General features: G+C 39.3%; 1 protein-coding gene and 1 long non-coding RNA gene across 8 annotated transcripts; both read right to left on the reverse strand.

Moving 5' to 3' along the window:
- Nucleotides 1-296: 296 nt before the first annotated feature.
- trps1 (trichorhinophalangeal syndrome I) lies at nt 297-96,416 on the reverse strand. Of its 7 annotated transcripts, none has more exons than XM_026929823.3 (7): nt 96,057-96,416; nt 90,881-91,192; nt 71,851-72,686; nt 67,354-68,417; nt 57,392-57,986; nt 9,385-9,507; nt 297-3,934 (listed from the first exon to the last, which is right to left on the reverse strand). In XM_026929823.3, exons 2-7 carry the CDS (start codon nt 90,891-90,893, stop codon nt 2,870-2,872), a joined length of 3,696 nt encoding a protein of 1,231 aa, XP_026785624.2. In that variant the 5' UTR covers nt 90,894-91,192; nt 96,057-96,416; the 3' UTR covers nt 297-2,869. The 7 variants fall into 7 exon arrangements, with proteins under 7 accessions (XP_026785624.2, XP_026785626.2, XP_026785625.2 ...); XM_026929825.3 differs by lacking the exon at nt 96,057-96,416 and adding an exon at nt 95,729-96,041; XM_026929824.3 differs by lacking the exon at nt 96,057-96,416 and adding an exon at nt 95,725-96,041.
- Nucleotides 96,417-96,907: 491 nt separating this feature from the next.
- On the reverse strand, nt 96,908-103,158 carry LOC117595870 (uncharacterized). Its single transcript, XR_004577056.2, has 3 exons — nt 103,004-103,158; nt 102,787-102,892; nt 96,908-97,233 (listed from the first exon to the last, which is right to left on the reverse strand). It is a non-coding gene; the product is annotated as an uncharacterized LOC117595870 (long non-coding RNA).
- Nucleotides 103,159-144,179: the final 41,021 nt, after the last annotated feature.

Raw genomic sequence — 144,179 nt, forward strand, 5'->3', positions numbered from 1 at the left:
ACACACACACACACACACACACACACACACACACACACACACACACACACACACACACCCCTCAGGGCAATTTAGCATAGAAAATCCACCTATTGGCGTGTTTTTGGGATGTGGTAGGAAACTGGAGACCCCAGAGGAAACCCATGTGGACACGAGGAGAACATGTGCGACTCCTGGAGCTCCCTGGAACTGTGAGGTGCCAATGCTACCCGCTGTACCACCGTGCCAAGTGTTAAATGTGAAGAGGGCATATTCAAAGTGACACAACAAACAAAACAATGCACAATTTGCCAAAATGTTTCGTTATTACTTTATTAATTATTATTATTATCATTATTATTATTATCAGCATCATTATTCAAGTTTAGATGTAACAGACATCTTTGCCATCTTTTTTGAATCTTTTTGCTTGTAAAACCTACAACACAAAAAATGTTAAGGTGGCAGTTGAAGAAAATCAAAATAAAGAAATTCTAAACCATCATCTATGCACTTTAAATGCAGCAAAGGTGTAAAAACAATAATGTTCTAAAAATAATAGTTAAAACATTTACATAGTCTTGCCTTCTGCCTTGACGAGGGCCAAACTGGCTTCCAGGCATAAACAAATACTCCTTTGTGTTTCAATGTTGGTAAAGCCTTATACAAGGCCTTCAAAAAACAAACAAAAAAAGGCACAATCTTGTTTGCTTATTACAATGCAGTACCTGTTCATAGTAATAGCATGCTAATAAAACACATTTCTTCCTTAGCCAAAAAAAACAAAAAAAACAACAACGAATAACTGAAGTGCAAGCATTAACATAATTACAAATTGAAAGGTTTGCAGAAAACAAAGATCTTTGTAATACCCAACTGTATAAATGCTCCAATAAAAAGCGACACTTTATAATTATTTCCAAGAGGCTTTTGCAGTTAAGCAGCATTGTAAGGCTATACGTGAGGATCTGTGAAATGCAGAGACGTCTTCGAGACATCCAGAGCATCTCTCTCTCTCTCTTTCACATCCCTATTTCATATAAATAATGTCCGTGTGTAGCCAGACAAGACCCAGCTTGCTGAGTCCATGGCTGATAAAAGGGACTGTGGGTATGAGAAACATACAGTGAAACAAAATAGAGCGTGCACACATTTTGCTAGCACACAAAAACATGAGCTGATGTGGACTGTGTTATGCTAGACACGGAGTGTAAGAAGTAACTCAAAAATACGTGGAAAAGTGAAATGCGTGCTCATCTGTTAACTTAAGTTGTTGAGCTTATAATGTGATCATGGTTTGGTACTAGAGATTATTTCCAAATGCATAATTAAGACATTTTAGGGCAAACTGTTTTATAAGTCACAGTTCTCAGTTATTTGTTCCATATGATGGGAGGAGCAATGCAGAGTTGTGAAGGGAGTGTCATCCAACATGTAGCTTACAACAGCAGATCACTGTTATACCTCTCTAAGAAAAGTTTTATCAGAAGGCACCGAAAACACCTGCAGTTACTAAATATTAACAACAGTTTTCATGTCTGTTTCCTATGAACAATCACAAGACAATGCTGACTCTCCAAAGAATTCCACAGAGAAATGGAATTCAATCAAATCCATGCTGGTTGAAAGACCAGAGAGGTTGTGGTGGGGTTAAGGGGTGAGGTGCTTGTCCTCCAAAGCTCTAGGACACCAAAATTAGCACATAAAGCCTTGAGTTTTATCAGCTTCCCTTGTTCAATGCCGACAGACAAATACAAGGAAATGCAAGTCCATTACAACAAGCTATTTAACTATAAAGCATAAGAACACAAATAAGATGGATGAACAAAGTCATAAAGGACTATGCTTGGAATGGATAGTGCCTTTGGTGGCTAAACATAAACTTTTGCTTAATGTCCACCTTTAAAAAGTTAAAATATGAAAAAGTATGGATGATCGTATCTTTCCATTTTATGTGAAAGAAAAAAAATTAGCAGGTGTTTGCTTCATTACCTTGTTTGCTACATTTGCAATTGTAAACTTTTTCAGAGCCAAGCTCAAGGCCCTTATTCAGATGCAAGTTCAATGTTGCATATCAACATATCAGGTAGAAAATACTTTATCAGGCACTGGTAATATGATTATTCCTATTATCAACTTAGAAAAAATATCTTTTTTTTAAATTCCTTCCCAAATTTCTAGAGTGACAGGTTACCATCTCAGCAACCATGGCAGCAGCTAACATGTGTCGATGGAATTATGTAACAACAGTAATCCAACTCTACTTCTCAGAGGGGAAAATATACAATATGAAAAGCAACATTAAACTGTAAGATATTTAGTATAATGTTAACCAGAGACAGAAAGGCCTAAACTAATATGTCATCTATTTCAGCCATATACATTCCCTGAGGATGTTTGTTTTGAGGATGAAACTCACTTATGGTGTTGCCATAGCGACAAAGAACTGGCATGTTTGCACACTGTTTGCCACACAGAGTCCCACATCCCCGCTTTGTTCAAAACCAGGTGAGAGAACTTTCCAGAAGGCTGGGAACAGCCCTGATACAATAAACAGAATTCAGTTTGAGTAGATATACCCAGCTTACTGAACTGCTTTGTCAAAATGAAAAGTCTGGGTTAAAAGAAATACAAAAAAAATCTAAATTTATAATCTACTTGTACCATTTTCCTTAAAGGCATTTCTTTAAAAACAGCCAAGAGTCTGTCACCATGAGTCTGAATAGAAATGCTGTCTATCAATGGCCCTTAAATTGGTTGCTGAGGTGCCAGGAGGCATCTTGGCACATTTTGATCAATGAAAAAAAAAAATCTTACGCATTCATGCGTACAATGTTTTTCTCCTGCTGAGTCTCTTATTAGCTTCCTTCCATAATGCTCTAACTGTGCTTCATTCATCCGCGACCATAGCGTTTGGGTCAGGGGCAGGGCGGTGGAGCCCTCGTTGGATGTGGGTGGTGAAGTCATACTTATCAGCGCAGGCATGTAGGCAGATGCTGCACTGGAAGGGTCCGCCTTCGCCATGGCAGCTCATATGCAGGGCGTACATAACTTCGTCTAGAAACACGATGCCACAATGGGCACACTTACTGCACAGCTCATCCTGGGTGCCCTGATCAATCCTTTCCGGTTTGATGGGCTGTGGGACAGCACCATCGTCCTCTTTGGCCTCATTGTCTCTGTTTGCCAGGGGAGACGCCCGTTTTTCCAGCAGGACCTTCTCCTTGGGCATGGTGGCACCGTTGGGCAGGGAACTGGGTTTGGAATGATGCTTGATTGCCAGGTCAAGAGGGGTGTCGCTGTCAGGTCCAGAAGGCGGAGGTGGTGGGAAGTGAGGGGGCAGGCTGAAGGTGGGGTAAGGCACAAAGCTTTGGCACGGGTTAGGTAGGCCGAGGTAATGACCTGGGTTTCCTGGCACGGCCATCTTGTATTTGGTCCAAAAGCGAAGCCAGTCGGCCTCGTTCTGGAGCTCGCTGTGGACAATCGGTAGGCTGAAGACAGGGTACTGGTACTTCTCAATGGGGCTGCCTGGAGGTGAGTAGCTGGCCTGCTTGGATGGACGTAGGTATTTCTCTATGGGACTACCCCTTTCAGAGGCAACCTGTGTGCCCATACCTGGCCCGTTGCCCTCTGGTGCTGTGCTGTCGCCAGGGCTCTTATGAGCATGTAGGGGTGGCATGCGCTTGTGGATCTCCAGCGTCTGGCTAAGCAGGAATGCATGGGTGGAGCGTGGGCTTGGCTGACCCTTGCCTGGCTGGGCGTGGGTCTCAGCTCCTGGCTCATCAGATCTGCGCTCCAATGGGCTGCCATTGAGCCGATCCTCAGTGCTGACACGCTGCTGCTTGGAGCTTGCCTGCTCTGATGTCACACTGTCAGGGTTCAGGCGTTTCCGTGTACGCCGACGGATGATCTGCTCGCCATTGTTCTGCTTGATAATGTTCAATGGCCTGGGAGTCTGAAAGACGGAGAAAGAGAGAAGGATGAATTATGGATGATTTTCATTTAATGATGATTATTATTATAAGTTTTGCATGAGGACAAAGCTTAATCTTGCAACGCTCATAATTTAAATCACATGACAGGCCTTGGTGTATGGCATTGGTGCACTGAAGGCCAAGACAAGTCATTGCCAAGCTTGGCACCAAGGCATTTCTACTCCAGTGCTTTATTGAATGACATTAGTCAAATGTCAAAATTATATAGAAAATTGCCCTAAAATTACAGTCTTGCTGCATGTTCATAATGCTGTCTTTGCTGAGCATCAAAAGTTCTCCATCAATTTCCTACTGTGCTTCCACTATGAGAATCCAATTAAGCAGTGTGGTATGCATGCTCAGGCAACACTTAAGAACCCTGTGTGGAGAGCAGAGAAGCCTGGCTTGCAGGTATCTTGATTATAGTCCCTATTGTAAATGACATTTCATTGCAATGATTCATCTCTTCCAGGAGTCTGAGGTCACACTCCAATAATTAGCTTGGTTAGTGTAATAATCAGTCATCCAATGACTATTAATTATGAGTGTATTATTCTGTTAGCACTCCGGAGCTACATGGGTAGCTCATATAGACACTGATACTTTATTATCTATTGTACAAATAAACATGTACTCTCTAATGTGGTAAATGAATTTCAAACATATTAATGGACAGCTTCAAAAAGCATAATGGGTGGGATAGCATAAAGGGGATATTATTGTGATGTGAAAGTAAAATAACTGTATGAGCTTTAATTAATCACCATGTTCACAGTGTCATAACTTTTGTTGCAATGTATTCATCTGCCCTAAAATTGCGTCATGCCATTTGGCTCTAGCATGTGGGTAGCAAACTTCAGTCAGGTGTCACATCTCATATCAGGTTCCACTCTGCTGCTAGACACACTTTCCCACATCGTCTCTTTCTCTATACAAATCCTCCACAAGCCACTGGGAGCCACATCTAATTGGGAGGGTAGAAGCAAAAGATGAAGGTGAAGCCATTTCATTTCATTTTTCCCCTCCAGGGCTGAGAAGAGAGAATATGGCACAAGAACGCAAATAAAACTGTTTTGATTTCCCCTCTCCAGGTTATATGCTGACTGTGAGGAGTAAATACTGCAGGGAACGTTAAAACTAACATGGAGCTGGCTGCCATTATTGCACCGTGGTTCATCGATATGTTCTCAGGGAAAGCAGAGCATTAGGGAAGGAAAGAAGACAGAAGAAGGGGATCAGGAAGGACGGACAGGCTGAGTGGGCGAGGATGATACAAAGGGACCATATCCTCTCTTCCCCTCAAAACGGCAATTTAATCAGAAACACAATTCCACTTAAAGTAATGCAAACTTTTCTCAATATGTTCAATTGAGAAATAATTAGAAGCACATGAGTGGAGCTATGGTTTGAGTTTAGCAAATTTTACAGCACTGCTTAAGTTCACTTAATGTTACATGCACTGGACAGCATGAATGTGAACATTCTCGGGCTGTATGTCTAAAGAGATGAACTTCATGTAAAGTCAGACAAAAAGAAAGAGTGCCCTCTACTGCCAGACCAGTTCTGGCCCTCAGTGCATATGTACACACATATACACCACTCACTCTGTGCCTCTCTCTGTCTCCCACCATCTCTCGTTCTCTGTCTTTATCCAGGCTAAATTGCGTTTGGGTTTTCAGTTATTCCCATTGTAAGAGTTTTCAGTAACAAAATTAAAGTTTAGCTTATAGCATTATGAAAAACTCCAGCTGCTGCTTTATTAAAATGTATTAAATATTGAGTGCTTCTCTCTTGCTCCTCGGACAGGATCCACTGCGACCCTGAACCAGATAAAGCAGTTACAGAAGATGAATGAATGAATTAAAAAAAAAAAAAAAAAAAAAGAATGAATGAATAAATAACGGAGCGCTTCTCTCTTTGTGCTCCATTACAGTTCTATAATATAGGAGATGAAGAACATGTGGGGGAAAAGGAATTTGGAATATCATATTTGATGAGACTGACATTTTCCACTAACAAGGCCACGTCAAACTGTATATTTTAAATTTCACAGTCAAGCCAAAGAAAAAAAAATAAGAACTTTATGCATAAATATAGAAAATAAAGGGCGAAAATTTAAATGCAGTGCAGAAAACAATGCAAAAAGATATCTGATTTTTGATGTGTTTGAGGACCAAATGCATAGTGTTCACAGTGTTGACAGATTTCTTGAGGACTGATCTTGTATTTTCTCATATTCTCATGACACCCCAGAAGTTCATGGAAATCTAACATTCTCTAACTGCTTTGTGTTTGCCTTGAGGCAATGGATGACAGCGCTTAACTCTGCTGACAGAAGGTGAAACCAAGCCTCTGCAACCTTGAGCACCCCCCAAGCTCCTCTCTTCGCAATCCTTTTCAGTTGTCCTCCTGCGTGTGGCTGCTTTCTGCATTTCAGTACCTATCATTGTTCCTCAGGCCCCTCCATGTTTAAAGCTGTCTCACAAAGCTTTCTTTGGGAAGTGTGGAGCATAAACCTGAAGGAGTGTGTCTGAGGTCAGTCTTTGGATTTAAATTTGCAGTTCATGAGCAAAACTATTCCAAAAGTGTCTTTTCCCCTTTCTAGCTTTCAAATTCTTCCTCTTTCCATTTTTTTTTCCAGAGGGTCACAGAGTTAAGCTACGTGAAACTTTCAGGCAATATTTTGCTCTTCAGGTCTGTCCCACGTAATAAAAGTGCCAAGTCAATGAGTCTTGCGTGAAAAATGAAACAGAGGCTTCTCACAGAGTTTTATATTGGGCAGTTACACAGGCCATACCCAGTGCACATGTTGAGTCCTATTATTAGAAGATAAAATCTGAAAGACATTTATTGTAGCAATGTGTTCTGGCACAAGGACCTCCATTTAGAGCCCATGACAGCATGGGTTTATGAGGTGATATTATGAAATGACTTATGTACAAAAAGAATAAAAATACTGCTAGAATCCCACTGCTATATCAAAGTAAAGGAATTTGCTGGTGTTCAATGACCAATAAACAGTTGATTAATGAGACATCCAAAAACCTTGTGATCAGACATGTTGTCAAAAACCTGTCTGTTAAACTTCTCTTCCTCTTCAAGCTCAAAATTGAACATAATTCAGATGGAACCTGATGCACTGATAATGCTTTGTCCATTTTACTTATTAAGTGCTGATGGAGTGTAATGTGTAACAGTCTGATGGTCCAGTGCAAACACTACCTTAGAGAAAACACATGTTGGGAAAATTTTAATTTAAAATAAAAAAAAAAACAAAAACATGAGCTGACATGACTACCCTGAGTATCTATGCTTACTGTTTCAGTAAATTGTTATAACACAACACAGGATTATTTCTAGTAGCTTATATATTAACACACATCTTAAGTGAATAGGTCAATATAAATAGAGATAGCATTTATGATTAGTGAGAATATAAAAATTGGTTTGCTGGATGGTTTCTAGAATTTGTTGAATTAAATGTGAAACTTCCACTGATGCCAGTTACACAGTGGGGTGGTGACGGGGTTTCGATGTTGGGAGTGAAATAGTTTCTGACAATTCCATTTTTTTTTTTAGGTGGTTGAAATAAACACACAGCACAGATGATTATATACGTGTCAAATAACATGTTTTGTGCAGTATTTGTGTTACAATTAAGTTCAAAAAAGGTAAACAAAGTCATCATTACAATTCCATATTTAACAGCCTCAGAGATCAAATGAACGCATCCCTCGGTTTGTTTAATCATACTTTAAAGGCTACCAGCAGTTATGGTTAGAAACGGGATTAATTGGGATCATGCTTTTCTGTTTCTGTTTGAAAGACCACTAGCTACACTGTGAGCTCAGGGATTTCGAGGTGACAGTCGATTAAGTACTGGAGGTTTACTGCAGGATGAGAATAAGAACTGTAGATCTGGTTAATTCAACATAATATAAGCAATATGGCAATATAAGAAGAAATGTCATTTTCCCCTATTACCAGCATGTTATTTTAATCACTGTCAGTGGAGCTGTCATAAAGGTATTTCATGGTAATGGTAATAATAAAGCAAGATTGGTTAACAGTATATTGTGCCATGAAGTTTAAAATAAAACATTTGTGCAATCACCACTTGTACTGTTTGGAATCCACCCAAATCCACTCGCACACATAAGTGTGTTGCACTTCTCAATTTAACTCTACAGATCACTCAGTGATTTTATTTAGCAAATTTCCTAATCCTTCCATGAAATTAATTCCTGACTATTGCACTGATGAACGCTAACAGGTGGTACAGGTGCATATCATTATATGTGGTAGCCTGTATAATACACCAAATTTAGTATACCATATTTCATAGATCTGGTCAAAGGTCTACCACTTAGATGAATAGTAAGATGTGAGCCTTTGTGGTGAGTTCTTTCACAGGCTGAGCCAACTCACACCACCTGGTGGCACAGCCTCTGAAAGAGCGCCTTATGGCTTGAGCATCCACCTCACCCTGCTTGACCACAGTGATTCAGGCAACACTCTGTTGCGAGGCCTCTGCCACCCAGGCTCTCGGCCTGATAGCTTCCCAAATCAAATGCCTCTCATTCTAACGGGGGGGAAAATCTTTTGGCTCAGCACAGTTCCATCTGAGTTTCAGAGCTTAAATGTATAAGCAGAGTAAATTCCAGCAATAGACCCTGGGCACAAGCATAATGGTTACTCTGTTTCACCTGTGCAATTCCTCACATGTTGACAAATTTATTTACCCATCATGTTTATCCAGACACTGTATCAAAGCACAAGCACACTTCAAGGTTCCAGGGCAGGGTTTGAGTGTGGAAAGAGACAGGCGAATGCACGTTCACGTACATACACACACAAATTTGTTCATTTGGATCAAATTGAAGTCGGAGAGCAGAGAACTGTAGGGCTATAAACTAAATCCAATTGTAAAGTCCTTTCACGATTCAGTAGAGAGAAGCTGTGTTTATGACGAGGAGTTTGTTTTCTGTGATTCTGCAGGCTCCACAAATAATCATATCACCAATAACTAAATTGAGGAGAAAACTGCCCTATGTGTCTACAAATGAGTATCTATTCAATATAAAACCAAAATTACATTTTATCTGCCTTACTGACTTTGGGCATCATAACTCTGGCATGAAAAAGAATGCCATAAATAAGTGAGTTTGGGAAACAACTGGGAAGTAAGGCTTTTGCACACTACAGGATTACTTCCAGAGGCTATTTTCTGATTAAGGAGGTGAGAAAGTTACAAGGGTGCTGACTGGTCAGAGCTGCCGTCAGCTTTAAGCCTAAGAGGAATGGCTGCACTGGCACCTTTCTGTTTAGCTGGACCTTCCTTTTTTCCCCCTAATCTGTAGGTGGGCTGGTGAAATGTCCTTCCTCTCCCCTCCCCACCCTCTGGCTGGTTATTTTGTTAGTTCCCCCTTACCGAGTGGAGCTTCTGATAGAGGCCACACGCATTGCACACATAGCCCCCGTTGGCATTTTTCCTCCACAGTGAGGTCTTGGTGGTCAGGCAGTTGGCACAGAAGACCCCTGATCCCCGCCGTCTCTGAAATCATAGAAGAGAGAGAGAGAGAGTGAGACTGCGGACTACAAAGAAAGATGAATAGAAGGATAAGAAGAAAAAAAGAAAAAAAGGCTAAAGAGGGACACTGTGATGGATAATCAGAGAGAGAGTAATCATGGGGCTTTCAGCAGCAAAGTGTGATGGCCTGATAGGGAGAGACATGCGCTCCAATCAGGACATCAGTACATAGTGTGATGGACAGAATTTATCCTTAATCTTCCAATGATTTCTGGACATTTTTTTTTTATCACTGTGTGAGTGGTGACAACACTGACTGACCCTAGCCACCTCCTGAGAGAATCAGCTCTGGGCTGGTGTACCTCTAGAATCAAAACACTTTTATTTCATCAGTGACAGCTCCCCTTCAAAAATTATTAGTTACTAATACAAAGTCTTTACAGCGAATGACAAACAATTTCTGTCTGTGGAAAAATTAAAACTTTAGATTTACCACCAATGTGGGCCAGTGTGTTTTTATTTATGTCAATATACCTCTCCTCCTCTCACAAGTCTAAGATAAATTATCCATAAAAAGATGAGCACGTTACTCATTTGATGACTTCTGGTCTTATCAGTGACAGAAACTATAAGTGAATCCCGTGAACGGCTTGTGAGTCAGCCAGGACATCAAGACAGAATTATCCAGCTTATGGTCCTGTAAAACTCATTTGCTCTTATAGAACGTGTGTGATTTATTTACCTTCAGAAGGCTTGTGCAGGGATGATATTCCCTCTGCCAGAAAAATACAATGCTCCTAATTGTGCTCCGATACATTTCGAATGGAAAGCTTTCTGCAGACATAATTTTGGCGCAGAGGCTGGAGAGCTTTCTTGGCAGGCAAAGGGCACTTGATTCATCGGGTGTTTCAAAATGTATCAGTAAAAAAGTTTTGGGGAGCAGCCAGTTCCCTACAGGGCAATTTTTCCATCCAGATGCAAGCGTTATCAGAGGGCCCCGCGTCAGCTAAACTAATTATGATCTCGCATTCGCTGATACCTGCTCACTCTAAGGGTTGACATTTACCATTAATCACAGATACATGCAAAGTGAAAAGAAATGAGTGTGAATGAAAGATGGTAGCCTATGTGGCCATAAAGCCGCCAAATGACAGCAATAATTTAATAGGATGTAGATTTTTTTTTTTTGTAAGCTATCAGCAAATGCAAAGGCACTGCGACAATAGTGCTTTTCATCCAAGTTGTATTCCCGCTCCGACTGGCTGTTCATGCTTCAGGCCAGAGGCTATTTTAAAACCCCTGTCTAGTCCATAGGGCCTTATTTCAGTAGATAAAACACTCACACATGTTCTCAGGATTACCAACTTGTCAGCAGTTTTTTAAGTCACTAGACACTTATGCACAGCATAAAGAGTGAAAAACAAATGTAAACCTTTTTTTTTTTTTTTTTTTTGAAAATGTAAAGATAATTTTACTCAACAAAACACTGTTTTCACACCAATTACTTGATTATGTATTCTTATAGCATGCACCTGGGCACAAAATGTCCACTGCTCACTGTCAAATCCACAATACCTCACTAGCGAGTTAGTTAAAAATCAAATTACAGGTAATTTACGCCCAATTCAATGTTCTCTTGTAACCCTAAAGGCGAGAACGTATATATTTTCCCATCTCAGTGGGGTTTTTAGAGGGCCACATGCTAGGTCTGACAGGCATGCCATGATTGATTGATTTATTCTTTCCTATCCTGTTCTAGCGTTACAAGCCAAACAGAATGTCCGTCATCAGCTCAGTGGAGTTCTGTCTCTGGCCCTCTGGGTTGCAGAGCCAAATCACTCACATGTGTTGCCTCTGCCCAGTCTCTCCTCACAGTGTTAGCACAGCTGCTGAGAATGTGGCTAATGTGCTCAGGCTCAGCACACAACACCCACACCTCTGCTGGCCCTATTTGTCTCCCTGCTTTTGCTGTTCATTTGTCAAGGCTCCCAAAAACAGGTAATGTTTAGCCACTGATCAATCCTAGCCCAAAAGTGGATAGCCAAACAAAATCAAACAATACTCACACACTAAGAGCAAATCCAAACTCAGGGCTAGATGTACGTACAGCAGTGCAAAATGCAACTTGAAGCATACACCAATGGAGAATACACTAGCAGGGTGTCTGAAATTAACACTGCAGCTCGTCATGCACGAGCTAAGTCGATGTGAAGTGCAGCAATCACAGAGCTGTCAAAAAACTCGGGACTATTGCAAGGAATTTCACGTTCAGTAACAAAGATAATGTGTTAATAAATTAAATTCTTATTAAATAAAGACTCTCATGTCAGAACAAACAGTGTAGAGGGCATTAATGTGCTGTATTCGATTACTAATTGGCCTTAATGAAGAGACAGCAATGTACAGAATATGCTGCTTTGTATAAAAGTGTACAATTAAACAGTACTACATTTTTTTTTGTTATTGAATAGATGTGAGGAAATCTGATAAATGTACAGCACCACATCTGGCAACACTGCCTAACCAGCTCCAATCAACATGCATGCTGCTAATTTACACATGGTTTTAACATTTATTTCACAACAACTTACAGTTGATATTGAGCTCTGTGGGAATTCTGAGAAACAAAGAGCAAATGAATATGACATACTGACATAACTCATGGCTATTTTCTAAATATCAATATATAGACTTTTTTTTAAATGTACGTTTGGCTACGAGTCAACAATCTACCTACTTTACTCCTGCATAAGTAATGTGTACAAATACACACATAAGACTCTACATTTGTTAGTAGCTCACATGCCCCTACAGGTGTGTGTGTGTGTGTGTGTTTCTGTTTTGGTCGTGAACAAATGTCCCCACAAGAATAGGAATAGCTGAGAGTTTTGGGCACTACCAAGACAAAAACACACACACACACACAGAGTGCTGACAGTTTTGAGCTTGTGGGGACATCTGACTGGTCCCCATGAGGAAAGCTGCTTTCTTAAAAAATAAATAAAAAAAAAAACAAACAAAAAAAACCCCTGCAGCATTTATTATAAAAATCTAAAACACCGAAAGGATTCCTTTTAATGTCTGGCTTAGATTTAGATGTAGGCACAGTATTAATTAGCTGCATTAATAATTATGTCAGTGGAAGGTCTTCACAAGGATAGTAAGATAAAACGTGTGTGTGTGTGTGGTGTTTGTAAGAGAAATAAGGATTGCAAGGTATTGTGTCTAATGGGTTGCAAGCCAACAATTTCAAGTCTCACGTACAAATGAAAAGAAGAAAACTGTCTTCTGTCAAATGACTTATAATTCCAAACTTCCATTTCAATTATCATCTAGACTGCTCTGTCATCTGTAAAAACTTACATGTACCAGGCTTTGCAAGGTTTCAATCCCTCCCTCATTTGATCTCATACAATATGACAAGTCAAAGAAAAAAGAAACACCATAATCTCCTGGATGGCTGCAGCTGCTCTAAAGGCAAGAAGGAAGGAGAGAAAGTCTTGATCGTCTCTGTTTTCCCTAAGTGCTTGGCCATTTTTCTCGCCTGCCACGTCGGTCTCTCTGCGGGGTAATGTATTGTCTTTTTTTATGCGCAGAGAGAGGGGCCGCCAAGCTCTTGGGCCCTGTTCCCTCCCTGACCTACTTCAGTCCAGCACTGCATCTGCTCCTCACGTTGCTCTTGCTGGATAGGATCCATCATGGGCTTCCCCCGGTGCCATGCATTATCCTGCATGCTACAAACTCCTGCCGCTGCTGTGACTCCCGCCATCCATAAACACATGGCTTACCGTAACAGCAAGAAACCCTGGCTTGTGCTTCACCACTCATTGAACCTTTCATAAAGCATCCTGCCTCTGCCAAGGCTGAAAACGTCCATCATGTGTTTGGGGTAATTATGGGCGAGATTTTCAGGGGTAATGTTCTTGCACGCAGCGAGCAGCAGAGCAGTGCTTGGATTGCAAAGGTAGAGTGGGTGTTAGAGGCACTTATCCAGGCAAATAGCAAAACGGCTCCCTGCGTTTGCATCGCAGGCCGTGATGAATAGCCTTGCTGCTCTTGGGTGCTTTCTGTGGGTGTAGTCCTGTGCGTTCTGTTTGGACGTGATTGATTATTAATGCCTTGCTTCAGGTGCTCCGGGGAGCCAGACTGATTTTGCCCTCATAAAAAGAACCAGAAGTAATTAGAGCCCGGACCTAATTACATCTATTTATTTAACGAACATGTTCCCACGTTCGACTAAATTCCTCCTCTGCTCCCAGGTGAAAGAGGTGGTTGGCTGCCATCGCAACTTTCTCCAACAAATCAATCAAATCATTTCAATGTTAGAAAAAAATCTAGCACTGTTGGAGTAGCACTGATATACAGACTAGATAAACAGTTTCTAGATCCACACTGCAGATGTGAATGATATATTTTTCATAATTTAATCAACTGATTTGACATAGCTCTCTGGATTTCATATTGATGGCACAGAGTAGTTTCTAGCCACTGATACAGCAGGCTTTTCACGTGGTCTGCTGCAGGGAGCTGAACTGTATGATTACATGTCTGAGTTAATGCACAGCTGTAATGCTAACAAGGAGAGAGGATTCACCACCATGAGAATACCTTTGGACTGACACTAATCAAGAAAAAAGATCTGAAAATAGATCATTACAATCATTTCAATATCCACTCTGAGGGTAAGAGTTTAAAAGGAATGTTTTATACACAAAGCCATTGAAATTAAATTTAATTTAATTTTCTTAGGCAATCCACAGGCCCTCTTACATTAAATAAACAATTATTTAATCAGCTACAGGGAAATTAGGCAAACCCATTCCGACAATTTCAATTTCAAGAATTCTGCATCAACGTTTTGTGGTGCAAGCAGCTTCATCTCAATGCTTACTGCTAACATCTGGTTACAATTCCAGACATATCAAACCATCAAGTCCTGCTTCACAAGAAGCTTATCCTAGTTTACACAAATGTGATGTCTATTGCTAAATTGCAGCTTGACTTGCATATGCTGGAGTGTAATATATTATTTTGATTTACTCTGCAAAGATTTATTGTATCTTAATACAAAAACCTGGGAGGTCACATCTCTGAGTAAAAAAGCAGAGAATATTTGAATTCACTTCTGCAGCTCCTGACACAATTCATGGTGCAATGAGCTCACATTATGAAAAAGAATGGAAAACAGAGACACTCAGAGCCTCATCATAGTATTTGTATCAACATATATAGCGGCACACATCCAATGTTCAGAAGAAAAATCAACTAGTAATGAGCTTCACTACAGACTCCCTAAAGGTAAAATGTCAAGAAAAGAAACAGACAGATGTTTTACTTTGACCTGGCACAGCTGGATTGCTCTCTCAGCCGTAGTTCAATCATCCTAACCGGCATGCTCAGAAAAGAGCGCACTCTTTTCTGAGGCCATCCTTAACCTTTCTCACACTTTCTCTGAAGTATATCAGTGAAATCAGAGATTTTAGATAAGTTTCTGTTCTACTTGAGACAAAGATCCATCTGATAGCTTTGAAGCTCAGGAAGCTCTATTGTACACAAACATAAAAACAAAACAAAACAAAAAAGAGATAGGAAGAGTGTATCTTTTTTGGTATTCTTTTTTTTTTTTTTTAAACTAAGAATAGATCATATCACTTGTGTCAATTGAGCCCTTTAGGAACTGTTCCTATTCCTATCTATTCCTATTTATTAACAACCTAAGGTGTCTTCCAAGCTTCTGCCAGTATTACAGAAAGGCTTTGTGTATCCTGGAAAAATCCATTACAGAGTCCTAACAACGCTCCAGTCTCTCCTTATCCATCCAAAGGCATTATGCCTTCTGACAGTATCAATGACTTCAGTGTTGCCTATCTAGGCATCCTGTGATATATAGTATCATCTTACATACAGTGGCCTCAAGGACGCATCCTGTCGGCTTACACAACAACCGGTTGGCAAACGAGCGATCAGTTGCCTTGCTAACCATCATTCTGGGAATGTCTGAATGTGACAGTAGGCGACTTGAGACAATGGCTGCAGAAACTGACTATAAAGATCAGGACATCTGTCATGACATCAGGGGCACAAAGTGAAGGGCTAAGATAACCAATGACTGGGGAGCAATGTCACACATTGATTGTGTTGATTTTGAACTCCCTCAACTTACTTTTACTATCAGTCTAAATCCCTGATAAAAAGCCAGTTGTATACAGTAGCTGTTTGCACTGATATGCAGCAATTGTAATTGATTGATTAATTGATTAAGAAACAAATAAATTATGTAAATAGTGGGCAGCACAATGGTGCAGCAGGTACACTATAATGGCCAAAAGATTGTGGACACCTGACTATGACATCCATACGTGGTTCTTCCCCAAACTGTTGTCACAAAGTTGGAAGTGCACAGTTGTAGAATGTCTTTGTATGCTGTAACATTACACTTTCCCTTCACTGGAACTAAGAGGCCCAAACCTGTCCCAGCATGGCAATGCCCTTGTGTATAAAGCAACATTCATGAAGACATGGTTTGAGATGGTTAGAGTGGTAGAACCCGAGTGTCCTGCACAGAGCCCTGACCTGACACCATTGGGATGAACTGGAATGCTGACTATGTGCCAGGCCTCCTTGTCCGATATCACTAATGCTCTTGTGCCTGAATGGGCAAATCCCTACAGCCACATTCCATACTCTAGTCAAAAGCCTTCCCAGAGAAGGTGGAGGTGGAACTAAATCTGAAATGGGATGTTCTGCAAGCTCATATGGGTGTTATGGTCAGGTGTCCTCAAAGTTTTGGCCATATAGTGTAGCAATGCTGGCTCACAGCTCCATCGTCCTGGGTTTGGATCCTGAGCTTCAGTTACTCTGGGTTTCATCTGAGTTCCCTGGTTTCCTCTCATCTCCCAAAAAACATGCCAGTAGGTGTACTGCCTACACAAAATTGTCCATAGGTGAGAAAGAGTGTGTGAATGTGTCTGTGCATGTGTGTGTGCATGCTGCCCTGCAATAGACTGGCATCCCATCCAAAGTGTATTCTTGCCTTGTGCCCAGTGTTCCCAGAATAGGCTCTGGATTCACCGCAACACTGAGCAGGATAAAGTGGTAATTAAAGACACATGAATGGATGAATGAAATAAGTAAATGAATTAATAAGTTTAGTCACATGTTGGTTGATTAAGCACTAAAGGACAGTGTTCTGGTTCTCAGGATAGGAGAAAATAATGGCACTCTATATTCCTGCATTTATGTTGATATTTACAACGTCTTAATAAGTAGCAAATTGTCATTTTGCTACAAATGTCTACAGAATATATGTATATACACCCTGTGAACTGCCATGAGGTAAATTCTGGCCCACTTTACTTTAATAGTGCATGTTATAATACAGTGTGGAAAGGAGGACATTGCCCTGAAGGGGAAAACACAAAGGCCACTGAACACAAATATCTATGAAACTGGGTGTGTGTGTGTGTGTGTGTGTGTGTGTGTGGACCAGCATTTCAGGAGCATAACAGCAGGGCCTACAAGCAGTAACAATGTGTATTCAGCACAAAGCTCTACTATTAACCAGACAGTGCTGAAGCAGGTACAGGACTGCAGCCTATAATATTATATATATAATAATTTATATCATTTCAACCACTGCATATATGGGAAAAAACATATCTAAGTATGCAGTCCAAAAAATGTGAGTAAAACCATGTCCAGTTTTAAAGTAATGGTGATTATTTGGATTTTCACACTTACCTAATGGCATTTTAGTAAAAATCTAAAAAAAAAAAATTGATTTAATAGGGAATTACATCAGATTACCTCAGCAACTTCTCAGGTGGTCTTTCAGGAAAAAGAAAAAAAAATGGATGCAAAAGCCATACATAGATAAACATTGTGTTCCCTGCTCTGTAAGCAGGAAAAATCCAAGTCTGCATGGGATATTAGACATTAATGACTCGAAGAACACTGCTTCCTCTTGCAGTGATGCCACAAAAGTCCAGATCATGGCCTGCCAGTAGGTATAAACACACAATTGGTCAAACGCCTCCAAAGAGCAGAGATCAGAGACCAAAAGCACATGGCTCATGAAGAGTACACTGAACTACCAAACAGGTCTAAATTGCGGAGGTAGATGTCATGTCCTGAAGAAATCTTTAATCCAATCCTTTACAGCTTCAATTTAATTCAATTAAATTTTATTTGTATAGCACATTTAACAATGAACATTGTCACAAAACAGCTTTACAGAAATAAATACATTCAAAATAAACTGTAAATGTGTGAATGAGCAAGCCAGAGGCGAAGGTGCCAAGGTGCTCCCTGAGACGATATGAGGAAGAAACCTTGAGAGGAACCAGACTCAAAAGGGAACCCATCCTCATCTGGGTGACACCAGATAGTGCAATTATAAGTAAATCCCTTCTATAACATGGCCAAATAGAGCAATTGTGCAACCAGTAAATTCAGTTTTCACATTCAACAAACCATCCCCAGCAATCCCAATGATCTTTGTCCATACAGCTTAAGCAATATGACAGAAGAAATAATATCATATCAGCACTCAAGATATACAGTTTACTTGAAAATTTTACCAGCTGTAAGTTTGGAGTTACTTCAGAGCACTGGAGCTCTGCTGAACCATCATTATGTGATGATGTGCTACAGGTTTTTACTCCAGTTACTCTGTGCCACAAAGCCTGACTCCACTAATGAGCACAACAACATCTTAACAAAGAAGCAAACCTAATTAGTGAGATCAGATGTTGTGCTACAAATGCTGGAACAAATGCATCCAAACACATAGTGCATTTTGATGGATCAAGCTGAGAAGCCAGATTTGAAAGTCTTCCTACTCAAAGAAAATGCATTAGACACATACAGTATACACTCCCCAACCACTTTATTAGGAACATCTGCACATCTGCTCAATTAAGCAATTATCCAATCAGCCAATTGCATGGCAGCAGTGTAATACATAAAGTCATGCAGATACAGGTGAATCGCTTCAGTTAATGTTCACATCAAATGTCAGAATATGGAAAAATGTGATCTCAGTGACTTTGATTGTGGCATGGATATTGGTATTAGATGGCTGGTTTGAGTATTTCAGAAACTGATGATCTCCTGGGATTTTCACACTACAACAGTCTCTACAACAATGAGCAACAGTACCGTGGGTGGAAGCGCACTGTTGATGAGAGATGTCAGAGGAAAATGGCCAGAATATTTCGAGCTGACAGAAAGGCAATGGTAACTCTAATAACAACTCTTTACGACCGTAGTGAGCAGAAAAGCATCTCAGAATGCAAAACATGGCAAATCTTGAGGCAGATGAAATACAGCAACAAAGGTCATATTGTATTCCACTCCTGTCAGCCAGGAAAAGGAATCTGAGGCTACAGTGGACAAATGAGCAACTGAGCAGTTGAAGCTTTGAAAAAACACCAAGTTATGTTTTTTCATAGTACATTTGTCCAGTGGCCATCCCAGTCCCCTGATTAAACTAAGAAAACACAATTTTTTTATAACCTTTATAACCCATCTTTACCAAGCATGCCAATAATTCTGGAGCTAACTCTAAAAGAAGAAAATTTCAAGTGCAATGCATCACAATTTTATAGGAGGAAATATTCATAACCACCACCTTTTTCCTTTTATATTCGGTGACTTGGTTCCTTGACCTAAATCCACTGAGAATTCTACTTAAAACAGAGGAAAAAAGAAACATAAAACAAATAACTAAAAAATAGAGAAAGAGGATGCTGTATAAAGGAGTAAAAGTTAGTAGAACACTGTGCAATGTCTAAGGGGAAAAGAAGGGTGAAAAACAGACCTTCACACACTTTCTACCTATTTTAATTCTACTCTGCTTCTTTGTCGTTTGACTGTCAGCACCAGCACATGCACAGGAAAAAAAGTCAGTCTGACTGGTCAAATTTATCTTTTTAAACTCCAACCCCTACTGGTGATTCCAGCAGCCTACAGAGATGGCCTCTTCACGTCTAAAGAGATGGCCACGATCATTTAATCCTCATTGGTGCAAAGAAGGAGATGGGAAATGAACGGCTGCCACTAATGATGCCTCCATGGAGCTCAGAGCCCAAGGCTCAAATAACCAAGCAGCAGTGCTGAGATGCCATTAAACCTTCTGAGCAAGCAGTGCAGCGTAGTGCTGGATGTGTGAATCCATGTGCTAAAAAAGTGCTGCGGGGGGGGGAGGCTGGGGGGTGTGAATTTGGCCTGTCAAGCCACCGTCAAACACTCATTTTAAAAGCATGGATTACACGCTTACTACACACAGCATTAAACATTATGGCCTGAAATACTGATTAGAATTGTTCTCTACATAATGATGCGCAACTTCTTGGGACACTCCACAAGTGATCATTTGCAATATTGTACTAAGTGTACAAAACCACAGCTTTGCCCAGTAAACCATGACGTTATATTTGTTCTTTTTGCATCAAACTTCCTAGATCCAACTGTCTGTGGGCTCAAAGCTGATAGCAAGGGGTTGATAATGAGCTGCCTGCATGTTGCACTTGCAGGATGACAATTTAAATCAGACCTATCATGTTTTGTCTTGTTATGCCATGTTACTAACAGGCTAATCTTTTTAATAGTTCAGCATGTGTGTAGTAGACATCGTCCACCCAATGCAGGTAAACAAAATGCACAATATAAGTGACGCAACATATTAGAAACTCAGGAAATCCAAAGTTATAAAAGGGTCTATGAATAGCTCTTTAAAGAATATATCAACTCCCTAGCAATCAAACTCAGTGCTTAGGACTTAACTATCCAACAACCTTGGATAAATAAACCTTCCACATTAATGACTGAGGAAGTCAAGGGCTTGATCAACAAGAGCTTTGCTTCATTTGGATAATTATGGGAGGTTCCAGCAAGGGGGTAATGAAGGCACTTTATTGTATTAACTCCTGGCTTGAATCACTGGAATATGGAAAAGTGGAAAGTACATCTCTGTCAAAGAGGGCAAACACCTCAATCAGTCTGTAGAGCGATGAACCTAATGAGTTTTAATAAAGTGCACAGACTTGATTTAGTAGGTGAATGTTAAGTTTGAATAGTTCCAGCTTGGAGGAAGTCCATGTCGTGGCTGGCAACTTTATTAGAGCATATCAGCACACAGGAAAGCAAAGGTTTCACGAAAAACCACCATGCTGTAATAAAGACTGCTGGATGATGCAAAGAACAATGAAGTAAGGGGAGAACGGATGTCCACGCCACCTTTACCCACCCACTAGTCAGCAAATATAATACTGATGCAATACTGGACAGACAAACAAACAGAACACTTAGTCATCATTCTGGCACATACCAAATGCATCAGAATGTCAGTTAAAATAAAGCAGTTGTTCAGCTGCCAATGCAGTATACATTTAATTTAACTGCTTCAATTTCCTCACACATCTGTGTAAAGCATAGTATGTATGCCAGGCAGCAGCAATAAACATTCTGTGCATTAGCGATCAGACACTGCTGTGCATTAATGTGTCCAAACAGTACTAAGGCCGATTACTAATTCCATCTGGTAGAGTGCTGAACTGCAGGTCCACCTTCTGCCCTCCGGCAAATTGAATGACTAGCCTGTTTCCAATTTTCACTAACTCCAGTATCTAACGATTCATACATCCATTCTCCATCACGCTTAGCGCAATTTCATCCTTGACCCCTTTAATGGCAGAACAACATGTCCACTGTTTTTTCCCCATCCCATTCTCCCCCCGAATCACTTTGTATTTTCTGACCCCTGCCACTGGCTAACACAAGCACAGGCCAGTGGTAATTACACCTCCAGCCCATTAAATATAGTAGCACTGGTCGTTTTGTTAAGGCTGCTCTTGTAAATTTCATCTGAAGGGGCACCATGTGAAGAGGAAGGGGAGGAATGAGGCACTGTCTAGTGACCTCCACCTTTTAAAAATTTGGAGTTGACTTTGTCTCAAATAAAATAGTAAGGCTGATCAGTTTATGACATCTCCCCTGTTGGAGATGGATATCTGGGCGGCTAAAGTAGGGGGCATGAGCTACTAAGTGGTCCATGCTAACCATGTTTCCATCCAAATATTAGGAATGATAGGGAGGGTACAATTTAGAAACCTAAATGATTCTTTAGCTTATCCCTTCTGGGTGAATATTTGAAAGTTCTATATACAACAGAGAGAGCAAAGAACCCTTAGCTATCCAAAGAACCTTTGAGGAGCCATTTTTATTGCAGCAACTGCTACATTTATTTGGCATAGACCCAATTTATTATTTATTTATTATAAATATTAATTTTGTCACTAGTGTATGTAACATGCATGCACCTTATAAAGCATTCAAAATGACATGTTACAGAGCTGGATTTAGAATTATAGTACATATAGTGTCCTCCAAAATTATTAGCACACTTCATAAAAATGAGAATAAATAATTGTATAAAATATACATTATAGACGAAAATAAAAATTTTCCATTCAAACAAAAAAGACTAACCAAAACTATTTCTCTTTAGAACTTCTTTTTTTAAAAATAGAAAAACAGAAAAATGACATTTTTAAAGTATATAAATATATATATATATATAACCTCTAATGAATATTTTAAATAAATACAAACAAATTGTCACTGACAAATGAGGTTTTTTTTTTAAATTATTTTTCACCTGTCATCAGTCCCCAGGAACTCTATGGCACCTTTAACCATGGCCTGTTTGCCTGGGATTATAAATAATATGACGTTGCACACAATGCAACATCCCTTTGTCACCCGAAAAATCCAAAGAACATTCAACACAAAAGATACAGATGGTTGTTGACCTGCACAAATCAGGTAATGGATAAAAAAAAGAATACATGAGCAGTTAAAAATATCATTAAGCACAAGTAGGCCCATAAAAAGGTTTAATATGTCTGAAACCGCTGGAATTATATCCTGAGCACTTCTAGTGAGGAGGATGGTGAAGGAGGGAAAAAAAGACTCCAAAGATCACAATTTTAGAATTGTACGGTTTAGTTGATTCTTATGGTTGTGGCTGTCAAAATGAACTGTTAAACACCACTTTCATAACAACAAACTGTTAAGAAGCATTCTAATAAAGAGAAACCCCTCCTCAAAGCATCTCAAAAAATGCAAAACCTTAAATTCACCATGCATCATTAAAACTATATTTGGCAGCGTGTGTGTTGTGATCAGACGAGACCGAAATCAAACTTCTGGGCCATTAATTTTCATGAAGGGTGAAGGGTACTGGAAATAAATAAATAAATAAATATGCTGAAATATACAAGTGGGAACAAATGCCAAAATAACTATCAAATAATCAACATATGTTTCACTAGTCAAGAGCTTAAAAGAGCCAGTGAATCCTGGATGCAGACAGAGTACTGCCTTGGTGTGTCACCATATGTGCAGTACGAGAAACTGTAGCCTCAGTCTGCTCACATACCGAGAAAAAATGCAAGAAGCTGCATTAAAATACAATAAACAAATGGCTATTTTCTCTCTTAGGCCAGGTCCATGGAGAGTGTATACTCAGGGCACAGAAAATGAAAGATAGGCTTTTTTGGACAGAAGACAGGAGCATGTGTTAAGGCTCTAGGCAGACAGGAAGAGGAAGACATTGATGTGCATTCAGCACACAAGTCGATCAAAATGTGAGTAGAATTGCAGTGTTCTAATTATACAAATCTTGAAGCAGGCAAAATTACAAGTTTTGTAGCTGGTGGTTCAGATCCTGTGAATTTTGAAAGTATCGAGAATTCTGCTATGTATCAGGATATTTCATCCTGGTTGCCTCTGCCAGGAGGTTCAGACTTGGCCAAGGTAGAGCTTTTAACAAAATGATGAGCCAAGCAATCTTTCAAATCAACAGAGAAGTCTCCAGATTTGAATCCAACATTAGAATATAAAGAAGCTTAAAATTGAGGAGTGGATCAAAATCCCTCTACAGGTGCCTTCAACCTTTCTTTTTTCTTTCCCCATTTTTGCTAATTTCCCTAAAGCGTACCAAATATTGAACCCTGAACTGTGCTGTATATAAGTAAACTAAAATAAACTAAATTCAATCATAAAACATTGACACATTAAATCATAATTGGTTGTTTCTTACTCTCAAGTACAACTACATTGCTTCAGGTTTGGGTATTAATATGTATACGTGTATGATTGTCAGGACAGCAGGCACTGTATTGAAAAAAGAAAAAAAAAATCTAACACATTCAAGTTGCTGTAGCTAATAAAAATAAATTATCATCATAAAAGTTTAAGTTAAAGCTGAAGGTAAATTGTTGATGTTACATTGTTAAGTTTTAATGCTGAGTGTTTGACAAGGTGGTCTCAGCAGTCCAGAGAATAAGAGAGCCAGTGAATCTTACAACGGAGATAAATTCTGGCCTCAGGCTCTTATTTCTTATTTATGCAGACAGAGTACTGCTATGGTGTGTCACGAGCCCCTGTCATGAGCCCCTGTACGCTCATATGTGCCGTACGAGCAACTGTAGCTGCAGTCTGCTCTCAAAGCTAGAAGACAAAATGCAAGGAGCTGCAACAAAATACAATAAAATGAATGACTATTTTCTCTCATGGTCCAGGTCCATGGAGTTTGTGTGCACTCATCACACAGAAAATGAGAAATGGGCTTATTTGGCCCAAAGACAAAAGCAGGCATGAATGCTATAGGCAGACAGGAAGAGGAAGGCATTGATGTGTATTCAGCTCACAAGTCGATCAAAAGATGTGAGAAGAATTCATGAAGGATCAGAAATGATTTGTTCAGTGTCCTAATTATACGAATCTTGAAGCAGGCAAAATCTGAAACTGGCACAATTGATTATTCAGATGGGTGTACGTGGTCCCTACAGTCAATAGCCAAGCTTGAAATTAGTAATGTGTTCGGTGCAGATCTAGCAATTCCGGGTAAAGAGTTTCTAACATTATTTACATACTACAAAATACTGCAATTTTTCTCAGCCCTCACAGAGCAGAGGTTCTCAGACTTTTGCAGACTTTTTTTTTTTTTTTTAAATCAGGACTTTAAAATAAATTTCCCGCACCAAATATAATCCATTCAAATATCAGACTCATTATTTAAATCTGCACAATACTATTTGAATCTATTTATTACAGATGTAGAGCTTTATTTTCCTGAAATTTCCACTGACAGAAAACATTAGGTCCAAGTTGAATTTACTTATAGGCCTACTTGCTTTTGCCAACCCTAGAACTCAAGTGTAACAGAGGGCTCACAGAGACAGAGCACAGATCCATATGCAAGGGGTTTACTGAAACAATACTCAAAGCCAAAATAGTCTAGGTCATTACCAAAATAACTTGAAAAGTGAACAATCCAAAACCATACCAAAACGTGGGCACAAGGCAAGGCAGGGTCAAAATACCAGATGAGAAGTCGCATCAAACTGAGAGGGCAAGGCAAAAAACAATGCCAGGCAAGGCGAGGCAAGACGATGAGAGGCAAGGCCATACACAAAATATCTATCCAAAAAAACACAGCACAGAACTCACAAGATTAGCCAGCAAACTGTAACGCTCCACAGAGGGAGCCCTCTGGTGGTCTGGAGGGTAAATGTCTGGGCTAGATGTTACATTAACTTATATTAATAATAACGTGATTGTGATTGCCAGCACTATAACAAAGCAATATATAAATCACAGATCCCCTTTGCGAACCACTGTCACAGAGTATACACAATCTCTGTCCTTGAAGCCTGAGAACTTCACATAAGAAAGGAGACACGTTTCACATACCTACTTTGATTCAAAAGGTTTTTCTTTTTTCCTTCCTATAAGATACAATCCAAATTGCTTTCAACACAAAGTATAGACTATAGACTGTCCCTACTGAAAGACAGCAGAGGAATTTAAATAAAGATGAATAAAACTCTCATCAGTTTTCTTCCCTCATCATTTGTAAGTACATAGCTCTGTCTGGAAACTCATTTGTTTGGAGGAAACCTTCTGCTGAACAATATATAGTGGAGTGGACTAAATGTAAATGCATGGGAGGGCTCTCTCTGAAATCAATACACCTAATAATAATAATAATAATAATAATAATAATAATAAGGCTTTCTTTATCTGGCATTGGGCCAGTCACTTCTTAATGCTCTTTGCTCTGCATGCTCTATGTAAATGATTAAAAATACCCTGCGTGCTGGCACATATCCATCACATCCCCAGCAATCCAATGTGAACACAGGTCTGGCACAGGTCAGTTTTGGACATTGATGCCCTCTGTGTCACTTAGGCACTCAATGACATCACAGGGCCCGAGGGGTCTGAAGCACCTTTGGCACCGAAGGCCTGCCAAAATGTCAAACTGAATCAATAAGCAGGAGAAAGGTCACTACTGCTCCTGTGAGTAAGATTCAATACTTCATTAAGAGGCCTGAGAGCAGAACGAATCTGAATGTGTATTTAAAGTTGGAAGAGCCACAGCCATATTTCATTAGCAGCACAGAGATAAGAAGGATACATAATGGCAAAAAAGATTTTAAAACCTACAATCTATAACAAGAAGGTTTGTGTTTGCGAATGAAAAAATTTATAATGCATAATTTCACAAAGTATTCATTTTTAATTATTCGCAATATCCATATTAGATATATTATTAATGGAGTAATATCAATATAATGTATGAATACAATAAATTAGATGTAAACATATTACAGCCCAGACAATATGGAATTTTTTTTTTTTTAATTTTCCAATAACTGATTATATGAGCTAATAGAATTTTACATTGTCAAAAATTAAATAAGCACATTGATCCGGTTGCTGCTTATGTGGAGTTTTGCATTATCGTACCTCCCTAGGTGGTTTGGTTACTCTAAATTGCCCCTAGGTGTGAATGTGTGTGTGTGTGTGTGTATTTGTGATGCCCGGTGATGGACTGGGGTCCCATTCTCCAAACCACAATGACCCTGACAAGGATAAAGAGCTTACTGAAGATGAATGAATGAATGAATGAATGTATTAAAGAGATACCAATAGGTTTAGTTAAACTGAGCTTTATTGTTAAACTGTACACATCATTTAGCTACCTGTCTGAGTTTTTGTAAGTATTGTAAATTGTTGTAACGTAATGAAATACTGAGATGCATTTTGATAATTACACTGAATATATTTTCACTGATATGTGTTTCATGTCTGAATGATGTATGAAATAATTTTTCTTAGAGTTTTGAAACTGAGAGGAAGTTAATTATATAAGCAGTTCATGCAAACTTTCACTTTAGAGTGATCTGAGAATGATAAACTGTTATTTATACATATTTGCTGCTTGATACATTTGCTGTAACAGACATCACATATGTGTACTAACACTACTAATTTGATTATTGGCAAAACGTACACAGCCTTGAATTACCAAATGTTAAAAATAGCTACTAATGGCATATGATTGCATCCTTCGTCACTATAAGTGTCTTGGCAGGAAGGAAAAGCAGTGTTAGATATATCATTTTTAGACTGATATTTTGCAAGTTCTATTTAGTGCATAGTGTAAATGTACACTGGTGGGTGAATATGCAAAGAGAGCTTGCACTAAATGTAAAGAATTAGCTAAAACTTACTAGGCAGATCCACAAAACCTTCCATATTTCCCCAATGGAGGAACCTAAATATTGTCACATTTTCCCAGCCAAACAATATATCTATAGGATATATGACCTGTTGTTCACTGATGATGGCTAATCCATAGTTGTACACTGAAATTCTAGTTATAACACTCCACATTAAGGCTATTACACTGGCAGCCAAATTAAAAATGTTAAGCTCCTCTAATAACCTCCCTTTCTCTTTACACTTTAATCAGGCAGCTGGAACCACCCACAGAAGCAACGCGGGATTTGCTAATACGATGCATGAACATTCATTTAAAAACGCACCTCTGATTCTATTTATGTAAAATCCTTGGCCAAACCAGGAAGCAGAACGGTGTGATAGATGATTAAAAACTATCTTCACCTCTAACATGTAATTCTTCAGATGAGACAAAAATATACATCCCAACCCAAATCTGCATTAGCTAGCGGTACTCATATTTTATTTCTGGACCTGCAGTACAACAGAATACAATGCAGAGATGACGTTCTCAGTGAAAGATCTCACCACAATCTGGATGAGACTCAAGAACAGAAGACCGAATTAATTTTGTGACTGGCAAGGATGTTATTCGCACAGAAGCAGAACGATTCGCCTATTTCACAGAGACGCCCACTTTGACGTCAATAAGCAAAGTAAAAACGAGCCAGTAAAAGTGATGTGCTCTTCAAGAGCCACGAGAATAATATCCTGTGAAACAATGTTTCTAAGGCACAGAAGTAACCTGATACATCAAATTACAGAGAGATACAGTTAGAGAAGGCCTAAGAGAAGCTCTGGGAGTGGTTAGAATGGGGAGTATTGTTGGCTAAGTGCCAATTTCATTATTTTATCTTCTGAAATACATTCGTCATGTGAGAAAAAGATCGTATACGAGGATCAAGAGACAAACGAGGGAGCAAAAAAACTTCAGAAAATAAAAACCGGGAAGGTGCAGCTGCAGCAGGATTATTTAGAAGGTATTGCGTCACTGCCAGAGGGGAGCTTACAAGTATCAGACACAATAAGCTCCACCAATATTAATGTTCTCTTTACAAGTGTACAAGTTCTACACTTGGGAAAAAATAAAACAGCAGCAGAAATCATAGCATATGTGCTCTCTCACTCTTTCTCACCCACACACACAATTATATCAGTGCATGATCACTACACATGTCAGTCTACACACCTGCACACGTCGTTACATTTTATTTAAGCAACAGAACACAAGAGGCACTGTTATCAAAAATACCATCACACCCATAATTCCTTCTCACGACACATGACCTGAGTGTCTATTACTTTTATATAACCGGTTACACACTAAGAGAAAAAAATAATGCAAAGAAACTACAAACTGCTTCAAATATCTATGTTCAACATTTCTTTAATCACAATGAAGTATTTCTACCACAAGTGGCTTGTTGCTATACAACAAAGTAACAATATTTTTAAGGACAAAAAATACAGCCTGTAAACTAGCGGCTAATCAGGAAGCTTCATTAGGCATAAGGTTAATATAGTTATCATGTTTAATAGAAAAAGGCCAACTGAGATTATATTCTTTAAACGCTGCATTACTTTACTTACAAATTAAACATACAGTTATTGTTCCAACCTCTGCGGAAACAGAATTTCATGCTAATTTACCAGCAAATGAGGTGGTTTTGCATCTGTATGCCATCTAGCAGCATGGATAATTAAATGTATGAAAAATTGTATTTAAAAATAGTGTATTTTTGGCCGCAAGGGATGGTTCATACAGTTAGGGCTTTTGGGTCACTACATGAACTGTGATTTAAAGATTATTCAGTTACAGCTTACATGAAAGGTAGGCTAAAGGATAGAAGTTGTATGATATTTTTTCTAATACTTAATCTTAACTCATTTTGTTGGTTAACAGTTCTAAAAGTAAAGCGACAAGTGCTGTTACTTAGCCACCTGTAGTCAGTGCAATTATACACAGTGGGCGAATAAAACTCTGCTGCCATATCTATATCTGATAGAAAACAACCAATTAGATTTGGTGTATACATTAGTATTCCAGAACATCTGAGCATTTTTACTCTCCATCTCACCCCTATTATGAGAGTGCTGCTAAAATGCACCTGGTTGCTTTTTATGCCCATTAATCACTTACGAATATGTGCAGCAGACAAACAAATTTGCTCAAAAGTCATCTCACCCATCACTAAATCCCTTTTCATCACTGATTGAATCATCTTCTCAGCTGAGGCAGTTGACACTCAGAGCCATGTTTTCATCAAGTCTGGATTTTCATGGAGACTGGTTCCGAGCCATGCCCAGGCTGACATCCTCTTCCTATCTAAAAGTGTTACCATATATCAAATTTGCTGGCAGGAAGCTTTGACTGACAGCATTGGAGACAGAGCTACACTGTGCCTATGGAGAAAAAATGTCTGAAATGATCAACAGTTTAAACCTGAAACTTGGGGATTACCATGCTCATCACTCCAAGCATCTGGAACAGATGTTCAGCAATGAGGCTGATCTGCGTACCTGGAGAACTCAAGAGGGGAAAAAAAAAAAAAAACTCTTGTATGTGGTCCATAAAGCTGTAGGCTGTAGTGGAGGCTGGGGATGTGCAGTGAGCAGGGCTTGTAGACATGCATATTACTGAAAGAGTATCTTTTCTTTATCAGTGGATGAAGTCCAGAAGGGAGTGAAAAGGAAGAGAGTTTCTTTTTTCTATGCAGGAAGAGTGAAATATGTGTGTAGTGTGTCTGTGTATGTGAACAAGTGTTCGACATGGCGGATGAGTATTACAGAGAAACAGAGGGTAGGCTGTGTGTGTGTGTGTGTGTGTGTGTGTGTGTGTGCACACGAGTGAGTAAGTGTGTGTTCTGATAAAGAGAAAGGGGGAGTGAGGGAGAACGGAGACAGAGCAAAAGAGTTCAGTATGAGTCCAGAGAGGAAGAAAAGCCCTTTTCTCTTCTTGTCTGCAGACAGCATCTTGCACAGGAAATGAACAAAAGCCCTGACTGAATCAGCTGGAGATCACGCCCGCTCTCTGCTTCTCTGTTCCCACACACACACACACACACACACACACACACACACAACCACACAGAGAGAGAGAGAGAGAGAGAGAGAGGATTCCTATCTTTCTCTTCACCTGATCATTTTCTACGAACCTGTCTGTCGGCTCCTTCTCCATTTCTTTACTCTCAGTCTCCATCATTTTCTCTCTTCCTCCTTCTCTCTGCCACTTCTGCACTGTTTAACCAACAGACTATATGTTATCAAAAGAAAAGAAGTCTGAACACTAGCACAGCCAAAGGGAAAAAAAAACAAAGTCTGAAACTTCACTCTCACTCACTCCTCTCCTGTCCTCTCTGAGCGTTCCTGAGCTGGAGGCTGTCCAGAATCAGTAATAACGTGCTAAGGAGAAGACAGGAAATACTGGAGAAGTCGAACAATGTTATGACAATACTTATAACTTTTACAGTCGGGGCCCAACTGCACATCTGCACATCATCAGACACTAGCTGGCCCAGACGAAAGGAAACCATTTTCACTCCTGACTCCAAACAGATGTTATCACTTTGCCAATAGTCCATTTTTTCTGTGTTTTTGCACCACCCCTGTCCAAAAAAAGCTGAGCAAAATAAATAAACAGGAGGCAACGTGTTCATTTTTCAAAAGTAAAAATGGGAGGTGATGTCTTTCCGAAATGTAAGAGACTGGAGGGGAGAGAAATGGCACAACAATGAATAATAGTAGCCGTAATTGATTTAGCGTGAAGTAATCTGCACTGGGGTCCTGAGGGGAGGTGGACTGCCTCGCTGGAAGATGAATCTGCCGTGGGGTTGCAACGCAACAAGCAAAGGCTATGTAGAGCACAGTGACGCGCTCCCATGCCTGAGAGACACTCAACCGCCTGTGAAATTAGCAGTGGGATGGATATGGAGATATGGTCTGCAGGGCAATATGGCATCCACTGAAATTGAGCTAGAACTGAAGGTTGTTCTTCTTTCGGCTGCTCCCGTTAGAGGTCGCCACAGCAGATTGTTGGTCCGCATATTTGATTTGGCACAGTTTTTACGCCGAATGCCCTTCCTGACGCAACCCTCCCCAACTTTTCCGGGCTTGGAACTGGCACTGGGAGTATACTGTCGTGTGCAACCCCTGGGGTCGGTCCCCTGGCTGGGAATTGAACCCGGGCCACAGCAGTGAGAGCACCGTGGCCTAACCACTAGTCCTCCAGGGACCTGGAGCTTGAACTGAATACAGTGTTTAAAAAAAAAAGTACAAATATTTAAAGGGATTCAATCTTAAAGTTCTGTAAATTATAAATACTTATCATATGTCCAACCTGGTAGGCCATCTTTTAACTTCTGTTAAATGAATACATTAAAGATGCTTTTAGAAAACTGTAGCATTATCTGTTACTCTGTTCCATGCTGTGTGTATCAATGACTTTCACAAGAGTGGAGAAAGTCTGAGTTGCATGAAAATGTCAGATTTCCCAAAAATTCCCACTATGTCAGATTTTTACATGGCAAATGAATCAAGATGATGGGCAAATTAACAAAAGAGAACAAAACAACATCTAAAAAATTTACAGAAAGGCTGTGAAAGATGGTGCAGGATGTTGGCTAACAAATATCAACTAAACACTTAAATACTATAATACCAGATGAATTTTTTAATTTACTGTCATGGGAACTGGTTGGTTCTGCAGCTCTACACACCCCCTGCTGTGCACATCTGTGCTCTCATTTGACCATTTGGTTAAACTCCAAAACTTTCCCCGTAGCAGTGATACTTCAGGCGCATTATAACCACCTCTTTAATCCTTGCCTCACTACAATATAATAAAACACGTGTGGGATAGAAGTGAGCTTTCACAGGTGTTACGTTCTGTTTATTTACATCTCATATGAACGATGCAGCCCTCCAACTTTCTGCACCTTTTTGGAAACAGAAAGTTAATTATACTAAATGGACTGCGAGGCATGGAGGTATGTTTCCAGCTGGGATTTTTGCAGTGCATTTCTGGGCGAAAGAAAACAAAACAACAACAAAAAAAACTCTTGCTCGTTGCAGCACTGTGATAATAAGCTTTTATTAGCAAACCATGTCTAATCGTAGCTGACATGCTGAGGCTGTTTAGGAAACCGTTTTCTAAAAAGCGCTCTGTAGCATCCCATGCTACATTAGGTTTGCACTGAGTTCCAGTCTAATCACAACAAACTCACCCTGCTGTTTTCTCCTCCTCTGCTTTTTTATCATTAAATAAAGCACAAGCTAGCATATACTGTGGATTAGAGTCAAATGTGGTTATGTAGGCCTCCCCTCTAATTTCTGCTGGTTTTGGAAAATGAAAGGAAAAAAAAATATTCATTAGTTTATAAATTAATAGTGCTATTTCCCAAACGTGCAAGAACAAATGGAAGGGAGACTCTAGCCATGTGCATCTCTGTGCACTGGTTTCATGCTAGTTATTAGTGTAGTACCAGTGTCATATAGATCAGGCCTCCTCCACTTTAAGTGTCAACAAGGGGCGGATTAGGCTGACAAGAGGCTAATGACAGGGGTGTGCTCACTCCTCCGTCACTAACACATAGCTCAGACACTGAAGAGCCATATTTGGAATGCAAACGAGAAAGGGATTCCCCAGAGTATCAACCTCACGCTTACAGCCATGTGACATAAGCGAGAGTGAAGCGAGTGAGTTTAAGTAGGTAACAGCTGCTCAACAGAAGCTCACCCCATCCACCACTCATTTTCAAATCCATCATTTCTACAAAGAAAAAGGCTTCTAGTCTGTGTAGCAACAAATGTCAGCTAATAAGTTATTAAGCATAACTCATGGTTGAAGATGGCTGCCACTGGCAATGCAATGGTTGAATGCAGTTTGTTGCACACAGAGAACAAGTGTTTTATTAAGAGGCAACACAATGCAGACAGCCTTCCTGAGTTAGTGAGAGGAGACTCAGCCAAAGCCTAAAGTGGGGTCAATGAAGTTCTGTACAGGAGTCCAAAACAGCAGAAATGGGAGAGAGAGAGAGAGAGAGAGAGAGAGAGAGAGAGAGGGAGAGAGAGAGAGAGAAACAGCTGTGAGTAGTTCTGCCATCCACCGCTGGCTAAAACATAAATAAAATCCACTCCAGACTGCACTCTGCTTACAGTCAGCTACATTTTCTGTACAGCAGAAGCAGGACAAATGAAAGTGCCATTTTGATGCGGACTAGAGATGAGAGATGAGTCACACTGATTTGCTGTGAATTACTGTGGAATACAATGCTCAACAGAGGCGGATCAGATCCATAAGACTCTGTAATCATCTGACGCAGCAGTGTCAATCTCATGTGTAGCTTGCTAAAATGATCCACCATGAATGTAACTGTAACACTAATGGTAACTAAATATAACACTAATCTTCACCTTTCAGCAGTTCTCAAACATTTTGCAGCCAGAAAGGCTTTTTTTGTGTGAAATAAATATGAAACTCCATATGCTCAAAGCTCAGATTTATCCAACTATTCAAAAAGGCCTCTTGGTTGCTTCTCTGATTAATCCCTTCTTTACTAGATTTTTTTAAATAATAGATGTTAAAATTTTGGGATATATTTTAATAACCAAACCTTAATTGATACTTATAAAGAACTTCTTCTGTCCCAGAATGCTTCTGTTCATAATGAGGTGAACTCCATTCAACTAATTATGCAACTTCTGATGGCAAATGGTTGCACCAGAAGTAATATATGGGTTTCACAGAAATGGGGGGTGTACACTTATGCAACCCCCTTCCCATTTCAATATCATGGGCTATTTTGTGTAGATTCACTAAGTACTATCCCAATTAAGTCCATTTCATTTCCTAGTTGTAATGCTGTAAAATTAGGCAAGGCACTGTGCGTCATCATATTTATTTACTACTACAGACTTCTGAACTCACCCGCAGAACCCAAAGCAATTACAATGTGTTGAAAGATTTGAAACATTTTGTATCATTCTGTATATACAGCACTTTTTTCTAGTTTTGCTAACCTTGCATTAGGATTCAAGTTGACATTATTTGTGCCTGTTGGTGTTTAGGTTATTGTGCTTTATGTTAGGAAATGAACAACTTCCTAAAAGATCATTACTGTGAGTAGCATATCTGTAAAAGTAGCATATCTGAGGAAGTGTTATGCTGATTGACATGACACATATTTTGGATGGTGGACACAAATTGTATTTAAGGACACTGCTTTCAAGACTGTGGCGTTTTGCAAAACTTGGCAGAAGACACTTGCAGAGAGCTGGCCTTGTTAATGAGAGGATGTCCGGATCAGATCAGTATCAAGTATCAAGCAACACCCAGTCCTCTAGTATCAGCATTGTATTTAAAATGAAAAAAAAAAAAAAAGTGAGGTCGAAACAACGAAACAATACTAGAGCAGTAGTTATGTCTTTAAAAAAATTATAAAATCATGTCTTCAAAAAATGATAAAAATCACAAACCCTTTGGCTGTACATCACTGACCCCTATAGGCACTCGGGTTCCATTCTGAGAAACATGATGACAAAAAGCACAGGTTCTCTCTCTCTCTCTCGTGCACATGCACTCGCAAACTCGCCACCTGCCCCATCCCAAATATGACAATTATCATTCCCACATACACTCAAGAAAATTATTAAAAACTATAAAAACAACAGAAAAGGAAAAAGATGTTGTCCTGTGTATGTCTGAAAATCTACTATAGAAAACTCATAACATGCACAAGCAACAAGGTAGAAGGGGAGGAGTCTAATAATTATGACACACACACACACACATATATACATACACACACACACACCCCCACACACAGTGCTACAACGCTACCGATTTGCACGAGTCATGTAAGTCTACCTGGCCTTTCTGATGGATAGACTACAAGTAGTAAGAATTACTAACAAAATCAGAACTACTTATTCTGAAGACCCACGTGACCCTCCGAGACATTACTCACCAGCTCCTACTCGCAAAAAACACACTCAATACTGATAAATATCTGTACGATTATGAAAAGTAAATGGTCAGAAGGAACAAAATAAATGAATTTCATGTTAGCATGTGAATGGATGATGAATCAAAGGACTGTGAGTCAGTGAGTGAGTTACATAAGAGAGACTGAAAAGAGTTCGCTTTCCTCCCTTCACAATGAGAATAACCATTGTTTTGAAAGCTTCCTTCTAACTGCTCCACTGTGAAAAAAGATAGTGTACCTCCCAACCTTTATTTTGACAAAGGAACAAAAGGGGGAAAAACAGAAATAAAGAAAAAGGAGGGGACAAAAAAAATAATGTCAAGGATAAACCTATTAGTTTCCTCCCCATCTGCAGACCCAGTACCCACACACAGGAGCTTAAAAGCTATGGAGGGAGGCAAAAAGGAGGATTGAGTGTATAGTCTTTCCATTCAGCCAGAGCTTTGTGGAGTTCCAGTCAGAGTGCGTACACACATGTATCATTTCTGTGCTGATTAAAGAAGAAGGATGGGTTCGCAGTGAAGAGTTTAAATGCAGCAGACCTCCAGCTGGAACGTGATAAGGAACGATAAAAAAAAATGTTGAAGCGCGCTTTTTTTCTCTGTGTTTTAATCTTCTCCTTCTTGTAATGTAACACTGGCTTTGGGGGTTTGCCTTGAAGCTTTTATTTAAAACACATGTTCACTCTCGCTTAAAAAAAAATGCTGCTTTATCGCTCCATCAATCTGGAGACACTAGCTGATTCATTTCCAGCATGGCAGGGGCTTTGAGAGTGTGTATGCGTGTTTATGTGCATAGTTCTTTACTGTAGGCATATATATATATATATATATATATATATATATATATATATATATATATATATACATATATATACATATATATATATATATATATATATATGTGTGTGTGTAATCCAGCAAGTAACTGCAGTGTACTTCAGTACAGATCATGGATGTGGTTATCCAGAGAAACGGGACGTTTGCATAAATCAGCTGTGCAATCAAAAGGCCTCTGAAGGGGTATAGATGATGTCTGGTTTCACCTCCTGGAAAATGTCACCTGGTCTTTCTCCAATCTTCAACTGTCCAGTTTGGGTGAGCCTGTGCCCACTGTAGCCTCAGGCGTCTATTCTTGGCTGACAGGAGTAGTACCCGATGCGGTCTTCTGCTGTTGTATCCCATCCGCCACATGGTTTGATGTGTTGTGCATTCTGAGGTGCTTTTCTGCTCATCATAGATATAAAGAGTGGTTAAGTGAGATAATTATAACCTATCCAGTTGAACCAGTCTGGCATTTCTCCACTGAGCTCTATTATCAACTAGACATTGCCTCTGACTAGATGGGTTTTTTTTGCACCATTTCTGTGAAATACTGAAAGCAGCCCGTTTGGCCCCAACAACCATGCCATGGTCACTGAGATCACATTTTATCCCAATTCTGATGTTTAATTTGAACAGTGTGACCTGTATCTGCTTGATTTTATGTATTGCGCTGTCTGATTGGATTGGATACTGATTGAATATTTGCTTTAATATGCAGGTGTACAGGTATTCATAATAAACTGGTCAAATTGGTACAGTATACAGTGTGCATACATATACCAAACAGGACCCAGTACAGCATTTAACCATCTTTAAAACAGGACCAGAGTTCATGAACAGCATATTTTATTACAAATAAAACTTTTTCTTTTGTCTTTGGCAGAAAACATGTTTCTGAAACTGAACCAAAAAAAAATATCTGCACAATCAGGACAGCAATGCAATGTGACCACGACAAATAATTCAGCTTCTTGCATTTATATGTGTACAGTGTAAGGAAACACCTGAATAACTATAACATGCACAGATGGTAAACACATGTGCAGCCGTTGTCATAAGCACTTTTCAAAATAATTATTTAAGTTTTATTTGTTAATACCATCTGCATAGAAACTGTGTGATAAATGTCACTGAGAAGCTCTGTGAGTACTGAAGTCCTTAGATATAAAAATTGTAATATACAAGGTACAAGGCAGATAATAATAAAGTTAGAAACGGTTGTACTACATGAAGTCAGCTTATTCCTCTGTATATGTTCGCTTCTTACTAGTCAAAGTCAATAAAGCCCTCAATAAAGATTCAGTATATGCTGTGACATTGCATATGGACTACATTCTAAAACAGCTGAGCATGTTAAAGCAAGCACTAGAGAAAAGAGCAGTAATTTCTGCTTTGTTCAATCACTCATCCATTCCTTCTTTAAACATGCATCGGTCCATGTATACCATAAATATGCACTTCAGCTGTGATGTGGTCTAATTAACAGAACTGATCATAATTAGTCAGCTAACCGTGACAGACACTGATACTCCAGGCCTGGTTATAATTTGAGGGAAGTCAGAAGCTAGCTCATGTTGCTTAGGCTGACTGGACCAGATGGAAAATGAGCACATCACTTTGAATAGGCTGTTTGATTACCTTGGGCCTACCCATTTCTGTAAATAGGCGGGCCCAAACGAAATTAATTCTAACCTACTAAGTTTAGCCAAGGTGACTGTCCAATGTAAACTTTGAAACATTCGAGCCTGAGACCAGAGCAACAGTGCAGACTCATGGGTCATTTACAGTAATCATGAAGGTCCTGTGTTCCTGAAGCATAGATCCTAAGAGTTCCACTTCATTTTAAGCATAAACATGCGTAAAACAATCAAAGGGTGTAAATCAGGAGAAGGACAGGAAGCTAAGTAATAATAAGTAACGCCATGGTTCCAAAAATGTATGTAATAGCTTCTAAATAAGCCTAAAGCGAAGTGGCAAAAAATGGATTTTAGTGCATGCTAAGTGTGAGTTAATTAAATGTGTTGACGTGTACAGGCTAACAAGACAAAAATAAAATAGGAAATAAAATATATCTAAGATCATGACATCCTATATACAGTAATGCATACTCAGAGTGCCAGATCTGGGTAAAAAGAAAAATAACCCTGATAAATGAAATACAAAATCATAAGCATTTTCTGAAGACTGCAGATGCCATTTTGCCAACCTCACAAGCATCTTTGGAGCCCACCAGGCCACAGTGCTGGGAGAAATCAGCTTCTCATTTGATTTTTAGGAGAATGTAAACACTGCTTTCAACAGCAGGACTTGTCTGGTATGAATCAGCTTTAGTTTCACTACCACAGGGCTTTTTTTTCTGTACTGATAAAATATGGCTGCAAGTTAATGGTATGTATGACAGTCATGGTTACAGTTTGAAAAGAGAAAGAAGAAAAAATAAACAGAAAATATAAGAAAGAGAACCAGACAGAAAGAGACGACCAAATGGGGAAAATAAGAATAACCTAAACCAAAAGATAATTGGATGCAGGTAGTGTAGGGTATCGACTATGCTCCATAGCACAGCGTAAGAAAAGATTGAGAAAGGGAGAGAGAGAGAGAAAGAGGGAGAGAGACCAAGAAGACTTCTGTGATCAAGATTTCTGAGACCAAAACGCCAGCCTGGTAAGTTGCCCTGTTGCCATGGCACTGGCCTTAAGGGTTGTGTGAAGAATTTACTTCCTAGCACACACATACACACTTATAATAATGAGTTCAAACTCTGAAGATGGAAAACAACACCAGGAAACACAGTCCCGTTTCAGTGACACTAGGTGCCATTGTTTGAGCACCTGACTGGAAATATATTTTGTGCTACTCATAAACGGCTCTGTCACAGGAACAGAGAAATGGAGAAGAAGCAGGAGCAGAGCTTAGAGTTCACAAATGGAGACATGAATGTGTGTAGGAAAGTGTCTGGCTAAAAGCATCTGTTAGACCAGATTAACTCGCTCACAGGTTTGGACTCGCTCAAAAAGGATTCGCATGCACACGCACATCCACGCTGTGGCGCCTAAAGACAGGGAAGCAGGCCTGACTGGGACCAGGCAAGGCCTTACCCGCAAAGCCAAAGGTGCCTCGTCATATTCCGTCCCGGAAAAGAACCATGCTCAATTTCCTTCTAAACCTGCACAGCCACACTCTCACGAAATGACTCGGTGACTCTGAGATTCCTGGCAAACACCTCATTAGAAATCCAGCAGGCTTTCATCCTTTCAATTGAGCTTAATCCAGACCCCTCTCCCTCTCCACCTCCTTGCCCCTGCTCTCTCTCTCTCTCTCTCTCTCTCTCTCTCTCTCTCGCTCCTGCTTCACTAAGCCTGAGCTGGCCTGGAGCTACAAACCCTGCTCAGTCTCAGCCAGACAGCTATCTCAGCACACAGCACAGAAAAGAGGAGACCATTAGTGGCTCTTGGAGAACAGGCCAAGGTGGAGGAGTCTGCCATTTTTGGAAATGCGAGAAATGAGTAGCCTGCTGTCAGCTGGGAAAGGACACATGGACATACATATTCATACAGGGCTCCAGTCACCTGAGAGAATGGACACAGGCACTTGGATAAATTAGAGACGAGAGATTAAAATGAATCATTGCTCCTACTAGCTGTGTAAACACGTACTGCCAGCGCTAACCATGGTCATTTTCACAGTCTGACAGACCTGAATAAGTTTGTTGTGTGAGACATAATGCCTCTTATCAACTGGCTTATCTACATTCTATTTACTGCACATGATCTTAAAAAAAAAAATGGCACAAATTAAATTCTTATTTTTCTAAGACTGACCTGGCCTCAACTGCCAGTGGAGGGTCAGCTATAGCCTTTCTGTAATTGTACAGACTAATTATAGAGTACACTTGACTTGTTCAGTTCTCTTGTAGCCCACATTAGCAATGCAGATGCAGGATAGTTCTGATGATGCAGTGCCATGGGTATCAATGGGACTGGTTTAAGAGTACTATCAACAGAGTTGGTGTGACCTGAGAGTTCAGCTCAAACAAAATGTGAGAATGAAGATGTACCCGCACAGTAGACTGTATTGCCACCACTAATTATGCTCATTTTCACAGTCATGACCAAGACATGAGAGGGACATCTGTGATGAGTTTGCCTTGAGGAGGGAAAGTGGAGTAAGCCAAGTGCCTTCACCATATGAGCAGCTTGCCTTGAGAAAATGACTTCAAAACTGAAATTAAGACAAGTGAACCGGATCAAATTAGTCAGGTGCTATCACCCTGACAGCTTTCGGGGTTTCAAAAACGGCAAGAGCTGTTAAATACATACGGAAAGGCCATGCTTCAGTGTCCTGGTGGAGGTCTCTTTCCCCTGGAACATGTTTGCATTGAAGAATGGCTCGCAGGACGGCAGCCAGTACTCGTCCCCCTCTCCACAACAATGAGGTTAAAAATAAGAGTTACAGTTCAAGAAAGGCCCTGAGCAGCTGGACCTATTTTTTCCTGTTAGATTTTCCAGGGTTCCCGTTAATGGCAGACTTCATCTCCGACCTCACGAACACACACAGCTGTGTCTAGAATTCTTCAGTACTATAGCAGTAGACCACACCCAAATGGAACAGCAATCTGATGACTACTGTATTACAAGGCCACTTTTAACAGTTTCAAATCATTTCTTCATATGACAAATTCTCTCTCAGAATAGGTATTCTTGCTCTCTATGCACAATTACTAGAAAAAAAAATGTGCAATGGCGATTTGTTAGACAGGCAGGAAATGATGCCTTGTGAAAATGTGGCTACAGTCTGTGGTAGTCCAAGCCCATGGGCCAAGCTTAGCTAACATGGAGGAAGCTCAACATCTGTAGCCATGAACAACCTGTTTGTAAAAACACACAAGTCCCTAATGAGGCCCCCTATAAAAGTGAAAATGAACACCATGTTTTCAGACCTTTGCACGTTCCAAAGCCGACATGCTCGAGCAGGATGGAATGCCAAAAAATTGTGTGCACATTTGTTCTCAAATGAATTTTACAAGTTTCTCAAAAACTTCTGTTGGTGGGTCAGAGTCTGGCTTGCTGTAAGTGTGGAGTCTGGCTCCCCAGACCTTCCAACAGAGCACCAGAGAGAAAAACGAAAAGCATTTCCTCACCACTATTTGTTTAATGTGTGCTATTTCATCTCTATTTTAACTGTTTTCGAGATCTTGCTTATTATTTTCTCTTTCATTTGGAAATAAGAAAACTAAATGTTCTACCTACCTACTACTAGAAAGCATGAGAGGGCTAGGAATATCTATATATAAAAACATATCAACATTAACACATAAAAACAAATATATAAACAGGTGACAAATTAAAGAACAAAAACAACATAAAATGCCTTAGGAAGGTGTTGGGTCATCACTCATAGGTGTTCAACTGGGTTGAGATCAATCAGAATAACCCTACATAACTGAGCCACTGATTTTTTCCTTCTGAATCTCCTTTTTGTTCAGCTTAGCAAATAAAGGTGAAAAATCTCATCCTTAAATTCTGATGAAAAGACAGCAGTTTAAACCTACTACCTTTATGCCATAACATTCAAAAACTGTTATTGGCCCAAGAAGCTCGATTTCATACCAAAAACATCATTCACTGAACATTTAGTCAAGTTTAGTTGCTCAGTAGGAAGGTGCTCTTGTAATAAAGAGGCCAGGATATATGGCCCACAGTAGGAGAAAATAAGGACCTCCAAAATAGAAACACAGTTTCAGTACTACACTAGCTAAAACCCAAAGTTAAGCATGGTGGGCCAGGTTTCATGCCTTGCTTTGGGAAATCACTGGGCAGAGACATTACCACGTGAAAACACGCATTGACCCTGTTCTGAAAGCTACACACATGTCTCCTAGAAAATCCATGAGGATCTTTCTGGGATGTAATTTCATTTATAACAGAGGGGCTTTTGTGTGATTTCAGTAATCCCAAATAGACTGTCATTTTTCTCTTGAAATTGGCTCTAAATTTCTTTTTCTGTTTACGGTTCACCTTGTGTCTCAATAAGGCTACTTACAGGGTGTGCCACAGGTGCATAAGGGTGATTTCATCTCGCTATGTTGATTCATTCTGGCCTTTCCAGGTCCATGAAAGAAACTAAAACCTTTATCCAAATGGCATCTGAACAAGCCAAAGACATACACGGGAAATGTGAAAATCTATGGAATGTCCCTTGTAAATAAATTCAATTGATTAAGGCGGAATAAAGAAAATGTAACAAAATATATAACACAGCTAGAAAAAAAAAGTAAGCACAGAGTGAGTAAAGAAGAAAATGGAGCCATCTGCCCCTCTTTTCCTTGTCACACTGCTTGGATAGTCAAAGTCAGTGCTATGTCAGAAATTATGCTGGCAGTATTATTGATATCCAAGTCTCTATGGGAGCACTGGTGAATTCCCAAAGGCTCAAGCTCTGCAAGAGGTCTCCACTAGTCCTTCTCTCACTCCTCCGTTACCTAGGCCACTCCTTTGGGAGATAAGCTGCTAATAGGAAACAATCTACAGCTAATACACACATTCCTCAGTGAAAGCATCGTTTAATAACAAAAACAGAGTGCTCCCCGTCTTCTTCCCTCTCTCTCTCTCTCTCTCTCGGCCAGTCTCCATGACCCTACTGTAAACAAAGCCGAGGAGACCGATAGGAGGGACTGAGAGACAATAGGGAATGAACACCAAAGGACAAAACGTACGGGCTTTTCCTGTTGTTATGAAGAGACAAAGGAAGAAGCACATGGAGAAACAGACCAAACAGCATAAAGAAGCGAGTATGAGCATGCTATTACCTGAACATTACTCCGAACACAAAAGCACAGTTAAAGGTGTGGCCCTTTGGCCCAGAGGCTGTGCAGGATTAAATGATTAGAGAGGGAAGGTAGAGAGAAGCAGACAGACTGGTGAAGGTGGTTACGGTATTGCAGTGTACCACACACACACACAAACAGGTTATTTCTTTTACACCATACACTCCTTGAGTATTCTAAGTGTCTGAGCTTCATGAATGTCAAGATTCATCGAATACAAATTACCATCACTGATTGAGATCCCACATGTGCTGACATGCTGCAAGAGGTGGTAACCCGGACCTCTACGTCGTCAGAGACTGTCTGCTGTGGGTCCATCTTGTTGTGATTACACTCATACTCATGTCGGTAATTGCAACGGTGACTGCCTGCAAGCTGTTTACACACATGTACAATCACACACACGTACTTCCCCACTTCATCTCGGCTCAGCTCAGCTCCATGTGGTGAGCAGAAGTGAAATGTAATCTATTCTTGCCTGTTAATTCACACCATCGCTTTTCCAAACCAAGTGCTGCAAACAATCAGATGGATTCCACTTTATCACTTCCTGAAAATTGCCTTGTTCCCATCAACCATAATCCCCACGTCTTGACTGCTTATACATCAGGGTGTGCTGCCAGATAGTGAGAACAGGCAAACCACCATCACTGTCACTTCAGATCACTACTTGGATTCCGCTGCTAAATAGTGGGGAGGTTTTGCCCTTCGCTAAAAGGGGCAGTTATAACACCTAATGAAGCATAGCAGTTGGCGTCAGCATTCGTGTTAATATTATGCCATGCACACCTCAAAACACCAACGGAACAGAATATGAAAAATGACATTGTCCAAAATAAGCATCTCCAAAATACTTTTAATGTAAGCAAAACAGAAACACGCACAATGAATATAAATGAGAGCCTTGTGATCCCTTGCTTACTATTAACCATCATTCCACCACTAAAGCTTACAGTGTTTTCCTTTGCGCCAGTCTAAGTGTCCATTTTGTTCTCTCTGCTGTCTGTGAATAAATGTCTTTAGTAAATAGCTCTGAGGCCCTGCTAAGAAATATTGTGTGGATCAAAGAAGTCATGTCTTCCTGTGTAAAAAACCTAAGCCACAAGCTTGCTTGTTTGTCTAAAACAATTAAGGCCCATACAGAGGTAGGTGGGTGGGTTGGTAGGAGGTAGAGTTCTGACAAATAGCTACCAGCTGATAGCGCTTTAGCAAACACTGGAGGGAGCCATCAGGGTAAAGAAAGAGGGAGGGGCCTGGAGACGGGGCTCCAAATTAATGATTGGTCAGGGTCTGAAGCCCATCTAATCTCAGCCAATTGCTCCCTAATTATGCAAGGTGCTGCCAATTTGGGCTGTCGAGCAAATCAGAGCCAGCGTGCATTTGCCTTTCTCTAGAGTCTGGTCATTATTTGAGCTGATCTCATTTTCACACATGGAACCAATATGCCATCCAGATGTTCATTTGGAGTTGGGCACGGAGCGCAACTAGTCATCTACACGCAAAGGCATTCTCCTTTGCTTTTGGAGCCACTGTCTGACACCATGGACCTAGAAAAACTTTATGCGTCAGGAGGAACAAGATAGAGAAGAATATAAATAGAAAAAAAGGGTCTGTTAATGCTGCTATCAAGAGTCTGTTAATGCTGCTATCAAGTCAATGATTTGTATAGAGCATACTTAAAACAGGAATGCGGGGAGACCACTGGGTTCAAACTAGCATGCAATGGCACTTTGGTCACCAAATCAAATGCGTAATTCATGTAAACTTTCAAATTACTCTTGCTGCTTAAGGAGAGTCCCCCCCCCCCCCCCCTTCCCTCTACCCCCGCCCTCTATCCCCACCCCCACCCCCACCCCCCCTTTTTTTTTTTTGTTTCCAGGTCATAAATAACTCAGTTTGGGTTTTGGTTTCAGGCCTTGCTTGGATTATTAGGGCCACCTGGATGATTCTGGCAGGACTAGAGGGGTGGGACTCCATTTTGAGTGACAGACTGCATAGGCAATGGTTTTCTCATTACCCTAAGGCATGGTCTTTAATGATGCTCTGTCAATACAATTTTAGTCCTGACTCTCCACATAATTCTAAATAAGAATTTCCTCTGGTTAGTTTTGCCCTAACACAATTAATGGGGTCTCTGTAAGCAAAACAGGGCCTTTGTGAGGGTAGTGTATGAACATTCTGCAAGCTTAAGCCATGTGTGTGAGTAATACACCTCAGTGTACAAGTGTTGTTCAGTTCTGTACATTGATCATATTGGGGAACAGTGGTCATGTCTATGGCTGTGTGAAACAAAGTTGGATCTTAGTTAAAATTAGAAATCAGAATTAAAATTAGATCGCCAACTAAACAAACCCTACACTTTTGGCCAAGTACAGACACCAAACCAAAAATGTCTGCACCACTTGATTTCAGTTACTAAATCACATTCAGCACAGTGCATTGAAGAATCAAAGCATACAAATACCATGCAATTGTGAAATATTTCTTGGTAGCTGACAGTGCATTAGGACTGCATTTGAATTGAATTGTGCTGGTACATAACACATTGGAGAGCCTGTATTTTGCATGGTACACACTGACCTACTCAGCGGTCATGGGTAGTATCAATATTTTCATACTGTTCTACCTTCACTGAAAATTATCAGGTTATACGGTTTTACCAAGTGAAGAGAAGTAACATTGTTGCCTACTGTAAAGCTAGAGAAACTACAAATTCCTTCTCCATCTTTCTTGAGAGACTGACTAAGACTGACTGTGTGGGATGGGATCAACTGGTTGCAATTATCGGTAGTAATCCAATACTGCACTTAAACTGCTAGATTACTTCATAAACATACACACACACGTTGTGCAACGCAATTTCTAATGCAGTCTACTTTAGACTCATTTAGACTCATTGTGCACATTTCCATTGGTTGGAGGTATCAGATATACTGCAAAAATTACCTACTAGGATAGATTTCACTGTTTCACCAGTGACAGATTTATCAATCCAAACAAGTTCATTCCAGTTGCTGATTCCAAATGAAATGTTTATGCATACCTTAAACTCGGCACTGGGTTAAAAATTAAAATGTACGTTACATGTAATCTGGACCAAATGTTACAATAACAATGAGAAGTTTATGATTCCTGTCAAAGTGTAAAGAGTTAATTTTAGCTCAGCATTTTACTCAGGTTTTCAATTGTCTCAATTGTGATTTTAAAGTGTCTGTAAAATGTAGACAAAATGTAAAAAAAAAAAAAATTATATTTGGGTCCTGCACAAACATACCTTCCTTCGCCCTCTTTATTAACTTACAGACAGTAATATATAGTTACCTCCCTAGCATACAGTATTTCCAGTAAATCAGCTAAGCCTATTATCCAGTTTCATTTAATATTCTGCTTGGGTTCGAATGTGTACAAATCAGCATGAGGGTCTCAATAGTCATGTCTTATTATTATTATTATTAATATTATTATTATTATTGTTGTTGTTATTAGTATTATTAATCATAAAGCATCCATGGGTAGTATGAAGGCAGGTTATATTGCTGGTATGCTAGTCTGTACATGTCTATTTTACAGATTGACTTGGAGAGCAATGGAAAGTTGATTTGCAAGCTGTTTACACCGATTTCCTATGGAGCAGTAGGCTAAGTGGGAGCCTTGTTGAATTTTGGCATTAGCTTACAGTTGCATCTAAGAGGGTGTAATAAACGTACATTTACATAAAGAACAAGGTGAATATATTGTTCCTTCCTGCCATTTGAGCTGTTCCAGATGAGAATTATAATGAGATGGAAAATGACACAGCAGTTTATTTCACACATTAAAAATGAACACGCAATTAAATAATCAGCAGCTGTGAAAAGTTAAAAAGTGTAAGGAAAGCTGCTCAGAAGAGCTGCTAATTCTAGGCAAACACTGTATGAAAAGAGCTGTTAGATGAGGGCCTAGATTTCAGTAGGAGGAGGATGTGATCATGTCAGACGCACACACACACACACACACACACACATACGCACACATGCACACACAGACAAATTACCTCCAATTACTCTGCTTTAACTTTAAACACAGTTTGACTATTATGGCCCATGGAACAACAAACTTTGCACATGGCCTCACCATCCTTTCCATTATACTTCCAGCACAGAACAGCCAAACCCCAGAAACTGAACATACACACACAGCCTCTCTCTCTCGCTTTCTCTCTCTCTCTCTCTCTCTCACACACACACACACACACACACACCCCACTCACCCCCGCCCAGGCTGGTCTGGCCTGGCAGGCAGGCTGCACCGGGGTGTCAGTTTGTTTCTGCAGCAGTCAAATTTCCCATCATCCCATAGACAAAAATAAACAAGGGCGTCCTGGAAGGTGGTTGAAACGGCTCACTGTAATCCACCCCCTCAGACGGTGAGGTCATCCACAGCCCTACCTCTTGGCCCACAGACTGAGGCAGGTACTCAAATCACTCTCTTTCTTCTCTCCCTCACTTTTGCTCCCTTCCTCCTTTTTGCTGTCTGTAAAATGTGACACTGTGTTCCAGAATTTGGCTGCAAGTGACACTGGAAGCTTTGCCACTTCCTGACTGAGGAGCAGTTGCACTAGCGAGCGAGCTTGAGTACACAAACGAACTGGGATACATGGTGGCGGAAACGTAAACACACACACAGTGCACAAAAAAAAAATGGAAAGAAAAAAAAGCAAACAGACACATGCAGATGAAAAAATAATAAAGCACTGGGCATGTGTTCTAGGACCTGGGGAAAAATAAAGTAATACTGCCAAAGGTTAAAGACTGTTTACACTGACAGTTAAGGGTGCTAACAAAACACAGGAGCACACACCCACAGAGAGCTAGCGTGGCATGCTGTGAGATGATGTGGCAGATTGATGTGTACAATGCTGTACAGTGGAATATCAGTAGAATGATAAGCTGCGGTACTGGTGAGAAGGAGTGTATTATGCCTTCATCTTCAATTCCACCATACAGCCAGTGTAATTGAGTTACATTAGTATGGTGACAGCACACTCTTTGTGATTCCAACAATCATCTAGATACAGTATAGTAGAAATAAAGTAAATTTGATTGCTAGCATGGATCCTGCATGACAGAAGAACATCTGACTCATAGCAAGCTGTCAGGCCTGGTCTTATAATAATTTCACTCACCAGAAGAAAATATTGTGTGTGATTTCTGGTCCAAAATGGCAGGGCTTGTTCCACGTTGGTGGTCCACAACATCCAAACCATACTGTTGCCTGGAAATCGAGGGTAACACTGGTATATTTGTTCAGAACAGAGTACTTCTAAATGAGTAGCGCTGCTGTCTATCTCAACTGGTGTGTCCTGTAAACTGTTTAGTTACTGCTTTGGTTGAAAGACAGCTACAGTCAGCTGAAGAATTATTGGCACCCTTTGTAAACATGCATAAAAAGGCTATGTAAAAAATGTCTTTAAGGTTAATTGGCTTAAACACACACTGAAAATATTATTATTTCCCTTTAATTTAAATATACAATTATTGGCACCCCTAGAAATTTTCATGAACAAAATATGACTGAAGCATGTTCCCATTTACATAAGTTCACCTGAAAGGAACTCTTCAGCAGTTATCCATGACTTCCTGTTTCACTAAAGTATATACATGAGGTAACACAAAGTCCAAATTTAGTTATTCATGAACATCAGGAAAAATGTATTGGTTTTCATAGATCAGACCATAAAATATGCCCATATAGACTGTCAGGGTAATAATTAAGAAGCTTAAAACAACTTGTTTTTTAACAAACCTGCCAGGAAGAGGATGCAAGTGTGGCAATGATTTCACCAGGGATGGAGATTTGCAGAAAATTGTACATTTTGTCTCCAAATGTACAATTAGACGCCACTTCCGTGCCAACAAACTATTTGAAAGGTGTGCCAGAAGAAAGCATTTACTTTCATCTAACCACAAATGTAAGCACCTGGAGTTCGCTAAACACTACTGGAACTTTGACTGGAAACAAGTTCTATGGTCAGATGAGACAAAAATAGAGCTTTTTGGCAACAAACACTCAAGGTGGGTTTGGCGTAAAAAGAAGAATGGTTATACGTTTCATTTTTCCTGTTTTTCCTTTAAAGTCCCCGGGAACCTTGTTAGGACACATGGCTTCAAGAACTCCAGTACCAGGAAGTACCAGGAAATTCTAAATAAAAAAAAATCTGGCTGCCTGTACAAGAGGCTAAAACTGGGTCATAGTTGGACCTTACAGCACAACTGTGATCCATATGTAAAAAATCCATATAGAAATGGTTCAGTGACCAAAGAATCAAACATATGACATGGCCATCCCAGTCCCCTGACCTAAACACCACTGAAAACCTGTGAGGAAAGCTTAAGAGCAGAGCAAAGAGAGGAACCTAGGACCCTGGAGAATCTGGAGGTGCTCTCGAATTCTCCAATCTCATTAAGCATTATAAGAGAAGAACTCAGAGGAATCAGTGCTGTTATATGATATTTATAAAGGATTTTGAACTGTACTAAATGCAAAGGTGCCAATAATTATGACATGTGGTTTTGTTAAAAGTACATTTTTTTGATACTTTATTTTCTTAGACTATATGTTTCATATTTTCAGAGTGAGATTAATCTAATTGATCACAAAGACATTCTTTTTCCATAACCCTTTTTTAGCCATCTTTACTAAGGGTGCCAATAATTCTGGAGCTTACTGTATCCCACCAGCATTTCAGTGAACACCAGCCAGTCCCCGGTTCAGACCACTGAGCACATCAGCACCTAAGTGCCCCCCTCGCTGCTGATCCAGCTACAAAAAAGTCAAAGTAATGGGTTCCAGGCTAAGATAGGCAATTACTGCTAACTCCTTTATAGAAGCCCTCAATTGTTATCAACCAAAAATGTTAACCAAGTATTTTTCTGTCAGTGAAGTACACTCACTCAAAGGCCAGCTGACCAACATACGTGCCAAGTGCAGCAAAACAGTATAACCACTGAGGCCATTCAATTCATCAAAACCTTCTATTTCATGTCTCCCTGGTCAGTGGACCACAATAAAGTATTATAAAACACTAGTGTAACAAAACGCTATGTGCCAAGTCGGGCTGAGAGATCCACCCTGTATCCTGTGGCTTGTGCTTTAAATGGACAGACCTTGAACAAAGCTTACAAACATCTGCTCTGACTTCCTGCTCTGGAGTTGGACTGTACATGAGCCAATCAGGAAAATGGCTAGAGGAAAGAGGCAGGTAAAACTCTCTAAATTGAACAGATGGATTCAAAGGTCCAAAGCATTTGTGAATGGAATCAGTCATTCTCAATGGCAAACAGCAATGATCAGCAAAATGCTATATTTATACTTGGCAAAACGGCCCTAGCTTTAATAGGGTGGAAATCCATTTGCGCCAAACTCCTCCTAAGGCAAAAATAGGGGTAGAGAGAGAGCAAAGGTGCAAACAAGCATAGAAGGTTTCTCTACAGAGAATAAAACATTCAAAGAGGAAAAAAGATATTGTACAGATAATTGAATACTTTATAGTTACAAAACATGCATTGTAGTCTATCAAAGCAGTTGTCACAAAATATAATTTGATGCAGCGCATGGACAAAACAACAACTGCAAAGATAATAGATTTGATTTCAGGTTAGGCTAGAAAGAATTTCCCCTCTATTACAGTTCCTTTCTTTTTTGCACTGATCCAGCTACAGGTGCTTTTTATTCTCACCTTCAAGATCAGGACCTTTATGAATGTATTGAGTCTTCCAGTTAGAGATCCTAAATACATTAGGAGTATATTAGATAAATGCAATACAGCTCTTTGAGGTCTGTAGAAAATTGCTCAATTCAGCAAAGCATACAGAGTTGTAATGTAAAGAAAAGTGGGAAATGGAGCAGAGGTAGTTTGAGCAGGTCATCTACACATTGCTATTGCTGCCTTGCACAAAAATGCCAGACAGTAATCTCCAGGTATCAGTGGTATGTCCATTACTGAAACTGAAACTGTAAGAAACAAAAAAGGATTTGTGTATGGAGTGTTCATTGTATACAAAAACCAAAAAGTTTCTAAGTTTAAGCTTTAATTTGTGTCTGTAGCTTTCTTTACATTCATTCATTCAGCTTCAATAACTGTTTTCTCCTCGCCAGGGTCGTCGAGAACACTAGACACAAGACGTGAACATACCTTGGATAGGATACCTGTTTGAGGGCACCATGCCCACACATTCACATTCTCATTCACGCCTAGGGATAATTTTACTGTAACCAATCAACCTACCATCATGGTTTTCTGAAGATGGGAGGAAACCAGAGAACACGGAGGTGCATGTAGATACAGGGAGAACATGCACAACTCCATGCGTTCAAACATGCCATCATGCCGCCACCTGCTTTACAGCTACAAACACTAGTGTTTGAACAAATATTGACTGTGAAATGACAGTTATTATTACCACGACTTTAGCATCTTATTGTTTCTTGCTAGTCCTATTATGTCTCTCTTATGCTGTAGATAACTGTGCATGTCAATGCCTATGGCCCTTTTTTGAAACTACTAAACTGCTGATTTCCTCAGTTCTGTGCAAAAGTTTATAGTTGTTGTTTGTCTCTAGGAAGAAGCCCAGATGCTAGAGAGCAGTGTGAGTGAAATTAATTGGTATTGTGGGGATCAACAATGGAAGATGACACTAGGCAAGCTATTGCCTCTCACCTGCAGAGAAACAGTGGCACAGGCTCTCAGGGCTGGTGATATGTTTTGTGCCTAGGGCCTGTGGTAGGCAGAACATCCCTCCTTCCTCCTGGCAGCGTATGGGAGCTGGCTCCTGAGCTTGCAAAACAGTAGAATGAGGTGAAGGAGGTGGGAAGTGCAGGGTTGCCTGTGCACAGACCCTCCAAGGAAATCACCATCTGTCTACAGCATAGCTGGGCACTCCTACCTGGGCCACTTCACTCACCTGGCACTACACACCCTATATGTAATTCACTCACAACCCCCTGAGTTTACCTACACACTAGTCTAGAGGCCCTTCCCAGTTATTAAGGTTCAGCACACAGGCGCAATGCCACAGTAGCCAATCAGTGAGTTTGCCACCCTGTAGAATCCAAAGATGACCGATTACCAGAGTAGGAGAGTGAGACAAGCCCAGGTGCAGCTGAGTGTCTTGCATATCTACTGTGTATGTCCCAAGAGCCCAGTGCAGTGCTGTTTCAGCCGCAGTCCGCTAGGTAATCAAGCATTCGCCTGCTGCTAGCAACAGCTGCTGCTGTTTTTGTGTTTGTTTAGAGGCCTCTGCCCCTCCTCTTCCTCCTCATCGCCACCAGAGAATAAGCTGGACGCCTTACACCCTCCGCTTTCACCACTGAATCCCTGCCTCCCCAAACAGTGGCTTTCATTACAGCACTCAGAAAGCTCTTTCAGCTGGGAGGAGGCACTCGGCTCGTCCCTCTCTCCTGCATTTGTTTGTGCTGTCGCACAAATCCTCAGGCCCCACCACTTGTCACTCTCCTATTCTCTACACTAATAAGCAAGCCACTTCTTCATTAGGCTGCACATCAGGGTTCATATCCCTCCCACTGTCCCTCTTTCTTGCTCCTTGCAGTCTATCTCAACAGCATATTAAGCATGAACTAAATGCTGGGCTAAAGTCACCTGAACAACCTCTGATGTTATTCTTAAAATGCAGATATAAAAAGTAAGAGACAAGGGGAGAAGAATTGGGTAATCCAACACAGCACAAGTGACTTATTGTATTCACTGGGATATCTGGACTACTGAGTCTCATTCATGTGGGCATGCCTGACCTGGGCCTACATCAGGATCAAAAGCAGGCTGGGAAAGCTCCCTTCTAAATGAGAAAAAGGACTGCGAAATGCAGAGCAGAAAACACCAATGGAGGTCACCACACATGAAGACGAGTAATCTTAATATGAGAGTGGGGACGGACCCCAGAGTCAGCTCTCAGCCAGCTCTACACCTCATACATGTCTGCACACTCACTCTTGGTCAATATGACTCAAACAGATTGTAATCGGGCCGTGCTGAAGTCTTTAAGGCCGAAGGCCAGCTCCTGACGCCTCGCTGGGGAAATCTTTCAGCCCAGGATCCAGAAAATGGAAAATTCATGACTTTTTTTTTTTAACTGAAAGGTCTATGAGACAGAAAATCTTTTGTCATTTGATAGTCTGATGCAAATTGCTGCTGACGGGAAATCACTTTTACTGCAGCATATGTAACCCCTGTATTTGATTGACTTACAGTAGTGTGCTTTTGAGACAAAAAAAAAGGTTTTGAAATTCAAAAGCTAAATACAGTCCCTCAATACAGTGTTGCCTTTAGGGATCTTTTTTTCTTCTGCCCTTTTTCCAACCTCATTTTCACACTCTAGACAGGGCAGAGAAATTATTGGTTACATAAAACTTTATTCAAACAGTTCTTGTTTCACTTTTACTGTTTGGAGGACAAAGAGAAACTTAAGTCAAATAAAAGAAGGCAAAATGTGAAAATTGGATCGTCCTAAGAGGGATTCGGGTGGCAAATCACGTCCAGATAAAAAAAGCATCATGAAGGATCAGAACTTCTCTCTGACAGTCTACAGGAAAAGCTGAAAAACATATTTTTAAGTGGATTGCACACCCAGCCAGAGAGAAGATGATAAGCACTTTGTTGCTTTATGGAAACCAGTTTAGCGCTGTCCACAGAGCTTTAATAGAGCTTTTCAATTGGTTAAATAACAATAGCTTTATCATCACAGATTCTTTAATGCAGTAAAAGTAAAATAAAATGCTAAGCATGGGTTTAGACATCATGGATGCAACAAACACCTGCCTTTTTGTTTTAAACGACAATTAACCTGGCAGACAACTATACATATCTGTAACTGCCAATCAGTGTTTGGTGACGAAATTACTGACTCAGATGTCAAATGTCCATTCCGAAAACACTCGTATTTCAATCCATCCAATTGTTCGATTTTCACAAGACACGCACACTATGCAGTGGACCAGAGCAATCCCACAGGGTTACGGTGCACAGACTCTGGACATCCCGTGGAAATTGGAACTTTGCTGTTTTGGTGTTGCTGCTGTGGGGGGAAAAATGGCTGTATGAACAGCAGGCAAAGTATTTCATCATGTACACTGCGATTGTGGAAATGATCAAGTCAGATGTCACCAGCAGGCAAGGCTTGCTGTCTGTTGCCATGACAACCTACTCATTGATTCATCATTTATATGAAACTCCTACCTAAAATCAAAATAAATGGCTTCAGTACTTTCTAGGGGAAGTTCTGATATTGCCACACTGTGATGCCCTGTAATCTGAAAACTGTTTTCGTAACCCTCTTTTGCAATATGAAAAAGCTGTGGATTAAGGAATATGGAACTTACTGGTTGTTTTGAGGTAGCCTGGTGGTTGGAACAATCATAAATGCTTACATTTCTAATAGGAGAGAGCAAGAGAGCAAGAGAAGAAAAGATCCAATCTAATTCCATCACCTTCCTCAGAGAAACTCACGAAGAAAAGGAGAGAAAGAGAGAAGAGGACATCTGGAGGAGTAACGGAATCAACGATGTGCAATATGGATACAATAATTTCATTTTATCACGCAGAAACAAATTAAACATTTGATCAGAGCCCACACTACCACTGAGATAGAGAGCAAGAAGCCAAACAAGCAAACAGTAATGAGCAAGAACACTGGCATTACAAAACATAATTAAAAGCCAACAGGCTGTTTTCTAATGAAGAGTCCTTCAGGGATGAATAAATAAATTAGGCCCTCTTTCTTGTGTTTGGTCCTCTAAACCAGAAGCTGCATGACGGTTTTGCTTACTCATTGTGCCCTAGCCAGTGCTAATATCCAGGATGAACATGTGAGTTTGTGAGAAATTAGTTTCAAAAAGCCCATGAATAAATAGAGAAAAAATGTTCAATGTGGAAAGTTAGATCTTGAGGGTGTCTGCCTGGAAAAATTCAAAAGGCCCAACCAATGCCTTCATGTTATCTTATATATGAATTACACCAGTCTTTATCCAAAGTTCCAAAAGTTATTCCAAATCTCTTTCAAACATCACCATTTTCCTTTGAATGCAGACAGAGCCAAGCCTCATCACAGTATCTCTTATCTGCTTGCTCATTACATTTTAATCCCTCAATGAGTTCAACACAGACATTCTCATCTCACGCCCGCAAAGCTTCTCCAAGTCCTGGCTCCAGACCGGGTTCTTCCGGTTCTTCGGTGCAGGGCCACTCCCTTATTGAGCCCGGCTTTATAAAGTGTGATGGTGACTCACACACTAAGTCATGGTAACTTAAAAAATATTGTGATGGACCTTAAAGCTCTTCTGAGTCCCATTAAGCCCATGCTGGCACAAAAAAAGAATTTAAAAAATCTGATTCAACATTTCCTGAAAGCTGGAGCAGAGCCTCCACCCGCGCTCCAATGCTTCATACACTCAGCGACACGCCTCAGCTAATGACTTAACCACAGAAAGCACCACACCCGCGCCTCGCTCTTCCGGAACCATCTGGGCAGACATGCAGCAGCAGGGCAACTCAAAGTCGCAGAGTTGACTAATTGTGGGTAGTTCTGTTTTTTCTTTTTTCATTTCCTTGTTTATTTGTTTACCTATTTGTCCACAGGTAACGCACAGTTTAACCACAGATATCTCTGCAAACGGAAGTTCAGTGAAATTGTTCACATGTACCACTACAATATGTGTGTTACTTTACCACTTAATAGTGCATGGCATTTTCATACTTAATTGTAACCAGGCATTCTTAGTATCCATCTTAAGCCATTAAAGTTATTTATCCTAAAGCATATTATTAAGTATGTTACAAGAATGAGGCATGTCAGCAGGTCCAAGGATTTTAAGGGGTTAATTAATCAATAGATACACTATAGCCTGGGAATGACATGGTCATATACAACACATACAGTATAATGAAACAAACGTTTTTAGTTAGAGGTGCAAACTAAGTATTATTTTAGCATTGGGGAAAAAAATTTATACAGTTTTATTTATTTGCTTTTAGGAAGATAGTACACTAAAAATGTTACTCAGGAGGTGCACTAAAAAGTGACTGATCATCCCATTTGGGCTGGTTGCCTGCCCTTCGTTTTGAGCCAAGCCATTTTATCAGCGGACAATGGATTCTAAAGTGGAGAAAGTGGGAAGCCAAACAGGGACGACATTACTAAAGACTCTGTGTTAGAGAGTCTGACTAAAACATGGGCAAGCTTTGGGGCTGGACAAGGAAAGCGATGTGCGTTCTTCCCTTGACCAAGGCAATTTGTGAGGAACACAAGGGTCATGCAGTTAGTCATACACACCATGTGTTTTTCAGTTGAAAATTAGACCATGGGTCAGTTGCATAGAAGGCTTTGTGAAACTCATCTTCACTAACCACTGCCTTAAGGTAATGCGTGTCTACCGTCACCTCAGGGCTCTTCTTCAACAGATGACGGGCTCCACATACAACCCTGCTACACTGCTTTCATTTAACAACAAGTTGTACCAGACGTATTTATAAAACTCACCAAACCTGACTTAATGAAGCTGTAACCACTGTGAAAGAGCAATATCACCCCATTCATACAGACGCCATTAAGTCTGCAGGATGACTTACACAACAACACACACATGTATAACACACTGGCTTAGAGGACAACGAAGAAAGTCACACAGATACATTATAAATAAATCTGGTTTTATCATGGTTTTAATCACATGTACCATAGCTCCACCAGACATCTAACAAACCTCATAGTGCAACCTCTTTGCTAAGTGGGAAGCTGTTGCCATATTTTGTTTTCTGTGTGAATGCATGTTCTTAGTATCCTGTTTAATTAAAAGTGAGAATGTATTCTGTTGTACGTGAATGTGTAGTCAGTCGTGTGTTACCTGGAAATGAAATCCCAGTAAAATAGGTTATGGCAATTACGTTGTGACTCATGAAGCCAACCTAAGCTGTCTCCTGCATGGTGAGAGCATAGAAATTCAAGAAGTACAACGGCATATGGATGGCTACAGGAAGCAGATGATCAAAAGATGACATGTTCCCCGTTGTTGAGACGTAAATTGGGTGCATTATGCACTATCTAGATTGTAATAGAAGCAAGGAGTCCACAAATCAAATGCACCATATCTAAGCAGCATGCTTTTTTATTTCTGTCATGTGTGTCCTTTTGTAAGGGCAAAAACAAGGATGTATATTGATGTTTATTTCTCCTCTTGCACTGTGCAGTGTCTTTATTGGCATGTTTACTGCACTCTGGGTACCTCTCTCAATTAGGAGGACCCTATGTTAAGGGCAACAGAGAGCTGCAAAGAGCCTGCGCGAGCGACTGACCTCATTGAAAACCAACCAGGAACAAATTCTCCCACACACACAGTAAAAGAAAGAGAGTGAGAGAGAAAAATTGAACATCTACACTTGGAATAAACACAATAACCAACTTAAGGTGAGTGCTGGAGAGAAATAACTGATTGCTGCTGTTATGGGCTGTGTCCCTTAATCATACCAGAACAGTCAGGCATTGTGTACACAATACCATGCACACATTGTCAGTAGGGTTAAAGTAATCAAATGTTTAAAGAAGATGGATAATCATACAATTATTTAGGGAAAGAATCTGGATCAAAAGGAAGAGATAAACAGATGGACAGATGGAGACTGTAGAGGACCTTACCCGCAGCAGTGATTGTGACTCTTCCTTGGCACTCTTGCTCTCTGTTGAGCTGGGGTACTGCTGCCCTGGCTTCTCGGCTGCTGTGCCTGCTGGCGTCCCCTGCAGGTAGCCCTTAGCATCTGCACTGAGGCTGAACACCAGGCCGGGCGAGTCTCTGAGTACAGCCGCACCTTTCTGTTGCTGCTCCTGTGGGACTGAGGTGGAGCCTAGCAACCCTAGTGTAACGTGAGGGAATGGTGCAGGGCTTCCCCGCAGCACCTCTCCCACTCGCTCCTTGGGCACCCAGAGCATGCCCTGGATTTGCTGCTCTGTTCCTCCTCGGGCCTCAGGCCAGGACTTCTCTTTCTCATCGGGGGCTTCAGTCTTGACAGCCTCGGCCGGTCTGGCCTCAGGGGGCACCAGGCTGTAGAGCTTCAGGTCGCTTTTACTCTCCTCTTTAATGCGGAGAGTGGAGGGGGCAGAGCAGCCGTTGGCAGGGGCGGAGCCTGGCTCACCGGAGTCCTGGCAATGGACCGTGTTGAAGTGGTCAAGCAGGGATGTGGTGTCGGCTGCCGTGAAGCTGCAGTGGCGGCATCGACAGCAGCCATGAACCCTCCTGTACACAGACAGAAAGAGAGAGAAAAAGAGAAGAGAAAAGGTAGTGAGAGACAAAAAAACCTTAAGTAAAAGTATGTATATACACTAATACAGGTCCTAATACAGGTCTTCAGTTAATGTTCACATCAGACATCAGAATGGGGTAAAAAGGTATCTGAGGCTACAGTGTGCACAGGTTCACCTAAACTGGACAGTTGAAGATCGGAAAAATGCCCCATGGTCTTTTTCCAAACTGCAACTGAGCAGTTTCTGTGAATCTGTGCCCACTATAGCCTCAGATTCCTGTTCGTGGCTGACAAGATTGGAAGCTGATGTGGTCTGCTCCACCTGCTTCAATGTTCGATTTGTTGTGCATTTTGTTATGCTTTTCTGCTCACCACAGCTATAAAAAGTGGTTATCGGGGTTTCCGTAGCCTTCCTGTAAGTTTGAAGCATTCTCTTCTGACCTCTCTCAGTAACAATTTTTTTCACTTGCAGAACAGCCAGTTTTTTTTTTGTTTGTTTTCGGCAACATTCTGTGTAAACTCTAGAGACTGTTGTGTCTGAAAATCCCAGGAGAGCAGCTGTTTCTTAAATACTCAAACCAGCCTGTCTGGCACCAACAACTATCCCACGTTCACAGTCACGGAGATCCCATTTTTTACTCAATCTGATGTTTGACGTGAATATTGACTGACACTCGTGAGCTGTATCTGCATTATTTTGTGCATTGCACTGCTGCCACATGATTGGCTGATTGGATAACTGCATGAATGTGCAGGTGTACAGGTGTTCCTAATAAAGTAAATGTATATTCTCAGTCACTTTCCACATATTACACCCTGGGCATGCACATAAACATTATTCACTCCTACTCCCTGTGAGTACTTTCTAGTGCACCACCAAGGAACACATCACTCAACTGAAAATATCTGGTGCTTAGACTCCTCTAATTGTGGTCTGGATTACTTTAATGTGGTATAAGTGGTCCGCTTGATCAGCTCTTTTCACCTGCACAATGACTCGTTGTTCTATTTTCCTTTTAATAAATAGAGAGCAATAGAACAGTGAAAGAGTGCCAAGCTATCCACAAATGTGCAGTAAATAAATAGGCTGAACTTTAAGTAAAGTTTAAGTACTCCTGGAATTCAAAATGATTTCCTTCACGCTTGGCCTTCCTGTCTCCCATCATCCATTACAAGTCAATGCAACCAAATTCTCATCTAAATTCAGCAAACAAATAAAGAAGAAAATCAAACCTGGCTTAGAAAGCTTCTGTTTATTTTACAATCATACACTGCCATGGTTGGCCTTTTGCCATTGATCAATATCTTCATGTTCTGAATCTGAATGTACAGCAGCATAGCCCGGTATGATTTCAATGTAAGGTAATATAAGGTTTCAATGTAAAAGCAACAGCCTAGAGTGATTTTTTTTTTATGAAACATTCTTAATGCACTCCCTTCCTTGCTGAAACAAACTTTAGAAATATTAGGTTTCACTTCCTAATAGGGACTGGCCTAGTGGTTACCATTAAACATTTTCGAGTCTCTAATGGTTTAAAAGGTTTCCAAAAGTCCATTCAATCTTGATTGAGTTACTGATCAATGACATAGTCAGTGTGCAATTAATTAATCGCTGTATCCTAATAGAATATGTAGGTAAGCATGACTGCAGGAAGCCTGAAGTGCAGGATCATTACAGATGTGAAAATCACAAAATGTATGGTCATAGGTGACATTAAACATTAAGAGATTTACCCTGTGATATTAACCTATTTGAAAAATACCACTATAAACTACAAAGAGAAGCTTTTTTCCCCAGGCTCCAGAGGTCTGAAAAGTTTCCTACAGCAAACCTGTCCCAAATTAACCTGTTTACATTTAAGGGTTGATTAAAGTTCCTCTGTATTAAGACATACTGCATTTTGGTACATAAACCTGAAACATTTCCAAAATGGATCTTTCAAGTAGCAGAAAAAATGCAGAGATTAGTTTTAAATACTGTATGCACTTATAGTTGATTTCATCTGGCTAAAAGGATGCAGTACAGATAGAAATTCAAAGGCCCCTTGGAGAGCAGAACTCAAAATCTGCCTGCTATGAGAGAGAAAGAAAGATAGATAAAGAGATGGAGAGTAAAGCAATCCAGCTAAAAGCTCCTCAGATAGTCAATATAGGGGGAAGCAGGCCAGGTCTACACTTCTAGTGATGGCTAGTCAGCATCAGGCCTGAAAGATGCCTCAGAGTGGAGGGGGGGTGTTTCGTATAATGTAGATGCAACTGATGTGATTAAGCTTGACTGGAAAACGACTGAGATCTGTTATCTAGGATTCGGGCTTTTACAGTCACAGAGAAAGTGCGAGGGGCGGGGATGGAAAGGGAGGGAGCTGAACAGCCTCAGCACGTCATCTCAGCTCAGTAATAAATGAGGGACAGGCAGGAAAACTGCTTTTCATCAGTGCTGCTGCCCACCCTTCCCAGCATGCACAATGAAAATTGGTTCTGCTAAGACACTGAGTGGCAGCGGCATATCAAACGCTTCAGCTCCAAGCTCCCAACGCCTAACAGCAAGGTGTACACAGAGTCTGACTGCATCTCCAATCTCCATCACACTGTTCACACTATGAAACAGACCCGCTTACATATGAGCACACACACACACCAGAGCTGGACAATATGATGATATAATATCAATATTATGATAAGTAAGATCACAGTATGCAGTTCTGAGACATTGTGGATATCCTGATATCTTTGTTAATGTGTTTTACTTAATCTGTAAAAGTGTGATATTGTGATAAGTTAGGTCACAATACATCTGAGACATTTTACTTAGTCTTTAAAACTTGAAAATGTTAAAAAATCTTTACATATATTAAAATATTTTCTGATTTTCAGTGTTAACTTTTTTTATTTTAAATACATTGTCATATGCGAGACGTCGGGTTACTTTAGATTCTCTTTAGGAGACATGTTTTTTTGGGTTTTTTTGTCTGTTTTGTTTTTTTGGGGGGGTTGGAGGGGGTTGTGTGTAAAATTTAAGCAACGTATCATTGTTTTTTTTTTTTGTTTTGTTTTGTTTTGTTTTGTTGAATATATGTATTTTTAAATGCAACGCTACTGATTTGTTGGCAGTTTGTTAGCAATCCTATACTGTAATACATATCATGTATTGTAGAAATGTCTTTGAGAATCATAATGCAACATTTTTGTCATATCACCTACCCCTAACACACACATACATGTTGCCCACTACTGTATACTCTATACAATCATCAGTACACCCGGACTAGAAACTCACCTGGCTTTCAGCAAATACCACATGTATACATTTTCACACAATCCCTCACTGTAAAACATATAAAAACACATTTACACACATGTAAATCAAAAACAACAGACAGATGTTCACCATATGCACATGTTGAACATGAGCACATCACTTGCCTTTAGCCTGGGCAACATTTAAGTAACAGAAAACTTATTCATTACATGTTTTTTTTCTAATCTACCTAGCTGTCATCACTCACAGACTCAATGACAACCTTATGGGAACAAAAAAAAAAAAGTCAGGTCTGTATTCTGCTCACATACGCCTAAGGAACTTTATTACAGTCAGCTCTGAACATAGATCCTGCAATAGAGCATGTCGCTGGTTTTACATGCATGCCCTTTTCATTACTCTGTAAAAATATAGCTGCTCCTGTATTCCTGCGTTTTGCACAAAGCACGGCCTGCTTCCAACATAACTCAGCCTCCTTGCTTAACCCCACTGACATGAAACACAAATATTTTCCCTGACCCCCAAACTCGGAATTGATCGCTCACTGGGCTGCAGAGAGACAATGTGTGTGTGTGTGTAGCTCACAAAACAGTCTCATTTGGGTCAGCTAGCTGACGTGGACAGTACTGTTTCGGTCTATACTGATTAAAGACATTAAAGGTGCATTAGTTTGAGCAGACGACTACAAAACCTGCAGTTCTGTTCTGAAAGACCATGCACATAGCCGTTCATTGAATTAAGACTATGACTTTAAAAAAAACAAAAAAAAAAAACAAGAAGTGAATTCAGAACATGACTCATATTATACATAATTAGTTTTTCATTTACATTTGCTTCATCTTGTTTCTTTTGTTTATTTGCACTGCTCTTTTAACAGAGTTTTTCCAGCATGAAAATTACAATTTAGGCTACAATTTAATTAGTGCAGACTGGCTGTAATCCTCTACTTTAACTGGGGTTTACGTGCAATGTAATTCCTAACTTCATATAACAAATGAGATTAAATCAAGTACATTACCAGAGTGCAAAATTTTAGACGCGCTAGACTGAATGTATATTTAATGTACAGGCTGTCTGAAAAGTCAGGAACCAATGAGAGCACCATAAAGTACTATCTCTACCCTTTCATCCAATGTTAATGCCATTTTTCACCAGCAAGGAAAAAAATACAAAAATAAGTGTAAATAAATCAGTAAATAAATAATAAATACAAAATCACACATATGTAGTTTAACTCTCATTTGTTGCTGACTTTTTGTACACCCTGTATTTAGCAAAAGGCTTATAATTAAAATGAGTGAAATTGTGAAACTAACGACAGCCTATACATTTATTTATGAATCAAAATGTATTTTTAAAAACTGGTTGTTACTTAAATCAAATCAGTTTTACTCAAAAGTAAATATGTTTTTCAGTTAGAACTAAGGAGAAGCAGGCAACAAGTGCAGCAAGTTCATATTACATTTGTGGACAAAATATTTGTTTTATTAAAGACTGTCAATTTGTCTGTGTTCTCACCGAAATACTGTAAAGCAGGTGTGTACTGTAAAACTGTGAGTGTCTCTCTCTCTCAAACACACACACACACACACACACACATACGTCTTACTATCCTTGTGAGGACCTTCACTGATATAATCCTTAATGCAGCTAATTAATTCTCTGCTGTTACCCTAACCTTTAGGCTCTTTTAGATTTTTTTAAATGTCAGCTATTCCTACCCACACTCCTTTAATGTCAGTCACACTTTCTCCTCATATTGTGCCAGCCATCTTTCTTCAACTTGCCTCTTCAATGTTTCCGTCAGCGCTTAATGTTTCTGAGGGCAGGAGCTGAGGCACAAACAGTGTGACTGCACAAACCCAGCCAACGCTCAGCAATCTAACCGTCTAAAGCACCTGGGCAACAGCTGCACCCAGCTGTTTTATAACACCGCGCGGGTGGGTGTGCACTGAAGCAAGGGTGATGCTAACAACTTCTCAACACTATCATTTCTTGGTGCGTGCAATCAAAGACACTCCATGAAAAAAAAACCCAAGTGCTGCATCAAAACTCTGATCTAATTGGCAGGGGTAAAAAAAAAACATGGAAAAGTCTCTGAAGCAATATCCATGCCAATACCGGTACTGAGTGGCAGTAATTAGAGCTTTAGAAAATGAAAACCCCTTTAGCTATGCTCTAGTGCACTCATTGAATACTGCCATTTTACGGGACAGGGGTGGAGTGGGCAGCGCGCGGCCTGCTGAATCACACCAGTGTGACTTGCCCTATCCACATGACATCACACAGGAAATGGAAAGTTGGGCACAGCACGAGTCATCCGCCTGCCCATCCTCTTTAAGGAAAAGAGAGAAAACTAGAAGAGGTGACAGGTGGCTTCTTTAAATAAAGGCCACAGTTTAGGCTTAAACACTTTTGGAAAAGTACTAGAGGGAAAAGAAAGGTCTAGCTACAGTAGTGTCTGAATCAGAGTCAAAGGTAGAAACAGAGCAATACAACATCAAGTAAAATTGTAATCGTTGGCAAATTGCTGTGGTATGAGAGGAATAAATCATACTCTTATTTGAAAATAATCAACTTTGGGGTTGAATCACACTCAGAAATGATAATGTGTTAGAATGAGTGCATTAATATAAACCTGTGAACTGCCATGCAGACAGAACTACTGTCAGATAACAGCCCGAAGTGTTTTATTCCTCTCACACCACAGCAATATACCAAAGATTACAAATTTTAATTTATTAATAAACAACTCTTCATGCTTTTTCACCATTTATAGTTACATTTAATCTTATGAAACTTCCACAAAACAAGTTAGTTCTTGTTTCCAAAAACCTTACTAACTGTTACAAAGAGCTGACACTCAAGACTCCTTCCATAAATGTTACCTAAACGTCAACTAACGGAAAGCTTTACCATATCTATGAGTAAACAGCTTTCTTTGTTAAATAACACTAACAATCCGTAGATTATGTAGAGCGTCTGCAATACAAGTCCACGTGAATAAGCTGTTATGAGCTAAATATATTGTTTAAGTTACAGGCAGAGCCGTGCTGTTATAGAAAATGAATCCCCATCTTCTGATTCAAGAACTCATCGTGTGATATAAAGAGTATTATATCTTATATATATAACTATAAACCATAAAAGTGCATGACATATCCTTCATTAATAAATTAAACACTGTAATCACTGGCAAATCGCTGTTGTATAAGCAGAATAACGCACTCCAGACCATGTGGTTACATGAAAATAATGCACTTTGGGGAGGTAGAGGCACTCTGTTTGCGTCGTGCCACATCACACCCTCCCTGGCTTTTCGCATAACCGTACGCTCTGTCATGTTTTATTCCTTACTTAATCAACACCCAACAACAGTCCTGTGCTATACAAAAGATTATTAGTAATAAGATTCTATCCTGACTCTTGTGTGGTGTGTGAAATATATAATGTGTGTGAGTTCAGTAGTTGCAGGCTAGAGGAGGCTGTATCACTATCAGCTTCATGTATGTGGTGGGCGGCTGATGGTAGACACCAGGGGCACTCACTGTACACTTACAGTCAAGAATATGCACGGAAATTCGTTGTAGATTCATGCATTCTCACACAGACACTCACAGAATTTGCAAAGCGCTAACAAACAGCTCACAGCCTGAGCTATAATACAGCACTAAAGATTCATCAGCATGCATATACAAACACAGAAGCAACAAGCTTTTACACACATGCACAGTCATTCACTGTGTATATGAAACGCATGTAAAGGGGGAAAAAATCAACAAGACCACGTTCACACGGCGTAGGGTGTGAGGTGAGGAGTGGGGAATCTCCAGGGAGGCTGCGCAGGTCTCATTTCTCCTTCCACGCAAGAAGCTTGGAATACAAACAAGACCTTATTCAGCATGCCTCCACACACCACCGGGAATCAGCCACTCTACATAGCCCTGCGTCACTCCTCAGCCACCTGAAACAACCAGCCCTAGGCTGCACACACCGAGGCATGTCACACACACACTCCGAGACGCATGTTTGTGTCTGTGTGTGGAGGGACGGGCGAGAGCCATCACATCCGAGTGAGTAAATAAAAAGCACACTTAAAGGGTCTTTATGGAGACACTCACTCCAGAGTGAATCCATCTGCTACATGATGGGAGAAGATTTGTAAGCAAGTTTAAAATCACAAAATATAGATCCTGTATTTAATTATGCACAAGAACTCAAATATCACTCACAGCACACATTCCAACAGGAATGGCCTGAAAAATTAATTGAAAATTGCAATAAATTACTGTTGCAAAAGGGGTGTTTTGATGGTAGAGGCAGTAGTGGCAATTATTTAGAGACACCATTTTCATAATAAATAGGCAAGCTAACATTATTTAAAATGCCTCACTGGTATGAATCTTGCATGGTCTAACCAGGACCACTATGACTTCTTCTAAATTTAGGGCAATGATGTGTTTCGACAAAAAAAAAATATATATATATATATATGCATAATTGGTTTGCTCAACAGTGGGAAATATAGCCCAAAATATTTTAAAATAATAATAAAATAATATATGTTTTATAATATATTATATTATGAATATAATTACATTATAATAATACTTGTGTTACACCCTTATCACAAAAAAAAAAAAAGTCAACAACTGTGAAATGCTACAGTTGGACTTTACACATCATTGTTTAAAAAAAAAAAAAAACACAAGGATGTACCTTTTTCCTAACCAGCTGTTTGTTTTCATTCTGTTTGGTGTGAGGATCTGAACCCACAGCCACAGCCTTCTTCCCTCATTTCCCTCTGTTTTAGCATGTGGTGGCTGAACATAAAGCAGTTCACACACCATGGCCAAACTCTTTAAACCACTGCCATGATTACTGTTCTAAAACTACATAACCTACACTGAGGGGGAAAAAAAACAGCACCACCCTTTCGCAATCTGTTAGTCTCTAAAATGCTGCAGTTATTTAAACTATTAGACCAGTGCATGTGTTTACGTCAGTGTGCTCGTAGCTGGTAAAAAAAATTAGGTATGACGTGGAAAAACATACATTATTAATGTATCTGGGTAAAGCGAAATGTAGATAGTCAGATAAGTATTTGTGAACTCAGAAACAGCAACTTCTTTTAAGTGAGCTATTTAAAACCTGCTAAATGTTATAATGTAATGAAAATGTAAATCTGTTTTATGTAAAAAAAAATGGTTGGGAGGTAAAATATAATGTATTAACATAAAAAGCACACATTTTAGTTTGGCAGTAAACAACGAATGAAAAACGTTGTGTAATCTGTGTGTTATAATGTCAAACACAGCAAGGATTAAGAAAGTTTGCTGTGCTCACACAACGTGTACACTGGATTTAACAAAGTGAACTTCTTAACTCAATCGGTTAAATATGAATTGTGGTGCATATGAACTCTTTTATATCTATAAATCAAACCACAACATGCCTGTAAAGTATGGCAGAAAATACCCAAATAATTGGGATCTTATGTTGAGGTAGTGTTCTACGATGCTCGTCCTTGAGGAAAGCATTCCTCATAAAGCTATTATGAGGAAAAGCATTTCTCCATAATGGCTTAAGGGATTTCATACAGAAAATTCTCCTCCTCACACACACACAGATATTTGGCTTAAAGGCAAGCTAAATCAAACCCAATGAAGGGAACGTTTTAAAGGCAGATCAAATTACCTGATGTTTAACATTGCGTATTTATTCTGCAGCGTTGCTCAACTTACGGCATGGAGCAACACTGAGGGAAATCTGTTGCTTATTAGTAAGAAAGCTATATTGGTGCATCACAACAACAGATAGTCTAATCACATCATGCATGATTTGATTATCTGTAATCTTAACAATAGCTTCAGCCTCCCAGCCTCTGACCAAAGACTGCTGGGGCCTAAATAGAATAAAATGAGCTAGAAGATGAATGTGTTCATTGGTACTGTGAGATTATTGCCTTAATTCACAGCAGTCGGTATCTTTTTCAAAAAGATAAAGTGGTAAATCTCTTAAAAGTCAAATTGGATTCAACTTAAATAAAAGCATCAAATAATTAAATCCTTTTAACATGTTGACCGTCAGTGTGCTGTTACCTGTAGTGACGGAAAATCTCCTCCTCCACCTCAGTGTAGAAGTTGCACTTGGTGCAGGCGTACTCTCCGTGCTGGCCCCGGCCGCCTCCCTCACTTGTCGCTTCATCTTCGGGCTTGGCCTCCAGCAGGGCACGGGGAGCATGGGCACTGTCGTAGTGCAGCAGCAGCAGGTCCACATCGGTGGAGGAGAAGGTGCACTGATCGCACAGGTGGGTGACAGAGGCCCTGGGTGGTGGTGTGGCACCACCAATGGGTGTTAGCTGCAGCAGGAGCATGGCACAGTGCGGGCACGAGCTCCTGCGACATGCAAACGGGTACGAGACGTCACCCAGGTGCTTGTCGGGGCTGCAGAGGCCACGCGGGCACAGCGGGCAATGTTTGATCGCGCACTTATTGATGCTGTGCGCCCTCTGGTAGTGGCGTAGCAGTGGAGCCACCACGATCACTTCAGGCCCGTGGTTCATGGAGTAGCGGAAATCGCAGAACTGACAGTTATAGCTGGTCACCACTGTCTCTGAGTCAGCACCTGTGCCCGCCTTGGCACTCTGGTTTTCCTTCCTCTTTGCAGTTAGATCTCCGTCTCTGGCTTTTCGCTCCCTCTCTCCCGGACTGCTGTCTAGCCCTGCAGCCTGGCAGTGCCGCTTCTCATAGTGCTCTAGCAGTCTAGAGGAGCTGGACGCCTCGCAGCTGAAGCTGCAGTACTTGCACCAATAATATGCCGCTGGCACGTCAGCACCTGCGGGTCGAATCGGCACAGAGTACCCGGCCACTGAGTCGTCCTCTGCACGGACTGCCACCCGCTCCGCCCACGTGCCTGGCTCCTCGACTGCTGTCCACGGTGCACAGTTCCCCTTGGCCTCCACAGCTTTGTCTTCAGGGCTAGTGATACCCAGTGGAGGGTTCTTCATCTTGTTTGGGTGGGCAGCCAGGAAGTGCTGCTCGAGCTCCACTGATGAACTACCCATGTAGGTGAAGTTGCAGAACTTACAGCGGAAATACTTGGTGTTACCCTGACAGTCTGGTGTCTTCCTGCCAATGCCTATGAAGGTGCCCGCTAACGTCACCTGGTAGCAGGAGAAGGAGAAGGAGGGAGAGTGTAAGAGAGAATAGGAGACAGAGGGGAAAAAAGAAGAATAAAAGATCCATGGTTTCAGAATAATACTGGCACATTGTGCTGCAGACAACAGATGGATAGTTTTCAGTAATGTTTCCAATCCGACAGAAGAAAAAGCAGTTAACTCCTCACAAAGGCAAATCATGCCGCCTTTAATGGTTTTATCACTTTTCAGTGGGAATTTGAAAGGCATTCAGTCTGCAAGATGAAACAATATGAAGCTTGTGACACTTTCTTAGGCATGAAGCAACAGTGCATGAAAATGCAAATTGGCAGTATTTAGTTTTACTATACACAGCCACTGAAATGAAGAAAAAGAGGCACGAAATGATTGATTCAAATGAATGCTTTTACATGAAGGTAAATTATAAACTGCTCATTTGGTAATTATAATCTAAGTGATCAAATAAAAATAAAATAGATTTAAAGGTACAAATCAGTTATTTTAGGAAATGCACACACACATACACACACATACACACATACACACACACACAAAAATGTCTCATGAAAAAGTTTTTAACTTTAATACGTTTATTATGTGGTTTATAACAAACTTAAATAATTGGACTGGACAGCTGACAAGAAATAATAAAAATTTATAGCAATTAAAAAACTAAAGCCTAATAAAAAATGACATGTATATAACTACTACTACTACCACAACTACTAATTATTATTATTATTATTATTATTATTATTATTATTATTATTATTATTATTTAAAAAACTTAAATAATTAGATTTATCTGGACAGCCGACAATAAATCTGAAAACACTAAATTAATAAATGATAAACATTTATAAACACTAACAAAATTATCTTTAAATACTACTACTACTACTACTAATAATAATAATAATAATAATAATATGAGGTTATGCAATTTCTAATTAATTAGATTAGATATCTAAAAACAAATAATATACACTTCGATAATAATAATAATAATAATAATAATAATAATACTTGCATGCTTGTCAGTTTTCAGTGACAGAAAGATGGACCTTTATCCTCATATGTCCTCTAAAAGTTCACCTTCAGGATGAAGACTAAATAATCCTGGCATGCCACTGTGTAGTCTTGTTCTTGCTAGCAGCTGTAGAGCTATATGTTTAGGAGATGATTAAACAAATCACTGCACCTGTACTTCCCGACAGACTCCTGTTCCAAACATCCACATAAATCACAGCCGTGTGAGAGCTGCAGACTCAATCTCATGTTTGGATTCAGTCCACGAGCACATCCACTGCATTATTAATGTATTCATTTTAAACCGGGTGATGAGCGGCCATGAGCGGCCATGAGCGGGAGCATCTTCTCTCTTGAGAAAATGAGTATGTTCAAATACGAAAATGCAGCTAACCTCATGTGTGAGTAAGGTTTTGCACTATGATTGTTTGGTTTTTGTCCTGTTCAGTCAAAGTTAACCAAGAACATGTAAAAAAAATTAAGTAGGATGATCGCAGCAAATACCAGTAGCAGTGTTGTTTGATATGCTTTTAAAACAGAACATCTGCAAAGAAAAAAAACAGAAATGGCAGGTAATGGGCAATTCTGGGGCAAAGAATACATAATAAAGAGCGACTGAAAGTAGGGTCCTGAGAGGGGCAGAGAGAACACTCGGACCTGCAGGATGGTCTCCCCTTGTTCATTACTGTAACACTAGCTAATCCAGGACGTGTGCTCACAGAAACAGAATAGAACAGTTAGTGCTCTCCTCCAGGCATTCCACGCTGCACTGTGAGCAGTGGTTCGCTTCAGAGGAAGCATATATTAGCCTTGACTCTGCCTGACTGGTATCTGTCATGCAAAAGAAAGAGACCTTCCAATTAAAATGGAAGAAAATTGCATCACGAATCATATTCTGTGAATACTGCAAACAAGTGGCGAAAGGACTAGCAGGAGACGAAAATCTGCACATGAAAAGAGCTGCATTGAGGAAGCACAATGTGTCCCAGAAGCATTCATGTTTCAGGGATGTATTTATCGACAAGTCACGACCTAATCTTCCCTGGACAATACACGCAGCTCACAACAGGTAGGTATTAATAGGCATTAATATCGAAGTTCTGAAGTTGGAAATCAAATAATCAAAAACCAAATATGGTGCCAACTGTCATGGAAAACTATTAATCTGGAAATAGGTTTTATTATTTTAAGAACAAAAACTAAATTTAATGCCTTTTGTCATGTCTTCAGTAAGTTTATGAATGCATTAATAATACTTTAAGAACAATAATACTAAAAGAAGCATTTTCTCTTGATCTGATTATTAAAAAACAACAAACAGAAAATATAGAGACACATTCTAGCTTACTAAAATTCCCAGACGGCATAAAATACTGGATCTCAATTTATATGAAAAAAAAAAACAATGGAGAAGAAAGAAAACTGCTTTTATATCTACAAATATACGATAAAAAAAATACGATAAAAGGATATTTAACATTTAGATCATTTCTGGTAATCCAAAAGAAAGAAAGAAATGTGGGGAAAATTTGGCCTGCTTCAGGAGCGGAGTAACATTAAAGTCATTACGGCCTGTTGATCCGAGCCGCTGCCAAACAGGCCCAGTGTGGCGAAGGCCAAGCGCCATCCTACGGCTCATTCTGTAGGAACAGTGGAGTTAAATATGCCAGTCGAACTGTAAACACGACATTGGTGAAGTGGAGAGCAAAACCGCAGTGAAAGCTGGGCAGATAAATAGCTATGACATCTGTTCATTACCCATCGTTTAAAATAAATTGACTCTCCTGTTTTTACTGGCTCCCCTTGCCTGACTTCCCTACGCTCTTTTTCCCCTCTTTTCATTGGCTAAATGAGAAATCGCAGTCATTGATATTACAGCATGGAAAATTCCACTCGGAATGAATACTGAATAAAGATTTATTATTCCTTTTTTAAAGGTTTACACAGCATAATGACAATTTGTGAACCTGGAAGTTGAATTGAAGAAAAAAAAGCTAGAAGACAGAGGCATTTGAGTAATAAAGCAGAACTTTTATGCATTTTGAAAGTATTTATGAAGATGAAATAAGCTTTGACAGCTTCTGCTTGTAATTTTAACTAGCCTCAGTAGATAAGACCATAATTACTATACCCTCATAAAATAAATCACGCATATTTGTTGAACAGCAGTGGACAGTTTTTGAACTGTATATTGTTGAATGGTGAAGACTGTTATTTTGTTTTTTTTGGCATGGGTTCTTTTCAGAGGAAAGCTGAGAAGGAGTCAGATTTTCAAAATGAACTCATTAATCGAGTTTACTAAATTCTGTTGTTCTGCTGTAACATGGGCAGCATGTGTTTCATGCTTTACTTTTAATGTACTCTGTGCATATTATAATGAACATCAGATGATGCATTAAGCAGTGATTACCTGAACGTCATAGGTGCCATTGAGTAGCGAGGCTCTGGGGGAGCCCGGGTCAGCGGTGACGCCTGGGTTCCTGCTGCCGTCTTTGCCTAGGCTTTGACTTTGAAACTGTGGCATGTTGTGCAGAGCGAGGATCCTGCTGTCGAGCTCAGCGTCGTGCCGTGTGCGGTTGTGCAAGCCCAGGTGGTACTTGCGGAAGTGCTTGATGAGGTCGGCCGGGTCGTTGCCATAGTAACCGTACCCGCAGATGTTGCACTTAAAGTCCTGTAGCTTGGGAGAGGAGGAGGAGGACGAGGAGGAAGAGGAAGGTGGGGGAGCTCCGCTCTCGGCTCTCGGAGGGCTGGAGGCCTCGTCACTAGGCCTGTGTGGCTGAAGCGGATGGAGAGGGAGCCGAGGGAGCTCAGATCCATCCTCCCCCTCTATGTGAAGGCTTTCGGAACCAGGCGGCACTAGAGGACTGTGGGTAGGCTCCCTTTCCTCACCATTACTGGCACAGCTCTGTACAATGACGCAGGCCTCTGGCCCCCTGCGCAATGACGAATGTCTCTGAGTCTCCACTCCACCCTTAATGGCTTCACCCTCTCCATCAGGACTTTGGCCGCGGTCTGATCGTGTCGGGGAGGCATCGGTGTTTTCTGCTTGCTGATAATGAAAGCCAGGACTGCCTGGTTTGACAGAGCTGGGGGAGCCAGGCTCTGACCGCTCCTCTGGTACTGAGGCCTCGCTGCCTGCTGCCTCGCCACTCTCCGGACCCGCAGCCTCCGCTACCGTCGCCGCCTCGCCTTCGTCTTCCTCGCCGCCGAAGCTTCTCAAAGGGGGATTCTTTTTCCGCACCATATCTGAAAGCCAGCAAGAGAGAGGTTAAGTGACTATTAAGGCAAAACAATTACCATATGGCTGTGTAAAATAAAATAATCTCTAATCTCTAACCATAATTTTATGGTCAGCGGCGCCTGTTGCCCACATTCAGCAGTCTCAATATAACCTTCTTGATTGTTCTTTCATTCGCCCAAAAAATTCTTGAAAGAAGTGATTTGCTTACAACAAGCCTTCCAATCTATCTTCCAACTCAACCCATAAACATCTAATATCAGCGACTCTGGCAGGCTTTGTTGATGATATTTTAATGAATAAAACATGCTCGTTCATGTTATGGATTTGGCATAAGGGCACACAGTTTACCCAATGTACCAAGTCACCCAGATGAAGAAAAAATATATAAAATTTATAACCTAACTTGTGAAAAGAAATTATGATCGGCATTCACTGAGGTCATACACGCATGTTTGCTTCCAGAAGACAATGAAGGTTAAATTCCAGCCTGAATTCTCATTAAATAGACTTTTCTTTGACATAAACTACACTGTAACAAATTGTCTAACAGATTTATTATGAACGCAACTGAACACACAACAGCATTTAGCTCTTATTATATGTGTGTGTGTGTATGGGTGTGTTGCCTAGTTTCTCTCAGTCTTATGATTTAACTAATTTGGGGCCAGTCTCATTTCTTCAGAAAACGATATAGGGCAATTTCCTAATTTAGGCTGTAAAGCAAATGGGCATTAAATAAAGCAATTTATGTTTGCTAGAGGGACAACGCCTTAACCAGGGTTGTGTTAATAGAAGCCTTAGGAAAATCTAATCTGAACCAACAGCTCATAAATTTCACCACACCCCCATCTATCATTCCATCGCCAATTCTTTCACAATCCTTACTTCGACATTGTATGTGATAAAGTCAAAACACACACACACACACCACACACACACACACACACATACAGTGCTTGTGTCTCTGGTACAGCTTTCTGAGTTCAAAGTATTTGATATCAACGGTGCTTTTATTAAATTGATTTATGGGAGATATCAGGCTGAAGGTTGAAGCTTTTTTTTCTTTAGTCAAAAGATTGCATTCCTAAAGCTTCCAAACTGCACATTATTAGTGGCATGGCACAAAGCATCATATTAAAGCAGTGTCTGCAGGGCAAGATAAACCCACATTAGTGACATGATGACTGATCTAAAGTGAGCACCAGTGGTGAGAACGCTGTGTATAAACAGAACCTTCGTTCTGGCTCGTCCTGGAAATGCACGCCTCATGATTTTTTATTTCAATAAACTCTTGATCACCCCATGCAAAATTTAAATAGCGACTCTAATCAAATATCAGATGGAGTACTCATTTAAACCATTGTTTATTACCTGAATCAAAAGAGCTTTCTTTCTTATTACTTCTCTCTCTCTCTCTATCTCTCTCTCACCATTTTTTATTTTACAATGGAAGTAAGGCAATATATGGGTTCATCAGAGCAGGTGCATAAAATAGCATAAAATGTCTTCACTTTGAAATAAAAGAAAATGTAATTTCTTGATGTACACAAACACAACCGGTTAAAACTCTGGGAGAAAAAGTAAGACAATGCCATTCTGATCCCATCAAAAGACAGGATAAACTATTTTAATAGCTATAGCTCCCAGGCGTTCATGTACCAGTCAATTCAGATCACTGGCTCACATTCGAGTTCCTCCCCCTGACATTATTCTGCTCCTCATCTGTTATTGTGCCTTTTTTCAGTAATATGCCTATTGAAAAAAAAAAGAACAATCAATTTTCTTAATTAAAAAAGAGGGAGTGAATCAGCAGTGGGTTTATTTAGAAGTAGAACTCAGCTAATGCAGTCCAGTGACGAGTCACGACTCAATCAAAGGCCATGCACCCTGCAAGGCAAAAAGCAACAGCGAGTACAGACAGCTGTTTCTACCACGCGCGTGTTTAAGTTAGGGCAAAGCAGAACAGTCAATAAACAGGAAGGGGACACTGGCGTGCTAACCTTTGTGAAGGCGCTTTAAAACAACACTCTTCACCAGGAGTAAGACCCGCCCAGTGACAGGCTTTTCATCAATGCTATAGTGACAGGGTGAAGAGAGAGGCTCTTGCTGGATTACTTTTGAGTACAAAAGGCGTGTACACCCATCAAACCTCACAATGAGGCGAGTCGATGCTCATACGCTGTCAAAAGCTCGGAAGTCAAGATCAACAAGCTCAAAGTATTTTTAACTCAGATCCATACTTCGGTGCTCATGTCAAATGAACAAAAGGCAACAAGGACTGCAATTTTTCCTTTTAAAACACAAAGCATGCCCTCTCTTTATTTATAAAATGGCTCAGTAATTTAGAAGGCAGCTTAAAAATTATGTTAAACACATCTATGTTTGTATCTAACTAGCCAAAAATGCACAGTACTTCTTGATCATTTCTAAATAAGGAATAAAACATAACAGGATGTACTACTGTGGTTTGGAAAATAATCACCTTCAGCGTGTCATCACAGCAGCCCTTTCCTCGATTATTTTCCCATAACAGCAAGTCCCAAGATGTTTTATTCTTCTTATACGAACAGCAATATACCAACAATTACACGTTTTTTTATGAAAGAATGACACATCATACATTTATTCATTTATAGTTATGTTTAATGTCGTGGAATGTCCGTAAGACAAGTTGGCTCCTGTTATCACTCACAGCAGTGAGTCAATCACTCAATCACTCACATTATAGCCGTGAGTTCCTTCACTTTCACTTTTCATGTTACTGAGAAACCAGAAAGCACAATGTCCTCAATCCTTAGACTTTCCCATCTCCTTACAGGATGCTTCACTGTATCAACAATTAGATATTTTGTTAAATAACAACACTTTTTAATAATTTTATATTAGTCATAAAGTATGTATAGTATCCTTGTGTATTACTGTAGTACTGTGGCGACCCATAAAGTTTTGTACACTGCGTCATCTCTGACACGGTCCTGCTATGCCAACTACTTCTGAATTTAGACAGAAATGAACAACATATGAGACAAAATGAACGTGTTACCGATGGCTGCACAGATTCTGAACAATAACTCACATGTACATGCGCTACTTCGCGTTGACATCTCACAGGAGCTGACATCTTTCCCGAGTGCCACAGCCAGAATCCTGACGTGCTGGCAATAAATCTTGTTAAAATCATCCAGGCCCACTGAAATCATCTGCTTTCTTTCTCTGAGCCCATAGGTCCGAGCAGAAGCACAGAGAGGCAGAGGAGACTTCGTTGTAAACACACTGATGTGCATGAACGCCCGTGTACATAAACACTTGGAACATTACGGCATTCTTTCGCAATCGAGCAATTTTACTGCTCTGATGATTAAAATAACATGGCTCTACATAGACTTCCTTGTATGTTTTAATCAGTGAGCCTTTATCGGGTCTGGTACAACCAAAACCCAACACCTGCATACAGAGTGTCTAAAATCTGCAGAAGCCAGATTTAAGTATAATAAAAACATCTGTATTTTGTTGTCTTCTCACTACTGCTTTCCTGCCTCAGGAGGATCAAACATGAATACATATCCCATCCCAACCTGGAGAACCCCACGGAGCGGGAAAGCCTGCCTGGCCCAGTCTCGAGTCTCGAGCAATTTTATTTAAAAAAATAAATTAACACAAGCATGCCCTCATAATTCAGCCCTGTTCTTTAAGTCCTTGGATGGGTAGGAGGGGTGAGAGCGCAATAAAGTCCTCTTTAACAACTTCCCACACACAAACAAACAAACACACACACACACTAATATTTGTCTTACAATTCTTCTGAGGACCTTCCACCGACATAATTATTAATGCACCTAATTATCTTAACTTCAGTAACCAAAAGCAAACCTTTTGCCTATTTTAGTTTCTTTTTAATTAAAGCTACAGTTTTTTCCCCCCAAGGTGAAAACTGTCAGACATTCCTATGTACGTGGGGACATTTGGTTCCCATCAAAATATAAAAACATGCAGACGTACATACACACATATACACGCACACACACGCTGCACAAACTTTGCTGTTATGATCAGTCAGGCAGAGAATTGAGTTCCCAGACTCACTGGATGATGGGACTCACTTTGCATCTTTTATTTATTGGTGTTCTAAATCAATGTGATAAAAAAAACCTGATTGCCTTCTGCAATTGCTTAATAAACAACTCTTCAGCTTACAGGAGCAGCCTAAAAGAGCTAAAATGTCACTTTGCTTAACCATATGCGAAGTCATAAATTGCACTTTCCATAACCTTGCTGTGTGACCCATGCTGTAAGTAAGGTATAATCCTGAGCTAATGATGAGGGAAACCAATGATTTAAAACTGATTGTTGCCTTTCGGGTGAGACAGCATGCAGCCTCGCAAAGACATTAGCTCACTGATTTAAGACGCTGCGCTATTCACTGAACCTGAGTGTCATATGAACCAATATTAAAACTTCATTCTGAATGCAACAGACCTGCTTTCTCCCTTACGCGCTCTGCACGGCACACATGGCCAGTGTCCCCCTCTCTAGTTAGTCTAGCATACCATATGAGTGCGGTCACGTCTAAGAACGCGCTGTCATAAAAACGTTCCCCCAATTCTACCTTGCATCGTCTCTCTTGTTATTCCACCCATCTTTCATGATGTCACTACCACGGAGTCTGCGGTAGAACAGGACCCTAGCGCCCCAATCTGTCTCCCTCTGGTGTTTAATCTCATTTGGAACATTAGGAATAAATCACATTAGTGTCTCAGTAGTAATGCTACGAGCATGTGTAGGGTCTATGGAAAACACATAGGCCCAATCCTAGATAAACGGGCTGCAATTCATTATCATTAAGCCAAATGTCAAGAGGACGAATCTGGCTATGACTCAGTCTCCCCCTCCCTATGCATAAAACAGGATAATCACTATGCCTTAACACTGCATCTGTACACCGCAAGTGCTCGCTTTGTCTTAGAGCATTACAGATGATTGCTCAGTCCCGTAAGACCTTTTTCCTCTCCACTTACACACTTTATTAATCATGCTGATGAAGTGGCTAGGTTAGTTTTTAAAAGCTAGGGGGAAATCGTATCCACAAAAATACATACATAACACTGATTTACATTTCAAAACAAATTAAAAAAATCACCCACAAGAAAAAAAACTTTAAAAAAACTTAAAAGGATAATCTCCTTGCCACCTCAGTCAATAATTCACAGACCTATTTGTGTAGAAAAACAGACAATATCCTTGCACTCACGTTGGAATAGCAGGTTGTGTACACAAATTACGTAAATTACACAGTACACAAAATGTGCACGGAAGACAAATGCAGAGATACACGCTAAAGAGAGGCCTGAGCATCGTATCCATTATTGGAGACTAAAAATGAAAGAGGAATCAAGAAGCTTTCTTGTACAATGAAATTCTCACAGATGAAGTACAAAATAATGGATAAATAAAAATATCAAATAACAACAAATGACCTGAAAGTAGCCCAAAAAATTTGTGTGGTTGAAAAAAGGAGACAGATTTTTCTTCTTTTTCTCAGCCTTTGTGTGGAAAGACATTACCCACTCCATAATCCCCTCTTCCCTCTCCAAATCTTTGCAATACATTACAATAGAAATGGCTCTGTACATCATAAAAAACACCATCCGCACTTACACCTTGCTTGTAGAAATTTATTTATTTGACAAAACAAGATCTTGCTGTAAAACCTGCGACAGTGCCAACCCTGTCATTCACTGTCCTGTCCGCTGTTCCTCCTCCACCGAAAATGTTCACAGAGTGAGTGTGGGGCAGCGTGATTCCTGCCCCAGGGGACCTCTACTATAGCTTGTCGCAGTTCCCATTTTTGAACATCAATATCGTTACGGAAGTTAAGTGGGTGGTGAGTGAGCTGTTCCGCAACTGCACAAACTCTTCAAAGCAAGCAAATTAATCAAACATCAGCTTATTTGTCAAAAAGCAGTGATTTTTTAAGTAGTTGGTTAGTCAAAAGAGGTAATTAATACTTAACCTGAATATAAAATGCATGGGTTTGTGAATGAGGACTTTATGAAGATTAACATTTTTTTTAAGGCTGATATATTTGGTGCCCCTGTGGACGAGCTGCCGCTGGTGAGGAGTGAACAAAGACATCTATTATGGCAGGTGCCATGTATGACAACAATTAAATCTCAGTTGGCCTATTAAATTTAACAACACTCACTTATTAAACTTGTGAGTTTCATTAAAGTTTATGCAAAGTAATTCTCTTAATTATAGTGCGAATTTACCACATTTAGAATTCACATGCAAACTGCATTCTGAGCAGTACATTTCTTTACTCCTGCCCTCTGCTATGTTTTTCGCTACTGCTGCTGAGGCCTTACTACAAAAGATATCCAGGCACTCTCTCGACTGCTTATACAACAGCCCATGTTCAGTACCGTGGCAGCTTCTGCAATCTGCACTAGAGATCTGGAAATCTAATAAGCAATGGAGAACTATGTGTCTAATGTAAACAAGCACTGAGAAGATACATTTTCACTTTAGAGCCTCTTTGGAGACCAAAATAATCCCAGGACTTTTACTTGACAGCCCTGGAGGGAGACGGCTCTCCTCAAATGCACAGAGTGAAAGACAGGCACGGATCAACACGGAGAGCCTGGACGTGTAGAAGAGGCTATGCAAATCCCCTCCCATTCACACAGAGAGCATGGAAGAATAAATCCAACCCTGCCAGTGCAACACTAAGGCCTTTGAAGGAGGCTCGGACTGCCAAAATCTGTCTCCACACAGGCGTTCTGACTCACCAATCTGCACAACACCCAATGTTCCACGCATTCAGAAATCCCTCCAAGAAGGAAAAATAAACTCTGACGAGAACTCAGAGAAAAGACAATACTAAGTTTGTTGCTGAATGTATACATATAGATTGGATTTATTATCATAGAGCTAAAAAAGAGAAATGAAGCCATAAATATAGAAAGGCTCAAACACATGCCATAGGGAATTGCACTAGCAAGACAGAGGTGATACGTATTTCACATAGTCCCGACTGAGGCGTGAAATAGAAGTCTAATGGGTCAGGTCAAACTTTCAAAAAGTCTGCACAAGGCAATATCTGTTAGCTTTGACACATTGACTACCTGCTTACATGCTCCTTCCTCTCCTCTCTGTTTTTTCTAAACCTCACACACCCTTTGAAGTGGAGAGAGCTAAAGGCCTGCAGGGCATGATTGGGGTTTCATTCCTGTTTTTTTTTGTGTGTGTGTGTGTGTGTGTGTGTGCGCGAGCGTTGGAAAGGTCCAGCGTTGAATGTCTGTCTCTCTATCACGTATACACGCACACACACAAATGCAAGGAGGTTGAGTAGAATTGGACGATAAGCCCATACGGTTTAATAATCAAGTCTGTGACAGTACAAGGCCCATCGCCTTAAACTGTACGAGATGTGAGCATGCACAGGGAGGGGAGAGAACGGGTGAAAAAGCGAGTGAGAGAGATTAAGAGAGTGAGAGCTTATGGAGAAAAGAGGGAGGAGGGAATGGCATGTCAAAAAATAAAAGAGCTTTTCCCATAATTCTACATACCACTGTTTTTCCCTTTATCCTTGCATGAGTGTGAAAAGATGCCAGGCTCAATAAGAACAGGCTGTGACAAACTGCCTTTCTGGGACTTTTTATGTGGCATGTCATCAAGCCCAATGCAAAAAACAGCTCGCTCTCTCTTCTTTCTCTCTCTCTCTCTCTCTGCACTCATCACATAAGCAAGACAAGTCATGTTTATTCATGAGCACACATTCACATCAAAGAGTCAATGCTAAGAACAGTCCTTTAGCGGAATGAGCCAGACAAAAGCTCCATGTCCTGATAAAACGTGATATTTAGTGTTTCACTTACAGTGACACTTCACCCTAAAACAAACTCAGGAACTAAAACATCCAGATCTCACTCAATTTTAGTAAAAAACTTTTCACTGACCCAACACTTGCGAGTTTAATCGGCTAAAAACATCTCAAAAGACGCTGAAAATTGGGAAGTGTGTACACAGCAACAGTGATTTTATTTTTAAAAAATCGATCAAGTCAATCAATTAAATTAAACCAATCAATTAAATGAGCATCATCAGTATTTTCAGTTTGATGGTTTGGGGTGAAATATCACTTGTTCATCTCTACCAACACATAATTACACATATCTTTCTCTCAGAGGTATGTGAAATCTCAGACCGAATAGGCAGAGCCCAGAGCAGAAATGACTCTCGCAACAAGTTTCACAAGTCCAGCGTGAGAAAGTGACAATCACAACACTGTGTATGTCGTAAAAATACAGATAAGTGCAACGTTATATCAGTGTGCTTTCCTCATTTAGCTATTGTCTGAATTCACAGGCTGTTCTAAAAAAGCCTAGCAAATCCCCACATCAAAATCGTTTTGCATTCAAGGGAGAAAGTTTCCTCGGCAGTTTGCACACACCACCAACAATGCGACCCTTTCATTCGACACGTGACATCAGCTGTACTAGTCACCTCATTCTTGCGCTCCTTCACAACTACCTGCCTAATTCACTGAGTTCAAAGCCTAGCGGTAATTAAAGGCAGTTTTCTACTGGCCTCTATTCTAACCACCCCCCTAGCATGTGTCCTTCCCCCTGTGCTGCTAGCCAGGTTAGTGGAGTTGGGGGGGGGGCTTAGAGGGGCCTCGTCTCAATGACCTGGCCTCTGTGCACTCAATCAGCGCACCCTGCAACCGGAGACAACACAGAACAACTGCTTCCCTTACACTTCCTGTGATCACAGGGCTGGAGCTGCCAGCCAGGGCCAGGGATCACGCGCTGCGGAGAGAGCAGCAGATAACAGGCTTCCGCCAACGCCGTGGAGGGTGTAAGAAAGGGGGAGAAATAAAGAGGTAAAGAAAAAAGAAGAGGAGGGAGGGGGGATGGGAAGGAAAGAGAGAACACCAAAGAGACACCAAACTTGATTACAGCTACTCCACAGATTTAACAAAACTTTATTACATAAAATAAACAAAAGGCACATTTAACCAAAAGTACCAGTTGCATCACTGCCTACAACAGTGTTTCTGCAGATATCAAGTTAACTTGAATAATTTTCAGAATTTTTCATATGTAATTTAAACCCATGTTTGTGATTTAGAAACACTTTTATGGCACAGTGAGAGGAATCATTTTAACCAGCACTTTTCACTCTAAATCTTCTCCATACCAATGTTCATGTATGCTAGCTCAACAGGAGGTAGCTAATATTAGCCTCAGTTTCACAGTTTAAAGCACAAGATCCTGTGTGTGTGTGTGTGTGTGTGTGTGTGTGTGTGTGTGTGTGTGTGTGTGTGAAAGAGAGAGAGAGAGAGAGAAAGATGTCAAATGTTTTCAATACAGATTCGAAAACATAAAATGACACCAGGTTAAAAATCATCGCCTTTAATTTAAATCTGACCATTTTAATACCTGAGGCCTACAAGTCATAAAACATTATTTCTGACAGAAAAAAAAAGTTTATAAGGACCTGCAAACAGCTTGTGTAAATAGAAACCTTAAGTATTAAAGTTTTTTTTTTCTTCCTCACCAATTTTTTAAAAATAAATTCCATTACTCAGGGGGTAATTCCATTACATATGTGAAACTCTTTAAAACAGAGCTGCTGTCCCTAACTAAAAATACCAGCATTTAGCAACAGGAAAAAGCCTGATGTGAAGGCTGGTTGCTCAATATGCTGCCCTGCGCTGTTGTTGTTATAACACTTCTGCTTGGACACTTCTATTCCCCCACTTAGCCTCTGATCCCGGCTGGTGCTGGAGTGATGAGGGCTCGGGACTTTTCTGTGAAGGACCTTCAGACACTTAAGATGAAGAAGGACAATAGTTTTCAGTTCCTCCTTTCAACCTGACAAGTACAACGGTTATGAGGATTTTGTTTTTCACCTCTTTCCCATTCCTGGCCAGGAAGAAAATGGCTAACGTGCCGACACGCCCGAAATTTTCAGCTTTCCGAGATGACGAGGGGAAACACAAAAATTTGATCGCTCGATTTGAGAAGGTTATTAAAAACAAAAGCTCGAAATCACTTCGTTCTCCTGCCTGTGGTGCAAAGATTTTCCTACAATTCATAGCGAAGCGTTGCAGCTACAGTGTGAAACCGACAGCAAACCACAGACTCTGATGCATTTCCCCTCTGAGTAAAAGTCACACAGCATTGCGACACAGCTATAGCTTCTCTGAAGGAGACACAGTCACCTCGTTCTCAGCAGTTTTCAACAAAACAAAGGTGATAAGCAGACAAAAGGGCAAAAACTGTTTACTGAAAAAGAGAGAGATCCGAACATTGGGAGATGATTTCTTAAGTACGCTTACACAGTAAAAAATGGTAATCAGTAAAGTTGCATTTTATTATTTGAGTATTTTTCCAGCCCAATTTCATCTCAGTAAAACTAATAAGACTTTTGTGATAAAATCACAGACTACACTAACCTAAATCTTATCATGTATTAACTAAACAAGCAAGATATACATCATATTTCAAAATCCTCTAAAAATGAATTTAAATTTCAATTAATTCAAATATTTAGTATTTACATGCATTTGTAGATAAATGAGCACTGAATTTGTATCTATACTAAGCGAAAAACAGCTTTTTTTTTTTTTTTATAAACATTAATTTAATGTATATTTTTCCTTTAGTCGCTTTTTCCATTTTCAATACATACCGGTATCAAAGCTCTGATCCTGATCTGATACTGACATCCTCTTTGTAGCTTAGCCGAATCTCTGTAAGCTTCTGTTGCCAAGAAATGCAAAACATCAGGGGCGTAATAGCTGAGTGATTTAAGACAAGTTGCATCCTGTGTTCATGTCCAAGATCGATGTCATGTCATGTTAAATAAAGCGTTCACGGCGTAAATATGTCGGTTGATCAGCTCAGAAAATAAGCGAGGCCAATATCGGCCTCGATACTGTGTATTGGTACATCCTTATTTAATTTACTCACACTAATGTCTCTACTGTCTTTATTATTTAGCTAAATTTTACATTTACTAGGTAACCTTGGATCCGTGCAACATTCTCTTCTATTCACTACATATGCTTACTACATAGGGTACAACATAATGGCGTTCTTGAACCTGCACTACATTCCCAATACAACACTATTTCAATATTTAGCCACAGAAGGAGCATAAATCTAATAATCCCTGTTGTAAATTAACTACGTACACGTCAGATTTTTTTCTAATTATTAGACAGTCATACATCATTTTAAAAATGCAAAAAGTATTCCATATGTCGATATGACACATTTCTTCAGTCCCATTTTCGTATATCAAGCGACTGCTACAATATGCTACAAAACACATTTCGAGAGAATCTTAAGCATTCAGGATATTCTGTCTTGTTAGGAGAATTCAAATAGTATTCAAATAGTGTCATTCATTCTAGCAGCCATAGTTCATGCACAAGAAATCTGATAGCTCACGGTGAGGAAAAACGTGGACATGCAAGCTTGTTTAGCCCCAGCAGAAGTAGAAGTAATCTGTTTTTAAAGCAGCCTTCTTCACCATTTAACACAGAGCAGCAGAATTCACAAGAGACACAGCTGAATGGACAGCGTGTGTCTATGTGTGTGTGTGTATGCGTGTGTGAGTGAGTAGAGATAAGGGTTGGTGTCAGTGGGAGCTAATTTGCTCTCTTTTGCCTCTGTGTTCTCAAGCTTTCTCCGGTGTGATTAAATCTTAGATGTAGCAATGTGGTAGTCAGAAAATTAGGCCTGCAACTGCCCAACCGGCACCTTAGGCAAAATATTTGCATAGTATCTCAGAGCTGAGTGTTACACCTGTATCTCAGCTTCTTAAAGTTGCTGGTTTTATGAAATAACTTTACAAAATAAATGAAGTTGATTTTTTGAATTTCCTCTCAAGACTTATGCAGATTCATGTCACATTTACTCGACTTACCTAAAACACCTTGGCTTTTAGCAAACACTCTGTAAATATCCACTGGCAGATTTTCGACACAGATAAGCTGAGAGAAATACTCTAAAGAGAAGACACTTGCCTTGTTATCGGATACGGGCGTGATAAACATCCAGTCCATCCACTGTATCTCTTCTCCTGTGTGTAAGATCTTGCTTTTTTTTTTCCCTCTGCACCTCTCTAACACCCTCACACCACATGCATACCACTGTACCTCAAACACCTTTTCATCAAAAATAGCAAATGCACCATTAAAGTCAAGAATTAAAGTCGATCATTTCGAGGGAACTGTTCAGCGTTTTCACAGCGTAAAAAGGGCTTCCCACTGGTTTTACAAGATTCCAGTATTTGCTTTGTACAAAGATTCTCCTTTCATATGCCATGTAGCCCTAGGACTGATTAGTCATCCTAGCATGTTTGATAAACGACCACACCCTGAGCTATACCATCTATAATAGCTGTAACAACAAAGCGCGCATGAGTGTCTTGCTTATCATGGGAACGACCTGAGTCATACGCCCATCTCGGTTAAGCTCGACAGTTCAATCACATGCTGTTTTTTTTTCAGAAGCTCTCTTTTTCCATACCCTTACTTCAACATTCTTAATTGCACGGGCTCAGTGTGTGATGCTGAAATTTTCTACTTGAATACTGAGACAGAGGGAAAAAAATCACTTTCCTTCTAACAATCAAATAAATAAAGAATCTCAATTATGCCTTCAGAAATTCATGGTTAATGAGGAAAAGAAAACACACTCTGGGTCACAGCTAACATCACCACCATATCTGCCTAGCAGATGGACAGAGACACAGAGGCTTTCTTCCAAAAGCAGATTTCTCATTCCCCACTGCAGCTACACACACACACTCACGCACACATGCACGTACGCACATATACACACTCTTTAAAACTAATCTGACCTAAGTCGACTGATATGCAATATTATGCAACTACCGTCTTGCATATTTCATTTAGTTTTCTATTTTTTTTTTGTTATATTTATCTTATAATAATGATTCATATCTCAGACAGTATAATTACTGTTTATAAGTAAATACACGCCATCCACTATGCATGAGAGGAAGCCCTGGTTAAAATTAAATTATTCCGGAAGTAATGAGAAACGTGTTTGTGTGTGTGCGTATGTGTGTGTGTGTGTTCTTGTAAACCCATTTGGGTCTGTACCATGCCTCTTAGTGTGAGTGGAGCTCTCCAGGCTCAGGACATGTACCAACTCATCAATACGAGACTAATGGCAACATTATAGCATGATCCTTCCGCCTACAGGACTGCCTCCCACCCAGGCAATCTGCATGCTGCAGTTAGCAGGAGCATTCCTGGGCCCGCGGCGCTGATTTACTGCATGGCTCAACTCTCTGGGAAATTGGTGTGGATTTGAGCGCTGTTCAGAACCAGAACAGACCACAGAAAGCAAATTTGGCCCCAAGAGCTCAAGCTGAAGTAGCTTACGTTTTAGACTGATGTGACCAATGTATATAATAACTTGACTGAAATGAAAAAGGCCAGAAAATTACTTTTCTGGTTGTGTGACCAGGGAAAGTTCGCCCACACTCTCTAAGCTGCAGTTAGTGGGCTTCGCAAGGTGAAATCTCGCCGATCATTTGGCAGCAGTGACGGGGAGCTGAAAGGAATCAGTGTTGTATTGTCTGTGCATTCTTTCCATCCTGGTGTCACCGGCTAGCTCCTCCACCGTCCAACTGTCCACTTAAAAACCTCCCCCACTGGCAAAAGCTGCGCCGAGGCAGCACTTAAATCCATTTGGCTCCGATTCGGGTCGGTCCCGTCCGCCTCGAAATGTACAAGCCCTGACGTATAAATAAGAACAATATCAGATAAGTCTTGCAGGAAGCCTATAAACATTTACATTCTCTTTCAAGTGCTGTTTATGGATATTTTATCTGCTATCTGGAAGTTAAGGACACAGTGAAGAAAAGGCCGGGGACTGCGGGCGGAATCTGAGGCGAGTGGTGAATCAAAAAGGCAGCGGGACCTGACAGGCCCCTGGGCCCGTTGACCATAATAGGTGCTGATTGTGGCGAGCGGCATGGCCGGGGGACCGGCTCTGGGCTCTGCTCCGTGGCCCATAACTCTTCAGTGGGGAGAGGAGGGGAGGGAGGTCCGCCGAGCTCCTTGTTCACCATCTCCCCCCCCTGACAGAGACAAAGTGCAGCCTGCAGGGTTCAGACCAGGAGACGGGAATAGGCCTGTTCAACACTCCGCTGTTGTGTTTTACAAAGCAGAGTATCCTTAGCCTTCCTGTCCTCCAGGCTGATGCCTATCTGATGGCTATGAGAAGATGGAAAAGACTGCAGTTGGCTAGCTGTAGGTCTGCTAGATCGTAGTAAGAATATGTCAAAATTATTTTCAGCAGGCTACTTTTGTACCTCACTAAAATAAACCAACAGAAACACCTCATTCCAGTTGATGTCCAATCACATAACAAATCAAGCTGCTTGTATCCACAATCACATTAGAAAAAGAAACAGTGTCCTGTTACGTTAGAAAGAAGGGCTCCTCTCCTGTTAAACCTTTATCTGATCCCCTTAATCAGCCGAGCAATGCAGTCTTTACAGCAAGCTGAACCATTGTTTGACACGATGCCTGTTGTCTCATCCATGTTGTAACAACACCTACATTTGTGAATTGCCCTCCTTGTAGAAGGGAAATATCTGATAGCCTCGGGAGAAGGGGGCCGGGGATTGAAAGCCTCTGGGGCTTCAGCTAAACAAATGGAGAGATCTTTAAAGGTCCTTGTTTCCGTTTGCCAAAGACACAGCTTGGATACATGACACTCTCCTCAGTTTACTATTCAAAAACCTTAAGTTCACACACCAGGGCTTACAACGCCAGGTCTCTAAGCAAGGCATAAAAGAGGGAATGCAAATATCCCAACCAGTGACCGTCTCGTCAAGGTGACTGCTTGGTCATGATATCATTGAAAGGAAGGCCTCTGCAACAAGCAAATCAAGCCGCATCTTTTTAAAAAACCAGAAAGTTCACACCAAATTGGTAGTTACACAGTATAGTGGGCACAGTGTGGGTTCCGAGCCAAGAACCAGCAGAGCAGTAGACACTGCATAGACATCACTCAAAGTGTGAAAAATGTGGTTTGAAGTAATGTTAACATTACATTTTGTATTAGCAAATATAAAAAAAGCAAGGTGTGGAAAAAAACAGCACATTATTCACTCTGCCAGAGCCAGTGATGAAGACGTTGATTAATGCAGCTTGGCTTTTTAAATAAACAACTCCTGAGTATGTGGTGTTCGCCATTACCCCTCCATTTAGCCAGGGTCGATTCACAGCGTTTTGTTTTCGCAGCTCCGCTGCGTCCAGCCCCCACTTCTATAGCCCCCTTTCACGGCCCTTTTTCCACCACCATATGCTGCAGGCCTCACGGAAACAATCCACTAAAAACAACAGGGCTGCAGTCAACCATTGCAACGCAATGAATTGCTCCTTTATCTTGCGTTCTATCAGCGACCCACGATCATTTTTATGTTCTCTATCTAATTATGTTATTTGGCCGGTGGGACAGTTTGGGATTAGGGGGAGAAGGTGGCTTGCAAGGAGGGATAACTTGGGCATAATTGGCTGGCAGATGCAGCCTTCTCCTCTTTCCTCTTCAGCAGATCCACTCTTTTCACCATATCCAACCAGCTCTCACTACTGTCACAAACTTCGTATTTACTTCACTTCCTGCACTCCCGGCCCATTAGCAGAAGAGGTAAACTACAGAATACTCGCTGCCTCATTAAGCTTGCCGACAGCTGACGACTCTCAGTCCTGACGGCTTAGCTGGTTAACTAAAAGCCAATGTTCTAACCTGAAATACAGATGAAAGTGGACTTTCATATCCAAACTACAATGCACTGCAGCATTGACAGCTTGCTACACTATTATATTCTGACATTCGCCTACTTGTCTTCATCTTTTTCAATGGCATTGCAAAACACATAAACAGAGTGCCCAGAAATCTTGCCCAGAAATGCCTGAAAACCTCAGCTATAACACAAACCAATGGAAGATTTGTAAACTTTAGATTTTTAAATGATTTTTATGAAATCGTTTTTGCACTGTCTCTGTCAATACGTTTTCACAGCATAGATTACATAGGTACATACGGGGCACTTAGAGCACGTAGAGCACTTAGAGTTTGTAAAGCTCAAGGTTACAGACAATATGCTCAATACCTACTATCTAAGGCACAAAATTATTATACAGCATATAAAAAAATACATCTGGCCATGAAATACATCTCAAAGGATAAGGAAGACACACATCCCATGCAGTCTCATGCATACAACAAAAAATTCTCATATCTTGAACCAATATTCAAATCGTGGTATAAACCATATGAAAATGACTCACAATACTGACAGCAACACATCTCAGACCTAAAAGATACAAGGCTAGATAGTGACCCAAACAAAGTTGGCTAAGCAGGTGTCCAATTTTTTTATTAATATTATTATTTCAAGAATTTCACATGCATGTAAAAACAAAGGCTTGTCAAAAGCGCAGCGTCTGATCTATCCCGTTCAATACATCATATCATAACACTTTCTGTTTCTTATTTTCTACAATAAATAATTTTAGTATTTTTTTTTGCATAAGGTAACTTTACTTTTTAAATAAAAAAAAAAAACTTTCATGCCTTCTAAAATTAAACTGATAGCAATGAAGTCTCTAAGGAAAATGGAAATTTCACACCACCTTATATCTGAATTACTTCTTGCAGCTTGTGAAAAAGCGTTAACATCGGAACAAAAACAAGCAGTGATTGACAGGAAAAATATCAAAGATTTTCTGCTTGACAATTGAAAAAAGCTCAGTGCCATTCAACAGGAGATAGCAGGGGTCTCTAAGCCTTCATCTTAGTAGTTAAAGATGTCAGGTCACCTTTGACCTTAGAGCCTTTGTGGTACTGCATGAGCGAGAGATGGAACGATGGAGGGTTAATCTTGATATTCCCTCTCAGAATCCCTGCACAACTCGCAAGACTTAACAAAAGCATCTGCTAAAGCACATTGCCCAGTCAGGACCACGAGAAGTAATTGCAAGTGTAAAAAGCACCGATTTTTATTTCGAAAGCCGATCTGGAAAAGAAATGGCATATGTTTAACATTACACTAATCTGCTGAAATCGCATGGCACATCAGTGAAGCCTCTATTTCTGCAGCGTTAACAAAGTGAGGATCTCGTAATCGCCGCTCATTATGGGGCGTTTAATATGCACGTCCGCACCGGAGAAAAGCAGTCAACTATGACTATGATTTTTTTCATATTGCTTTATTTAGAATCAGCCTCGGCTGAAAATTCAGACCGCAAAGTATGTGACCATTTTCAGAACCTAATAAGATCACTGGATTTCTACACTCATTGCTTTTGCATTATTAGTTAAACTATAGCGAGAAACACATGTACAAAAGCCAACAGATAAAACTGCATTATACTCAAAATGACAATGCCAAATCACATAAAATGACTTTTACACCAATGGACCTTCGGAGACACTTCACAACAGTGCTTCAAATTTATGACATTTCATTTTAATTAAATAGCTGAAATGGCATGCATGCACAAGTCAACTTCCAAATGGAGAAAAATAGCAAGGGAGAAAAAAAGTCAAGTGTTAAATATGCGTGTCAATGCATGTCACGTCATTAAAACTAATGACGGCAAGACGCCACTTTGTGTTATGAAATCATTCACTCTACAGAGACAAATCTGGCAATAATAATGTCACATGTATATATGTCATGATTTTCACGGGTCATATTAAATGCCATGCTAGCCGAACTCGAACTGTTTTTTTTTTTTCATTTATGGAAACAGTGTGTTTCCAGATTAGACTGGAAAATCATAGGGCTTCTGTGAACTATAATATTACATCTGATTGAAAACAAAAACATGATTGAAAGCAAAAATAATCTATTCAGGATCGAAAGCAGTGTACTAATAAACACGACGACTGGCTAGAAGTGACCGTGAGAAATTTAGCAAAGCCAGGAGAAGCTCACATTACCCTAACTCTGTTCAGCCTGCCATGCTAATAACAGGGAGTTTAGTGAAATAAAACAACTTCTCTGGTTGGTTGGTTGGTTCCTGCCGTAAGTCACATGCATTTGAGAGAAACCCAGCAGTCGCTAATACAGAATGAGACAAACGGTGTAAAATTCCTGTACTTTCCTAGCATGTAATGATGCGTGTACATACCTCTGCTGAGCATTGGGTTAGAGCATTATCAGCACCACATCCACGGGAGGCAGATTTCAGAGTTGGCAGAACATCCAAAGCCCTTGCCCTGCCTCTGAGATATCCTTTATTCCACGTCCATGCTGCTTTCCAATTTATTCCATTGTTTCCATTAACATAAGCACAGTTCACTTTTGGCGTCCTGTCTCCACATTCGCTTCTCACAAAACGTGGTGTCCTTCCTTCGCGTCCTCTTCAGGGGTTCTCACAGACGATCCTGGATGAGAGTCGGGGCCACATCACACTGCTCTCTCTTCTCAATTACAGCAAAGCCTGACACAGACACAAACACAGATTAGATGATAAACTACAACACTGAACACACACATACACACACACAGATTCTTCAACACTGACCAACATTTTACTGTATGCTTATTGTACATTATACAATAAATGCACACATACAGCTCTTCTACTCCTACACAACTTCGGAAAGAAAATCTGGGCGGCCTACCGTAAGGATTACCATATGACGGGGAAACAGAGAACAACAACTTTGGATAAACTCAAAGAGCATCGTTGTGATAAATGCAACACAGAGACCGCAATAAACATCCAGAGAGCGCGGGCGGTTGTGTATGGCGTAGTCAGGCATCCTCGCAGCAGGTTCCGTGAATGGGAGCTCTGACAGAACAGGCCCTCTGGCCGACCAAATTGGAAACAGGAAAACAAACATTCTCAAGGAAAACTCCTCCAGTCCTCCCTCCAACTCCTCCTTCGCTCCGACTCATTCTGTCCGACCTGTCTTGAACAATGTAGAAGCCTATGCTATAGCCACAACACAAGCCTCCAGACCACACAGATGGAAAAGGAACACTCGACCACAAAGGCAAGAGGAGGGGAGGGGGGTGTAAGAGAAAGAGAGAGAAAAGAAAAACTGAAAACGTGCGGTAAGGGAACACACACCATCGCTGAGCAAAGAAAGCGGAGAAGGCTAAACTGACTCATCGCTGTTCCAGAGGAACCGAGGCCGTGCATCGTGATGGCACAGATTTCGCTACAACAGAGTCAGACAGATAGGAGCGGGTACTTCCAGAAGTTTCCCAAAGTTACAACAAAGTTTCCCAGACGATCAGCAAGAGCGCAGCGCGGAGGCGATTCACACGGGGCGCCTCTTAAGTCAACTCTCAAAGAAAAATGGTATTGAAAACGAGTCCATTAAAAACTACCCAACATACAGACCATTGTACTCATTACACTGCTGCTGTCTGATTTAAGAGTTTCACCCATTAGATACACACACGCACCACTTATGCTGGTTTGACAAACAAAAAATCACTATATCCACTTTTTTTAAAATTATTATTTTTGAGGCTCATATGAATGGACTCTCTAGTCATAATAACAAAAACGCTCACTAAAAAGTTGTTAAAGGGTTTTAAAAGACAAGGGCTACCCTTATTTCCAAAAAAAAGCCTACAAAAATCTACAAATTTACATAAAAATGTATACTTAGTGTAATAAAATCATTACGGACTGAAAACACAGTTACAACTGAATTAAAACACAAATGTAATACAGAAGTGAAAATAATACACCACCAGTAAAAATAACCAAATCAGCAATCTAGCAACAAATGAGTTTCCTAACTTTAAACTAACTCTGTGCAACTCAAACATTATGTTGATAAAAACTGTAGCAAATAAATCTATATTTGATTTTATTACAAAACTTAAACTGCTCTCATTCATAAGCAAAATGACAGAAGCTGATAAAACTCCAACATCGGTCTCCGTAACTGAGTCACCTGCCGAATCACCTGTAGAGAGTGATGATGATCACTACGATAATAATCCCCGGGCCAAATATCAATTCTGCTCTCAATGTCACCTCGCACCTCAGGTCAAAAAATCATACTTCAGTAAACTATCGCCACAGCAAACTGAATGTTACGTCAGTTACAGAAAACACTGACATAAGTCAACAACGTTTCTCAAACACATAAAATGTTATTAATAAACAGAAAATCAAGATTAATGACAGATAAAGCTAGCTCAAACTATGACTCATGCTGTTAAAACACTAAAAGAGATGACTCAAGTGTGTAATTTTTAAAAGTTTTAATCTTAGAAACCACAGAGCACTGTTATTCCTCCATACACTTCAGTGTGCAAGACATTTACCGAAAATCAAGTTTCCATTATCTGCTATCTGAGTATCCTATCCACAGCATATAGAGGTTTAAATATTCACAGAAAAAAAGGATGTGCTATAAAAGCAACAATGATTCATTCTGAAGTTTCTGCACTAATTTTTAAAAATAAGTTATTGTATTGGTTTCTGTTTGCCGATCGCTGAAGTGAGTTTGAAAACAGTGGCTGTAAAACCCCAAAGCATATTTACAAACTCTTAACATTTACAAAGGATTGAGAAATATAAAAAGTATATATCAGTTCTATCAAGACCACTTTTTGATCATTCGAGTTGAAATACTGGTGTTCGTATACTACTCTATCAGCAGTTCATCTGTAAATACTTTATGTATAAATCATCTTTTATTGCACAACACAAATACACAAATGAAAAATGTGTTAATTATTAAACACATAATACATAATAGCCACTTACAAATCCATTCATGCAGAGGAAAAAAAAAACACTGGATTAATGAGATTAATCTGTACTTTCTCTATCACTGTCAAGACTGAAACTTAGTAGGCCAATTGAACCTATTTCATTTGAAGAAAAAAAAAAAAAACTCAAATGCTTCTTTCTCTCAACAGGCTTCTCATTCAACAGCACACACACATGAATCTGCAGGGAAGAGACAAGGGTGTGAGGCTCATCTTGCTGTGATAAGAAGCCAGTCCAAAAAAGAAGTTGTGCGAACTCAAAAGCCGTGTAGAACAAATGCAAGCCCCCCCGCTGGTGCTTTCTCCAAACGCCGAGGCCCAAATTCATCTGTCAGCCGTAAAGTTCTCCGCTATACAGCACTGATCTATTGCATCCCGCCCCAAGGGCCCACAGATGCGCACCCATTTACATTTAAAATCTACCTCGACCATTTCAATCACTTCAAACAGCTCTTATCAGACAACTCACACAGATTTTTTTTCTTCTCTTTCAAAAGGCAAGCCAGTGCAATAAGCGGATCTCAACACATGCAGACAATCATCAAGGACAAAATATCCACAATAGGTTATTTGAAAAGACATAAACCTTGAGAAGAAAAATGATATAACAATATAACTTGTGAAAAGTTGCCTCAGGACAATAACATCACACCAACTGAACTAGTAAAAAGATTAAAAAAATATTTTTTAATGTAAGATTCACACACACACACACACATTATGTGAAGCTGGCACAGCTGTGACTGCAGAACAATACCGATGACACAGCAGCGGATCCTCGCTGACGCTATCTGAAACTTTTGTTTACAGTTGTGAGTGTCTCTTCTCCTCTCTGAATGATGAGCGCCGTTGCTTTTCACGGGCCTTTGTCATTAAGAAACTTTCACTGACAAGAAAGCAGCCTCGCAGCGGGCCGAGGGCGCATCATTTCCAGACCGCCCCAGAGTGGCCGCTTTCTCGGCTTACAGGAAACAGCCCGAGCCGTCTACTGGAAGCAGCCTGGGAATTTTGTGTCATAACAATCAGATGTGGGTTCTGCTTTAAAGTAACAAGGCGGGTGATTTTTATCTCAGGTTAAAGTAATACTTTTTTTCCCCACACACTTTACCAATAATGCCTATGTGTACATACTTAAGGGCAGTAAAACCCTGTGAAGGGGCACCTCAAGAAAAGTTACAGCACAAGCACCAATACAGGCAAGTGTAACTTTCACTTACTTTTGGATAATGTGTGTAGTTACTGTTAGTTAATATGTAGTTACTATTAATGAGGTGAAACTATGAGAACAATGAGAAAAAAAAAAAAACCCTGTCGACATTTGAAAGAAATGAACTTCTGAAAGCAAATGAAAGAGGCTTTTTAAAGCAGTTGGAGCTAGTTTATGATCAAACCCTGTTGGTCCCAGTTGAAAAGAAATTTGTGAACAGCCCAACAGTGCCACAAAGTATAAGGGAAAGCCCTTAAAGCAACCAAACGACTGTATAAAACTCAAAACATGTATTTAGCCGTGTGACATTTGTACAGTCTTTCTTATTTTATAGAAACACATAAAAGCCGCCATTCAGAAACTTCTCCATCGTCTGAAAGAGTCTTACCACAATGAATTACAGCAAAACTTCACTATCTATCAGTACCAAAGTTGCCCAGAACGCTCCAAAAACCGAAATAACTCCGTAAAAAAGTCGTTTTGGTTTTTTTTTATTATTATTATTTTAAATTAAGTATTTTTTTCTCTCAGAAACAAAAAGCTAACTCTTCACAGCCGGCCAAATGGTCTCGAGCCTCGAGCACGTTGCCATGCCTACGCGCTTTCTTATCTTACATCAGTTACGGAAAGTTTCTCAAGTTGGATGCTAAGCGCTAACCAGCATTAAACGCATCATTTACACACCAGAACCATCCCAAATCCAACCACACACACTTCTTCTTTTTTCCTTCCTAATTTGCTAAGCTAAACTGTCCCTTTATTCCAAACAATAAGGAACAGACAGGCGTCCATGCTGCGGCACAATTCTAGCACATCACACTTAGTGGAACTGTTCCATTAAATAAATAAATTAAATAATAATAACAACAAAAATAATAATAATAAAGCATCGCAACACGGATAAAATACCTCCATGTATTATTAATCCTGTATCAGCCCGGGTTGATGTTTAGCACATGCCGGAAAGACATCAAGCAGACTCCTTGGTGTTTAAGAAATGAGAAGGAAAGAAGGAGTCAGACCTACTGGAGCTCGTGCTGTTTTCTTCCTCGTGCCTGAACGTGACCCTGCTGCTGCTGCTGCTGCTGCTTCAATCTCTCACGCGCTTGACCCAATAAAACAGCCCCAAAACAGCCGCGTGAAACCCGAGCAGCCTCTTTCCTGTGTTTCGCTGCACAGTAACACGCCACTGATTTCGCGAAATCCCATTAGTCCTCTCCTGAACATTACATAACACAACATTCGCGATGAAAAAGCCGCCTGAGAGAGAGCGCGCGCGCGCGCGCGTGCGTGCGTGTCGCCGTGCTGGTGCTGTGCTCGCGACGCTCATTGATTCGCTTTATATCATCCTTACCTGTTGATTAGTTTCAATTGCATTTGCCTTTGTGCTCTGAAAGATGGTGGCCCTTTCTGGCGTAAACCATGAACCGCCCTTTGTGTTTGTTTGTTGATCTCGGGAAATATTTCTCTCTCCCTCTCTCTCTCTCTCTCTCTCTCTTTTTGTTTGTAGGGATATAAGATTTCGAATTGCTCCTGTGCAACTAAGGATCAGTGTGACTGTGTTATTATTATTATTATTTATTTACTTATTTATTTAAACGCCCGAGGTCTGATTGATTTAAAAAATAAAATCGTTTGGTTGCAGTGATCTCGGTTCTTTATCAGAAGCGTTATCGCATGTCAGGACCTCAGACTCCAAGCATTACGTCAGTTTCAAGACACCAACACTATTAATATCAAGAAGCAGTGGCGGAGGGAAGCGCCACCCCGGAGCGCGCGCCCTTAAAGGGCCAGACACCCCGTTTCTCCCCCTAGCACTACCCAGTGCTTCATTCATTCATACTCAGCACAAGCACGCTGAAAACAAAACCAAATTCCATCACTATCCGTTTTTTCTTTTTTAATATTCGTATAATCCATGTGTTTTATTCCATAAACTATTTTATTTGGTTTTGCTAGCCTGTGAATCTGAAAGTAAGCTAGCAGCTCGAGCATCTTAGTTTTGTTGTTTTGTTGTGCTAGGAGGTTCCTGTCAATGGGTTTAAGCCACAATCCACAATTATTCACACACACACACATACACACACACACACACACACACACACATTAGTGTTCCATTGATTTAATTAAAAATGCAGCCAATAAGCTTAACCTCAGTAACCAAAATAACCAAAAGGAAACATTAGGCTCTTTTATTTTCTGTTTATTTATTTTTTGAAGATATTCCTGGGTGGAGTTTGTATGTTCTCCCTGTGCTTCAGGTTTCCTCAGGGTACTCCAGTGTCCTCCCCCAGTCCAAAGACATGTGTTGTTGGCAGGTTGGCATTTCCAGATTGTCCACAGTGTGTGAATGGGTGTGTGAGTGTGTGGGTGATTGTGCCCTGTGGATGGCTGGCACCCCGTCCAGGGTGTCCCATGCCTTGTGCCCCGAGTCCCCTGCGACAGGCTCCAGGCTCCCCGCGACCCTGTGTAGGATAACTGGTACAGAGAATGGATGGATATTCCTGGCCTTGTAGGGACATTTAAAGTAACTTTCATGACCCCAGCCCACACACACACACACACACACACACACACACACACACACAGAGAAAGAGAGAGAGAGAGAGAGAGAGAGAGAGAGAGAGAGATGGTGTCTAAGAAGCCTAAGATGGTGGGAGTCTTCAAAGTTTATTAACCATTAAATAATTTTATGTAATTTTAAACACAAAAAAATATTTCCCCAGCCGTGTCAGGAACACATGTCAAGTTGTAAACACCCCTGCAACAGTTCATACAATTTCCTAAATGGCGACATTGCCCCAAACTTGACTTGATTACATACGCATTCAGCATGAGGCGAAAATCGTTAGTATAAGGGCAAAACCTAGTTTGTGATTTTAGTGAAAGCTGACCCCCACTCCTCCCCAAGTTCACTGTATAATTTGAGTTCTGCATCAGCCTACTACTAAATCATAATGTTAATACCAGATTAAACCATTTTAAAATAGATTAAACCAAATGAATCTATAAATTCTTTTATGAATTATAAATGTTGCCTTGAAAGTATGAAGAACTAAGTCAGAAACATTGCAATTTGCTGTGAGATGGCTCTCTGTGGAAAAAGTAGAATTTACAAATAACCTAGACATTAACACAGGCCTACTACTAATACATAATTTAATAGCTGACCAGACTCCAACATCAAAGCTCACAGCGATGTCCGATCTTATCCGCTAAGGGCCGGCATGGCTGCGGGTTTTCATTCCAGCCACGCACAAGTACACCTGATACAACTCATTAGCTATTTGAGGACAGAGAGCAATTCATTAAACAAGTGGAATCAGGTGCAGCTCCTGCTGGGTTGGAATGAAAACCCGCAGCCACAGTGGCCCTTTTTGGGTAGGACTGGACACCGCTAATAGCTACAGGACTCTGTACCGTATTTTTATAGGGGGTACACAAAGAACATATTCTGTTCTTTTTTTAGTACATGAGGTATAGGGGAAAAAATGATCTTTACAGAAACAACAACTGACATTGACTGGCACATAGCCTTTGCAAGAGTTCAAGTGAAATCATATAAATTGTAAATATTAAAATTGCTATGCTCAGTGTGAATCCTATATATTTTGTATCTTAACTTTCTTTCTGCTTGAGACGTAAATCTTTCCACAATGAGCATGCAGAAGCAAAAAAAGATATGTTGAATTAATGAATTATGAAAACTTACAGTATTATCAGATATTATCAGAATAAGGTGAGTTATAATAGTACATAAGAATACATAAGGCCTTTTCCAAAAATAATATTTCTAAAGCCTTATTGAGATGTAACACTTTAGAAAAATTCTGCAGATACATCTGCTTTTTCATTCTCCATAAATGACTCATTCTGTGTACTAGGGAAATTCAAAATAATACTCAGTGAAAGGGAAAAAAAATAAATGGTGCGTAGGGCAGCATGTTTTTTTTTCCAGCTGCTCCAGTGAGAATATACACTTTTTCAGTGTGGAATATACTATATATATATATATATATATATATATATATATATATATATATATATACATACATATACACACATGTATACATACATACACATACACACACACACACACAAAGGGGTCCAAAAGTCTGAGACCACATTGAAAATCTGAAAATCTAAAACAAAAATGGGAATGTGCAACATCCTGACAATTCAATATTCAAAATATTGCACAATTTCTGGGTCACTATTTAAATTTAAGTAAATTTATGCTATAGACAATGTTAACTCCTTTGTACAAAAGGTCAGATTTTCCATGAGTCTTATCCTTTCCACTGAAGCAGGTTTTCAGACGACACTCCAATGGATTTGATCTAAAACGGCTCATCAGGCTTTACACAAACCTGTGGAGTCTGTGTCAGCTCGAGTGCACAGTGTCATCAAAGCAAAAAGGGGACATACCAAATGCTAAGAAATTCTGAAATTCATGTAAATATTTCTTAGGTTCTACTTTTCACTCAAGTTGTTACAGAGAATATCATTTGTAATGAAAACCTTTGTGTTAAATTGAAAAAGAATGCTAGACAGAAGCATTTTCACTAGTGGTCTCAGACTTTTGGACCCTGCTGTGCATATACACGTGTGTTTGTTCTTTCTGTCAGATACACCTGTCAGTAAAGAGGATCAATTCCCCCATTCACTGATTTTCTAATGATGTTTAAGTGCACAGTATGTTTGTACAGTCCCTGAAATGCAACCAGATATTTCTGCCTACTGACTGGCAATATGAAACCTATTGAAAAATGGCACCTGTGTGAATATTTTGTAAAAAAAAATGTTTTCATGAATATATTGTGAAGGAACAGTGGAGATACCAATACTTCAGAAGTTATTTTTTAAGATTTTGCTTTTTCCCCAGACAATCTTCAAGCACTATAAGGCAGGCTAGACAGAAACCCTAGGAGTGAAATCAAAGCTGTTTATCTCTCTTAGAGATATCATGCCATAGGGTGGCTGTCACTGAAATATTTTTAGTTTGGGTAGCAATACCCTGCAAGACACATAGCAGGCTGTGAGCGCTGGCTCCACCACTGTCACCTATCTCAGCTCGGTACTGTTTCAGTATTGCCTTTCGTCTATCTGTGTTAACAGCCAGACGCATCATGTGGTCATATTTAGAACTCCCTTTGGGAAGGTGACTGCCCTCAATTGAGCTTTTCATTCCTTCCCACTGAACACTTATTCTAATCAGACGTAAAGCCATCACAAAGTCTCCTAGCTCAAGTATTAATTAGACACTTAATAAGTAATAACAGTAATCTGAATTCAAGCACTGTAATGATTTTCTGTATTTGGATCACTTTGTAGTGGCATTTCTTTACACAAACCTTAGAGTCTAATCATATACATACATACGTACATACATATAAATATATAAATATATACCCTTCATTTCCACATGAGTGTATTGTTAACAGAAATCTGACATTACCTTAAACTGAATTGTCAAAACCCTGGCTTTTATTATTAAATTATGATTCGGTAACTACTATTAATTAATCAGTCCACTACAGTGAAACAAATGGGAAAGGTACTCTTGAAGGCTTTTAAATTGAAATTCCATGGAGGATTTCCATATGAAGAAACAGAAGTGTGGCTTGAAAAGTATATATATTTATATGTACACTTGCTCTTCATGTGCTATTGAAATCAGAGAAACTGCAGAACAAAAGTTAATAGTATTGTATGTGAAATTCAGCAGTCCTAGTTTTTTTTTAAGCCTTGGGCATCAGCCAGGCCTCTAAAACTGCTACTCACAAGACCACGCACCCCATCTTTCCTGCCTGGCCACATAATGAGCACTGTTTTTATGGAGAAATAAAGGACTGAAGTGGTATTTTTTAAAGAGCTTTAGGCAAGTCATTTCAACATTGATAAAATCAATGGAAAATAGAGTAGAGAAAATGATGAACTGTGCAAAACGGCTTTGATTAAAGCACTGTACAAATTGAACTTGGGTCCGTGAAGAATCTTCATTTGAGCTTGGAATTCAGAGGAGCTTGATAAAAGGCTCCGAGCCTGCTGCTTAACCCAGAACAAGAAAACTGGGATCTTTTATAGATTTCCTTAAGTATGAATAAACAAAAGGACACCTAATTCTGACAGGGACAAACACAGAGGAATAGCCTACAGGTAAAAAAGTAAAAGAGAGAGACAGCAAGAGAGAGAGAGAGAGAGAGAGTTATGTCACTAAAATGTAAGAAACACTTTCTGTCTTGGACTAATATATCGCCTTTTTGTGGAATTGGATATGTAGAACAAATTGATTCATAAATCCATAAATGAGCAGTTTTTAATGTCTGCATCATCCATGTGGTTTAAATGGAATTCACAGACCAAAAAAAAAAAACCCCCCGAATGGAAAAATTGTGAAACTCTGTGAAGCAAGGTAAGTGATTTAGTATACAAAGGCAATGCTATTCATTTGTATATCACATTGTTCAGGTACATTTCTTCCAGACAAGGTAATGATTTTTAATCTGAAGATAAACAAATGATATTATATAAATGATTGGGCTTCTCTGCACTATGGGTCAAGTGGAAACCCGTGTTTTTCTTCAGGCTTCAACACATCGGCTTTTTCCTTCTCAAAATGTGCTGTAGGTAATGCTTTCCTACAGGAACAGGAAAAAAGTGTGTGTAGGTAAAATCAGCATGGAGTAAATCAGTAAAGAAGTGTGAAAGAGGAATAAAGAGAATTTTGAGACTTTCAGTTCTATTATCTTTTAACTAATCTTTTAACTAATTTTTGAACTTTTATCTAAGTAAGAGATTAAGATTATTTTTATTTTAAAGCTATCCTGTTCAGTTGTAATGGACTGTCACTGTCAGGTGAAAGAATAAAAGGTGTTAATGGAAACGATCAGCCTGTGTAGAATTGTAACCATCTGAAGTAATGCCTTGTGCACTCAAGGACAGAAATCCAGAACATTCTAATATGATTTCACCAGACCTGCTGAAAAGGTCAGAAACCTCTGGAAAAGGTCAGAAACACACTTTGAATTATTCAAATTGATCCAAGAGCAATTTACACTGTAGGGCGCTGAACATAAGGTACTGCCAAATTGCTTTTGGAGCTCCACAGTCTTGTCAACCCCCCAGACTTTCGTCTCCTTCCTTCCTGGTCTTAGTGTATTTTGTATTATTTTGCTAGTGCTCCTTCTCTAAACGTTGTCCTCATATAACACCAGGTGACTGTAACTGAGGGACGGGCACTTAAAGAGCTCTCACAGCACTTAATCATAGCATGAACTAACTCTTGGATGTGTTGCTCTCTCCTTCGTTCTGTCTCCCTGAAATATACACAGACACTGCGCAAAGGGTCAAGAAATTCCATATACATTGTATCATTTACCCTGACATTTTTGGAACAGCTTGCAATAGAGCCAGACAGAACCAAAGGACATCTCTTTCCATATTTGAATGATAAAGCTAGGTTTCATATTCCGAAGATGCTTTTAAAGCCAAAGCCATGTGGTGGTATGACTTTAACAAGCATCCAAATTTGGGCAGGCAACAACAAAAGTTTATAATATCGGTGATACAATGCATCTGCTTTTGATATTTCTGCCTGGTTACATTTTAAAAATCAAATTCTTGTGTCTCACCATCTGCTCTTTTTTGCCCATCTCTGTCTTTAGAAATTCCCCAGTCCTGCCAGAATCCTGTGGTATCACATTCCACAAAGACCTGGTCCCAATTCTGGGAGCACTTTGGTCTAGTTGCTATGTCTACTTGTGCTCGTTGTGTGATGCCTATTACAGCCAGTCATCTTTTCTTAGCCTCTCTGATAGTTAATACTTTTTTACCAGTGGTGCAATAAAAGTTTTTAAGTCAGACATTTTGTATGAAGCAAGTCTACCCCATTTCCCTCTCTACTACTAAAGCTCTTGATGTACGCTGCATTCACAAAGACTTGTTATCTGTCAATCTCTTGCTATCTTGCTATCACTTGCTATTCATTGCTGGTACTTAGTAGGCGGAGATTGATATTATGTAAAATGTATCTATTTTGTGCTATACACACAACACACAGGCTTATTGTGAAATGCACTTACATATTTTTAGTGCTGGATCATCTTCCTCCAAAGATAAAAAACTGAATGTAAAATGCTAAAGCCTCAGTATGACCATCTCCGATTGGCTAGTGTGGTGAAAATTCCCCTGCAAAATGAGAAATCACTAATCACTAATCACCCAAGAACTCTTGGGTGTGCTCAAGTAAATATTTTATTCAACCAGCAATTGCTCACGAGCCCAGGTAGCCACTCTTACCTTACCAGCCGTCCCTTATCTCAGAGTGCTACGAGGGTTGAGACAGAAGATTGGAGTATAGTGTATAATGTTGCGATCATGAATTATTCATGTCATCATTATTTTTATTCATTTAGTAAAGAACATAGCAATCAACCACCTCTTGCCTTTGCCTGTCTGGCTGATTCTCCTCTGAACAGTTGGTACTTTCTCCAAAAATATACAACTTCTTGAGATCATAAATTTCATTTCCTCATTTTCTTAAAACAATCTGTTCTTTCTCAAAATTGAACTGCTATGTTCACAGAACAACTACTGTTTTAGTAATTCCTGATTTTCTCCATATTACTCTGTTTTCTTTTTTTTTGTTTGTTTGTTTTTACATGTGACGTAGCGTAATTTATATGCATTGCCATGAGTTGGTATGTGCTGTCCATCAACACACTGTTCTCATTTAACTGAATGGTAGAGGTGCGTTATTTTGAAGGATACCAAAAATCCCTTGTGAACATGGCCTTTTTAAATCAGATTAGATTAGATTTTAAATCAAAAACAAGGGGAATCATATAAAAGGTAAGAAAATACTTTTTTAGATAAACTCATGATGTAGTTATCAAAGCATGACTTGATTTACATACAGTATAACATTCCAGAAATTCCCCTAAGGTCCATCCAACATGTAGTAGCTGAAAGCAAACAATTACTGGATTTTTTTTAAGAATTCTGGCTCGATCCAGTTCAAGTCTGTTATCCTTCTATTATCAGATCCACAACTACATTTACATTTACAGCATTTAGCAGACTTTTCTAGCCAGAGCCACTTACAGAAGTCCTTTCTAGTCTCTTTCATAAACATATCCTCATGTTATTTCACTAGATCAGGGAATAAGAATACCTTTAAGCTCAACCCCTGAGAGGAGGAGGTTAGTGCAGCCTGATACACAAGTCAAGGGATTAAAAAAAAATAAATTGAATAAGCGGGAATTCAAGTGTTTGGCGAAGGGGTAGTTCTTGATGAAGAGCTAGGTAAACAAAATTAATCAGATGGCCTAGCATGCTTCTGTGTCCTAGCAGGGATATTTACTTATTATAAACTGGACACGCTATCTCTGTATATGACTTATACAATAAATATTATATGTATTTATGTAGCATTTGTTCGTTTACAGAAATATAGTTGAATTCCTGGACACAGCACTGACTTCTGACAGTATTCACATCTTAGGAAGATTACCTGCCTGTATGTATATATCTGATTCCTTTCCCAGAAAACCTCTGGCTGGTCAGATAACCACAGTGAATAGAAAATACAAACTGTGCGATTGTATATTATCTTGATCTATGAAATGTGATTGCTATACAACCAGTAGAGGCAACAATATAACACCCAAGCATTTATATCTAAAATGTATCAAAATAGCTGCCAGAACTGTGATTTCCAAACAGATTAAAATCTCCGCTCTCTGCTCTGTACTTGCTTTGAGATATCGATCAGACAGTGAATATCAAAATTGACATTTCATGTCACTATAACACGCAATATCGCTTTTTCACAGTGCTGTTTTGGGAGCTTCTGAACAAATGTACCCCCATTTCTCTGTCATTACATGTGAAATCAATTTGTATGCATTTGAAGTTAAGTACAGTCATTATGCCTCTACATCATTATGCCTCTACAGTGCACAATATATTACAGGATAATGCTACAGTAAAAAAAAAAATTATATTATATATATATATATATAGGCAAATAGTCTACCTAAGGGATTTTCTGAGATTGATTAATAAATGCCATCTTTCTCTTTCTCTCTCACTTTCTGTATGTAAGAACATACTGTTTTTTGAAATTAACAAGAAAGAAAGAAAGAACATTTATCATTAATGCTAAGGTACTATATGGAGTGGTTCAGTCAAGGACAGTCATGGTTGCTTAGCATTTGGCCAGTTCCCAAGGATAATAAAGCAGCACAGTTGTATTTGTTGCACTATTAAATCACTACGCTTGGCTGCAGTGCTAACATATGGGGCAAAGCACCACAATAAATAGCATCCCATTAAAATTTTTGACATGTGGAATACACATACATTTCTTTCTATGCATTCGTTTTCAATCACTGGGACTAAATATTATCAGGAGTAAACAGACACCAAGTGGTGGATAATTGGAATCACATCTGAAATTTGACTTTAATCATGACTGTCACATGCAAAAAATAGACCGGAATATGTTATTACAAGAAGATGTAATAATGTACATGACAATCTAGCATGTTGGCATTACAGCGCATTCTTGTAATGGATAAGAAGCTAGATTTTAAAGATCAGCTGAAAGTTCGACTCATGTACTGAAATCTATTATTTTAGACTTTTTTTTCCACTTGTGTTGGTGTGTCTGTGATTGATTGTGACACAAATATAAATGAGAGAATGGAAAACAGGTCAGGTGGACATATGGAGAGACAGACAGTCAGACACAGAGACAGAATGTGTTCTTAGTACCTCCACATCAGAAGAGAATTCAGTAGTGAGTCTCTCTCATGCTCAAAAAAGGCCATTGCCATTAGTATCAACATCCCATGTGCGCTGAATACTTTCTGGTGTAGGTCATTACAGTGCATCAGGCGGGAGAATCTAACCGGTGGCAGAGGCACACGTTCGTGCTAATGCAGAAAATATGCTTGTAGCTGCCTGCAGCACAGCAGGGACAGGGAGAAGCTTAAGTAACTGCCAGGCCAACTCTCCAGGCCCAGCAGACAGTAACTGAATTATGAAGGGGTTCCAGGACAACTGATATGCCCCCTGATAGTTCTATGCGTTATGGGCGTCTTCTCGCTCTGAGTGCTCTCCATCACAGGCAGAGAGAGAAAATGTTCACTTAGATCAAGTGGGTTATTCTAAGATTTATGTGCCATTTAGCCTGTGGAAATCTTAACAATAAACATTTTTCAAATCAATTCTCAACATAGAATATTAAAAACATGCGTTTAACCATTCAAAATGTGTTAATCCATGGCAGGTAAAATTATCCCCCTTTCTTACAAGGTTTCTTTGATGAGAATGGCTGCATTTTGCTCTTAAATGAGTAAGAGGATTTAAAGTAACAGGATTCAGTTTATTTAGCATAGATTTAGCAAATTTACAAAATATGGTTAATTAGCATCCATGTCAATGGCATGAGGACATTAAGAACAATCTTATAATTAAAAAAAGATCTTACTTTTCTTCTTCCCATGATCTTCAGGAAAATCATATGAGGTACATTTTTCATAAACTATAATGAATGACTCATAGAAAAATTGACTTTAAGCATGTTAAATGTGTTAAATGGATTAAGGTGTTAAGGTGTTAATGTGTTAAATGGATTCACAAATTAATGCAAAAAATACGATTGTTGAAGTATTGTAATGATTGTATTTCAAGGTAAACTGTAGTTATAGTGGGCTAGAACAGGCAAAAATGTATTTTAGCTATATTAGACATTATTAATTGGACTTTATTGGAACACAACCTAGCTATATATATATAGTAAATTTTTAATTATGCTATTTCACAATAATTAGGCAATTACTGGGATAACTAGCTAAATAACGTGATCATATGGATTATTGCACAGCTAGATTCAGTCTCATAGATGCAAGACCACCAAAACTGGAAAATTGAAGATGGCATTTCAGCCCACAGGACTGCCGCTCATTGGATATGTTTTTTATTTTGCACCATTCTGTGTAAACTCTATAGTTCAAAATCCCATTCAGCCACACTCCAAATTCTAGTAGAAAACCTTCCCAGAAGTTATTATAACAGCAAAGGGGAGACTAAATCTGGAAAGGGATGTTCAACAAGCACATATGGGTGTGATGGTCAGGTGTCCACAAACTTTTGGCCATATAGTGTATGTGTGTATACTGATTCAGATAAGCTTCAAGCTAAATCACTCCATATCTCTGCTCGATTTGTCTGGTTCAGCCATGTGTGTGTATATCTATGTTCAAGAATGTGGAATATGAAGTTCAAATTCTGTCTGATCAGCCTTTATGTATCAGTCCACCAGAATCTCACTGGAATCTATGCATGTTATTTTGAGAGATCCTGCAAACAGACAAACTGGAATTGCATAAGCTCATCAGTAGAGATAATGAATAATAACACTTTAATAATTAAATCCTGACCAGGATAAAGTGGTTACTGAAGAAGCTTTTGATTTTCTCCTACTGGATTGGTATGGAGATTTTACCTCTGCCTTCTGTGCTTACTCAGTATTCTTTGCAGGTACTTTCTCTCTTTCTCTCTCCTGAAAACGTACCTCTTAAGGTATACTTCATTCTCATGGAAGGACACTTTGTGACTTTTTTTTTAAACTTTGCTATATTTTGCATGATGCTTTGCTGACAGCCCACATTTCGGAAAAGGATCTGGGCTCCTTGAGACATGGAACTTGCACTATTTTGTGACTTGGGGGACCATGTAATTGAAGATTGCATCTGTGAAAGACTGCATAATACCTGATTTCACACTCATATCTCTGGAGCGTGTTACATAAGCTTATTCTTTTGCTTCTTGAAGAGTCATTTTCACATCATTAGAGAATTTCAATGTTTTGAAGTGAGCTAGTTGCAGATAAGAACTGCATGCTGGAGAGGCAGAACTGGGTCTTATGAGGCAGGTGAACAACACTCATGCGCAGAGTTTTTAATCCCCTGATCCTGAAGTTATAGATTGATCACGCTGTACTAGAACAAACTTTAAGTCTGATTCAACAAAAAGCGATTGCATTAAGGGTGACTACAGAATCCATTTGGACAAGATGGCCTGTTTAGTTGCAGTCAGAGCAAAAAAAAAAAAAAAAAAAATCCATTTTCAAAATCTTGGTACATAACATTAAGTTGGATTTTTTTCCTCATGGTTATTGACAGAGGCTCTTCAACAGTATTAGGGACACCAGATGGAGGGGTCAGTTTTCAAATGTGCTATTATCACACATAAATTGGCTGACATTACTGCCATTGCTGCCTTGACACATAACAACCATGCAAGAGAGAGAGAGAGAGAGTCTAAGATGGTGGGGGTCTTCAAAGTTTATTGAGTATAAACAAGTAAATTTAACTGAAAAACTGAGAGACTTGCTCATCATCATAGATTAAAATACACAATTGTTCTAAGATGCTCAACATTTCATGAATTACTATGAATTGACATCGTGATGTCAGGAAACAGACAGTTTAGAATTTTCTTAGTCTTCACACTCAAAACCCAGGACATTTTTGCAATACGTCTCAAACAGTATTTTCCCAAGAGGCATGCCTTTATATTGACTATGAATGTCCCCTTACATAGAATGTACCATTTAACAAATGAATGAATTTGATGGAATTAAAAATTTAAACACCTGAGTTTGTTTATTTACCTGCTTCTTCTCTCTGCAAATGTCACGATTAACATTAATATTGCAACATAATATAGAAACACACTATTGAAAGTGAAGTAAACGAGTTTCCCAAAAGCATTGCAAAATTAAGATCATCTTAACAAGGATAGAGACTGTTCCGTGTGATGCTCTCGCTACCATTTAACAATGATCTTTATGCTGTGATGCTTTTCGGAAACTCAACCCTCCTCTGAAGTGTATAAGAGAACAGCAGCAAATAATGACATGGCCTCAAACTTAAGTTGAGAGGAAATCACACTTGACTTATGCTATAGGCTAATATATAGTGAATTTTGGAGTAACCCTGGAAGAGGCAGCTGAGAGTCGACAACACACAGTCACCCAGAATACAGTCTAGCAGCTCATTTTGAGCAGTTTTAGCTGTACCTTTGTTCAACTGTGTTCCATACAGTGGGTGTGCTTCTCTTTGTCACAGTGTGTGAGACAAACACAGAAGACCTAATATTATTAACCAGGGTTGCCAGGTTTCAGCAAAATTTCCAGCCAAACTACTTCTCAAAAAAACATACAAAAGACCTGAAAATAGCCCAGGCATTTGAAATGGGAGACACATTTTTCTTTTTTCCCTTTTCCTTGGTAGACAAGGTCAACACAGTGCACACATATTTATGATGTACAGACATTATACACTCCATAAACCCCCTTTCCCTCTTCCTCTCAATATTTGCAATATATATCTTCGAATGGAAATGGTTCTTTACATCATAGACACACTGTCTGTACTTAAACATTGCTTTTTTGCAGTACTTTATTAGATTTATTTCCAATTATCTTCTATAAATAGATATTTGTGGGTGAAGAATATTTTAATCAAAATATGGCATAATTGTGCTGACCTCATAAAAAACTGTCCTGTCTGCTGTACATGGGGCAGCATTATTTCTGCCCCAGTGGGCCTCTATTTAGCACTTGTTGCAGTTAGTATTTGGTACATCCCCTTTTTGCTTTAATGACATTGTGCCCTCAAGCTGGCATGGACTCCACAACTTTGTGCCAAAACCTATGATCCATCTTAGATCAAGTCCATCGGAGTGTCGTCTTTGCACATGCTTCAGTACAAGAGATTAGGCATGAGGAAAATCTGACCTTTTGTACAAGGCAGTTAAAAGGTCAATATCACAAATTTGCTTACATTTAAATAGGGATCTAGAAATAGTGTAGAATCTTAAATATTAAATATTCAAGATATTAAACATTTACTTTCTTTGTTTTAACATTTCAGAATTGTAAAACCTTCTGTTTATTTCCAATTTAAATGAAAATTTAAAAAAATGGTCTCAGACTTTTGGACCACATTGTATATGCCCCACCTGTCCCTATGGACTAGCTGCCACTGTAACAGAAACCATTCATCGTCTTGCTACATTATACACAGCCAGGCAGACATCTGTCAGCAGTGAATGTTAAAGGATTTCAGTGTTGGCTGTAGATTCTACTATAAAGTATCTGTTGGTTGGTAAGTATTGTTGATGGTACAAAGACAATAGAGTCAAGATCAGGGTTCATGGGCATATGAGAACTTTCAAATTTTCTCTGTAGAGTACTCTAACTGAAAAAAAAAAGAACGTCGCTACCTTCTACTGACAAATAAGTACTCTATCAGAGAGCAGCCTTCTATGGCTGACCCACTCATGATTATATTATAGTGCCAAAAAGAGGTTTGACAAAAATGATGTGACGACAGAATTGTCTGTTGTTGTTGTTGTTGTTTTAAATGCTCTTTGTATTAACAAATTTTATTCACAACAAAGACAGAGTGATCATATACAAAATTAGCAGTCCTCCATAAGATCTAAAAGAATATATTCCAATACAATAGTGCTTAAAGAGATTAGTGCCATATCACTGGGAAACTTCCTGGATACCTCCTGGACAACTTCTTAATGTTCTCGTTTAGCACTTAACCATAACCACTAACCACTTTTGTCATTTAAAAAAAAGGCAGTGCTGGCTTCATAATATTTGAATCATAGACCCCCTGATGCTGATGCTATTGTCATCAGAATATTTAAAAGGCACCTTTACAATCTTCTAAAAGAAGCTGCGTTTTCTTTTGTATCTCATGTTCTATAAAGCCAAAATCAATTATGCGGAAATGGTGCTTTGGACTTCGTTCGTCACATAGGAACACTTTCAAAAATCCAACAATATTGTTATAGTAACCTATGTCCACATCTGTATATCCTGGAGCCATAACAAGCACAACAATATTTTTCAGGGTCATCAATAGCTGCCATATTTTGTTATCTTCAAGTTCTCTGCTTCCATTCATAAACTCTCCCATCTGTAACATAGCACCAGTTTTCTTCGTCTTGTTATTTTTGAGAGAAGGCGAATATAATAAAACAGCCTGTGTATAGGATTTGACATTTCATTTGTTGGGAAACTGTTGGACCAATTCAACTTCTGAATAGAAAAAGATCCTCTTGATCCATATATTGAGGCATATTGCCAATTCCAGTGGTATCCTGTCAAATAATACAAAACATTAGGGGATTAATTTAACATGGCATGCAAATACATAAGTATTTTCAAGATGGCACGTTGTCTTTTTGCTCCAAAATTATGTCCTTGGCCAGTGTGAGTCAGTGCAGCTTCAAAATGCTGACTATGTTCATGTGTTGTAATTTAATTTATGACCCTGACTATGTGAGTGATCCCCAATGCAACAAAAGTATGAGTCATTAAAGTGTTTAACCTGATAACTGAATGGGGTCCAAGATTGTCAGCAACCACACAGATTACAGTTACCTTGTGGGAATTTATCCATTACATTTCATTCTTGTCATTATCTTTCACCGATTATCTTTCAAGGCTTTCAAATCTGAAAGAATCTTTATACCTGGCCATTCTTTTCACAGTGGTGATGCAATATATATTCTGCTGTACAAAGAATGGCCAGGTAAAGAGATGTTGGTGTAGATTGCACTGTGGCGGGCGATGTCTGCCAACATCCAATAAACAACATAATGTCCCCACAGGGTGGCATAATTTGAAATCAATATGGAGTATGAGTAACATTTTTTATCTCATTTCCAGATGAAAAAAATCTCTGAAGTGTGAGTCATCTGCTGAAAATGAAATAATCATTATCGTGAGATTAGAGAATCATTAATGCCATCAGGAAAAGACTTGACTGAATATCAGAACCCCTTCTGAAACACTTTGTGTTTAATACAGGGGTTCTCTGAGGTTATGCACACAGATAGGCCTGTAAAATTTGGATTTTAAAATTTGCACTTCATTTTAGTTCAATATATTTATGTTTTCTTAAAACAGTGCTGTCAAATCAAAGGCAGAAAAACTCAGGTTTGGTCAAAACCAATTTTTTGTTTTGTTTTGTTTTCTAGAATTCAGCTGTAGCGACTTTCATTGGGTTTTTCTGGGCCACCAGACATTTATAGATCTACATATTTTTGAGTTAGTGAGGCTTGGCAAAGACGTTCCGCTGATTTTGAGATCAGAGAATCATCAATGTTCATTTTTTTGCAAAGTACTTATAATATCTTCAATCATTAGACTGGATGCTGAGGAGCTACGAAATGAAACTACTGTATCATTTTATCATTTTTCTTGACACATCTGCTTCCTCAAAGACAGACTCAGATTACAGCTGCATAAGGCAAAATGATGGTTATATATTGTGATTGTATATGGGATAATATATGCAATATATTAAAACAAACCGTTGCAGCCACAATATGCTACTGTTCAAGACTGGTTCACATAAAGGAAAAAACCTGTCTTTTTCCCTTCACATCAACTCCACCATTTATCAACACACCCTCTTGAAACAGAGAAGTCTTAAAGTCTTCAGGCAAATGAGGATTATGTTTCATATTCATATTCAAGTTTCAAATTCATTCATCTTCTGTAGCTATTTTATTTTAATTTAAACTTTAGACTTGCCAATCCACCTGCTGACATGTTTTTGGGAGATGAGAGGAAACCGGAGAACCTGGAGGAAACCCACACGTATACAGGATAATAAGAACCTCCACATAGAGGTTACATAGTAACCTGAGCTCAAGTTCAAACTGGCGATTCTTGAGCTGTGAGACGGCAGCTCTACCCACTGCACCACCAACAATGTTATATTTTTATAATATTGCTTCTCTGACTGAAAGTTCCATAATTTAAACACTAGCCTTCAGTCTGTTGACTATGGGTGGTATCTAGAGAAATTGTGACTGAAATGCACTCCTTGCTCTCAGTCACAGCAAAAGTTGTTTATCAGTTGCCAATGCAGGTAAGCATCTTTTTTTTAAACCAACTCTCCTGTCAATTCCCAGGCTTTCTCTTTTTATACTAAATCTTCTCCATGACTTTAATGCACTATCCTCTGGTATATATCTCTCTCCCTGTCTTTCCCTCTCATCTGCCATGTGACATTTGTTATTTCTCTCTTCAATGCAGAGAGAAATGCACCACAATACAGTTCCCTAGCCTGCTCCTTTTCCTACCCTCCCTTTTAAAAAGTTTCACTCAGTGTTTTTAATTTACTTTTGTCTGCATACACATTTGTTTTAGAAAAAAAAGTCTGTGTAAGAATTGTTCTGAGAAAAAAAGTAACTATGTGCAACATATTCATGATGGTCCAATCACGATTTCAGGTCAACACTGGGTGATCAGCGGAGGAATGTAGGCATCAAAGCTATGAGATACAAACAGCTCAAAATGCAGCATACCTTATGAACGCACAAGCCTCTTCCAATAAGTGCTGTTGCAGAGCTTCAGTTGTGAAGGAAATTACACTGTTGTAATATGGTCCACATTTATTTATCTTCCTGTCCTGATCAGGGCTATGGTGGGTCGTGAGCATATCGTGGGAACACTGGGCACGAGGCAGGAATAAGCCCACCAGTCCATCACAGAGCACCACGCACACACACACACACACACACACACATATTCATACAGAAGTAAAATAAAGTTAAAAGGACTACAATTTCTGGTCAAATCAGCTGAAGAAACTCTTTGTGTGTGTGTGTGTGTGTGTGTTATACGTACTGTTAAACTTATTATACACTTGTTATACTGTTACATCAATATGGTGCTCATGAAAAAAAACAGGCAAAAAATTAATTAACAAAAATAAATAGCTAAAAAACTACTTTAACCCAACTTGAATTCAAAATATTAGAAATTGACTACTATATATTAGCTAATACTGTCACAGCTAATAAATAAATAAATAAATAAATAAATAAATATCAGTTAGATGATATGGTGCTTAGAGATAGCCACCTGATATTAGATAGCTAGTCAAACCCGTATTTGCTGTATATGTATTTTTAATGTATTTTTTAAATGTATAATTCATCCACTATCACAGTTTTGAAAAGGGAGACACAAGAGGCATAACACATAAACTCTCTTCTCTCTTCATCAGCAATCAGCCCTGTTCTGAGTGTTGTCTCCTCCAATCTGAATAAAGTACACTTACAATTAGACTTTTGCCCTGGTATCTAATGGACTGTAAAACAATATTAAAACACACTGAAACTATTAGTATTATTAACAGGAATTATGTCTTTTATTTGGTGATAAATTTTCAGTATAGAGAATCAGTTTCTTGCCTACTGGAATGGTATTTCCTTCCTTTGTCTGTCACTGAATTATTGGTCTGACTTAAATGTAAACAAACAAAAAATATTAATGTATTTGTAAAATTAGCAGTTTATGGCTACAGAAATTGTGTTGATTATTCAGGGTCTTTATTACTGTTGATAATTCTTATTATTGATAATTCTTTAAATTAAATTTCCTTTAATTAACAGTATTTAGTGCATTAGTTAATCATGAACGTCAGCATTAATAAACCAAAAGTAATGAAAACAAATTAACACAGTAAATTAACACTGACATTTGTTTAATTGTTATTAACATAAACCTGCACTGACTAATGTTTATTCAATCCATGACTAAAAATGAAGTTCACATAAATTAGAAATAGCTAAATTACAGCATGTTCCTAAATGTTGATGTTTACTTAACTTTTCCTTTTACTTAAATTTACTTAAATCTCTTGCTGCTGCTGCTGAAGATGGCCCCACATGCATAGCCTAAAGATCTCCATGAGGTTACTGTGGATGGACCACACAGACACCCTAAAGACAACCTACGATAGACTTAAAGTTAAAACTCTAATGATGCTCACGTTCCTGTTAACACACTTAGCGCTATTTGACTCTATAGTATACAGTTATAGAAGAGAAATGGTTTCCAGAATGTCATCCAGAAGAAGATGGCTTCCCTTTTGAGTCTGGTTCCTCTCAGGGTTTCTTCCTCATGTTGTCTTAGAGAGTTTTTCCTCACCACCATTGTCTCTGGATTGTTCATCAGGGATAAATTAAAATTTTTAATTTAAATTTTATTTCCAGACTACTGTAAAGCTGCTTTGTGATAATACCCATAGTTAAAAGTGCTATATACAGTAAATAAAACTGAATTGAATTAACTTTGGTCTCCAGGTGTAACTTGGTATTTCACCTCAGTTCTGAAAATTGCCAGTTAACAACCACAATAATATTCATTAAGATGTTGCCATATTGGTTATTATGGGCTAATTTTACTCACTGATGGTATGAACATTGGTTAATGCAGGTGTATATTATTTGGCTAATTTGGTTTATTACTTAAAAATTATTTTGCAAAATTAATTAATACACATGTTAATTACTTTGTTAATGTGTAATAATGTGTTGTGTAAGTGTTGCATTGCTTAAGTCGGGGTAACACTGCAAGTAATTCTACTCAGAAATCACATAAGATACCACACTGACGATTTTTTTTTTACAATTATTATTATTATTATTATTATTATTATTATTATTATTATTATTGCTGACCAGGTAAGACATTTATATGTTCTCTAATTTGGTTGAAAACAAGTGACGATAGATAATAGTGCATCAAATTTGTTATACTGAATTTTTGTTGTTTTTTTTTTTAGTTCAAAAAATATTTTTAAAAAATTGAGTCGACTTATTTTTCAGCTGAAAAAAAAAAATGTTAAAACATATAAACTTACAAAAAATTACCTGTTGAAGCTGTTTAGCTAGAGAATTCAGGGTAGTGACAAAAAAAATTGACAAATCCATATTAATCTTTTTCTGAGTCATGAATACTTGGGCTCCATCCCAAACAGCAAACTACCATAGTAAATAGTACATTACTAAACTGCTGGAGTCATTTCTCTGTAGGCATACTGTGTACAGCTTAAGACAGTATCTAAATGTGCACTCACAGCCATGAAAGTATTGCAAGATAGATTTGAGACATAGCTGTAGCCTCTATAATCTTAGCTCACCATTTAATCTTTCCAATATAGGTAGAAACAAGGTCAACAGTTTTGCCTGACTTAGCAATAATCCAACCACTGTGTTTGCTAGGTTAGCTAACATGTTAAAGAGTCATAGTTGATGTTAGCTAGTTAGCTGAGTTTAACTAGAATTTAGCTTGTATGATGTGAAATTCTTAACAGACTTATTGTCACAGAGAAAAAAAGAACATCTTACCTTAAATCCTGCATCGGTGAATAACATGTGATGTAGGCTAGTGGTCAAGCGTGAAGTGTTCATTAACGCAAAAACTGTAGATTACAAAACAAAAACTTCTGTATATAGTTTATGTTTTTCCATTGATAAAATTCACATAATTTCAAGGTCATGGATCTCTCCAAAATCAAAATCTGAAAGAAGTCATTGAGATGTGCATGTAGGTGAAATTCCCATCACTCAAAAAGGGGAATATCACACATGTGCAAAAAAAATATGACAGTTCATGCTTTACATAGAAGATATTTAACATATTAAAGCTCTCCTCATGTTACAACAGTATTCATGCTACCCTAACTTACACATGAGGCTTTTGAATACGTTAGATTAGATTTTATTTGAATTATTGAAAAATAGGTATTGCGCAATGTTAAATGAGATTTAATATCTCTCCTGAAGCAGACTTTTACTGCTGTAATTGAAGTGACCTTATGAAATACATGCAAAATTGCAAACTAAACTTGATAACTGATTTAATGTTAATTCTATGCAGTTTTTGTGCATCATATGCACTTGTGAAATCAAGACACATATTCATTTGCTGCCAAACTTTTGAATAATCAAGTTAAGACAAACAGATTAGTCAGTGTTAAGTTTGGAGAAGGAGCAACGGGATTCATGTTTTACTTTTTTACGATGACTGAGTTTTTGGGAAAGAATGTACCCATGCCATCACGGGGCCTCTTCCTCACTGATAGCAAACGCAGCATCTGCGGCTTCCTGTCACCTGCAGGAACTTCCCATCTTTCTCTCATCCATTCCGGTGGAAGGAAGAGTTTTACCTCACCCTTAGTTTTGGACAAGAGATATTTTTATCTCTCTACCAGAAACATGTTGCCAGCATTGTCTTTTCCTTTAGCCAACTAAAATTGGCTTCCAAATACTTACTTTTCCATAGTTTTTTCTTTTTTATTGTCCATCCTTGTTTAATTTAATGGTAATGACTGGTGGTCTAGCCATCTTTGGCCTGATGTGATCTATGTACTATGTCACTGTCTTTCCATCACTTTTTTGTCACCTACTATTGGCTGAGTCTCAGTGCCTGAGTGATCGATCTCCATTATAGCTTAGAAAATCAAGTCCCATAACACCCTCTCTGTCAATGGCCAGAGATTTCCCTAGTGGCAGTTTCTGAGCCTCCATCCAGCTAGTTGAACATCCCTGGTTTTAGTAACTGAAACAGGTTGTCATGGTCTGCTTCAATTTAATCACAACTGAGAGAACTCCTTTGTTCTTTGATCCATACAATTAGCTTCAGGACTTCACGTTCCTGTGTTGAGGAGGTGGAAAGAATGTTTTGATACCGCCTCCTTTTCTGTTTGTCTCTTCATTTTCACCCACATGCGTTCACTTTCTCCCCTCATGTCCTGAACCATGTTGCTGTTGGTTCGGAAAGTAATTGAACAGAAAAGAAACATAACCTTATTATCCAGTCATGCAGACTGAGAGAAACATATGGTAAGTACCAGTGACTAAGCATGAAATTGAAGTGATCCAGTATCAATCATGGGACATATCTAAAAGGGAGAGAGATTACCATCATTGAAGTTATATAATGCACAGCCAGGGCTGGCCTGCAAAATAATGGGCAAATTCATTTTCTGGACTTGGTGTATACCAGGACTGGGGTCATGATAGCAGCATGAAGTATGTGCTTTATATCTGATGGCACAGAGAAATACAAAGAAGGGAGAAAAGATCTTTAAGGAAATGTCTCCTGCACAGCTGTAACAGGCCGGCACACAGCCAAGCAAAATATGCAGACCTGCCACAGTGAATTACGCCTACAAAACAAAGAATTGTGTTTATCATTCATTACTTTGTCAAGTCATAATTGATTTGAGGGGGGGAATATTTTTTTTAATAATTCAACAAATCAAAAATATAGATATGCATATAGTAATACACTGATTTGTTCCTTTTTATCTCATTTAACAGAAGAGATGAAGTGTATGAGTGCAATACAACAACATATAAAAACCTAATTGTCTGGTTGGTCTTCTGAGCTTTGAGTTGAGTGCTTTCTTCAACATCTGTTCTGGAGTATGGTGCATTTTTGGTGGAGATGTCTACACACACTTTCCAGACACTGCTCTGGCAGGCAGCTAGGCCTTCGAAAGGAAGCACCGCGTCTGTTGAAGACAAACCCAGGCTCACTTATCTCTGCTGTGGCTCTTCCCCTCCCTTCCGAACACTGGGGATGGATTTTCTGTTTTAAGAGCTGTGGTCACGGTAAGGCGATACTGCTAGGCACGCAGAGCCTAGCCACTGCTGCCGTGTCTGAGAGAACTAGTGGCCCTGCTCACCCTGCTCTGCATCTTAAGTGTGCTGCTGGAAAACTTAACAGGACCAATTAAACAGCGAGGCGACAGAGAAACCTCAACAAATAGGGCACATTCAGAGGCCGATCATTTGTGTAAAAATGCCTAAGAGGAGAGGGAGGCAGGGATGTCCTCTCACGACAGTGACAATATTTGTTTTCCCAAATGCCAACTGTTCCTTGTGTGTCCTCTACGTAGCTGAGACTGTTCTCAACCATTGTGAGGTGTCAAGCTTACTGGCCTGTTTGAACCTGTGTTGTTAAGAGCTGGCAGGCCACAGGCTTCATGAGAAGGCAGGGAAACCCTGAGTCGACTGATGTCTCTGTGGTCAGCCTGTCTGCCCAAGAAGTCCCCTTTTTTTAGATTTAGGACGGGACTGACTTAATCTTGGCACGTAGCAGGAACCCACAACTTTCCAGCCCCAGGCGACAGAGCTGACCGCTACATCATTTGGTCAGTCGCAGCAACAGCAACGGCAGCCATTTCCTAACTGATTGGCCTTCTCAATGCACTGTCCCTGCTGTAATAATTACAGTCCTACAGATCACTCGTGGCAAGAAGATGATAAAGTTATAACATTTACAGTGTTAAATGTTGTTGGTGGTGGCATTGTTGTTGGTGTTGTTGGTGTTGTTGTTGTTGTTGCTCATTGCTCTGTGGCACACACTGAACCCGGTCAACTTGTCACGCGATGAGGAGAAGCCACTTCCAGACAGAGGGGACAAGACAGCCAAGCACTTGACCACAGTATACACCACAATACATACACAGCAAAGAACACAGCAGAAAATAGGTTAGGTTTTGTGAGATTTGATATTATAATACTGAATAGAGTGTGAAGGATATCTTGTCAGGGTTGACCTTCTGCTCCAGCAACCAGATTTTGTTTTATCCACAAATCCCTTCTTATTCTCATCCTTTCTCACAGTGCTTTCAGCAAGTTCACAAGCAATATCATGCTGTGCCTGAAAGCATACAGGAACGCATAACAAACACAGTAGAATATAAAATTCACAAGTTAAAGCTCTGACAATGTCTGAGTCTATACACTGGAGTATAGTAACACATGGGAGCCAGAGGCTTTTTCCAGAAACTGTCGGCTCCAGACAAGATCATTAAGGGCAAATTCCAGCATGGTCTCAGTCTTGCAAATTCATAGCAATTCACCATTAATTCATACGAAATGTTATAAAGGTTGAGGTTAAGTTCAGGTGGTGGGAACAAGATTTAGACCTTTTCTTACTTCACTTCTTTGAAATCAAAGCCACTTTTGCTTGTCTGAATTCATACAAGTTTTTCATTAGATCAGGGACCACATTTATGGAATATTTTACTATATAAAGTTGTCCTAAGTCCTAAAATTCTGTCTTATTCACAAACCTATTCACGAAGCTGTTCGGAGGAACTCTGACTAAGGAATCAAATTAATTCCTCAGCTAGGAGTAAGGGGTGGGGTTGACCACATTGCTATGGATGACTGAATGAATGAATGTTGGCAGTGTTTGACTTGCAGTCTACATGGTTCATTCAGGAATGAATCACAATTCACACAGCCATATTACAATAAAAAAATAATGAAGTGAGAATAAAAATGCCACTGATTTCATACAAAAACTAATATCTAAATGCTTTCTACCTGTTTAAACCTAATGGTTTATCAACCTATGTGACTTAATCATATTTTATTTATATTTAACTAGAATATTGTCTTAATTAGCAGACTATTTGATAGAATAATGAATTTGTAGTTGGTGAACATGAATAATTGGGAAATCTGGTGAGGGCATTTAGTGTTTAATGTAGAGTGACTTTGAGAAACTATCCAGATATTCCCAGTTAATCTGCTCTCCAAAACTGCATTTTGCTTTTGGTTAAGTCTAATGAAGTTGTTTACATTTCGATCCCTGCATTTCACCTGGTAAGTGACTTTGTTGTCACAGACAAAAATCACATACCATAAAAGAATTCTCTGTTCATGAGTTGAGATCGGTGGGAACGTTTAACGTAACATGCTCACAGACGGCCGATTTAGTGCCATTGTTACCAAAGACAGTCGACGACAAAGTCCTGACAATGTCAGAATTTTTTTTAATAAAATCAAAACATGCTAATACACTGAAAAAATAACCTTATTACCTCAAGTTCACTTTAAAGAATGTTTCTGTTTATATGACCCTGTTTTCTGCATGAGCCCGGATCACACTGACTGAACCTAGTAAATTTTTATTATTAGAGGATTTTCATCGTATAACCGGACATGGATAACATGTTATCATCATGGGATCAATTTGTGCAGTGCGACATATAATAATCTTAGTATTTTTCCCCGTATTCTTCCCAATTCAGTCACCCGCCAGGGCCCCCTTTCTCCCTTATCACATAACTACCAACCGGAGAGGTTCACAGCTAACACATGTTTCCTCCAAGACACGTGAAGCCAGCCAGCTGCATCTTTGCAGACTGCTGCTCATGCTGCATCACAGGGCAGTGTAACACACTCAGAGGAAAGCGCTAACTGCCCTCTTCTGCATACATGACCTCACAGATGCCCATGATTAGATAGGGTCACTCTGATTGACGGGGAGAGAGTAAGCCATCCCTCCAACCCAGAGAGAATGGCCAATTTTGCTCTCTTTGCGCCTTGCTCTGGATGGCTCATCATGGCTGTGGTATCACTGGGATTCAAACTCGAACTCACAATCTTACAAATGCTTTTCAGTTGTGCCACTGGGGCACCATCTTAATCTTAACTTTACTCACACAGTGTAGAATGTTTAAGAACTGTCATTCAATATTCAGCATACATGCTACTTTAATTGCTGGCAGTAGCCATTTAGAATAGTTTGTGACATGGTCTTAGTGATATTTGAATGTGTCACAGGTTTAGAAGTTGCTTTAAACACTAAAATTCTTTGAATTACTCTTTAACTAAAAAAAATCAGTCTGAAGATTAAAACTAGAGCACCATTTTTATTGTCCAGCTAGGAGATGTTTTAGCCTTCAGATTTCCTGAATATAGCCTCAGGTTAGCAAATTCCTATTCAGTGTCATGACAGGCAGGCCAAAGTGAAAAACAAACAAAAAACCATAGAATATCAAAAGGCAAGGGACCAAGAGCCTCATTTATAAAACATTCGCGCACAAATTTGATCTGAAAATGGTTTCACGTACAAATTCACATATAAGTAAAAATTTCTAAAATGAGAATTTGACATGAAAATACATATAAAATAACATGTCCAACCCGATGTAGAATCATTTCCTGTGAACTGTGAACTGTACCAACTTTCATTAATGTAGAAGATATAATTTTTCTGTTTCCATAGTATCAAATTATAGGTTGTGCAAAAACTATAAATAGTTTAAATAAAGTGTGCTTTAATTTTTCTATATATGAAAAATGTCAATTATCTATGTCAAACTTCTGCTAACTGGTCCAGTGCACATATAGTAATGTGTTGTTTATTAAGGACAAGACAAGTTTATTAAGGACAAGACATTTTATTAAAAGATAAATAATGGCTGTGTTAGCCCTTCCTGAGGACTTGGCAAATCGAGCACTGAGGAGGGAACACACTGATTTTCTAGCTCATGATGATGAATGGCTCATGAGTCGAAAATGTCTTCCTTTTAGTGAGCCTGTGCAACCAGCTAGCGGCAAGTCTGCAGAGCAGAACGTGCTGTAATTGTGCTATACCCATACTTTTGCAAGTGCCCTTTACCTTGGGGTATCTGGCAACAGGTACGTTTCTGCACTTTTGTTAAAAGGTATGTGCATGTATTCAACCGTACACCAGTTTTATATATCATTCGAACACAAATACTGAGAACTTTTCTGAAGAACAAATTTAGAATGAAATTCAAGTACTTTTTATAAATGAGGACTTGGACTAAAGCTGGCAACTTGGAAACTAATAAAACATTCAGATTAGGAGATCAAGGAGTCTGAGATACTAGGAACCACTACACATGCCAGACTTTGCAGACTTTCAAACTTTGCAAACAGATAAACAAAGTACTATATATATATATACAAGTAAATGAGACATGATGAGACCATTCTAATGAGTCCAACTAGGCACAGGTGCAGGCAATTTGAGTGGGTGGTGCAGAGTGAAGATGGAGCAGGAGCTGAGGAAAACAGAAGCCAGACAGGAGGGTTCTATGCATCCGTGCACCACTCGCTGTAGTGTTACCTTGTTTTAAACATTAAATTCAGCTTATACTAATCATAGGTCCATCAAGAGCTTTATAGCAAGAGAACACAAAGTGTAAAGTTGTTTTGTCTCTGTCAACACTAACTAGTGGTGAAGACAACTGCTCTGTGAAACTCCCACAGTGTACAGTCTTGGAATAAAAGTCAAATCTAGAACCTGGTTGGCTTCTTCGGTTGGCCCTCTGGAGGAAACCCTGTGTAGAACCATAGAATGATGTTTTCAAAGCAGAAAGTGCTGAAAGCTAAGAAGCTAATAACCCCTAAAAATACAAATCTAAAATACTCCCTCTGTTTGTGTCTAAACCTTAATGCTGCGGTCTGGTTTGATACAGGGAAGATGCAGTGTAAAGAATAGCTCTATTCTCCATTCATGTACACAAAGGATGAGTATTTAGAGTTGATCCCAGACTTGTGATGGACTATGCATACCAGAGAAGTAGGAGCCTCCCCCATGGCTGTTTATGTAGAGCAATACGTTGCAGAAATAGCTGATGACAGTGTTGTGCCGGAATGCATTTGTTGATTGCAGAATAATCCAGAGCAGATGAAGCGGCAATTTTTAGACCTCTTGAGCATTGATGAAAAGTACAACTATCTGTCCCAGGTCCCTTCTCTCTTCCAAGACAAATGCTCTTCAGTTAGCTCAAGACTACACAAAACAATTACAGGAGAATTTATTTCTAATAGCCAAATATCAGTGCTGGTTTTAAGCTTGCATAATATTTTAGGTATGCATTTTTAGCATACTATCTGTTTATACAGACCATATAATCCATAAACAAATGAGCTTCAAACAGTGAACAACTTGATCAATAATGCATTTCTAGTACACTACTTATTTAAATATAGAGCTCAAAAAATTTTGTGCTCAAAGGCTAAAAACACAACAGTTCTAATGATTACCACTCCCATCAGGCCCATATTCTCCTTTAACAATTCAAGAACCCAGTGAACTACGCCTCTGGCTGAACACTCTGTAAAACACATCTGTAGACATGAATAAATGAATAATAAATCAGTGCCAAAGACGGTATCGATTTACTGAAAAGAACATGACATCCAACATCGCTGAGCCAGCAAATGACAAAAGAATCAACACTGCAGTCTCAGTACTCAATTCTGACTAAGCACTCTGAATCATTCTGATGAATCTACTTTTGGAATATGAAATTGTATAGGCAGAGTTGACAGTTCTAGGAAACTATACTGATGGGCTGTTTATCTCTTAGTTTTCTGAATATCTAAAATACACAGTAACGATAAAGAAAATATATTTTTCCTTAAGGTGTATGAAGACTGTAAACCACTGAAACATACAAACACTATGACTATGACAATCATTATTCATTCATTCATTCATTCATCCAGTTTTCAGTAGCTGCTTTGTCCTGGTCAGGGTCAGCGTGAATCCTGAGCCTATCCCAGGAACACAGAGTGAGAGGCTGGGACACCAATCCAACATAGGGCACCAGGCACACACATTCACACTTAGGGGCAATTTAGCATAATCAGCTGACTTCCAGGCATGTTTATGGGAGGTGGGAGGATACCAGAGAACCTGGAGAAAATTGACAAAGACATGGGACAACTTTGCAAACAGATAAATTAAGTACTATACAGGGATGCTTGACTTACAGGCATGTTTTAGGGAGGTGGGAGAAAACCAGAGAAAACATAGGGAGAACATGCAAAACTCCAATGTGACACCATGCTGCCCATTTGTATAAATATGAATGAGGTCAGGGTTAAAATCTCCTCATGGTGTTCCCCAGTGGCACAACAGAAAAGCGTTCACCTTATCATCTGGACATCATGAATCCCTGACAATGCCACAGCCATCTATGGCCAGGAGTCCAAGGGAGCAAAACTGGCCGTGTTCTCTGGGTGGGAGGGAGCAGATATTTTTCAGATATGAAAACGTGACTTAAATTACTTTAAATATCTATTTCAATGCTCAAGACACAATAATTAATCCTTGACCTCATGATTTAAGACTCAGATTCAGAAATTTTTAATCATTAAACTGCTAACTGAGTAAATGGTCTGGCTGTAAATTGACTAAAAATTGCATCTAGTATGTCACAAATGTCTGTGGATCTAGCAAAATCTCAGTAAAGTCCTGAAAAATCTCAATAAAGTCCTGAAAAGGACCGTATCTGCTTTTTATAATGAGGTTTATTTAATTTTTTTTTATTTTTTTATGAGAATAATGATAGTAATTATATCATCATTACCTTACTGTTATATTTAGGTTAAAAATGAAAATAAATTAACATTATATATAAATTCAGTATCAATTTAAAGTGGATCTAGTTGTAATGTATTGTATAAAAAATATGCTTTTATAGAAAGTGAATGCAGCTACAAGATGATAATAAGCTGCTAATGTCCATGTGTAAGTTTGTTTCTGGTTTAAGGGGAAAAAACTCCTAATCTTAGCTTTCAAAGTCTGCCGGGTACATTCTAATGCCATCTATATTTTGACATGACAAATGCATTGGAATCGGCACTTCTGGCATTGTGCGCTCTTAGAAGCAGCCATACAATCTTTTCATCTTCTTCCCATTCGTCCCTTCGTGCCTGAAGATCAAAACACAACAGTTGCTTTTTCTTCTTCTGGAGCCAAAATGTTTTTCATCCATAAAACTTTCCAACCACTAACACCATGATTGGATTTTATCTGTGGGTACACTGCCTTGCTTAAGAGGCCATTCTCAGATTCTCTAAAAAAACAACATGCTATCAGCACTCACAAAGAAAGTATTGGGTGGTGGCCCTCTTATGAGAAAGAATGGTTTTGCATTTGTTGTTATTTTTCTATAGAAAATTTATGTAAAATTTAATTTACCATTACGTAATGCATTAATGGATATAATTAGTTCTTTTAGTTGTAAGAACAGAAAATATTTGAAAGTAACTGTAATCTTTTAGTAATGGACAGTTTTGTTTTGTTTTTTTTTAGGACTGATCACATTTTCCTAGCTACTGTAAATTTCAGGGAGAAAAAAAAGAACAGAATGTAATCTGATACAGAAATAGGCTTCAAATTTGCTGTAAATGTTCATAAATTATTCATGTATTATTCTACTCTTCCCACAATTCAGTTTGGTAAATGCAGTTATATTTATAAATAAACAGATTTTCGCACTCTTGTGTAAATGACTCATCATTTTATATTTATGGATGTTCATTACAGAAGTGATAAAGGGAATAAGAGTCCAATTGTAACTCACAGAAGCATGTGGCTTGGTGATTCTGCGCAAGTGGAACCTCTTCAGAGGCTATTCCACAAATGTTCATAGACTGTCATTATTTTCATCCATCTTTGCCCAGGCGCTGTGACCCAGCATCACAAACAGTCACGACAACAATGCCAAAATGGTTTTCACATAAAATGAAAGATGATCAAGAAATGAGAGATGAAGAGAAAAGGAGGGGTGGGAGGAGGAAGGTGGGGGGTGACTCGAATTACAGGTTGAGAGCAGTACTGATGCTGTGCTCAGATCTGAAAAGAGCTAGGGGCCAAACTTCATCTTTAACTTATTATATATCCATGAAGAAAACCACATCTCTCAAAGCTAATGCTGTGCTCTGACATTTGCTTCTGTCTTTATTTACATTCTAGCTTTGGATTCATGTACCACATTCAGCAAATTTCTCTACACATCTCTTCGTAGAGCATACAAACTAATCAGACCTCAGACCTTACTAGTTAGTTTTTAATTAAACAAAAAAGCCAACACATGCTCAGTAAGCAGGATAAAGCGATTCTATTTTCTAAGCATGAATTATTTGTCCACTATTTTCTATGCTCTTCTGACGGTAAACAGCGCAAGCAAGATATTTGATTTCAGCGTTCACAAAAGAATCATGTCTGTGAACCCATTTAGTGAATAATGCTTGACTAATGCATGTCCATTTGAACAGGACTGCAGCAGATCAGTGCATCGTTATAATGACGTCGTGTTCACAGGAAACCATGCTGAGAATATAAACCCCAAGAGCCATTTGTACATTTTTCAATCATTGACATTTGGAGAGAGAAGAAAAATAAGCAGGACATAGTCATTTTGCAAAATTTGGAAAATTCTTTTTCCGTTTTATGGTTTGATGCAATAATAAATAATTAGGCTGATTTAATCCTAACCTATGAAAGAAGGCTTTGTGGGGTACAGTCCACAGCTGCAGCATTATTTCTGTACAAATATTACAGTAAGTAATGAAGTTAAGAGCAGTGATATTTGGTGAAGGAGCTCTCACTGTACACAGAGAAATGAAAGGCTAAGTCCTGGACAGCACTGCGAGAACATCTATCCTTCCCTTCTCTGTGATTGTTACACCATCTTCAGCTCAAAGAAGGCCTCGGCAGAATAATATTAACATTTAAAAGTGTGAAGTCATTAGGAAATGCATAGTTTTCCTTGCTAATGGCAGCGGGAGTAGCAGGGAGTGGACTTGGGGCAGAGCACAACGGTTCAGTCGCTTTCCCTCTCACGCTCCCTGTGCCAACAACAACAGGCACGCTCACCAAGACGTGACGCACCGAAGGGGCCCCTGTTCTTTTCCCTAGCACTCATTTGGAGCAGAAACTCAAGCCATGTCAGAATTTTTAGACTGACATTATGCAAATGGTGATGGTGAGGTCATGCCATGTCAAGAAGAACTGCCATCTCGACCACAGAATGAGCTCGTGGGACATGGTCCCCATAGCTGCTGTTTCCATAGATACACTTGTCCACAAAACTGTTCCAATTCTTGGTTCTCTCGGTTTGAGTTATGGCTGAGCATGTATTATAGAAACGCAACACAATCAGTGTTTGATGCCTTAGAAACCATTTTGATTGGGCCGAATATGTCTTACTGAGTCCCAGCATTGACTAATTGCACTTCAGCTCTTGGTAAGAGGCAGTGATCCAGGATAACTGTATGTTCAGCTATTTTATTTAGAATGTGAAAATGTGCATGTGTGTGCACGTGTGCGTGCGTGTGTGTGTGTGTGTGTGTGTGTAAGAGAGAGAGAGAGAGGGAGAGAGAGAGAAATAAGGCTGCTATGGGACCTTCCCATCTGGCTGAGTTGCACAAAAACACTCCTCTCTTCATTATTCATCTGGTCCATTACCACACTGTAGTGGCACAGAGTGTCACACACATCCCTCTGACTGATACATATGGGCTATTATGCAGTATATCATATCCAAATACATTTTGTCCTCTGTCATTTTGAGTTTATTATGCATTTCCCCCCGTTTTCAGTTCAAGTCTTGTCAATGATCTTAATTTGATGGTTATTCTGAATTTTTTTTTTTCCTACCAATCAGTATCATGACTGAGCTACCAAATAAATTCACAGATTACATTTATAGTTATGTCAGTATTATTATAATACACACCAGCTGTTTAACTATTATTGCTAGATACTGAGCCTGAATGAGGCTGTCTGTGTGGTGGTACTGGCTCCAAAGTTCTCTCCTCCTTTACAGACTCAGTTCTCATAACAACTCTAACACAAAAGCACAAACTCCTATATAAACTTTTCTTGGATCTGAACTCATTCAGTATTCTGAGCATCTCTATTTGCAATATTGTTTTTTTTCTTCCCCCTACATTTCTGTCTGCCTCTCTGCTTCTCGGCCTCTTTCCCAGTCTGCATATAACGCTGTTCTGTGAGCACACATTAAACTGTAATAGAGGCACAGTCATGCAGTATTGATGGAAGTGTGGTGTGGTCACAGGAAGAAGTGGCTGAAGTCTGTGTGCTACTCATTACTCATACAGTGGTGTTATTTCTGAGTGATGATTGTGACTGATTGCTGCTGTGGCTCACACTCTGATCTGCTGTGAGAGGGATGTGGCAGGGAGAAAGGACTTTGATGATGAGGTGACTCATGCCTGCCTGCTTTTGTTGGTAATTCATGGAGTGTGTCACGCTGAAAACAAAAAAACAAACACAGAGATAAAGAGACATACACGAACACCGTGAGATATGGTGTTTGGTTGTTTTTTTACCCCATTGTCTCCTAATTTCATAATTAATAGTTCACACCCACTAACTAGATATCTCCTATCACATCTCTATCACTACCACACGGCCTTTAGTCATTTTTAAAATGTCTCTCAAGTTGACAGCAAAGAGAAAAAAGAGCTATTGTTTCCTTCAGTCCACATTTTCTATCCCGTTTTGTGTGTGTGTGTGTGTGTGTGTGTGTGTGTGTGTGTGTGTGCGCATGGTGCGATGGACTGGTGTTCCATCCAGGGTTTATTCCTGCCCAGTGTTCCTATGATTACGCTCAGAATCCACCATAGCCCTGATCAGGATAGGAAGATAAATAAATGTAAACCATATTACAACAGTGTAATTTCATGTTGGTTTACCCCTACATGTTAATTAATACATCAACTAACAAACATGTACTAACATGTATTTAAAGTGGTCGTTATTCACGCACAATTTCATAAGACTCACGTCATAGTTAAGGTTAGCGCTTCATTAGTTCGTGATTAGTACATGCCTTAACTCATTATTAGTTCATATTTAAGTAAGTATTAATTCAGGTATTAGTGCATGATTATTCAAACACCTTTATTGCTACTATTACTAGAGTTTATTATATACACTAGAAAATTATATCACCACCCCACAGCATCCAGAGAACTTCTTACCTTCACAGGTACTGTTATGCAACAGGAAACGGAACCAGGTAATCAACCAAGGTGTGGATACCTCTGAATTCAGATCAGTTAAAATGCCAAACCATACCTCAGAGTCTGGTGGAAAAGTGGACTGCTAGTGATTGTTGCTGTTTATCAATGCATTTCTCTTAACAAGTCTCATACATGTCTGGATTGATCTTCCCTTCACACCTTCAAAATGTTATTGTTAACCACGATCTAAGTATCCAAAGATCTATCTTAGATATTAAATTCCCCAGCCCCAAGATGTGGCCTTGTCATCTGGCTGCACATCTCTACTCTGAGCCACACACACTGCTTCCATTCCCCCAGTGCCCCATGTCACACATCTCTGCTCCCCTTGGCAGCTGTGGGAATAGCAGCACAGTGAAATGTCTTTAATATGGTGTCCCATGTGAGGAAACGCTGCTGCCTCTATATCTGGTGTCCTGTGTGAGGGCATTGGGGTTGCTTTTAACACAAAGTCATCTACACCAGTCAGGAATGTTTTCAATTAGAAGATCTCAGTCCCACTGAGTTATAAAAGCTTTCACCATGGCTGGGGTACAGACAGCTAAGGTACAGTTCTTGTCTGTTGGTTAAGTACATTTAGTTTAAGAACATGCTACAATATACACCATTTTTAACATCCCAAGTAATTAGCGAGTACAAGGAATTTGTATTTATACTGTACAAGATATATAACTGGTACTAGGTCAGTGGTGGCTCAGTGAGTGGTTAAGGCATTGGGCTACTGATCAGAAGGTCATGAGTTCAAATCCCAGCACCACCAAACTACCACTGCTAGGTGCTTGAGTAAGACCTTTAACCCTCAACTGCTCAGCTATACTCTCTCTCTCAACTGTAAATTATATAAAGTGATTGCCAAATTAGGTAAAGGTGCATGAATCCAATATATCAGCCATGACTATTTTTTCATAGGCATTTTTTATATAATTTCTTTTTATATTTTTATTCACATTTTCTATAATGCCCATTATTTACTGAACAAAACCAAATTTAACACAGTCCCCATTTTGTGCAGTTTATTAATGATAGTTCTGTGAACAGCAGGGTTTAATTGTGTGCATTCTTGTCTACTTACAGCCCCAGCAGAAACCATACTGCACCGTCCAGATCCTGTCTTCTAAGACTGTAACTGAGTAATTTTGAATTAATTAAAATAATATAATTTGCTAAATTCCAATCAAAATGGAGGTATGAAATGGAGAAAGGCCATGCCTGAATCTCCCAATTTAACTTCCTGTAAATTCCCTTCTCTCTTGTTCTCTACTAGTGAGGAAGTTTCCTCACCCACCACCTCCACATCTCCTACTTACTCTTCAACAACTCCTACCCAGAGTATTTAGTGGGGGGCTTGGCTATCAGCCCATGTTCTCAGAATTCTCCACCTTATTTATATTTCTACAATCTTTCTTCATGTCATTGAGTGGAGGGTGTGGTGTGCACTCGCAATTCTACTAATATGGAGTAGCTTGTTTTATCCTGCTTGAATATTGGTTACTATAGTTCTGCAAGGTTATGGCGTTTTAACATCTTGATACATGTGCCCTTTTTAACTTGAGCACCTACCTCTCTAAAGGTGTCTGAGCAGCCCAGCTCTTTCTCATTTACCCTGGGAGAAAATCAGTATGGTCATAGTCGCTGAGCTTTGGTTAAGATTTCATTTAGCACGTACATTTTATGTGCCAGTGTTTGTTGTAAGGGGCAGCATGGTGGTGCAGTTGGGATGGCTAGCATTGCCATCTCACAGGTCCAGGCTTCATTGTTTAATCCTGAGCTTGGGTTACTCTCTGTTTGGAGAATATTTTCTCTCCATGTCTACATGGGTTTCCTCTGGGTTCTCCAGTTTCCTTCCACATCCAAAAAAAAAATCAGGTCTATAGATTATCTAGGCTAAATCACCACAAGATGTGAATGTGTGTGTGAATGGTGTCCTGCAATAGACTGGTGTCCCATCCAGGGTGTATACCCAGTTCTGCTACCACCCTGACCAGCTTAAAGTGGTTACTGAAGATGAATGAATGAATGTCCAGCTGTCTAACAAATATAATAACCATTCCCCAAAATACTTACATTGGGGACTTTGGCAATTGGCAATTTACTAGATGAGTTTCTTTTCCATTTATTTATTTGCACATCTTAATCACATTCACAGGAATAAAATTATTAACAGATCAAAGATTCACTGAATATAAACCCTGTTGTTTTAGCACTTGCAAATACCCTCAGTTTAGTAAGTTCTTGCTAATTGTCTTGAAAGCTGATGACTACATTACTCAATAAACACCACATGACTCAATAACCCTAAAATGCATTACAATATTTTCACACAGGGAAATTTAAGTCATTTAGTCATTTTAGTCATTCTAACTCATCAGCTCAAAAGGGGACATGTGGGGAAAAAAATGACCTAAATTTAAAATATAGTATATCTATTGCTTTGGTGATTCATACAGAATGGAACATAATAACAACCCCCCTTGTGGTTCACCTCTATCTAGACACAATTTCAGTACACTGGACACTTTACAAGAAAGTTGGATAAATTGAGGAAGAAAATCCCACTTTGTAAGACTTCAGCTCTGTCAATATCTATAGACTAATGGAGTCAATATTCCATTATGACAGCTAAGTGACAATCTCACGTTTATCAGCCACTTATTTGAACAACATAAGAAGCTGCTAAGTTCCCTGGCTCTCTCTTACCCTCTTTGTAAGCCTCATGTCAGCCAATTAAAACAAATTATGTTCATTTGATCACTTGCCTCAATCCTCTGACACAGGGAACAAAGCTCCCCTGCCCTAAATGTGTTCCATTTGCTCATCACTTAATAGCTTTTCCTGCGCGCATGCTAAAAGCTTGATCTTTTGCACATAATGAGCTTCCTAACCTTTTCTCCGTTTTCTGTATCTGAGGTCACAGTACATTAAATTAGTGCAGATTGAGTATGATGGCGCTCTCTGCTGCTGGAAGATTGACTGCCAAACTGTTTACAGACCTGCATTCAGTATTATAGAACACACAGTCAGTGTTGCTGACTTGTGAGCACACCTTTAACAGTAATCAGGCATTTTATTTTTACTATCCACATCTAGTACAAATCTTTCCTGAAATATACAGTCTCTATCCAGACTTCCCAGCCTGAACATGCTTGAAGTGTGCCTCATAAATTCAAGTTTATTTTCCCATGTGGTCTATGAATCTGCTCCCTAATACAAAATTAATTAATCTGATATGCCTGAGAAGAGGTCTTAATTCAATGCTTAGTTGATCATTCTTGTTTGCTAGTACAGAGAAAAAAATGTCTGGTGGAGAGTTGTCCAGTAAATCTGATACCACTGCACACGTTGTACACAATGAAATACAGCCTCCATCTTCATAGATAATCGCATATGAGCCATCATGCAGTAACCTCCCTCCATGAAGTGAGAGCATCAGAGATGAGAGATCCCTCCTGGAGCTACAAGTTCTCTTTCATCAAATGAAATATGAAATTGCTGAATGTCTAGGAAATAGAGCTTAGTAGGAGGGGGTTCTTCTAAAGGTTTCCTCTTGTGGTTCCTTGCTTTTATTTTTCTTCTCCCTCCCTACTCTATCTTTCTGATTGCGCATTTAATGTGCCGTCCACACCAAATCCATTGTTGAAGTGAGACAGCTTTGATCTCCTTGGACGTCTAAATCCTTCACCATATCCTCCTGTGTCATCCACTTCTGCAGACCTGAACATGGACATGGAGACTGCAGCGCAAATGTTAACGCCCGCCAGCTGCTGAGATGAATTTTCAAAGGTTCACTTCCTTTGCAACCTTCCTGTATCGGATTAGAACAGGCTCTTCTCCGGTCTCTGAGCAAGCCAGGAACCAGCTCCTCTCCTGTGTAAGGCTGAAGAGCCAATCACAACCATGCAGCTGATTATGCCTGAGTGTGGACACACAGTGCTTCTAAGCGTGGCTTTTCATTAATATTTCAATGGTAGGAATCTGTGTAGGCTCTGAGGTCAAGAGCATATTATAATGTGCCATATTTTCAAAGCAGCACCTAAGAAAACTTTAGAATTACTTTTGTTTCATATTTGAAACAATCAAGAATCTATTAATTTAATGTTGTAAATTTTGGACTTCTTATTAATATTTCTAATTAATATACTAAATACTAAATATATTAAATACTAAATATACTGCACCTACATAACTGCTGTGTGCTGTACTTTATTACAGAAAAAAGCAGCAAAGGCAACAAAACAACAAAAGGAAGCATGATGGTGTAAAGACTGTAATATCGCATGAGGCAAACTGAAAAACCTCTGATCAGATAAAATCAGCCAACATCCTGTAACGTTAGCAAACCAGCAACGTAGGAGAATCTTACCTCCACCACACAAATCATAAGTACACAGAATTATACTGGCATGTCATTTGTGGAAAACATCTAATCTGAGATGTGTATCACACATAGAGTTTCCAAGCCACATATTTTTCTAGCAGTGGCATTTTTAACCAATACAAAAACAATATTTTTCTTCTTTCTACATCCTCTCATGTGGGACTGTGTGAAAAACAGTTGTGTATAAAATGTAACCTCAAAAAAAAAAAAATTAACAAACTAGTGCTAAACTAGTCCCTAGAGTATGTCAGTGTGTTAAGCACTTGAGCTTTTAAATACTACCACTTGTGACTTCCTGTCCTAAAACTCTCTGCAATATGTTAATTAAAGCAAAAGGGAGGGGGTTTATGTATAAAGACTAAAAAGAACTTTTACTACACAAAAAAAGTACACTTATGTAATGGAGTGCTACAAATCCTTACAAATGAATCAATGCTTAAAATGAAGTTGCAACAATATACAATGTAGGTGTTAATAACCATTTATTATCTTCTGGAACAGTAAGGAATTCATTAGGACTCACTGTAAATTAATCTTTAATGCATGATAAGATTCATATTTATGCAAGGGAGAATTGGCCAACAACTATCAAAAAGTTATATTTACATCCATGTCATTATCATTTTGGTAAATATCTGAAGGGACTGATATACTTAATCTCCATCAGTTTTCTGAATCTGAAATAAGGTTTATGACTCAGGATGCACAGTTCATGGAAATCACAGGCAATGCACAGGCTTATCAGACACTTCATAATCATAATGGCTTACTATCTACTCAGATCATAATCTTTATGATCTATGTGTGGTTTATCAACACTGTGAAGTTAATAATGTTTTTGGATATGAAAGTACTTCATAAATGTCAACCAGTGAGATTGTTTTGTTCACTGATCCCATTCTCTAATGATAAATTTTGATAAATTTCCACAAATCAGTCAAGTTGCCAGAATATTGTTTGGTCTTCAGTTCACACTGTATCACATAATGGACGGATTGCACATTGCATTGTGACGACTTTCCACAGAAAGATATTCAAATTAAACTCATATGCAACTGTAATCACAGGGAAAATGATCGATGACCTTGGCTAGCATACAATAAGAATATTTTCAGCTCGTTTCCCAAAATTATATTAGTTGTGATGCTCTCTTGTGTAATGCCTTATTGCTCTGTCATCTATGTAAAGAGTAAAATCTCTCCCAGTCAACAGTAACATGGACAAATTTGAAAATGCTGTTTTTTTTTTTAATGTTTTGGACATTTTCAGTCTGTTTCCCATTCCACAATAAAACTTAAATAGAATGTTGGACGTGCACACTTGGTGTCTAACCATGACCCTTACATAACTTCTGCCATTTTCATCTGTTTTGATGCTGAAGTTGATGTGAATAACAAGAGAAAATGAAAAAAGATGTATTTTCAGTGGCTGATAATGCTGTTTTAGTATTGGTGACTCATAAGATGTTTAAAACATAGATACTTGAAAAATACATGTGCAGGCAGCAGCAGTCCCTGACTAAAGCATCTGGGAGAAATATATTAAGAAGTCTGTAGAAAAAATAGAAGCTGCTGCCTTTCAACAACCATCTCAGAGGCATTTTTGTCATTTTCACATGGTAATTACCTATGTAAGAGGTATCCTATGGGCTAAGCTGTTAGCATACTGTTATCATGTAGCTACAACAAAGGCATCATGGCTTGCGTTTGAACGTATGAGTCTCATAAGAGCTTCTCAGATGATGTTTTTTTCCCTCTCAGTGGAGGAAAAATACGAAGCCAGCCATCCAATGACAAGACATAAATCAGAGAAACGAATAACCTCATATATGCGGCTCTTTAATCAAAATGGTGAAGTGGTGCTGGCCCATCAGAATGCTGGATCATTTACAGACACGTAAGCTGTCACCATGCCGACAGCAACAATCCTCTTGCTTGTAATAGCATTTGGAAGAGAAGTGTGGAGAGGAGCTAAGATCCACACAGTTGCCTAACAAAGGTGACAGAGGACACTGTTAGGACTCTGACATACAGTCATGCAGTAACCCCAAAAAACTGAGCATTATAGATGTCAGCAATTCAGTTTCTGGAACAAATGATTCTTTTATCTCCAATTAAGCACAGATGAGGATGACTGGGTGCAACAAAACGATCTCATAACCTTCACTGAGAAAGTTATGGACACTTAGTTAAGTATGGAACTAACAGTGAATTTAGTGTGCAGTGTTTTTTAATGACTTGATTTCTAAAAAATTCACAATGTTACACACACCACACATTAAGATATCTTTAAATTCTTCAGAAAATGGGTTTAGGTATATTTATATGGCTATATTCATTACATAAATTGTAAAGTAGGTGACTGAATTCACAGGCAAGGGAAAATGCCACAAATACTTTCATTTTAAAGCCACCTTTTTGTGATTATGATTATTATAGCCAAGCTAATATGGTCTGGCGAATTTTTTTTTTTTGATGTCAGATAAACAAGTGCAGGCAATTAGGCAGAAGCAAAATTCCATAAACGTCTACATCTTTCCCTCTTGTCACATCCTACTATTGATAGATAGATAGATAGATAGATTGTATACACCTATCATTCATATCAACAGATGTTAATCTTCATAAGGTCCTGAATCACTCCATGCATTTTAAATTCAGTTGAATTACTTATTACCTCTTTTACCATTTGCATCTTTTTTATATCAAATAATTGGAATTAAATCTTATATTTTTCTGCAAACAAAGGCAAAGAGTACATGTAGACAGTGTGTCTATGACATACAGAACCAGTTATATTGTACGATATATTGCAAAGATTGGCAGAGAGAAAGAGAGTTTATGGAGTGGATAATGTTCGTGCATCAGAAATGCACGTGCACCATGGTGACTACGTTTCCCACGCAAAAAAAAAAAAATGTGTCACCCTATTTAAATGCCTGAACTTTCTCAGGGTAATCTCAGGCCTTTTGTGTGCTTTTTGAGATTTCGCTGAGCTGGAAATTTTGCTGAAGCCTGGCAATCATACCAACTCTTCGGAAAAAAAAACCCTGCTGTATAGAACGCAGTTGAACAAAGGTACATCTAAAACTTCTCAAAATGAGCTGCTAGACATGCTGGATGACTGTATGTTGTCGACTCTCAACTGCCTTTTATGGGGTTACTCCAAAAATTAACTAGACCAAAGCCTATAGCATAAGTAACCCTTTTGTGGATTGATGGTTGTGTTGAAGGAGCTTATGGCTTGTGTACTATGAGCTGTGTCAAAAATGTAGACTTATATTACAATACATTCATAAACATGGGAGCCCTACTTGTTCCTACTCCATTCTCTGTCAAATCAGTCTGATTAATCAGTCACAATGTTTATAAGTGTTTATAAACCTCTCATCTCAGTGTTTCAGAGTTCTTAGCCTTCTATCACTGTACGTTATCTCAGCACATAGTTGATGGGTTAATGATATGACTGTTTCCATAAAGCTTTAAAATTAGAGTCACAAAATGCCTACATCTACAGAGTTATGCTGCTCTTCTATAATGAAGTTATTATTAAAGTCAATCACCCACATAAACTGAGACATATATATAGACTTTTTATAAGAGAATTAAACATCAAACCTCTGCTTTGAAGGCCTTTTTAGGGCTACTTGAAAGAGACAGGGAAATCCTATATCCACTGACGTTTGGATGATTTTTAAATAGCAAAAATAAACCAGTGTATCAAAGAATTGTAAAAGACCAGAACAAGGGGATTGACTTAAACATCATTTGATAAGGATACACACTAGGAAACAGCTAAAGGGAACAGCTTTGCCATTTGTTATAAAACTGGGTCTATGTATTAAAATGTAAAGAATTCAGAAGCTGTTCTCTGAAGCTGATACTGATTTGTAATGCACACTTAAAAGCATGATGCTAAGCATTTCTTTGACTCGCGAATAAGTCACTGAATATAAATTATGGCCATGCATCGCTCACTGTCAGCTCGTTGTTGTTTTTTTTTTCCATGGGTCATGGTCTGCATACCGTTTTCTTTTTTTTTTTAAAGAAATCCTAAAGTCCCCAGGCACCATTTTTTGTGCCTGCGCAAACATAATTTGCTGATATGATGCCAGTGTATTGCTATTTCATTTGGGAGTAAACCAATTATGTCAGTTTGGTCCTGTTCGGCCTGCCAAGACCCCCTCTTAGCACAAATGCAATGCCAAAATGGTATTTTCCTGACTTCAAAATCAGACTTGAAGATTCAATAAATATATTAGCATCACAAAGATCAAGAACTATGAGAAATATGAGAGTTGGCTTATAGAGTGTTCACACACAATAAAACTCCAACAACAGCACACAAGATGACAAGCAAATTGTGTCAGCTAGCCCTTGAACAAAATTACTGATCAATGATTACATAAAAGTATGTACTGTCTTTTAAACATGTTTTTTGCTCCTAGATAGGTGTCAGAAATTAAAATAAATAAATTAATAAAATGCAGATTTATTTAAGCTGCAGTAGAGAAAAAGTTTATCTATAGTAAAGTATATAAGTGTGTCACACATCCAGTGATGACATTACTGAGCCTTAACTCACACGGGTCACAGTATAAAGGGGCAGTCAAAGTTGGGCCAGCTGTTACAACACAGTTAACTTGAAAACCTGGCATGAGACACTGAGACAGTGAACAAACAGCATATTTCTGTTTATTCTGGTTCCCTATGTTGATGAGCATCATGCCTATACAAACACACTGATCATCAGCTACAGGCTGCATAGTTATAACATCGTAAATGATCATTTTAGATTAAAGCTCAGAATGAATAGTAAAAAGAAATGTGTGTCTTTAATTAATCTCTATGTGAAAAACTTTAAAATGAAGCATAAAAAAATGGCATTTGCACAAGAGGAAGCCATGCAGGAGGCTTTTCTCCTAAATAGGCGAGCACTTGTTGATCGCTTCTCCCAGGGTCTAACTGAAACTTACTTGTTTGGGAAAACAATTTAATGTTATGTAAAACTACTAATACTTACTACTCATTTTTAAAAAAAATGCAAATGTAAAATTAATTTATATATGGGTATTAAGATCACTATTTACTTGGTATAAGACGTATCGTTATGAAAAGCTTGAAAGGAATGATGACAGTAAGTAACAGAAAGGGATGTCAAGATGCATCTTCTAGGCACAGCTCAGATAATTATCTTTTATATCTGAGCTGGTGTGATCATTAAAATTTGATTTGACATCCTCTCTTTAATTAGAATGCATGAATGCAAGATTCCTTGTAAAAAAAAGAACTGGACAAAAAGAATACCTGCTTCATATAACCAACACTGATAATTATGTATAATTTTGGCAGCAAGTCTGCTAAACATCCACCAAATTATTATAAGTAAACAGATCTAAAGAAAAAAAATGATTTAACTGCAGTGCAATTGAGTTTTTCAGCCCCGTAGCTGTCAAGATCATGGATGTTGAAGATACATTATCAAGTGAGAACATTTGCCTCACTCGGGAGAAAAAAGAGGATAAGGAAAGCGCGAGAAAGAGAAAGAGAAGGGGAAAACATGTTTTAGATGTTCTTTGAGGTTTCTTGGAAACGTGATAGGGCTGGCAAATATGCTCCCTGGAAGCAGCCCCCCCAGCACATGCACCCCCTGGAACTGGGCTGAACAAAGCGGAAGCCTCACATAGAGGAAGATGGACTATGTCTGCTGCATGTAGAGTGCTGTAACTTTTCCTCCATTTCAGCAGAGGGGGAGAGAATTGAAAAAAAAAAAAAGTGTTTTCCTTTAGTTAATTTTGTGCTATGATACAGAAGCTTCCTTTTTAGCTAAAAATAAACCCTTAAATTTCAGATTGACTTGCATCGCTGCTAATGATAGCTGTTTTCTGCACTGCAATTTGCTGAGTGAATCTGTCATATTGCTGAAATAGCAGCACAAGTGCAATGTACAAGAAGAAGAAGAAGAAGAAATAATATTCAGAGGTGGGACCAAGTTATTTTGCAAGTCAGAAGTAAGTCTCATGTCTTGGCATTCAAGTCCCAAGTCAAGACTGATAAATCCAAGTCAAGATACAAGTCTTTAATTTTAAGTTTCGAGACCTAAACAGGTCATAATGTGCTCTTTACCCAATTTAAGACCAGAGTAATAATTAGTACAGTAAATTGACACAAATCATGCAGGCTTTTTAAAACTGGTGTTTTTCACTTTCTAGACAAACTTTCTATTTCTGTGGAAATATATGAGTATTTGAGAGACACATAACTCTGACTAAAAAAACTAAATATTTCAGTTCAATTTCACTTGAGATGAGGTGTAGACTATTTTCACTAAGGGTACCCATCTATATCAATTCAGTTTGGCTTTGCCTTGGGATTTGTTTTGTACAACTTCAAACACTGAATAAAAGTTAAAGTTGTTGCGTTTTCATCTGATATTCTTAAACCACAGGTTCTACATGTTGCAACCGTTTTGATGTTGCGAACAACATAATCTTTGTAGGCGAAGGCTACTATGTTTTGTGTCTACCGTGTAGTGTCTCTGTTATCGGGCAATGAGCGGCCATTCAGCTTTGTTGTTGTCTAGTGCAAGCTGATTGGCTGTCTGACTGGTGGAACGGTGACCTTGGAAATGAAGATTGATGCTGATTTGCTGAAAATTAAACATTTGTTGGGAAAAAGAATAGTTAATTCACTGCACACTTTTAAAAGTGTAATTTTTATCTTTGGTTTTGAGAATATATCAAGTTTTTCCAAGTCAAAGGGCTCGAGTCCAGTTATTTATTTCAAATTCAAAATTGAGTTGCAAGTCTTCTTTGGTTATGTCAAGTTGAGTCAAAAGTCAGCAAATTTGTGACTCGAGTCCAAGCCATGTCACTTAAGTTTGAGATCTAACTATCCATTATTTAAAAAGAAAATGTTCCATCAAGCACAACAAAACTGTTCTTCGCTTTGTCCCTCTTTGGAAACCCATAAAGTTTCTATGTGGAGCCATATAACTGAGAGTTTCAATTTCAAAAAAGTAGAACTCCTTTAGAAAACTCGACATGTTAATCATCCAAAGAGCTACTAAGTGACACTTTTTCTAAGAGTGCAGATTTACTATAGAGAGTTCCTTCTTCTCCATCAGCAGCAGTTCATTAAGTGATCATCATCACTTCACTCTGTCCTGAGCCAAAACTTTCACATGTCCCTAGGCATGTCCTAACTCTTGTCTCTTCTATTAACCATCTTCATGTGCATGGTTAGCATTGCTTCTGTTTTTCTCCTGAGGGTTCAATTTCAGTGCTTGCTAGATTATATTGGAAGGTGGCTTGATATGACCCAACCGATCTCACTACCTTTTTTTTCATCTGAATATCTGCCTACTCTTGGCCTGATCTTTTCCACAATTCCTCATTCATGATCCTGTTATACCACATGATGTACAGCACATACTGTAGGCATGTTAAAAAAAAGTCTCAGTGGATAACTTTACAGTGCATCAGTTATCTGAATCATAAAGGAGAACTCGTTTTACACTGATGCTGCAGAATTTGACCTTCACTGATATTGCTTGTGAAAGAATAAGTGTAAGTACACTGCAGTGGCTTTTTCTATCCTGGCTTTGAATGTGCTGTTCTGTTCTCTGCTCTCTGCTGACAATACTGCCTAGGTATACTCTTTGAAAAAAAGTTTGTCAAGGATTCTTAGCTTCTTATACGGGTTTTACTTGGAAACCTCTCTCATAGAGAAACCATCTGTTGTAGGGTTCTATATATTAAAGAAAAAGGTACAATAATTACTGTACTGCTCACACTACATGACTTTAATCGCTTGCACTCAGCTGTTTGGTGGACACTACACAATCACTACACGATCACTACACAATACACGACTTTGACCATTTTGTGCTGAAACAGGAAAAATAGAAATAAAAGAAATTGTTGAGAAATATTGTTTGGGACAAATATTGTATTTTTTTGTTGTTGCATGAGGGTATGACCTGCCAAATAATTTCTTATAGAAGCATTATTATTGTGCTCATGTTTTGCCCTCAATCTTCCACACAAATAGACAGATGACAAACTGGATTCAGAGATTAGCTGCACATAGGAGCAAATGAATTTGATTTCCTCTCCGATTCTTCTCACTGACCTGTTCGCACTACACAAGCAGTTGCGCAGCGAGTAGTCACGTGTAGTCGGCAAGCCCCAAAATTAGCCAGTGACTGTAAAATTGAGGTTAAAATCATGTAGTGTGCACTAGGCATAAGAAATCTTTAACAGCTTAAAGCCCATTTTATAGCAGACACAGTAAGCAGGTGTTCCTGCCATGCGTCCAGTGTTCCAGGAGAGACTCTGGATCTACCACAGGGGCATCAGGATGAATCACTTTCTGAATTTACTATTAAATTGAATGAATGAATTAATTTCCATTTGTGTTGACACATGCAAACATGCACTAAATGGCCGAAAGTTTGTGGACCATCACACCCGTATGTGGTTCTTCCCCAAACTGTTGCCAAAAAGTTGAAAGCACACAATTGTATAGGATGTCTTTGTATGTTGTAGTGTTACAATTTTCCTTCACTGGACCTAAGAGGCCCAAACCTGTTCCAGCATGACAATGCCCCAGTGCACAAAGCGAGCTCCATGAAGACATGGTTTGAGAAGATTGGTGTGGAAGAACTCGAGTCTCCTGCACAGAGCCCTGACCTCAACCCCACTGAACACCTTTGGGATGAATTGGAACACCGACTGCACCCCAGACCTCCTCACCTACTATAACATCAGTGCCTGATCTCACTAATGCTCTTGTGGCTGAATGAACACAAATCCCCACAGCCACACTCCAAAATCTAGTGGAAAGCCTTCCCAGTAGAGTGGAGGTTATTATAACAGCAAAGGGGAATAAATCTGGAGTAATATGCTCAAATAGCACATATGGGTGTGATGGTCAGGTGTCTAGAAACTTTTGGCCATATAGTGTAGCTAGTTAAGTTTGCTGTAGTCTCTGAATGTAATGTTTCACACACTCAGTGCAGACACTGCCAGTACATAATTTGTTTTATTGCATGAACCAAAGCTAGTGAATAGTTATTCCGCACTGTAGTTGCTGGAATTGTGGCCACTGATTTACACTCCTCTCCAAGGCATCTCCAGTAGTTAATGCTAGCTCAACACCACCAGTATGAGCAGCCATGCTTTGGCCCAATGTAAAACCAATCCTATAGCCTACCTGCTGTTTAGCAAACACAGGCTTCTTCCTGTTTACTATTTGTCTCAACATTCAACACAATGTTATAACATTTTATATAATTTCAAATACCACACCACCAAATTATAGTGTAGAGTAGCAGTGCTGTCAAATATTAAGAATAGGAAATAGTCCAGTGCCGTGATCATAATACTGTAATTATCTTCATCTCCTGCTGACTACACTAGCTGAGTCATTTCAGTTACCCATCCAGTCACTCGGAATAGTGACAGTAAGCTCGTAAGCTTCAGTAATGCCCAAACCCCCCCTCCCACCCCCCACTCATTCATACACTTATTTGCATTCACACAAAGGAGTGTAATTTCAGTGTGATCACTTAACTAAGAGCTGCACAATATGAAATGATTTGGTCTCTTTGTCCCAAAAGATAGAATTCTCCATATTCTGTGTTATTTCAGAAGTAACTGCAAACATCTTAATCACAAGTTTCCTAGAAGTATACTTTGAAAGTAATGCGTCTTCATACAAAGGCTCTAATTACTTTTTTACGATGTCAAAGCTCACAAGCACCAAATGGTTTTGTGAGTTCTTTAGTGCATTGGATGCCATAATTATACATATTGTCAGTGTTGGTTATGGCTAGGTATTATGAAGCAGGCAGTGACAGATGAGAAGGCATGTATGAAAGGATCCTAAGAAGAGCCTGCTTCATCTGCTTGGGTTGCCATGGGATAATGAGTATAGCATTTTTCTGTCTTGTGCAAAAATACCTTCTATTTCTTTATTCTGTTTAGGTATCTAACACAAAAAGCAGTGTCTGATGTATTCACTTCTAAAAGGACTCTTCTCTCTTTTCTCTGTACAAGACAAGGTTACAAATGTAAAAAGCAAAAACTGTTCCTTCATATTCTGTGGAGGCAAAGGAGATATTAACACAACATGACCAAATCTATAATGTAATTCCAGCAAAGTATGTTTTTTTTATTATTATTTATTATTTCAGATACTGAGCTGGAATAAATGCACACAGCCATTTAACCTCTAGAAATATATAGTATCACTAATGTTGATTAATGTTGTTAGTATCAGAAATGTTGACCTGCTGGAGCTACAAAATGTCTACTGAAGTTGCTGAACACATATCCAGCCTAGCTTTACCTTTTATTCAACAACTGCAAAACCAAACCGACCATTTTAGCATTTCTTACTATAAATCAGAATTCTATTAATTGTTTCTTGTTCTGCCAATGGAGCACAGATGCATTTTCCAAATACATTGATTCAGCTACAATGCCATGAGGGGAAAAAAAACATTTGATTCCTATTGTTTTGAGACATTAACCACATATAAAAGATAAGGAATTGTTTCATAATCACATCATTA

The sequence above is a fragment of the Pangasianodon hypophthalmus genome, chromosome 23 (assembly GCF_027358585.1).
Source record: "Pangasianodon hypophthalmus isolate fPanHyp1 chromosome 23, fPanHyp1.pri, whole genome shotgun sequence".
NCBI classification, from domain to species: Eukaryota; Metazoa; Chordata; class Actinopteri; order Siluriformes; family Pangasiidae; genus Pangasianodon; species Pangasianodon hypophthalmus.

Coding starts and splice junctions, on each gene's coding strand:
- trps1 (XM_053228279.1), bottom strand. CDS start 83,416: ATGTCAGTATCAGATCAGGATCAGAGCTTTGATACCG. Junction 57,987..67,353: donor GAGATTTTCCGTCACTACAG/GTAACAGCACAC, acceptor GTCTGTGTACAG/GAGGGTTCATGGCTGCTGTC. Junction 9,508..57,391: donor AGTCACAATCACTGCTGCGG/GTAAGGTCCTCT, acceptor CTATGATTTCAG/AGACGGCGGGGATCAGGGGT.